Consider the following 141,536-nt stretch of genomic DNA (forward strand, 5'->3'; position numbering starts at 1 on the left):
CAAATAATGGATGGGCTCCTGACGCGTGATTTCATTGGCTACATTTTCATCAGTTCCAAGCTGGTTTCTTTTTCGTAAATGTCTCGTGTTGATTTCTGAATAAAACTGTTTTATGACAGCCCCCACGGACCTTCAGAAAATTTGAAACTGGCTTACTGAGAGAACTAGAATTTTCCATGAAATCCTTCATAACCAGGAATGGGCTCCTCTCCATAACGAAACACACGAATACTAGGAGAAAGAGAAAACAAACAGCGGTTACAAACATAACAAACAGGTTTCACATGGTAGATTAAACTTGACGTTTCGTATGCTACAACATACACGAATACACGAATACTAGAACTGATTTTATAAGTCTCCCCCAAAGTTCCCATAGCTTAAATTTATTGAGGCCGGTAGGTGATGTAAATGGAACAGTCTTGGTAAAATACCAACAAGTGGATAATTCCGGGGAAACAAACGGTGCTAAGTTAGTGCAAATCTTAGACCAAGAATCTGGCCAATCAAACGATATGTCTTCAGAGCCAGCTTTTCTTCAATTCGAGCTAAGTCTCCGCCGGCTAAGAAGGATAGGTGATCCTGGGGACGAGCATGCTTCGCAACAAACGAAAAGCGAAAAATTAGTAACTGCATCATTTGCAGCCCATATCACGTGCATGATTTTTCAATATCGATTGACAGTTTGGTCGATGCAAAAACTATTAGTCGATCAAATAGATCCAAAAACGACTCAAATTACTTTTAGAAAACGATCTCAACATTTATTCGCTGAAAGGAAGACGAAGTTGCAAGGACTTTAATTTGTCACTGGGAAAAACCCCTTAAGAATGCTGACCCAGTTTTCAATTCATGTATAAAATCTTATCCTTTTATGGATACTGCTCATAAATATCTGCGTATCAGCTCAGATCAGATGCATGACCGACTTACTATTTTTCTCGAATGAGTAAGCGCTTTCAGTTTCCAATCCCGTCACGTCTAGAGCGCTGACGGGAATAAGAAAAGTAAAGTATTTATATATACAGGTGTGTTGGCCAGGTATATGTACAGGCAAGTATACACAGGTTAAATCAATATACATAGAAACGACGGTGGCTCAGGTTCCTTATTCTTATAAACACTAGCTGGTCCGCTGCGTTCATTCGACTGTGACTCCTTACTTTTGCGACAACAAAGACAAAATAATTAAGGAATTCTTTTATTATTCTGATGTATTAAGAACCTGATCATACAATACGCTGTTGAGTGGCAACCTAATGTCATCTGGAGCTGGTCTTGATCTCTCAAGCAATGCTCCTATCAGTCAAATGAATGTAAGACAACTTCAAAGGTGTGTACTAAATAGTTATTTTGCTAATATGTCTAGCTTCAGCAGATTGGTAAATTTCAGTTTGCGCGATAAGTAAGTTCAACGGTTCATTGGTGATTAAATTACCTTGGGATTTGAGTTCTCGCTTATCAATATCACCAGCCGATAAGGACTTCCGTTCTCCACCTCACCTCAGGCTGTGTTTTCCTTCAGCTGTTTTCCTCCCGTGGGTCTCCTAATACGTTAAAATACATATTTGATCTAAGGATGTCATTTCAATTTCTGTTTTATATTTTTCAGCAATTTGCTGTCATAAGGATGGTGATGGGATTCATTTTCGAATTTGTTAAACGCCGCGTCAGCAAAGAGAAAATTCGGTTCACTGAGAACGGATTTGATCTCGATCTTACTTGTATCCTTTCTGGGAAGTTTTAACCATTTTATAAATATCACTCGGTTAGTTGCAGGTTCGGGATTCAATTGTCAAGTTTGCGGGTAGTTTCGAGGGATTACGGGACTCTCCCACCCAGGTTTCCTCCTTTACGACCATATTTGGGCAACAGACCTTCGGCATGTGGCAAAGATGGCGGACTGCTCGTAAAATGTGACTGGGTATTTAGCTTTATTGCTGTAGTGTGCGGGGGCATCTTGCAGTTTCAGACATAAGAATCCGTACAGTAGTTATTGGATTATGAGTCTGTGGAAAAACAGCTACAAGTAAAGAACAGAAGTCAGTTTTTGAAAAGATTTTGTGAGTCGTTCGATTGGAGGCACCCGTGGAGTGTGTTGAAACCTTTCGTACAGGAGATGTCTTATTTTAAAGCTCTTGTCAGCAAGAAGAAACGCCGGTTTCAGGAAGATGGGTTTGATCTAGATTTAACATGTATCCTTGTTCGCATGAGTTATACTTCCTTGACGATGTTATGTACTTAAGTTTTAACAGTCGGGACATAATTGCATAAACAACTGCTTCCATTCGCGCGCTCACTAAACCAAACGATTGAACGATTGGGGAATAAGTAAAAAGTACGTGCTTTGTCAGAAAATTAAACTAAACGTTAAATGACGCAGTTTGAGATATAGGCTGATATCAATGTTACGCCAGTTTATTCACGATCTTTGTTTAAATACAAACTGTCTCCTCATTTTATGCAAGATAATCTCATTTCAGCTCATTTGTGACCAGATTGCATCTCGAGATCTTCCAGGTCACGTTTATATGGCTGGCGTTCTGTCATTCTTTTCAGAAGTTTTGTTTTACGATTTTGCATCGGTGATTCATTATGGCTGTCTCCCTTTTTGGCTCACGGCTTAGAAACAAAGCTGAACAAGTTGTTTTGTTTCCAAGGTTAAGCTTAAAGCTTCCGGTTTCCGTTGCGGAGCTTTTAAGGGTAAAGAACTTTCTAAGTAAAACTCCACTGTGACAACGTAATCAATATTTGCATAACGGTTGTTAATGTTGTGTGAAGACTTGATTAGTTAATCTGGTGTTCCATTATTTTTTCTAATGTTGAACTCTTAAATTTCAATGTGGGAGTGATACACCAGGTTTGAGTGAATATGAAAAATACCTAGGGACAAAATGATTCCAACGCAATTCAGATACGTCCAGAATATAAGTTTATGTGAGAGCTATCTGGCATGTGATTCACTGCAATGTCAGTTTGTGGTTATGAAGGGGAAATCTTATATTAGTCAGGCTTGTTTTTGCCCCTTCAGCACCCTGTTATAAGGAATGCCCATTAACGTTTACTTATTAAGCTTTGCTATGTGTGTCACCTCGAGGATTACATGTAGATGATAAGTTATACTTTCAAGGTTCTCATAAGCAACCACTGTGGGAATTTGAAAAACTGTCAAATCACAGAATATGCCAAAATGTGGTAAGAACATCAGTGATACACTTGGCTATCACCTTGTGTGTCACTTGTTTGTTCATACCACATTTTGATGTCATTTATGATCAGTTACAGAGCAGACACACAGGAACTTGGAATCTATTTGTTAAATTGGGATAGTTAGGGAGTTGTATATTATGTGTAAAGTGTTAACTTATACATGTACTAATCAGAAACATTCTTCGCTAGTCACTCACCAGAGTTGAAAAACAAAGGAAAAGACCAGCTGATATTTACAAAAAGGTGACTGGGGTCATTTATGCCAGCAGTCACTTACAAGAGGTTTTTTGAGTTTTTGTGACTGTCCAAACTGGGCTTCACAGTCAAAGATAAGAGCTGGCCACCCACAAGAATGGTCACAACGAGAGCTTTGATTAAAAATGATAAGCATGGTAGACAACGATGTGAACTGGGCATTTGTTGAAAGAAGCTGCTTGGAAAAATGTTTTTAGAGTTCTTCTGACATGGGTAAACTATATATGACCTTCTGCAACGCAGGCAGGACGCTCTTACTACCACTGAGATACACTGAGGGTTGTGAGAGTGACAGTCATATAACTAATATAATCTAATGTAACAAACTTCCTGAACCTGCTATGATTAGCTCTGTTGATGTGTTAGGTTTTGTTGGTAGAAATTTATGTATTTCCTTTGCAGTTATCTTATCATTTACAGACCACTATAAGTTGGTGGACTGATTTATTTAGAAAAAATACACAATGTTTGTGGTGTGCTTTCCTTGTAACTCTGGGTTACTGTAAAAGGATATTTTCCATGCCAGTTGAACATAAGTTACGTAATCTTTTCTTTAACTTGCACTTTTCAAAGATATTAAACCCAACATAGTGGCAATGGGCTTCCCTTCAGACAATCTTGAAGGCGTGTACAGAAACCACATAGAAGAAGTTCTAAGGTAATGTATAGAGTAGAACCCAGGGACGGATTTAGGGTGGGTGGATTGAGTGGCTAGCCACCCCCCTTTTGGAGAAAAAAAATGAAAAAGATTGTGAATATTATGGTAGAAATATAGGCAAATACTCTGGACTGGTACCTTATTGTAATTTCTATTTTGTGGCTTTGGTAAGTTATTTCCGGTATAACAGTTTTCAAATAGGTCTCAATTCTCAAATTGCAACATTTGGGAGAGATGCCCAATTGATTCTACAATCCCAAGGTACCAGCCACCTCCCTTGAGAAATCCTAGATCTGTCCCTGGGTACCATTTGACCATTCACTCTCTGAACATTTCTCTCAGAACACTTTTTTTCTGAATGCCATTCTATAGTGGATGTTAACACAAGTGAGCAATAAATCTGACGTATTGACCAGGTGTGAGGTCAAGATACAATGTGGATATGGAAAATATGTCACTCAGGGCCCCAGATGTACTGTAGTTTCATATGAATTTTATGAGTGACATATTTTGCAGTAAAACACTTGTGTCGTATTACAGTCGTGTAACAAATGGATTTCTTTGTTTGCAGGTTTTTAGAGACAAGACATAAAGACCACTACAAAATATACAACTTGTAAGTAACCACAATGTAATTTGAGCAAGTTGAATTCTTGGTTTAAACATTTAGCCACATTTCAAGTTCTGTTCATATAACAGTCCAAAAAAGAGCACTTAAAATAATTTTCCCAGCGGCTGAGACTTACTCAGAGACCCTCCAGCTGGCTAAATTAACAATACTGGTTGATAGGAGAAAGAGCATCTGTTTTAAGTATATGAGTAACATGAAGCAGAGTGATCCTCCTCTGTTTCACTTACTACATGTACCAAAACCCATTGTTGGTAGTTGTCATTACAATTTACATGTACAATTATACTTGTTTAAAAACTTACCATTTTTGTAGAACGAGGAGAGCTGACTCTGCTGAGGAATTTTTACATACAAATGTCTCAATTAGTTAATCGTTTGTATAATTAGATTAGTTAGATTTATTTAATATTATTTCTTATAAACCTAGCTCATTAATTTAGTCTAAGACTGCCAGAGAGTTGAATAAACTACTTCTACTACATATATAATTTAATGATTTTCTTTTGTTTGGTTTGCATACACATGTATCTCAATTTCTGAAACCGTGACATGATTCAAATAATTATTTGAAATTAACCCAGATGGCATGCATAACCCTGCTAACAGGGCACCATGCAAGGAGTTATGAAGTTAGTTTAGTATTGAAAAAAATACATGAATTCATAGCATACATGGGTGCAGTAGAGATGTTTTTGCACCAAGTGGCCTGTTTGAATCAATGACTTGAGAGCAGATGAGGTTCCTGCGTGGTGTAAGCAGTGCATATTGACACCTTAGTCTCATCTTTTTGTTTTGTGTATGTTCAGGTGTTCAGAAAGACATTATGATCCTGCCAAGTTTAACAACAGAGGTGAGGCTGTTATTGTCAATGCTGTTGTCATCAAAATGGAGTATATAGCTGTATTTTAAATGATCATTTCAACTTGAAATTTTTCTTTGAAGCAAAGTGTGATTGGAAAATTGACATTTTGTAGAAAAGTCGGGGAAATTGAAATTATACACCACCACTGTTTTGATACCATTGAAAGCTGGAAAGAACTTTTCAGGTGGCTGGTATCTCAACATTGCCTTTTTCCTCAGTGATGAAGGCAATTTTTTTAAAAATAGTATCAGTGTTAGATCAGTGGGTAGAAAAGACATCTGTAAGGGGGAGAGTGTATCTGGCATTTTGTGTTTCATTTTGGTATGGTAAAATTCAGGGAATTTTAAAATCTAATGTCTGGTAACCATGTTTGATTTTGAGGCATATCACTAGCTTAGAATTTCAAGGCTTGAAAATAGTGCCGTCCAGTCATGTAGGACAAGTAGATTCTCCTTCTGGGCAAGTCCCTTTTCTAACTTGCCCGATTGTCAAGGGATCAGGCAAGTTGTCTGCCAACTTAATCATTGAAAGAGCAAACTTAGACTGGCCCAGGGCAAACAATGTTTGAGAGATACACTGTACTTGTCCTAAGGGCAAGCTGAAATTCAAGTTTTTCTTTTGGAGCCCTATATTTACTGGTACTTTTGTCCATTTTGCTCAGTTGCTACATATCCTTTTGATGACCACAATGCACCTCCATTTGAGCTGATTGAGCCCTTCTGTGATGATGTGGATAAATTTCTGAGTGAAGATGAGAAGAATGTAGCTTTTATCCACTGTAAAGCTGGCAAGGTAAAAATACCGTACATGCACAACTAATCTATCATTGCACAGGTTATATTGATTCAGGTCTCCTTTTACCCTAAGTAAACAGATATTCAGCTGTGAAGAGGTATCTCAGGGTCTCAAAAGACCAGGCTATTTTCTTGCCAGTAGTTTTCTTGAAATACACTCTGTAGTATCCCAAATATATCCAGTGTTCGCACTAAGTTTTTGAAAACAAGCATCCTGGGCCCCGTGGCTTCAAAATTTTAGGGGTCCTGTACAATTTTCAAGCATCCTCATAAATTAACTGTCTGACAAAATAAGTCCTTTTTGGTGCCATTTTTTATCTGAAGGCTTAGAACTACATTGTAAAATTCTCACATGATAGAGAGAGGAAGTCTGGTACTGATCTAATTTGTCTACCATGTTGAATCCATCATGTGCTTAGTGAAGCTTATTAACAAGCTTCTCTAATCAATCTTTCCTTTTCTTGGATTAAAGTTAAGGCCTCTGGAGTAAGATTGTTTTTGCATATATATGTATGATTTGTGTGTTATACAAACTCTGCATAGATATCACAAAATACCATTTATTGTTTTTATTTAACTTCCATAGGGAAGAACAGGAGTAATGATTTGCGCCTATCTACTTCATAATCATCACTTTAAGGAGAGTAAGGATGCATTGAAGTATTACGGAGATGCAAGAACGAGAAATGCTAAAGGTGTTACAATTCCCAGTCAGCGGAGATATGTTCTGTACTACAATCACGTGCTAAGACATGAGTTATATTACACTCGTACCATGGTACTACTCAAGCGCTTTGAGATGCTCTCCGAGTCCATGTTCCAAAACTCCACTCTCAGTAAGTACTTTGTAGTTCTGGTTATAATTCAGAGGCACAATCAGCTTTTTATTAATGGTATGTACATTGTATGGTGCAGTGGCCTCATGGTTTGTGTGCTCACCTCTGGATTGAGTAGTCCAGGTTTGAGTCCTGGCTGGGGACATTGTGTTGTGTTCTTCAACTTGGGCAAGACACTTTACTTTCACAGTGTCTCTTTCTACCCAGACGTATAAATGGTTACCGGCAAATTTAATGCTGGGGGTAACCCTGTAATGGACTAGCATCCCATCCAGGGGGAATTAGAAATTCTCCTAATCGCTTCATGCTATTGAAACTGGAGATAAGTGCCTTCCTGATGGGCTGCTTGGCTCATATACAGATTTAATCTTTTCCATTGTTTATTCACTGGTAACGCACTGTTTTGCTTTCAGATCCATATTACATTATTTGGCAGCAGAAAGTTAAGTTGTACCAATCCAAAGTTGATGAGGTAGGGCCCACAAATTGATAAGCCTCTAGTTTCTCCTGATAAGTTATGTACCAATTCACTGTGCACTTTAAAGAATACAAGTAATGGGAATGAAGAAAGTCACCATGAATGTTGCTACATGTAATCTAGTATGTAAAATGTGTGGTTCCAGAAAATACAGTATCCATACCCCGAAAGGGAGGGGGGCTACTCCAGGAGTTTTCTTTCCAGTGGGTCTGAAATGCGATTGAATGAACACTACCGTACTTTCCCAATTGATTCAGGTAACCAAACCAACAGAAATATTCCGTCTGTTGAGAAATAAAATGTTAGATTCTTTGTCATATATTTTCCATTTTTCTTCCGAAGTTGTACGACAGACAGCAATCCTGAGTATCGCGTTTGTTGGACGTCAAGTTCAACAAAATGCCGACGAGGAGATGCAGCGATACATGAACAATGAAGTTGATGATATTTTATACTTTGAAGATCGTGCTGTATTTAGCTTAAATGCATTTCAGATGCTTTTTCCAGCATTAATCATGCCGTCAATTAAATGCGATTCGTACTTTGTTTATTTTGTGTGATGCTCGTACAAAATTATTCCCTGTTTTGTACTTGCCATAACTAGGTTATCACATATTTTCATCGTTATTTGTGTAGTTAATAGTTTGCTTTAAGTGAGCAAAGTCGATTCAAAGCCATTTGTCTTGAACTATATGTAAGCGTGGACAGCGAGGAGCATTGTAATTGGAGCGGTAGCTGAGATTTCATTCGGTCATTTATAGACCGACTGAACAATGAGTGTTTCACGTATGAAATGTTTGACAATTCAAAAAACTAATGCATAAAATGAATTTGCGATCATTTGCAAACTACAGAGACAAAGTGTATGACTTAATTGATGTATTCCTTTGGTGAAAGAAAAAATAAAGCGACATTTGGGAAACAGCTCTTTTGAAAAAATGTTGCGTGATGACTTTATTGCATGTGTAAAGTAATTCGATATGTTTTTTTGACCATATAAATTAAAACTTTGACTCGGTTATTTGAAAGAGCTTTATGTACGTTCTGAGATTTTTATATGAAAACTTCCTTTAATGAAGAAAAAGTCAGCTGCTATGCCATTTGGGAGTGAAGCGCTTCTAAGTCAATTGTTTATTAGTTTAAACACCGGTTCAAACATTTTGACATGACATGAAGGAACGCACCACGTCTGCAGTCTACCGTGAAAAAGTACATCTTTGTCTACAATGTAACTATAAACAGCTGCGGCCAAATTTTGTTACAATTAATGAGTTAAGTCTTGTTTTTTTTATAGATACAGAATTTCTGCAGGGTAGGGGGGGCCCAAGTAGAAAAGTTATGGCAGTTCCAGGGGGTAGGGGGAGTACTGTGAAGCCCCCTGGAATGGAAAATCCTGGGGGGTGGGGGGTCAAATTGGAAAAAACCCTTTGTGGGGGGGGGGGGGGCATGGATATTTTCTGGAACCACACAATGTGTATATTGTGATAGAGTGTCTTGATAAACCTTTCTTGACTAATTACTTCTTTGCCTGTTATTTAACATTCATGTAGAAGTGTAAGGTTTTCTTTCTTTTATTTTCAGGGAAAGAAATCTAATAAAGGGTTAGCATTTGAGCCAAGCCAACCAATTCCAATTTGTGGTGATATCAGGGTAGAATTTTTCAACAAGGACATGTTCAAAAAGGTAACCCTCTCACTCCCGACAGTGCCATGTGCCACAAAATGCCATTACATCCTCAGATATTGGCAATTTTGTATCTGTCTATTGTTAGTGTGAATTATACATACATGTACCTCCATCTTATACAAGACATACTTAACCACTCCTAGAAGTTTTGCAACTTTTTCCTCTTGCAATTTAGAGGTCAAATAATATATGACAATAACTTGTACACAATGATGTATGGTACTTAAATCAAACAGTTAAAAAAGACAAAGAAAATAGTGTGATTTTGGCTAACCATTACATTTAGGAAGAAAAAGAACCTATTATCATGATACTGTATGTGTGTTATGAAAAATTGTCTAAGTCTAGTTCTAGAACAATCTAGATCCGGAAGTCATTCAGCTGTGACTAATTTGTATAAGAACATTCCAGAACATTCTAATCCTTATGTCATTACTCAGATTAGAAACTGTGTCAAACTACTTAATTTAGTTCCAAATAGAAGTCTCTAGAACTTTAAGCCTCATGTATATTAGAGCGAGAGGTTCTTTTGTATGAGAGATTGATTCAATATTTGAAGAAGCTTACTGCTGTAAATTTGTGAAGTTACCTTACGGAAATAAATTAGTTTGTTGCTGTTACCAGCGATCCTGAGTTTTGTCTGGAAACAACCCTGCTCTACAATGATACTTGTAACAATGTGTATAAATAATAATAATAATAATAATAATAATAATAATAATAATAATAATAATAATCATGATAATAATAATAAAAAAAAAGTAGTAGTAGTAGTAGTAGTAGTATTAGCACTAGTTGTAGTAACCATGATATCATGACATATATGATATGACGATGATGATAATAAATCATTATTATTATTATTATTATTTTGATATTATTATTACTATTATAATTACCGAAAACTTAAGGAACAACAGAATTTCTGAATTTTTTACCAGATACATGTAAGATTCAAGTTTGTATGAAAAGTGCTCAATAAAGTTTGCTATTATTTTTTTGATAAAAACTTTATTCATTTAAAAGTGTTGATTAAATACTAGTGGCTGCTCACCACTATTATTGAGGAGACTATCTACAAGTAAAACTGTGATAAAAAGCAAATCTATAATAGTTATATGTAAGGACATTGATAATTTAACCTCACTGCTTGCTATGTAGTGTACTGCCCTTTATTTATTATAACAGTTAACCACATGTTATTGGCTGCTTTTATCGTTGTCCTAGTTACATTATGTCACTAAATGACTTGTGATATATTCTTCATTCACTGTTCTCTTTCTTATGTTACTTTTTTTCTTTTGAACAGGAGAGAATGTTCCAGTTTTGGTTTAACACATTCTTTATAAGTCAACAAGCTACCGTAGTGCAACTCTTTGAGGATGAGCCAACCCTTAAAGTTGTAAAGCTTGATTCTGATTTATACTTTTTTGATATTGGCAAGGATGATCTTGACAAGGCACACAAGGATGCCAAGGAAAAGATTTACAACAGAGATTTTAAGGTAAGATTCCAAGGAGCTTCCATGTGTTTATTATGCCTCCCATAGGTATGTGAACAAAACCTTGCTATGTGTACTGTAGATGCATTGAGGCCATCAAAAACCTAGAACCAAAGAACTGTCTTTGTCTTCTTTGGTTGAACCCTTTACTCCCTAAGAGTGCCATTTGGCACACAACATCATTAAACTTTGTGAATATTCGAGAGATTTCTATGAATTTTTACCACGAAAATTGCCTTGTAAAGATCTGCTCATTGAAGGCATAAAATTGTGACCCCCTCCTACCTAAGGCATGGTTGACCACCCCCATTGTTTTCCAATTTCTTTTTTGAGATGCACATGGAATGCAAGACTTGTTTCACATCAAGACCTGCTAAACAAGTTATAGTTCAGGGGCATACCTACATGTATGATATTTGAGAATTGATACGTGTTGGAAGCTTTTCAGTTTCACGTTTTAAAACATTTTCTCTGAAAATGACTACCTCTTTCATAACTGCGGATGTCAGTTCCTAAATAAGCTGATCAGCGGCTTTCAAATAGTATATTGTACACAGGCAAAGAGCCTTTATTTGCTGATTTAGGAAAAACTGCCATTCGCCTTAAGGGGTGAAGGGTCAAAAGAAATTGTGCTAGAGAGGTGTTTATGGGCAGACTTTACTAATTAGTGATCAATGACATCATTCATTGAGTAATAAACTGAGTGGTCTTTGATAATTGCTAATGATCAGCGAGTAATCATTGACCGATTGATGACCAAAACTTTTTTGGCCTATTCGATGTCATCGATGTTATTGATCATTTGTTGGCAGATACTATGATTGCTCATCAATTACCTATTGATTACCCATTAATTACATATTGATTACACATAAATAATATTATGTTACGATTATCCAGCATTTTTCGTCACTATATCTGACTTTAGTTAGTTTCCTGTCATAGCCAGATCTGTGGTACATGTAACTATGTGAATGGCTGGTGACAATAATAATGGGTCAAGAGGAATATTTTGCACTTGCAGGGTTAAACAGGGAAAGTACAGTAAAAACCTGCATGTAAGAACTTAGTGGTTTAAGAGTCTGCTGGCAGAAATTTGCAGTTTTAATACCCAGAAATATAAGAACCTGTTTAGCCACGCAAGATTAAACAGGTTCTTATACATGGGCTACAGTTAAATAAGGATAAACATTTTACAACTCTTGTTACAGAAACAACACTGTATTGTTAATAAATGAAGGTTCTTACACATGGGGTATTACTGTACCTGCATTTATAGGAATCCAAGACCCATATCCTGTCTGTTGTAACAATGTATAGGCCATCAACATGAAACACGAAATGCGCCACACCATGGGGATTATATGGCCAATGTCGTCAATGACTGATCAGTGCAATCAATGACTGCTTGATGACTGAAAATTCTGTGGCCCATTGATTCTTCGTTGATTACTCATTGATCAGCAGCAATGATCAATGACTAATCAGACAACTGATTACCCATCGATTACCTATGTGTTACTCATTGCTTTCATTCATGTGATTGATGTCGTTGATAGCTAGGTCTGGTTATGGTGAGAACTGAATGGTACTTGTAATGATAGTATTAGAGTCATTCATTGGTTATTAAACACTTCATGCCAATCACTCATTTTGAAGACATGATTGATCATCACAGCTTTACACACGACTTAAGCAGTTGTGAAATTAAAGCCTGGGAAAAAAAAAAAAAAAATCCGAAACATTTTTTTCTTAACCCTAAAAATTAACCCTTGATAGATTAGGGTTACTTTTTTCAGGCTTTAATTTCACAACTGCTTAGGTTGTGTGTATAACTGCGATGATCAATCATGTCTTCATATCTTTCCCCGCAGTTCAAATATATGGTATTTCATATATTCACTTGTAATCACTCATTTTGTTGTTTATGGATGGTTGTAGGTTCGTGTCACATTTTCAGAGGTTGATTCTATCGCTCCATCATCAAGTGCATCACTTCCAAGGAGACCTGGAGCAGTCAAATCACTGCATAAAAAGAGTCGCTCCATGGATTCATTTGACCGAGAGGAAATAGGCAGCATTAACCATGAAGAAGATAACTTTTCCGATACTGATAACGAGGAGCAGTGGCAAGAGGAATCAATGTTGCCAGCAACACAAACGACATATGTTTGAGAAAGAAACAATAGAATGGAAATTGCCAGTGTTGGGAATAGTGTCCTTTTGCCTGGTAATTAGACACGTGCATCTCCTTTTCGCAGCAGAGTACAAATCATGTGGATTCACATACAGTGTTAGAACAATATTATATTAAATAGTTATTCATCTAGATAGATTAGGGATAAAAAAATGTTTGTTTTGTGCCAAAACTTTCCTTCCTTTGCACGAAGAAAAAACTCTTAGACACATCTTTTTAATAGTGGAATTCCAGTATGTCAATTAAAACTTTCTTTAATTAGTAGCCCCTCAGTCATGTTCGATTGGAAATCTTCAAATCTGGCTAGTTCTGTCTTCGTTTTCTATTCACTGATAGATAACATGCACTCATGCTCTTGAAACTGAAAATTATTCTTAATTTTAGGTGTCTAATGGGACAATAAGACTACTATTTGCTTATGGTAAACTTGGGCTTGTAGTTTAATTGAAGGGGTGCATGGAAAGAAGCCCTAAATGACTCTTGATCTCATGTCAAATTCTCCTTTTCTATACGAGGAAGTGAAAAGCAATTTGCTAGGAGAATCTTGCAGTCTATCAGATGTCACTTAGGGTCATTTTCCATGCACCCCTTCAATTGTTAATCAGACAACAACAACAACAATATTTTATTGTGCTAATGAATCAGAAATGTTTTAAGATACATGTAAGTGTGGAAGTGTCATAACAGCTCGATACAGTACATGTATCTATATGTCATTTTATTATAATTCCTCGCTCCATGAGAGGGCAAGATGAACTAAATCCTGCATTGTGATTGGCTAAGATAGTGCCATCTTGCCTGCTCAGGATTACCCGACAAGTAGACAAGTGTTCTTTTTCCATATGGTAAATCCTTTATTGACCAAGCTTGTTCGGTTAAGATGGCTGGATATTGGCCTCATTCTTTTTTGGGGGGTGTTTATGAACTTTGACACCGTCTAGGTCCATTAACACGCAGAAAAAGGAACTTGGCCAATATCCAGTTATCTTGACCTCATGCTTGGTCTGCTCATTAAGCTATATATAATTGTCACCATCATTGTCATTATCATTGTCACTGTCATGGTGATCATCATCAGTTCTCTTCATGCCAGTAGGCACACCAGGCCACATATCTTGTACATGTACGTGAATATAAAAGTAGACCTCAGTAACAAGGCGTTTTTTGATCAGTTTTTCGCTGGGATCTGTTATAAGAAATTTAAGGGGTAGGAACAAGAGTTTGTTACCAATTAGATTAAAATACTTTTCTAGCTATGTTAGATCCATTAAATAGCAGACAAGATATTGAGGAGGGGAAGGAGAGACAATTGTACCGGTAAGAGTAGTTTTGCTTAAAATTTCGTTGCTGTATTGCATTAAATTTTAAAACTCATCATCAGGGCACAAAAAAGTGCTGTCGAGTCATCTGGAGCAAGTAGATTTTCCTGCCGGGCAAGTATCTTTTCATTCTCACTTGCCCAAAAGGGAAGGGCCCAGGCAAGTCATCTGCAAACTAAATAATGAAAAAAGTAAATTAAGTCTTGCCCTGGGAAAACAAAATTTGAGGGGGGGGGGGGGGGAGGGGGGCTTTTTCTGAAGGGCGAGCATAATTTGAGGTCAGCTTGTCCAAAGGGCAAGCTAGAAATCAAGTCAGTTTAAAGCCCTGATGTTTATTAGAGTAGTTGGAAAAATAATTATACAGAATGATGTAATACATGTACTAAGCAGGTGCATGAAAGAATGTTGTGGATAAATTCTTGTATCTCTTATTCAAAAAGTGTTTAGATGGTGTGCTTATCCAGCATTCATGCTTTAGTGGTCAATGACATCTTAATATTAAGGCTCATATGAGAGAACTGACCTGAAATTTGCCAAATTTATACTAGGGACGAATGATAACTCATCTAGATATAAATTCCATGTTTAGATGAATAGCATTATGGGGCAAAATTGGTCTTGAAACACATCTTAAGGACAAAATTAATAGGCCACTTCCAAATTACCTTATTTGTAAGCCTTTTTCTCAAAGCGAGTCCTGGTGCCCATTCTTTCATAAATATGAAAAAGAGATTTCATTCACATGCAAATTAAACTGATTTTCATATGAATGGTTGTGCACTAGGCCTCACTTTGATAGAGAGGCTCAGGTCAACTCGGAAATGGGCTGTTAGTGAAAGACAAACTTGGCATTTGGATCTACAGTCTCCTAGCTATAAACTTGGCATCAGATAATAGATTGGGCCTTTGTTTTACTTAGAACAATTTATTATTTTTGTCATCTATTTTTGTATGTCAGAAGTGTATTTATGATAATATTGTCAGAGAAATAATCTGTTTTGCTTCAACGTTAGAACTTTCGTTAATTTTATACTTGGTACATGAATGTACTTGCATTATCCTAATTTTTCTTCCAAGGATGCAAAATCTTAACAACTATAGTCTTCATTTTATAGACTGAGGTATGTTACACAGTTTATAACAAATGTTGGATGAAGTAAAGTTTTTGTAATGATGATCAACGCATCCGTGTTGTAAGATGGAGAATTAGATTTACAGCCTATACAATTTTGTTGTTTCACCATGGGAAAAATATCGTTGATTTAGCAGAATAAGATTAAGGTAATTATATTTAAGCATAACTATTCAGAGTAGAGAGTTCCAACCCTAAACTTGTAAACCTGATTCACTGTGAGAAAAAGAATACTAGGTTAAATGCATTTATGGTCTACTGAGTCCATAATATTAGTCATAACCCATCAAATATTTTCGCTTGCACACGTTTGGTCTAAACGCATCATGTGACTAAATACTGCCCCAATTTTCTAAAATGCGAAAATAATATATATATATTTGAAAGATGAACACAGTAGCCTCATTTGGCTTACAAATATGCTTGGATATTTGCCCTTAGACATCATCTGTTCTGAGAGGCGAACAGTTTTCCAAGGGCATAGCTCAAGGAAAACTTTGCTTAGAACTTTGAGCTTTGGGGAACAGAGACTGAGAATGTCCACAGGCAAATATCTGTGCATATTTCCACGCCAAATGGAGGTATTGTATCATGGGATTAAGTATCTACACTGCACTCTGTATTGGTTTAGAATAATGTTAATAAACCAAGCTCCCTTGTTTCTATGCAAAAACAACAACCAGTATTCAGTCTCGGTAATGCACTCACACAGAGCTAAAAAGGTGTATGCATTTCGTTGAAGATAAACAGCTTTTGGTTTTCGTTTTATGGAGTTATTTTACTAGACACTGCATTCAGGTTACTGGGTTTTACTAGACACTGAATTTAGGTTACTAACCCTTTCAACAGCAAGTTCAAAGTTAAATGATTGCTTTATGAAAGCCATACATTTCTTTTGATGTTAGCTTAAGAATTTGGCAGTATGTCAAAGCAATGCCCTCTTGCTGATGAACTTTCATTTCACATCACCTGTCGGCATGTATACAAAAAAATTGTCTTGAAAGAGAATTTTTTTTAACTCAAAATCAAATCCTTGAAGACTTGAGCCAGCTTAGTGTATTTACACTTTTTGCTAGTCTGATGAAAAGAAATGATTGTATCGAAACAGTAATACATTATATATTAAAAATTTATAAAAAACATTCACTGGCTATATAAAGTTAAAACTTTCAGAGCTTTCGGCTGTCAGACTACAGCCTTCGATGGATAAAAAATGGAAAAGATAACTACAAATATATACAAAACTAGGCGGGACTATAAAAAGAATGTATTAAAATGGAAAAATATAAGTGTTAATAAACTAATTGTTCTTTTTTAAAAGAATGGGGTATTGATTGGGGAGCGGCCTTGAATTGTTATCTGCATGATCTATTCTTTTAAAAAAGAACAATTAGTTTATTCTCTGTGGGAGGCGTGGTGGCCTCATGGTTAGTGTGCTCGTCTCTGGATCGAGCGGTTCGGGTTCGAGCCCTGGCCGGGGACATTGAGTTGTGTTCTTGGGCAAGACACTTTACTCTCACCCAGGTGTATAAATGGGTACCGGCGAACTTAATGCTGGGGGTAACCCTGCGATGGACTAGCATCCTATCCAGGGAGGAGTAGAAATACTCCTAGTCGCTTCATGCTACAGAAACCGAGATAAGCTCCGGCCTGATGGGCCACTTGGCTCGCCTGCAGACTTTACCTTACCTTACCTACCATGAAAAGTCCTTATTAATAAATTACTAAGCCCTTGAGAAAGAAAGGTCTAACATCTGTACATGTGTGAACAATGGTCTGTTTGGTTTGTTTGCCTTCACATCAACAAGATCTGAATTGCCCTTGATGTATCCTCTGACACCTCACACTCACAGTGTCTCTGTGTGCCCCAGTACATTGGTGAAGAGTCATTCCCAGTCTTCACGTGTAATTCATGTTTTAAACATTAAGACAACTGGCTGTTTACTGGGATTTTAGAGCAGATGATAGTCGGGTGTGATATATTTATTAGAATGGAGCAACCAAGACCTCCCATTTAGCCATTGCAGACCAACCAAATACCCAGTAGGTGAGAAATCAGAACTGGTAGAGAGTAAGCCTGAAATAAATGACACAAGCATGTAGGATAAGTTAGGGGAGTTCCATAGTCCAGTTCTGGCCCCCTCTCTGTTGTGCAGTCTCTCTCTCTCTTACACAGCATTGCTCCTTGAGATGATTGCTCGTGGCTTGCACACATTACCAAAACAAGTCTGTACAGTTTGACTGCAGGAATTTCAAGATAAATACCGCAAGAAGTCACATGGGCTTCACAACTGAACAAGGAAACCTTTAAATTCGATAAGACAAACCCATGACAATAGTCGACTATTGAATTTGTTTAATAACATTAAATTTCATTAAACTTGTTTGTATTTACATCTCTGTTAATAGGTTATAGCATACCTGTAGGTTTAATTACGTTTTTTTACAGTATCGTGCGTTTAACATTGCTTTCATTGACAACAGTATCTTAAATAACCAAGTTTTAATATGATCCTTGACTGGCAAGTTGTTTGTAAATTTCCAATTTTTTTCTTTTCTTTTCTTTTTTTTTTTTTGCAACGAATTGATCGAAAGTTCTAAATTGTTCGTTACACTGATTAGTCTCCCATTCCGTCGATGCACTTAATTTTTTTGTAATAAACTTAATACTATTGATTTTCCTTTGTCACAATAATTTCGTCTTCAGTTCTATGTGGACTAACTTTTCCTGAAATGAAATGAAGTGTCTCTTCAAATTTTGTAGATACACTTAAAGCTTCAGGAATCCCCGTCGTGTCAGTGACAGCGGTGGTCGTATTGACCTTATCATGATCCTCGCTTCCATCAGTTATCTTTCCTTCCACCACTTGATCATAAATTTTGTTTATTCCTCCATCATCCTCACATTCACCATTTTTAGTTTGTTGTCTTTCTTCAGATTGAAAGTTGCTCGCGTTTTCCCCAGTGACACTATCTTCGACCACAAGATTCCTTTCAAACTGGTTGCCCTCCACAACCCCTCCCTCCAAAGACAACCGGACATTCTCAGCGAAAACTCCCAAATCTGTATCAAATTCGGGATCGAACCAGGGACTCAGAGGGTCCTCTAGATTTGGATTGTACAACAGGAACAACAGTCCCTGGATACAGTCTTCTAGAGTGTTCGTTTCAGCCCACTCGCTGAACAAATTCAAGCAAATTTCACCGTTTTCGTCGATGTTGGGATGGTATATCTGCGTGCTACATGTGACAGTCGGGGCTTTCAGCGGATAGTCTTGGACTCTTATTTCGAATTCGAACTTTCCCCCGCAGTAAAGGCCGTCATTCGGAGTGATTTCCACCTTGAATTCATCCAAATGTTCTTCGTACTGGGCAACGTTTGCTTGATTGTTCGAAAAACTAGCGATGTTTTTCATAAGTTTGTGGAAATCTTTAGCCAACATCCCACACATTTTGCTCGCGAAGGTGGGTTAAAAACACAGAAATAAGCTTGAATTCAAACTGAATCGACCGTTTGTTCACGGAATTTTCCTTGTCTTCATCTGTAGTTTGTAGCATGTAGAAATGCTCGCTTAACGTCAAACTGCCTCTTTTGTACCGGCACAATTTCACCAGCTCCGCAAATTTTAACTTTGATGGTGCAACTTCGTGCCACCTTCGTGCACAACAATCTCACAACAATAGTTTCTCTTAGGAGAACCAATCAGAACGCGACAAGCTCGATTGCATCATCTGTCAAATTAGACCTCACTTGCACATAGGGGAATACCCCTCACTCACCCCTCACAAAATTACGCGAGGTTCCAAAAATATTTTACGTTTTAAAGCTTCTCAAAACAATATCAGCTAAGCTTAATAATAAAAAAAAAAAACCCGGAGATAAAATTGCAGTCATCAAAAGAATTTGCACTGAATTGAACTGACTAAAATGCTTCGGAGTAAATAAAACAGAAACGTGACTTTTCCGCATCAAAATGCTATTTTCCGGGCTCGTCTCATTCAGAAATGTTTATTACGACAAATATCTGAAGATTAATGGAATATCAAATATTGTGTGCACATTCCAAATCCAGATTTATTCGCTGAACAAAAGATGAAAGGAAACACAACTAACAAGTATATTTCTGTTTTGTTAAAAAAAATGTAATGAAAACAAAATTTGAATAAAATGCGCCAGCGATCAAACCCCTACCCTCCTCCCCTGGGGTGAACGAGTGACCGGTATAAACTAGAGTTTGACATGCGTTTAATTTACAGCAGTTTCGGCGAAGTCGCGTGGAGAACACTTGTTTAGATGGTTCATTGGAGAATCTTCTCTTTCCTATTTATTGGTTACGTATTGAAAGCAGTAGTAGCAGCATCAGACAGCGGCAGTTTAGCGGATTTAGCGAAAATTCTCTCGCAATTGGCCGGTGGAGACAATTGTGTTTTTCGATGTCCGAAAGGTAAGCTTACGTATTCACCGATCGATTCTTCAACGATTTCTTTGTAAATAGCTTACTTATCAACATATTAAGTACTTGTGGAGTCTTAAGGTTAGATTTCGAGATTCGTATGTCATAATTCTTCCTGTTTTTAATATACAGGAACTACAAAGTAGAAAGTGCTTACAATATAAACCCGAGTTGGGCTTGCGGCTTTGGTCTGTTACACAAATAGACGAACGAGTGAGTTGGCTATTAACGATCTCCAAATTTCCCCGTGTAACTTAATTAATTTGATATTTTGACTCAGTGGATTTGTGATTTATTCTAGTTTTCTTTGGGCCAATAAGTTTACGAACTTATCGAGTTGAACGTTATAAGATGCCAACAAGCCACCCTAAAAAATAACTAAGTTATTTAAATTCAACACAGCTGTGATTTTATAAATTACTTCGACTTTTGTCGGATCAAAGTAATGAACGAGCAAAACAACTAACCCAACAAGTCTGCTGTAATGTATTTTTTTCACAGCAGCTTTTATTTTAATCAGATGACTTGGTGGACTCTGATTGGTCACCTTAATGATTATTTATTCACCTGCAATTTATGATGTCCCAAGAAAAATAATTCACTTGTAAAACATCATGTTCCACATTGCTAAATTTAGTTTTCAGACTATAAAATGTCACTTAATGTCTAATATAGCATAAGACAAGATATCAACACTTCTTTATAAATGTGTGGTTTCTGTTAATTGCTGCAGACTAACTATCATGTATTACAGCAAATTGCTAACGTGACATCGTACAGGCCAGATTGGTATTACATTTTATTTCCAACAATAGAATATCTATCTTTTGGGAAGTGTTCTTTTCTTAGGGAAATATTGCCTTTTGTTAGTCCCCAATGAAAGTGATTGATAAGCTCGGGTTTCTGGAGACACTGGTAACTAGGCAATACAACAAGACTCAAACCTCTCTGCCAGAATTGGCTTTGTTTTTAACAATTCTATTCTGCTTCTAGGGTATAAACCTCTTGCTAATCCAAAACACAAGCCGTCAAGTGATGGATGTGGCTCCATGGGAATCAAGGTAGATATTAATATTATCCAATCTCGTTCCCAGAGCCCACGTGTCTTTTGGTCAGTGCCAAGAATAATAATAATAATCGATTAGAATAATCAATTTCCAGACTCCAAGATTTTAGGAGTTCCGGTTTCACGGCGCATGCGTGCCTTGGTTTAAAACATGGCAATCTTGTTCCCAGAGCCCACGTGTCTTTTGGTCAGCGCCAACCAAAAGACATGTGGGCTCTGGGAACAAGATTGAATATTATCAGACTGTGTATTTAAAACTTCTTCAAAGGAACTATTCATCACAGATGGTGAATCTTGGAAATAGAACTTAACTTTTTCAAGTTCATATATTTTGTAATCCACAATAGTATCCACAATTTTAAACAGCTTTTTTGTACTAAGTGTAAATTGCATGTCAAACATTTCTGTAAACTAGATTGAAAATGGCCTTTCCTTCTATAAGATGCCTCTGCAGGGAATCATGGTTATCTGTAGTTGTATTTATAACAAATATCCAGTCCAAGATGATAAATACAATTACCATCCAACGATTCCCTGCAGGCACATTTTCATAGAGGGAAAGATGGGGGCATTGACCTGAGTGAACACACAAGTAAGCACACCTCACTTTTTACATCATTTTACTCATTCTGACAAACTGATAAAAAGACAATGCAAATCCTCTACATGCCTCACGACTAATGGAATTACTGTACAGAAAGTTCCCCTGTAGCCTCTTGGAGTTGTTATGTGAACAGATAAATTCACATAGAAGAAAAAGGAATGATATCTCAACGCTTGTCAAACATTTATTTAAAAGCTGGTTTACTAGTGTGTTGCCATGGTAATGATGGTAACTTTTATAATTTAGTTGGTGCAATGTCTTAACGATTTTACCAACTTCATAAATGTAGATGTAGATGTAGATGAATAAATTGTCATTAATTTACACGATTTGGAAAAAAATTATTACCTGCTTCTTTCTGGTACTGAATGCAAGAGGTTACCAATGTTAAAATTTAGACTTGCCTGGGCAAGACCCCGAGACCCTTGTTAGAAAAGCAGAGACCAAGACTTAAATGAATGTAGACTAGGAAACAAATAAAACAGAGAAAAGTAAGACTTTGTGACTCATAATCATGGCATCTGAGATAGTGATATCATAATATCAAAAGTTCCCAACACTAAGATTTTCCAATAATATTGTATATACTACTCCCACCCTATTCTGGATCCTGATACAATCTGAGAATTTCTTAACAATTAATTTTTACTTCAGCTTGACACAAGCAACTTTGCTGGATTTACAAGATGCTGTGACCTCCATGACATCTGTTATGACACATGCAACAATGACCGCACCCAGTGTGATGACGACTTTAAATCTTGTTTAGACAATGAGTGCCTCTTGACAGGACTTGGCAATCGATTGCCTAAAGAACAGTTGGATGCTTGTCAAACATCTGCAGACCTGATGTATTCAGGCACACTTGCATTAGGGTGCGCAGCTTACAGAGAAGCCCAGCGTCACGCTTGTCACTGTAATGGCAGAACAATAACAAAAAAAGAAATGGAAGAGGTTGAAAGAGAGGAAGAGTTATAACTCACTGACAGCTTTAGGTGTATAAATATTTCAAATAAAATTGGAAAGTTATATTGTTCAGTTGTTTATGGCTGTATCTAAAAAAATAACCCCTTGAACAATAATTAACAAAAAATTAGATTCCATGTTACCATGTGTCTGTTCTGTGATAGATCCTAGATGATGTCAAAATGTTAGTAAGTGTGTCACTGATTTTCTTACAATGATTTGATGCCATCTGATCTATTACTGAACAGACGCACCACAACATGGAATCTACTTGTTTTATAAACTTATAAAGAAAGAAAAATGAAATGTTAATGATGGCATCTAAGTCTGTCTTCCAATTGATTGTAAGTAAGAACCCATCAAAATGTGACTGTCAGTAATTTGACTTTGACTACTGACTGTATAATCAGTAGTTGATCTTAAATGTTTATCAGAGAATTCCATAATTATACAGAATACTGTAGCAGAGGTCAAAATCACATAAAACGTACCATCCAGGCACATTCTTGTGTCATCATTTGTCCCTTTTTGTTGTTCGGCCTTCTCTTTGAATCCTCCTGAATTCTTCTCCCTTTAGCTGCAGTAGGATCTTTAATTCCTGAATTGGCAGTTGACTCTCACTAGGGGTCTTTGGGATGCCTAGCTGGCGGCGCACAGTGGGAAATTTCAAGGCAATATTCTGAGCCACGCCAAAGAAGGCAGAAACTGCCCAGTAAAGGCACATTGCCTGGAAATAAAGATTTATAACACACCATTTACTACTCAACATGTATGTAGCCATAAAAACATTACACACAAGGTTACACACTGTACAATTTCAAGGGCTGTCATTAAGGGCTGTGACCTGAACACCTGTTATGGCTGAGCGTGCTTGATTGGCTCTTGATGTTATGGTGGGTGAACTTGCCTGCTGTCAAATAAATGGGATTCAACCATAAAGTAACAAGTTTGCTATGGGTGTGTAGATCAAGACTACAGGTGAATTAAAGCTTAGTGACAGCCCTTTAATACTTTGAATGCTTTAACTGGATGCCAGGGCTCAACTTTCAGAGAAAAAAACTGGTCCCTAAGTTTTTCAGATTTAGTCACCAGCTAAAGTATTTCAGTGGAAAGCATGAAAAATTAGTCTCCAGTGAAAAGAAAATGGTCACAATGTTGAGCTCTGGATGCTCCTAAAACAGTAAAAACTGTTTAGGAGGTTGAAAGTTAATTAAAACTAAAACCAATATTTGCAATAAATATAAAATCTAATATAAATTTAGGAACACTCTAACCTAACTAGTAAGAGGACTAATTCTAAATTTACAAAAATTTAAAAAAAAAAAAAATCTAAATTTACACTTGGTCTAATAAAATCTAGTTTATATGTAATATATAAATAAATTATTTATCTAATTAACAAAACCTTAATAGTAAGCAATCGACTAACAGAAAAGTAATTGAATGAATGAATGAATGAATGAATGAATAGATACTAGATAAATCAGTCAATCAATCAATCAATAAGATCACAATGACAAAATTAAACACCAATTCAGTCGACATACGCACTAGTTTTACCATACCAAACCTTAACTAAATTCCTTACAAAGAAGATCATTATAAAGCACAGCAGCTACATGTAGTGGGCTTCAACAATCATTTTCCGCATTCCATTGAGTTTTCCAAGAGAAATGCTCAGCAGAAACATACAAATTTTCATGAGTGCTTCTGTGGAGCTACAACTTAAATCAAATCTTGGAGAAAATGTTTTCTATTACAATCTTTCAGAAAATACACTGGAAAAGAAAATAAATAATATTATAGAACTCATTCTTTGTGGTTATTAAAATGTTTTAGGAAAAAGCCCAAAGGAAATACACATACTGATTGGTTTAAAATTGTGTTTCTACAACTCAATAGAAACACAGGCCTAGCACAAGCTGCTGATGTAAACGATGGCCCAAGCAAAGAGAATTTACATTTTGATGATCAAAGTAAACAAGTTGTTTTTCTTTTTTTCTTTGTGGTTTTTTCTAAAAGAAATAGAGAACATTTCTCTCAAGTAATAGAAACAATCGTGAAAGTTTGGGAGAGCTTGAAAAAGCTGTGAAAACACTAACGCTTAACAGCTTGAGTTCCCACAGCATTTCTGGTTCTCCCAAACTTTCACTCATATTTCTATAACTTTAGTCCTGACTTTCTATCAAGGTTAAGTATAAATCTACAAGTTTTCTTTCACGAATGCTATTCTCTGATTGGCTACGCCACTCACTATCTATTTGTTAAGTAGATGGTGAGTAGCGTAGCAGTGTGCAGTTTTTAACAAAATGACAGCCACTTCTTGGTGTTTTCAAAGTGTCTGTGAAGAGGATTTAGATAAAGTTTTGAATGACTAGTAGATTTATATTAAAACAACTAGATTATTTGCTCCCGATTTCTATGCATCATTCAAAATGGCAACTTACTGTTGGGACTTGTGAGGCGACAAAAATCATTCCCACTGAAACAAACCTCAGGGTATTGGTCACCATCTGGTGAAATGTTGTTGCCTCGTGTCGCCGCAGGGCGTTAAGCTGATGATCACAGAGTAATTAAAAAATTGAGACTCAGTTTAACTGTTACACAATAAGAGAAAAACAGATGCTACTGAGCACACTATAAATGTGCTCATAAACTTGTTCATTATGTACTTGGGCTACTTTTTAATTTTGTAATATTGATATGCCACCATAGCATTTCAATGCACTTTTAAAATGCATTTAATTGAATTTCATAAATACATTAGCTGTAATGTATTGTAAAACTGCATTTTATTTGTATTTTACTATCTAGAAGTAATTATGTATTGTACATGACCCCACAAGCTTTCAGCTTTCATACAAATTATCGTGTATAAATAAAGGCAACCTACCTACCTAACCTACATAACCTACATGTACCTAACCTACCAAGATCAAATAAACAATAAAAAAAACTTGAAAAAATGATGACGTAAAAAAGGTTATGGGGATACACATTTCACTTTGCAGAAGAAAACATTAAATTTTGTATCCACTCAGCATCTCAAACTTTGTAAAAAAATAATTAATACTTGTTTTGAGGTGCTCCTATGGAAACTTGAGCACATTTCAATTTGCTGTTCTTTCCCTCCAGGGCTTGGTTTTGTTGTTTCATAATTTAATAGTCAACTTGAGTGGCTGAAAACCATATCACTGATGACTTTATCTAAAAGTTGGATCTAAAAGTTGGATGCAAGAAATTTGTTACTTGGTTGTCAACAGTCTGTACAGGGTTTAATTGCACAGTGTTGAACAATTTTGTTTTAGTCCTGAAGGTTAAAAGACAATAAATTGTAAAGCTTTGAAGTTTAACAGTGACAACAAAATAACCCAAGATTATATAAGCAATACAAAGGGAAACTTTTAACAATCACTTGTGACTTTTGGGAAACAGAATTTACAATAACATCTTAAGTAACATGGTTGCCACAGATATCACTTTTCAAAATTCCCTGACTTTTTCCTGATAAAAATAAGATATCCCTGAACAAATAAATACAAAATGTCAGATATAGTCACATCTTCTGTCCTCAATTTACAGCTGCCCTTCTCTTGTTCATTAAAACTGATAAGTTTTCAACAAAGTTTTCTTCTTTATAATTAAATTTATCACTGAGACCACCGTGACCCAAAACGTTTCTTCCAGCCTTCAATGGTATTAAATCAGCTATGTTATATTATTTAATTTTCCCTGACTTTTCTTCAAAATTTCAATTTCTCTGACTCAAAATAAAATTCCCTGACTTTTCCCTGACCTTGAAGAATTATTTTTTCCCCTGACCATTTCCTGACTTGTGGTTTACAACCCTCTCTCATTCCTCATCATGCCCCACAGGAGACCTAAGGCCATGCTTTACAACCCTGCTTTAGTTAATTGAAAGATGTCTCAACAATCACCAAACCTGCTGTTCAAAGAACTGGTGACAGACACCTGTTGTCTCAGTTGGCAGGTTTACTTTTTGTCAGCAACATACAAACATTTCAAACTCTTAAGTCTTTTTAATTTCAACCTCAACCTCAACATGCCCACCTCGTTTTAGACTGATCAATTTTCAAGTGATTTTTCTGCTTTGCCTCTATTAACCCCTTTTGTGAAAACTAAACATTTAAAACCAAGTTTGAAAAAGTTTAAAAACAAAAAGTGAAATTCAAAGACAATAACAACATATTATGTCAATTGATGCAGTGCTGGGCTTATTCAGAACTTTTGTCTGTGGATGAATCCTTTGTGAGTGGCTGTTCAGATGAAAATGTGTTAAGTTCTGAGATTCACTTACATGTACTGTAATTATGCATGGCTAAAAATCCTACTTGTGGATTTGTTATACAGTCAGGCATTTCAGCTCAATAAACCCATATTTATACAAGGTATACATGTATCCACAAAACATTATAATTATACATGTAATAAACAATATTGACAGAAACTAGATGCAAGACTTCCCGACAGTTCAGCTATACTAAAAACAATGCTTTGCACAATATTCTTGGTTATCGGCCTGTCAGTCTCAATAAATGTAATTTGAAAAATTCTCCTTGGCAATCAATTTGCTTGTGTGGTTGTGAGAATGTGCTAATTAATTTTAGCAATCATCATACAGTGAAATAGTAACATCACCCTCCTAGCTCATGCTTTTCCTTATTCTCAACACCTGTCTGCTTATCAATGTATGGATAACGTTATGAGAAATAAGCTGTTGAACACTTGAAAATTAAAGTGAGATGGTTTGCAACAAAAAACAGATTTAAAAAAATTAAAGCTCTGATTATAAATGGATTTCGTGATTTTTTTAGAAAACAAAATTTATAAGATCACCAGCCAATATTTAAGATACATTTATTTTAATCTGAAAATGGAAACAGCACATTTCTGTCAAAACAACAACATGGCTTCAAACTCAGTCAGCAGAATGAACAACCATGAGATGTCCAACAGGTGACCAACACCTGTTATTCTGTCAGCTTTATTTTGGCAATATCCTAATTGGAAATTCCTGTCTGAACAAACCCAAACACCAAATATCTTACAGTACATTCCATTTCCCTTCATGCCTCTTAACAATTTGCACAACATTTTGAACAACAGTGAAATAAAAAAAAGCAGTTCTGTGAATTTCAGAAGTTTTGTTTTGTGTTTCACTGCCCAAAAGGAACAGTTTTTCCCTTAAGGATGCCACACCCTAACTCCACCCTGTATATTCAGATGTAAACAATAATTAAAGCAAGCTTCACACAAAATGAAGTAAACTGAACACAATAGGGCTTCCACACCCTTGAGCAAATAACACACCTATAAAAGGTTGGGGTGTTTATACAACAAAACAGTTCTTGCATGCCTGACACTGTGGAGAGAAATGCTGAGGAAGGGATAGCACTTGGGTACCACTAAAAGACTTTCTAAGGTTCAGTAAGTAAAGATGACTTTAGCTGTCCATTTTTATAATTATTCATGAATTGTATTCCACGCTTTCTAGTTTTAATATTGTGGCAAATGCGAGAGGCTCAACAAAAGACAACAGAACATTACAATACTGAACTGAGGATTGGAAGTAAATTTAGGATTGAGCTTCTTTCAAAACACTGAAACTCAATTAAAAATCTTTTGTTCCAAAACATGCTTGAATTATATATATCATAATTTATAACTATAATATACTAATAACTCCATTTAGAAACTGAACCATCAGAAGGCTTAGCAATGAAGCTGCATGACTGTACATGTTTCTAAATAGCACACCGTGAAAACAGTAATTTTCTGATGAATCTTAAAGTGACAGTGGTGATGGATATTTTACTATTGGTTTAGTTGTTCCATGGCAAAGCAAACCCCAACCTTATCAGAACATTGAACAGTTACTACTGAATACATGAATACTGAATACATAACTTGAATTAGAGTTTGACTGAGCTGAACAACTCTGAGTTAAACCAGATCTTATCAGTGAATCCATTTTAAGCAGCATGTTTAAAGTGATGGGTAGAATGAACTACTTTTCAAAACAATTAAGTTGGTTTTTCATTTAAATATATATATATTTTTTGCAGTAGTGACTGTTTAACTATTGAAACAAAGTACTTCCTAGGCTCCTACAATAACCAACAACATAGAGTATTTTTTTAAATTTTATTTTATTGTTTGTTTGTTCGGAGATATTAGCACTCTTGCGCTATACTGAAATCTGAAGGAAAATAAAGTTGTACATGCATATGTATGTATGTAACAAAGGCAAGGAGGCATTGGAATTATTTTGATTTTGATTTTGGACTACTTGTTTGAATGCACGCTTACCTCCGGTCATCAAAACATTACCAAAATTGTTGTTATTAACTCACTAAATATAACCATTACCAAGGGTTGATGATTAACTGTGGCTATCTTTCACAGTGCTCAACATATTAATTTGAAAAGTATGTTAATATGTACTAATTAATATATAAGTGAAAGCGGTTTTCTCGAGCCTCGAAAAGAAAGAAGATTGGCTTAAACACTTGTGCCACTTTTTCATCCAGTCAGAATTGAAATCAAGACCAATCATGATGGGTCATAAACGTTTGTCCTACGCTTTTCCTCAGCTAGAGTGTATACAGTAAAAACCTGCATAAAAGAACACATGGATTAAGAACACTCAGGCTGAAATTTGGTCAAAAAGATACCATTACATAAGAACACATTCAGCCTGAAAGATGAAAATTGTTGTTATATAACCTACTAGAGTACAGTACTAAGTAGATCAATATATATGTGTCATCCATTAATTAATTAAAATGTTGTGCTTGCACATTGATTTCATCTGTTGGTAGTCTATGCAGTATTTAAGAACAGCTTAAGACCATTTTCAGGCTGATTTTGCAGAAGACACCTGATATATAAGAACAACATCAGCCTGAAACCCCAAAACATGTGTTCTTTTATGCGGGTTTTAACTTTACCTCTACCGTGTCTTTTGATTGGTTCACTGGACAAACTGTCTGTGGGTTCTTGATTGGCCAAAGTTATTACAGAAAACTTTGGTGTTGATTTTACGACACCCAATTGAAAACCGCTCTATGTGTGATAATTGGCATGATCACAGGCATATGTCTTGAAAATAGACTGACCTCAATATTCAGGAGATTAAAAATACCAACAGCAAAGGGCAAAATAAGAGTGGGATCAGCTATGGTGAGGTTTGAAAACCAAAGAGTGCCCTCGGTTGTCATCTCTGGGCAGGGAAGTATCTTTTCAGCACCTGGAATGATTAAAGCAAGTATATTCATCTGTAAGACACTTTTAAGTCTCTGATGCTGTTAATGTCACTTAAATTTGACTTTTTCACATGGTATATGTTCTTCAGACTATCTAACAGCACTTTGGAATCTTATTTTGAAAACTGTATATTTGTTAGCACATTTTACTTTGATCAATGGCATTTCTACACTGTAGTCCATAGTAAGCCTCTTTTCTTTTCTTTTTTTAAAAAAAACAAAAGTTTGTAAACTTGTTATCTTTTGTAAGTCAGTGTGGAGATTTAAATTGGAGAGAGAAATAAATTCCTCATGGAACTCTGTTTGGAGAAAACATAGTGCAAAAACAAAAAAAACAAAAAAAAACAGGAAAATCTTGAAGATACATGTGAAAAGATCTTTTTTAATTTAAAAAGAGGACTAAAATGAAATGGAAGGTAACATCAAAATGTTACCTAATATTAACTTTTATTTTAAATTATTAACCAATGAAACTACTATTTCAATTAATCACAGATTCCAAACATTCTCTAACTACTACCAATGGCTGCAGGCCCAAGCTTCCCAACTTACAAATGGTGGGAAACTGATGACAAGACCAAACGCCTCTACACTGAGTTACTGGCTGAGAAGCTCTCTAGTCCAAGAAAAACAGGAACATCGACACTCAGTAGAAAGCCTTCTAATGGAAAAGATGCTAAAACTCGGTTAACTTCATCTCCAAAACGAGACACCTCCAAAGTTATTGCTAACCCTGAGGAAGGAGGTTCCAGGAAGAGTAAGCCAGAGAAAGGTGAAACAGAAGACAACCATGGAAAGTACACTTTTGAGACTATCACTATTGACACATTGGCTAAGTATGAATATATTAAGAGTCCAAGAAAGCGAGCTGCCACCACTATACCAGTGAGCTTCTTCGAGTCAACTGAGAAGGCAGATTGCACAGATGTTGATGTAACAGCTAAAGGTAGTTACAAGGATAATAAAGAACTTATCGACAAGTTCTTGCCACCAATAGATGAATCTAAGGAAGACACCACTGCTGCATCATCCAATGGGCACTACCTTATTTCTCAGAGGTTGAGCTCAGCGAAGAAAGACTTGCAGGGATTGAAGACTGTGCCCGATGAAAAAGGGACTAACAGTAAAGTAGCGCCAGTAAAGAAGGCTTCACGTGCTAAACTGGCAGAAATTCCTGAATATACATCCTCAGAATCAAGTGAGAGTTCAGCAGATGAAACAGTGCTCTTGGGAATGGCAAGTAGTATGAAGAAGTCCCAGACACTTCCCAAGCCAAAAGAAGCCCCTGATAACAAGTGCACTCAATTAGATAAAACAGATAAACCTTTGAAGATCGAGGAGCTTACTGCAAAGTATCAGTTTTTGTCTGATGAAGTTGCACAGCTGGAGTTCAAAATGTTTGAGTTCTCTGATGACATTAAAAAGTTGAAACAAGCCATGGGATTCAAGACAGAAGTCAAGAGAGAAGATTCCAAGAAGGAGACAACAGACACCAAGGGAGACATTAGTGGGGGGAAAACAAATGATTATGGAATTACTCGTCAAAAGAGCTTCACGTATGCAGACAAATTTAACAGCAAGGCAATGTTGATGAAACAGCAAGCTTCGCCAAGCAAGATGTTAGCTGTTAAACCTGGTGGGTTGCTTGCAGCAAAAATTTCGATGGAATGTACAGGCAAAGAGGATGCGATGGCAGAATTGAAGAAGAATGGTGCATTAAGTGAAATCATCAACAAAATAAAAGAACAGGAATTTTCTGAAGATGAAATTCAAGAAATCTTGAGATGTGCTAAAGACAAGTATGTTGATAAGCCAAACTATCTCCAGGAAATGGGCTATGGCCGGAAGAACGACTAAGGTTTAATTAATTACAGACTGAAGCACAAATCTACAACAAGGGTTTTAACACAAGTTTAATTAAGAAGGATTTGTTGACAGCTAACCACAAAAACATTTTTGAGTTTCAGCACTCAATACATGCATGATATGACAAAATGTGTGGCCAGAGCAGCTCAAAACAAAGTCCTTTTATTTAATTGCTCTGATAATCATGGAAAGAAGCCATGGATTTGAGCAAAGAAAAGGAAATATTTAGAGAGAGCAAACAGAAGCAGAGATTTGAGACAAAATGCATGCAAAGAGCTGAATGACAAGTACACTGTAGATGGAAACTGTTGGTGGAAGGCTGCTGAAAGATAATAGGAATTACTGTACTGCTAGCTAAAGAGAGATGCTGGGCAGGAATGAGGGAAGATCATGTCACTAGCAGAGAGGACAGTGAAATATAATGAAATTACTACTAACAGGAAAAGAAAATATCAAAGAATGGACTTGTAAGTTAATTAAATGCAAAACATTTGTTTGGCAAAACAGCAATCGGTATTAAAATAACTTTAACATGGAGACATATGGTCCAGTAAAGAAAAAAGAATCTAAGAAGGAGAATAGGTGAGCTACAGTTTTAATTAGTATACTAACTGAACTTAACTGCAGATATATGGTATTTAATGAGATATCATTTAAAAGAAAAATTTCACTATGTGTCAAAAGTATTCTAAGCTTCTCTCTTTTTTGATATGAAAATGTCACACTGTTTTTGGAGATCAAGAGATGAAAGTAATGTGTTTGCAGCATATTGGATTGTGGTATAAAGACATCCATTCACAAGTGAAAGTGTAAGGCAATTCTAATTCTAATTTTTCCCTCTATTTAGAAATTATTAGATTTATAAGACTAAACAACTGTCAAGACACATTTTATGCTAATAAATTATTTAATAATTTAATAATAATAGTAATATTGAAAATAAAATGGTGGCAAAAGACAGAATCCTGGTGTTGATTATTTTGTTCAATACCTAAGTTTCTTTCCACATTTTTATGTTAAAAGTTTGACCAGACATTAGGAATTATTAAAACCATTTTAAAAAAATGCTCCATCAAGCCAAACATTTCTGTTTGCCAACATACAAGGAACATCTTCTCAATCTGAGGCAGATGCAGGATTTTGGAGAAGGGTTTAGAGATACAGACCACTGAAGGCAGGCAACTGTAGGAGGGTCTGGGACCTTTCTCCCCAGGAAAATTTTTAAAACTGAGGTCCTCAGAAATAGGATTTCTGGCACTCTGAGACCAAGTCAGCATGTTATAATGTCTCACTTTTTTTTAATTTAGGGGGGTTCGACTGAACCCCCCCTAATCCACCCTAGATCCGCCCATGTCAATACTTGTTTAATATTTTTCAGATTCTCACAGTTAATTATTGACAAACTGTCTTGTTACATGTAACTTAATTTTCCAAGCAGAAGCATATCACCTCGTCGAGGTGATATGCTTCTGTTCCAAGTTAATGGTTATCTTATATATAAATTTTAAAAACGCCATACTATACACTGGTTGTCTCTGCAGCACAAAATACTCTATATCGCTACATATAATAAGTTGACAGACTATCAGTTTTCAAATCTCCATTACCTCATCTTTGATGAGTATATGCAAAGGCCACAGAATTAACTGTGCTGATACAACATCTTGAAGTTAAATGAACACAGCTCTGGAAAGGGCACAACCCTCAACTAACCAATTTTTACATGCCTTCAAATACATGTACCAGTACTGTAAGTAAAGAAATTCCAAGTCAAGGATTGGCCATTTTAGCTATGGGAGACAACTACCGGTAAAACCATGCCCAGTGGTGAAAAGCAATGCATGTACATGAACCAGTATATAGCTGACAAAAATGGTATCTTTTAAACACATAATTACATGTCAATGAAAACTAATTAATTTGAACATGGAGCCTCAAGTTAAACCTCAAATTCCATATCTGATATCTCTAACCCACGTCATTCCCATTACTTTAAACACTAAGTACTACACGTACACTTCACAATAAATTGTTCTTGATTTAGCGTTCCCCATCGCACATATACATGTATCAACCACCATTATTGTAGAAACTACTATCACTGCGTGTACACCATGGCAAGTGTTTTTATTAGTAAATATAGACTACCAGTAGTCCCTCTTTCACTTAGTCCATCGAGCAAGACACAAAAGAAAACTGTGAGAAAAAATGGCTGCGCAAGATCCTGGGTTGGCCATTTTTTCTTGCGGTTTTCTTTCACAACTCGCTCAATGGACTAAGCAAAAAAGGGACTACTCATAGTCTATAGTAAATAATGTGCAATATAGTTCTTACCTTCATTGTTTTGCCATGGAAAAAATCCAGTCAGGTTTCTGATTGATAAGGAGAGGAAGAACCATAGTGGAAGTTGGGTCAATGGCAAAATATAAAGCTTCATTGGAGTGAGGCCCTCAGATTTGTAGTAATTATAAATCAGCTTTCTTTGCTAAAACAAAAGAATTATTAATAATAAATAATTTTTTCGAGTACGAGGTTGGTGACATTTGACATTACCGCACAACACCTGCTGGAGATACAGAGTTACAATTTGATTATCATGGTTATCATGGTGGACTCCAGATCAAGGGTCCAGGTTTGCGCTCTGGCTGAGGTAGACTGTAGTTGCACTCATTCCATTGGGTAATTACCCTGACATAACAGCAGGTAACATGCTTCCCATTCAGGTGGAGGAGGGATGTGGAGAAAAAGAAAATGAATACTTGCTACAGGGAGAAAAAGCCCCCACTGACAGGGTAGGCCAATGGTTTGACAGTAACTTGTACTGAAGGTTTTTGGCAGAATAATTAGAAGCCCTAGATAATTCACTAAAAGGAAATTCATTAATATTTGATTCCTGGATATCAGCAGGCTCAATTAAGCCCAAATTGGGCGGTCACAGTGTCTGCATCATGCATGTGACTGCACCATGTAATTAATTTTAACAGAGTGAGCATCTAGTATGTAACAGGACAGTAGAGTCTGTGTATGTGTCATAATTTATTGTGCATGCCATTTTTTTTTTTGCACAGATGGACTTGGATAAGTTCCTTTCTTGTGTTTCTTGGTCAGAAACAAACTCAATTATTATAAATTTTACCCATTACCTGATGATGTTAATAATTATTTTATAGTTATAGATTAATGGCTATACAGAGTATCAAATTTTGTTATTATAGATGGTTTTGATTAACAGGTAACAGGACTATGCATGTTCCTATATTTCTGTCTGTAGATAAAGTCTGCACAGGAGCCAAGTGGCCCACCAGGCCAGCGCTTACATGCATGTATCTCTGGTTTGTGTAGCATGAAGTGACTATCTGTAATGACTATTAATTAAATTTAATTTGTTTAAATTAATTTATTATTAGAAACAAATTAAACTTCAGCAATATGGTCATCTTAAGTTACTGATGATTACGGGCTGAATGAAACTTCACTCACTCCTATTACATGTACTATTTATCTTTTCTCACTAATTCATTAACATCAAAATTATTACAAGGCTATTATTTTTTTGATTCAACATTTTCAAGAGACACTAAATGTACAGCACTTACTTCTTTTCTGAACTTTCTATGTGCCTCCTCAGCTGATAGATTCATCCTTCGGCCCTCTCCAGCCACTCTCACTTTCAAAGCCTCAGTCATCATCTGAAGTGTCGGTTGGGATAGTTCAATTGTAGTAAGGAGTTTGTTTTGGTGAACTGCCAAGGGAACCGTCACAATACTTCTTAAAACAACCGTGGAACCAACAATGACTGCCCACCTAACAGGGTGATCAATGTACAGTCAACAGTGCATACAAATGCATAAGATTTTGTTCTCCTTTCTTTTTACTTAGTAACTGAATCCAGTGATTTAAAGCTTTCAGATTTCTGTCCTTCTTTGCTTTTATTTACTTAAATAAAGGTAGAGTCTGCATACGAGCCAAGAGGCCCATCAGCCGGGGAGGGAGGGGGGAAGCGGGGGAGGACTGCGTTATGTGGGCTATATAGGTATGTGTGGCCCCAAAGGGTAGAGTTTTTTAGCTGTTTTGGTCATAAATAGGGTATCGATTTTGGCCATTTTGGTTAGAAATTGGGTATGGTTTTAGCACTCTAGTCTTGAATTGGGTATGTTTCTTCGAAGAAGCTAGTTTTTTATCATTATCAATAAGACCGTCAACAAAAGCCCTTCATAACTTATGTTTGGAGCAACTGTGTCAGCCACAACGGTCATAAAATTAATAGGCTATCAAATTTGTGGTCAGCTCATAAATAGGGTAGCAAAAAAATGCAGATTTTGGTCATAAATAGAGTAAGGGTTTTGGAAAGTGGTCTGGACACCCACTCAACATTTCTAGAAGTACCCCCCACCCCCCGCCCCCAACCCCACCTCTCTCCTGGGCCCATCAGGCCAGAACTTATCCCAGTTTCTGTGGCATGAAACAACTAGGAGTATTTCTATTCCCCACTAGATGGGCATGGTATGCTAGTCCATCACAGGGTTACCTCCGACATTAACTTCTGGTATCCATTTATACAGCTGGGTGGAAAGAGGCATTATGAGAGTAAAGTATCTTGCCCAAGAACACAACACAAGTCAGTGTCCCAGGTGAGGGCTCGACCGTGGACCGCTTGATCCAGAATCAAACGCACTAACCATGAGGCCACTATACTGTACCTTCCTCATTAAATAAACCATTAATAAAGCTTTTAAATTGTATGGAGTGAGGTTAGGGAACCAGTGAGCTAACTTAAAATATCTTATGACTTCAGATGCATAAGCTGAATTACTGCGGTAGATGTACAAACCATGGAAGATGACTCCATGAATGAACTGTCTCTAAGAATACTTGAAGGGCATAAATTGGTGGTAAATCCGGTGAAAATATATAATAAGCAGATGATACCCAATTGCTACTGTGTCTCTTGTGCTGCTGTGAACAGAGTAAAGGTACAGCAGACAGCTGAGGGTGACAGGGAAATCTCAAGGGATTTAAAGCCTGCAAAAGAATAGCAAGCTTACAGACATTTCTTCTAATGACTTCAATTTATTTAATTAAAAACATAACAAAAACCTCAGCTAGACAACAACAACAATAAATATTGGCAGACTGAAAGTATACCCATGTTTGCACGATGTTTACTGTACACACCCTTATTGTCAACAGTTTTTACTAAAGTTTTTACTGAAACCAATCTTGGAAACTATTTACTACAAAACAATCATCCCAAGTGTTTTGTATGGTGTTGTAGTCTGGGGGTCTTGTTCTTCAGCCTTGATAGATGATATCGATTGCATTCATTTAACAGCAACAAGAATTATTTACAATCTACCCCATAACATCCACAGTCATGACATCATGAAGGCTCCACACTGGAACTCTATTGTTTCATTTTACATTAAGAGACTTTTAGTTATTACGTAAAATATTTAGCATGGAAGTAGTATCGAACCCCTAAATGACTTAATAACGAAGCCTGAGACTACTTATAATTTTGGAAAGTCCTTAAATGTTGAGGTTCATAGACCAAGAACGGAAGTGGGAAGATCTCCCTTTAAACATAGAGCTGCACTATCCTGGAACCTCCTTCCTGATGACATCAAGAACTGTTCAAACCTGACCTCTTTCAATAGAAAACTTAAGGAAAATAAGAGAATTCTAAAATCTATCAGTTTTGCTAAAGCTTCTTGCAGCATTTCCAACAAATCTTTCGACTTTAAATATTTTGAATATTTTGAATATTTTAAATGTTGACTTTTGAATATTTATCTATTTCAGCTATCATTATTTTTTCATCCATTACCATTTAATATTTAGATGTATATTAATTAATCATTTTAGATAGTGCAGGTCCACATCAGGACTTAATGTCTTGCCAGTTCCCCAACCTGCTTAACCAAATAAATTCTGTATGTATGTATGTATGTATGTATGTATGTATGTAATTTCAGAGAGGTTCAGGTCTGACGAGTAATCATCATTTTATTGCTCGTGAGACCTGAACTTCTCTGAAGTTATAGCTGATACTCCTCAATTGATTGAGTTGAGTGCTCTATAAAATACATTCTACTCAGAATATGTATGTATGCATGCATGTATGTATGTATGTATGATTTAACCAGGCGAATCATGTACAGCAATTGGTATCGTGTTTATATTTCACACAGAACCAAGTGAATTATGATCATTTATTTTTTTCATCATCTTTTCATTTCATCTTTTTCAGCATCTGAGCGAGCCGGAATCCCAAATCCTTGAATTTGATTGGTTAATCATCCGCACGTGACCGGTCCAGCTTGTTACGATACGGTCCACAGGTCGGATTTTCTACCCTCTGCCTAAATTTCACCAATAAAAGTTAGCGGTAATTGTCAATCTTTTCCCTTTTTTACATATCCATCGACGATTAGTCACACTCTGTTTATCTCCGTTCACTTTAAAATGGCAAGGAAAGTCACTGTAAGTAAATTCAATTGAGCATTTTAAAGTTGTGAGAGTTTGCTTGGTTGTTTGTAGCTTGGCGCTGTAATGGTGCATAATCCTGTGTTTCTCTCGCCGTAAAATTTGAGTCAATATCAGTTGAGGTTACCTCTCTGATCATTGCTGTATTTTGGAGGATTTCTGTGGAATACACTTAACAAATTCCCTCGCTTTCTGCTATTCAATTTACGGTAGAAAAGTCTGATTTCAAGTGATTTTAAAAGCAACGACTGACAGTTGTAGTAAAACTTCACACTTCGCAAGACATTTCACACCGCAAAAACAATTCTGGAGAACTTAACTAGTGAAATAAATGCAACTAACATAAAGAAGTTCGAAAAAAATCTGTTCTTTAATATATCTTTCTTTGTCTACTATCTGAGTTACTCGCTCGTTGCGAAGAGCTTCTTACAAATCGTTAGCTAGTAAACGACGCGGAAGCCAATTCAATGGCAAAGTTGCGTAAACAAACCTATTCGTAATCTGTAAACCAATTTACCGCAGGAAAAAAAATAAACTGTTATTTGCCGGCTTAGAGTCGGTCCGTAGAGTGAAAAACTGTGACCTCGGGCAGCATTTTCAAGACCTCGGTCACAGTTTTTCACTATACGGACCTCCCAACCGACAAATACACATATATATTCATACTAAATTAGGTTAAACTTACCAAATGGTTCAGGCGCCTCAAGGGCAGTCGTAGATAAATCATATTGCATTTATCACCAGCAGTTTATTACTTTCTTCTGACTATCTTCTCCGCCATCTTGTACAGTTTTCTCCGTACAGCGGAGGTAAATGCAGGCGCGGCTGCGTGCCTTTATTTCGTTCCCAGTTTCTGAGCTGTTAGGCGGGAGGGGATGCAATGGGAAGTGTCCTTTTGAATAGTTATATGTGGGGTTTAGTTAGATTACTGTGAATCCCTGGCAAAAGAGATTCAGCGGGGAGAGGTGTCCAGTGTGGGGTCTGTCCGTCCAGCCTGGCAACTAGGCTCAGGCCCCGTCCACACTACTATACTACGGAGGGATTTGAAAGCGGAGGTTTCACTACGCATCAAATGTTTTCCGTCCACTCTACGCCGGAGAAATCGGAAAACGCAACAATCACCGTTTGAATTTGTGTTTGAGCAAAATAAGCTTTGTTTTCAAAATGGTTTCCGTCCACACTGAGAGGCAAAGCCGGCGTTGTCCAATTTCTCCGGTTTGAAGAGCGTTTTCGAAAACTTCGTTTTAGTGTGGATGACAGGCCTAGCCGGAGAAATAAAGCTGCGTTTTCAAATTCCTCTGGCGCAGTGTGGACGGAGCCTGACACAATATCAGCAAAGAAAATTGAATGAGCATGCTTGTTCGTTTCTCTTGTTTGTGGCCATTCTATCAAGCTAAATTCTTATGATCGAAAGTAGCCCACCAATGCAATGCGAACGAAACCTGGCACCAGAGCGAAGCTGGATTTATCAACGAGCGCGAATGTAGCTAAGAGCAAAAGAAACGAGTGTAGACAGACTAAAACCCATCTAGTTCAAGATAAAGCAGTACGGGTAGATATTAAAGAGTGCCAAAAAATCAAGATATAAATTCTCCTCTCCATCTGCTATACGTTTCTTCATTTTTTCCGAGAATTTGGTAGTAAATCAAGATTGGTTCACCCCAAGCTGATGACTCTGTATATTCTGGTCACCTGTAAGGCCCTTGAAAGGCTCTATGCCTCACAATACAATAGACGAATAAGAAATTTATCCATCTGATAATGAAAATGTTTTGAAAAACTAGGAGACCCTATGAGTACTGATTTATTTGTCTCGTAACGTTTATATTTGGCGTGGAATCATATTCCTACTTTTACGATTACTAGTATTTTATGGAACGATGAATGTCATAATAAAAACTTAATCGAGACCGTAAACCGGGCAAGAAAAGCCCCTGACACCAGGCCCCAGGGAACGATAAGGCTCACGGGAGCTAGTAGTCAAGTATTAACGACTAGCTCCAAAATGGAGCGGTTTTTGAAATGCACACTTTTGGCCGTTATATTCGAGGTTGTACTTCAGGCTGTTTAGTGGCAATACTGGGATAATCCAGGGGTAAATGTCCTTTATTTTCCATTCAGTACATCAAGACAATCTCAAAGGGAACTTTCAATCCAGCCGAGTTTAAGCCTGGAGCCAAGAGTTTTTAAACTCCATCCTCTAGGCCTGGTGGGAGTCAATAACACCTCGGTAGGACTGGTGCTCAGTCTTTCTCTTGGTGAACTGGTACAGGGAGGGAAATCAGTCGGAGTTGAGGGTCGCGAACCTCCAATCTCTTTTTCGTCGTCGTCTAACGGAAGTTTTGCGCTGTTCTGAATGGCACTTTCGAAGACAAAGCCTTGATTTAAGTTTGAGCTTGTGGCTGTCGTGTAGCGTTGAAGAATAACCTCGCTGCTGAGGTTTTCCATCAAACTATCACGGCTTCCGGCATTAAACACGTGATTGTTTCTATTGTTGTTGTTTTCGACCACTACGCTCCCGTCAGTTCCGCCAGTTTCCGCGCAAAACCGTCCGTTGTCTTCTTGACTGGAATATCGCGGATCAGAGGAGCAGTTTGAAAGCTTGGCCTTAAGAGCGAGCATTTCAAGCTTTGCCATTTCATCTAGAGGAAAAGGCGCGAAATCGACAGACAGTCGTCCCTTGGGACTGACGCGCGGTAAGCTGGGACGTTTTAGGTGGTCGTATTCAAAGCCAGATCCGTCCCATGATCCTCTACTGCCAGTGTTGGTGCTGCAGCCTCGCATTCGCAAACTACGTCTTGCGCATGAGCATAACCAGCTATACAAGAATTCCCTCTGGACTGTATTTATTCTGGATTCTATAGGCTCTACTCCTTGAGATTAAGCTGTCTCATGCTCTACCGACTGAGGATTACAAGGATTTTGAAGGATTCACTTCGTACAAAATTTCAATATGGCTTCTCATACAAAGTAATAACATTCAACGTGTCCCAAAAACACTTTCGGTCTCGTGACAATTACGTCATCGCGTACAGCCAACAGAGTAGGAACTGAAATTCCTCTCTGAAGTGTGGATTACGGAAACCGTAAATGTAAGGATTAAGTGCACTGCTTGCAAACTCGCACCAGTAGGCGGCCTTGCCCAAGGCTATAACTCTGCGATCAGCTGATAGCGAGGCGCTCGCCACACTGACTAACACTACATATAGGAAATATGGCAGCCAACACAGCAGAAAAACCACAAATAAGATCAGCACAGTAACCGCTACTTGTCTGTGGGCCGTGGTGGAGTTGGTACTACACGTGCTTGAAAACGAGACTCGACTGACCCGCCGAGCGTGACGCCTGGCTGAGCGGAAAATGTTGCTGTAAGTAAATTCCATGATGCTGAGCGGTATTACAAAACCACAGAGAATAACAAACGTTGCGGTACACTTTTTCAGCAAGATTGGAGGAAACCGGACTCCACACTGAGTGGTACCTGATTAGGAAAGATCAAGGAAACTATTTTAGATTAAGAATCCAGTTTGTTCAGTTGGAAGCTGAGGAAACTAGACCTGAGGCGCTTTGTGAATTCTTGAGGGAGAGCTAACTCTAATAGACCTAAAATGGTTAAAATAATAAATTTTGGTTCCCCCACCGTGAGGCAAAAGCTCCAGTGCCTGCTGTCTATCATAAAGCCTAACATTAATCGAACCATTTTCAGTGGCACATATTTTATGAATTCAGTAGATCAGTAGAAGCACTTGTACAGGTTCCATGAGCGATAGAGAGTTCTTTGAAAGATGTCGCCCAATCATGGCGCGATCATGTGCTTGGCAACTTCTAAACGAAGAATTCAAGATTCGTCCGGGCTCAGAGACTGGAACTACTTGCTCGCAGAACTGAATCAGACAAAATACGTCAAGAGCAGCAGAGGTAGAAATTCATGTTGTATAAAAATTAAAAAGAGTGTGAATGACTAATTTGCTCCAAAATTATAAATTGGCGACATTTCTTTTAGTAAATTATAACTGTTATTAACACACATGAAAAGATACCTGGTTTAAATTCATACTGAGCGATACCAAAGAAAGGTACACAGGCAATAATGTTTGGCAGAATCCAAGTCCATAACAGGAGACCCAAGGCAAACTTTCGGCTCAAGTACCTGTGGTACAGCGGCTTACAGATGGCAAAATACTTCTCCACACTTATAGCGGTCAGCGTAAGTAGAGATGTCAAGCAAAACAATATGTTAACGAACCCACTCAACTTGCACAAGGCATCGCCTAGCACCCAGCCGTGACGCAAGCACGTGACCAATGAAAATGGCATGCAAAGCACCGCAACTCCAATGTCGGCACATGATAGGTTAATAATGAACATGTTAGTACGCGTGCGCAGTTTACGACGTCAGTAAACTGCTAAACAGACGGTGCCGTTGCCAACCAGAGTAGCCATCATAATCAGTATCAGGCTTCCGCTCATTAAAATGTGCTCTAGCTCACTGTGCATGGCCATCGTGGGCTCAGATGTTGTGATATTGCCTTGTACATTCATTGTAATCGATAGACTTTTGTTTGCTGTCATGTTGTTATTGCTCCTTCCTGTCTTTAGTAAGGGTTCTAAGATTACAAAGAGAATTCATCGTTAAAATGAATAATAGAGTGCCTAGTACAACACAGATCATCGATCAACAAGTCTGACATTTTGACCCCGCTAACGTGTCTTACAGCCCCGGTGGGGGGGGGGGGGGAGCACTGCCATATATGGGCTATGTAGGCGTGTGCGAAGGGTATGGTTTTCAAGCAGTTTACTCTAGGATAGGGTATATAAATCAGAGCGTTTGGGTCTAGAGTAGGGTATCATTTTCCCCAAAATTAACTAGTTAGTTGAAGATTTTATCTAGACTAGGGAAAGCAGGAATTGCCACTCAAAAATATAAAAATATCAAATCGGCAAAATTTAAATTAACGCAAAGCAGCCGCAATAGTGTCGATAGATAGGGGGATTTGGAGAGTTTACTCTAGTATAGGGTGGCAAAATTCAGCTGAACTAGCTCTGGTATAGGCTAAGGGTTCCAGGGTCCTAGCGGCACATCCCCACCCAGAAATTCCCAAAGTACCCTCCCGGGCTTACAGCGAGGCAATGGCCTATGGACCATTTTAGTATTCTCGGTATTGGACTGGAACTAGCTTGCAACTGAGGCTAATGTGGGGAGTCTTTTCAGATGGAAATTACATTGATCTCTTTTTAATGATATTTCCCCGCATGAGCCTCCATTGCAAGCTAGTTCCAGTCCAGTACCGAGATCGAGAACACGAAAATGGTGTATTCTCTCTATGAGATGCGCCTGAAGGGAATCATGGTAGTTGTATTCATCATTTTGGACTGGATATTTGTTTTGATGAATGAAGCTACCATTGTTTCCTGCAGGCGCGTCTTACGGAATGAATTGACAATTAAATGGTATGTAAAGATCTCTCAATTCCGTCTTGCCATAGTTATGTTAATCCCTCCATGATTTCGAGTGAAATTCGTTTTGGTTAGTTGCTTGGTTTTTTTTTTTTTTTTTTTTGGAAACATTCTCTTACCTAACAGGTGTTTTGTTTTTTCAATTTACATATGTTATGACCTAACTTACTTTAGGAACAAAATAAACTCGATTGGTATTCAAGTGCAGTCATGAGTCATCACACACCGACAACATTACAAATCTGGTTAAAGAAACTAGCCTGTTCCTGGTTATCGGTTGGGAGCCGGCGCGGTGAAGAACGAGTGTAAAAAATGGCGCTCGAGAAAGTGAGATTTCCCTGCTCTTTCATATACCTCAACTTGTGAAATCCCTACCCTTTTATATACCTGAAGCCTTAAAAAGGTATCCCTTTCCGGTGGAGCCTCCACGTTCAGGCCATTATAGGGAGTACTCCCCCCCCCTCCCCCCCCCTCCGGGAAAAAGGCGCTATTACTCTCATTCTCGTGCTCGCCTCCTTTGTCCTTAGCTGCAAACCAAGAGCCTGGAAGAGGCAATGCATTAGTGCCCTGTTTTCGTTTTCTTCAGTCTCCCCTTGTTTCTCTTCAAAATCATTTTTACTTTATCTGAAACAGTAAGACTAAATAATGACAGTAACAGAATTGAATTAGTTCAGTAGATCGAACATGATCGATGTATGTTACGCACTGCTTAAAGTCTACAACGCGTGGTAGAGAGAAAAGTAAGGAAACATGCACTTTTGATTCCAGAAAATTGATCTTTCGTCTTACTTCGTACTTTGCCTCACTTTTGAGCAGGTTTTGCGTAGATCTCCTAACGAAATCGGAATATAATAACCTCTAATTGTTTTAACCACATGGTTGTAAGTCACGTCAGCTTCTGGCGTTCACCTTACAAATAAACAGGCAGCGCTAGACCCATACGGTTAGGAAGCAACAGGAGAAGACTTTTAATCATGTTAATGTTATAACCAAACTTATATAAATAACACAAGAAATTTTGCCCGCATTGGAAATCTAGCCTCATTATTTGGCCTACGTTAATGGGATAGAAAATGGAGCAGATATTGTTTGTGAGGAAATGTGTGTTAACAAGCTGATAAACCATGTTCGTAATCCACTCAGACACTTAGAGAAAGCCTTGTAGTTATTAACAGAATATAAGAAGCTCTGCACATGGACTTACCTTTCTCAGAGAGGGCACCGGTTCTCAGTGAATCAACGGAGTCTGCGCACAATTTACACAACATGATGATTTTGTCAGGTAATTGAAGTGCTGTAACTTGTCCAACAGCAATGCTGAAAAACTATCAACAATATAGCATTGTGTACGTTCCGACTAGTCGGATTACCAGCTTTTCAATTGTTATGTTCACCGAAAATGCACCTTCTTTGTTCTCTTTGACAAGGTGAACGTGGATTTTAAATCTTTCAATTCAAACACAAAAAGAAGAAAGCGGGGCCGACTCGGAGTTCGGATCACAGTCGAAAGAAAGGTGAGAAAAAAGGCATTTTAGGTGCACAAGCTTCATAGGTTTGTTTATTAGAAATTCAAGAATAATACGTCAGCAGCAATGGTGTTGCCAAAAACAGATAACACAGGACAGGAGGCGCATGGCACTCAAGTGACTAAGGTATGCGAAGAATGGGACAAGAAAGCGAAAGCCCCGCAATCAAAGACAATTTTTCTTATGACCCTGATAACCTAAAATGATGATAACCTAAACCCTTGCCTCAAAATGTATAAAAATAGTCGGGGATTCTCGTCGTCTTGCTTTGGGTGTAAATCAAGGATTCTGCTATCACTTACGGTGTTCATGGCGAAACACCAGTATTTGTAGCCGACAAAGTATCTTTAAGGGTGCAATCGAAGAAATATCAAAGTGGGGTCAAAGAGGCCCGAGCCACACCACGTCTCCTTTTGGGGGTTTCAATAAATTTTTCCGACGACCATCCCCGACCTTTTCATATGGGAGTTCTCCTCTGGGCGGTACACAGAAAAGTTACAAAACAAACAAACGCTCCCTAAAGTCAGTTTTCTTTTCACTTTCCTTGTTATATTTAAAAATTAAAGGTACGAGATTGGAATGTCATCCACATGTGTTCAATAAGTACAAGGGGGTTTTCCACAAGAAACAAGTTCCTTCTTATGGCTCATCACGCAATCTTTCACGTCACTCAACCAAAAGATTGCGTGACGAGCTATAAGACCAGGTTACAGGCTGGCAAATGTGCGAATCTTTGCAGCTAATGTAGCTGGGGTTTATGCAGTATCATCCAATATTCATGGCAGGCTCTACATTCAGAAAGTTGCCGTAACGATCAGCCGAAATCTCTAAACATCAACATCATCAAGAAAAATGTAACTAGATAATCGTTTGCAAAAGAAATATTTCTTTTAGAAACTCAGTAGCCAAAAACAAATTTTCTGGTGTTCCCAAATTCGACACAGAACAACGACCTATCATTCTCTGTTTTTCCAAAATTTTACCGGGATATGTTGGATATGTTTTATTGTTAAACTGCAACCTGCACAGCTAGTTATACGTAGATTGGAGAAATATGTAAGTGTCAGACATGAGTACATCTGACGTTTTTGTCTTTTCTATTCCTATTTGATATGCACACTCCGGTTTTTATAGCCAAAATTAAATGGCCAGATTTTGTTTTGAACTCAAAACTTTACAAAACTAGGACTGTATTGAAGACAGCTCACAGCTGTGTTTCCATCCAGATAATTTTAGATTTCTCATACACCTTGGTCGTCTCCGAAAAAGAGACAGCTTTCTCTCTGTTTTTGACCGTAGCGTGATGATAATGATCTTGAAAAATTTCCTTGGTGTGGTCCGAAAGGGAAGAGCACGAGTTTGAGTCAACTTCGCGCCCTTCGCAACTGGATGATCCATAAGAAGTCGAGCATTCTGAGTTTGACTGGCAACCGCTACACAGACTATCAACCTCTGACTCACTGGAACACGCGACCTCCTGGCTGCCGCTAATCATCACGTGATCACTTTCAGAGCATGCGCTGGAGCATGTGGAACACATGACTTCATTGGCTCTGCCGGTGTGTGCGTTTTGATGCAGTGATGCCAGCGACGTAAAACTACTTGGAAGCGTTTCGTTTCTTAAGCAGGAAGGATCGTTTGTCAAATAAATGTGTGGTAAATCGTCGATAGATAGAATTTGCCACACCTCCACTGTTTGAGTTCCTCTGTCGGTTGTTGGCTTATTAATTCCCTCGTTTGGGCTGACTATGTCTTCCTCGGACAGTGTAACAGCGTTAATATAAGGGGGGTAGGCAGAGGACGTTTTGTTCCAGTCGCTGTGCGGTTGAGGCGGCGGCGAATACGGTTCACCTTCTGAGGCATGCCCTTTTTCCAGTGCTTGCTGGTCATTTTGAAATCTTCGACAGCACATCGAATACAGCTCTTTTCTGATGAGAGGATTCCTGACACCGTACACGAAGGGGTTTACGCTGCTGTTTAGAAAGGCAAACCAATATGACACTAGGCCCAGGCTGTGCGCAAATGCATTCGGGATCTTCATGTGGTGGATTGACATGTACATCATTTTGAAAAAGAAAGGTGTCCAGCAAATAACGAAAACGATGAGCATAACGAAAATGGTCAGCGCGATTTGTTTTTGAGCAGTCAGCGAGATCTCGCTCTCAATACTCGACAGCGACATCCTGGAAAGACGAATGTTATGTTTCCTTGCGGCCCTGAAGATATTGATGTAGCAGAATCCCATGATGCACAGCGGCATAAGGAAGGCGACTAGAAGCATCACAACAGCGTAGACGGTTTGACTGTTACTTTCGGTGATTAAGACACCGCACTGGGTCGAACCTGTAAAACGAAATACAAAAACAAAAGTATTTAAAACAAAAGCAATCATAACAGTGACGGTGTTCGGGAATGTGTTCTTAAACCAGCATTTTTATTGCTTTTTTTTCTCACCTCGAAACTCGTCAAAAATCCTCCGCTACCCATGGTATTTCAACTCTCTTTTCTGTGTTCAGAAAAGCCACGAAACATTCACTCCCGTGTGTGACCTTCCGTTTTCAAGTTCGTTAATTATTTTTCAAGTCTAAACAAACGTTGGCTTAACCATCAACGTGACTGCATTTGCATCAGTCCCATGTTAATTAGCATAACTTTTTACGTTTTCTCCGTTTTCTCTTCAGTTTTAGTTTCGATTGGATAAAATATATCAAACATTTGAGAGAGTGTTTTAGCACATTTCTAACCACAAAATTACTCCACTGCGCAAGTATTTTGAACTCTCTTCTCGGTATTTGGAAAAACACGGTCTGCCGAGTTTTAATTATATTACTATCTCCAGGCAAACTCTTGGTACAACTATCTCGTTTAATAGAAAATCGTTGTCAGTCGCACCCTCTCATAGGTCTCGCGCCCAAAAACATTTCACGTTTCATACTTAAGCACTAGACCACTATTTCTATGGGTTTACCCGGCGGCGCAATAAACCACGCGGGATGCAGGGAGAGGCAAGAAAAGCTCGTAAATAACTGGTCGTTAGGCGAGTGACTTCCAAGCTTTTCGAGTGTTCTCCCAACAAGTCTAGTAGACTTATTTCGCGGGACGTAAACCCATAGAGATAGTGGTCTATTGCCTAATGAAAAGATATTCGTGTTAATGATAATTTTGTCAGCCAGTGTGGATACGCAAAACTGTTATTATGTTCTCGCTGTGTTCTGAGTTCTCTAATTCCCGCGTAGTGCCACCATTTCGGGAACAGTGTATTTACCGGTGCAATAGAACATAGGTTTGGCAACTCCAGTGACCAATCAGGTCGCGCGTAGTAACTCAGTTATTTTATCATGGCATATAACGCGTACTTTTACGCTATAAAACTTCCCAAGTTTGCGCAAGCAAGTCGACAACATCAAGGGAAAACAACATTCTCAGAAACTTGGCATTCGAACCTACAAACCAGACTTTCGTGGATCCGCGCTATTTTCAGATACGTTGATAGTCACCATTGCAAGAACTATATTACTGATGCGATTTTAATGTTGCACCTTGCAGAAATTTGGCGTCGAAAGTGAAAGCAAATCTTCTTTTCGTACCAATAGTAGAAAGTGAAAAACATAATGATGTTGCGCTTACAACTCACTTGCACCTTGATGTAATATAGAATTATCTATGATGTTTATCACTTAAAGATAATTGCGTTATTTTATAAGTCGAAGGAAATGGTCTATTGTAGCATAAGAACTTTATACTCACCAGGCTTGTAAACGAATGTCATAACACCAGTCAGCGGTATCGTCGCCAGAATAAGCGCTGTGAGCCACGTCATGGCTATCATAATCCACGCCAGTCTTGTCGTCATGACAACGGCCATGGGCTTGACGATGGAAAAGTATTTCTCGATGCTTATCGCAGTGAGCGTGAACAGCGATGAGGCCTCGAATAGAATGTACATGAAACCATTCAGCTGGCATAGACCGTCACCAAACACCCAGCCTCGTGTAAAGCACGTGGCAATTGAAAACGGCATGCAGAACAAAGCGACTCCCACGTCTGCACATGCCTGGTTTAGGATAAACATATTTGTGCGCGTGCGCAAGCTGGCGGTGCGGCAGATCGTGACGATCAACGTCATGTTTCCAAATATTGCAACCAGCATGACTATTGCCAGAGCTAGAGCAAACACTAAGTATTCGGTACCACGTCTCAGCTCCGGGTTTTCCTTCTCCAGTTCATTATTTAACAGTGAAGAATTTTCTCTTTGGCTCAAATTTACGTACGCCATAGTTGCTCCTGTAGGTGTAAATAGCACAAGAGTTAATGAATCTCGATTTCTTTCGTAAACGATGTTTTTCAAAAAACATTACGATTTGAAATATTTTTTCGGATTTTGAAAATATTTTTTTCGGATTTCGTAAATATTTTGGGATTGTCCCTTATCGGCTTCCGCAGTTTCCACAGCAATCAGCTTCGAAGTTGACTCTGACAAAAAATTTTAACATTCAATTCTTCGAAGAATATCTTTGGTATGTAAAAGTTACATAGCTGACGTCCTATAATAGTAAAGGCGGTGTTTCAAGGGACAAATGCAACAACGATTTCTCGCGGAAAAATTGAACTCCTTGCAAAGATGATGTTAAACGAGACGAATTTTACGCAACATTCTAAATTCGGGCAACAGTGTTGCAGGTTTTTTAATGGCTTTCAAAAACCTGAAACATGTCGCCGCAACGAAGTCTTGTTTTAAGTTGCCCTGTGCACCATGTTACACGATATCGATTTTCAACGCGAAAGATGTTGCGTTAAGATTTGGCGTTAAAAACATCACCGTCAAATCGAAACTATCCACATCACGAAAACATTGGTTTATCGGTGGGTTAAGTTGCGAACTGTGTTGGGAACGCGAAGCTAAATTTACAACAGACTCATTTAGATAAACAAATTGTGGGACTACTTACTGTCGACTGGGCCACTCGATGGTAAATCTTCTGACGTCTTTTCCAGTGGTGAATAACAAGGGTCATCAAGAAAGTCGACTGGAGCTCTGTGATATGAAGGTATAAACTGAAATATACTTATCTGAACAGCTCAACAAAAATTTATGGCTGGAAAGTGAAACAGATACTATTTATGGGAAATTTCCCATGCTTTCTTCTTCCACAGCGCCAGCTTGGAAAATGATATTTAAAGCTGTAGAGTTTCGGCTTTTGTCTCGATCTCCACTGAGCTGAGTTATCATGAGTCATGGATCAGTTAAACACAGCAAAATAAGGTTTAAGTTTATATAAGAATGAGAAACTATGGGAAATATTTGACTGCATTTGATCGGCTCAGTCAGGAGGCAGCTTGTGCACGGTTCAAAACCGTACTTCACGCTTTGCTTTTTTATATTTTGTCAAACTTTGAAAATAGAAAACAGTTGTTTTCTTTTTAAACAACTTAATGAGAGAAGGAGTTTGTACACAGCGCCTGCATACGTCTGAAAACGCTGGCAGAGCGAATATGAAACCTGCTTACAACGGCAGCCAGTTGAATGTCAAAGTGGTTAGTTTTCCCTCCGTTCTTTTTCTTTGTCGCCTCATTTTGAAATATCTACTCGATTTTTATGACTGTTTAATAAAATCTATAGCCACACAATCTTTGCATAGTTCAGACTTGCCATTCTGAAATTGAAAATGTTCAGGAAGACTTGGAATTCAAATCGTTGTTTTGATATCAAACGCTCTTGGTCAGCTGAGAATTTCATGACCAGCTCACCACTGACAGATTGTTGCTCATATGGATCATATTCAGTGCTGAGTCGAAACTCGTGAACTTTCGTTTCAGCGCTGAGATCGGCAGTTTTGTTTTGGAAAAAAACGAAAGAGTATTGAAACGTGACAACAGGTTTCAGTTTATCTGAGAAAGGTCAAACTGAACGTCGGTGATTTGGCACTCAAATTTGAATGCCCAAGCCGTTTTCATTCATCGATATTTGGGACAAATACGTTTAAAATTCAGCTTCTATGTACTTACTGCTCAAACGACAAAGATTCTTTACCTTGTCGTGGCGAGCTATTAACCTCGGTCAAGTACTTTCTTGTTGCTTCGCCAAATTCGTAGACAACTTTCAAAAAGAGTCATCGACAAGTAAACATCTCGTGTAGAAGACCGGATGAACACTTTACTCACAACAGCCTTTTGTTTTAAGGTGCAATTAATATGTGGCACAATAGTCAGAGACATATCATGACTACGTGTTTATTAAGCCCTTTTGTAAAACTTCGAAAAAGTAATGGACTGTTGACATTGTTTATCTAGATGGGCTTCAATAATAGACTTAGATAAGACTGACCAAGCTGACAACCTATCCACTTGGTTGTCAAGCTTCTTTAGAAAGCAAAACTGTTGTTAGAAGGAAACCATAAAGCCGTAATGGACCCGTGAGTTATTTTTATCATCGTTATGTTGCCTAAAGTCGTTCGCGGATGTAAGCACTCTACCTCACGTTCTTCGTCGGTACTCAAGTCTTGAGCGCAGACATTTTCGCTTTACGACCTGGAATTTCGCTTGAGAAAAATGACGCAAAATGACGGGACAACTGTCCCGTCATTTTCTCTTGATTCTGGATAAGTCTAATATCATTGCTTCTGATTCAGTCCTTCATTTTCAGCTAAAGACCTACGTTTCTATTTTACTCGACATTCTTGCAAAACGGGGAAGGCTGGAAAATGTAACCGATAAGCGGACGTTTTCAGCCTATCGTTTTGAATACGTTTTCGTGCCTTTAACGCTTTCTCCATAGTGGCCCTTACCTGAGAAAGGCCCGCCAGCGCAAATTTTAAAAACACGTCTGCTGATCAAAACTCGTCATTCACGAAATACTGAAGGCGCACGCCTGTATTTGAAAATGGTTTCAACTTCGCATTTTTGTGGAGTTTCTAGAACAAAAGAATGTTGTTGTTGTTGTTGTTTGATAGATTGATCAGTGCTTTATGTCAAGGCGATCAGACGGTTCGCTCCTGGTTTCTCTCGACTTTTATACTGGGTCGCGCCTTGCCGCCGCGGTGATAGAAACCTCTATCGAGCACACCGTATTCTAAATTATTTTCTCAGACTGAAGACTCAGAAAGCTCTTACTATTCAGCTAAATTTTTAATCACGAGGCATAACTCGCGAACTACAAAAATACCGAGAGAACAAGAAAAGATAGTAATTACGCATTCTTTTTCTTCTGTTCTTTCACGCCTCCTTTGTGCACATGTCCAAAGTCACGTGCGGATGTAGGAGAGGCACGGCACGCTCTTGTATTACCACTATAACAGAAATCCGACCTTTCGTTTGCTAATTATCATACACTTCATTATTGCTTCGAGAAGTGAAAGCGTTTCCTGCCAGAACTTCATCAACTAAGCATGAATCTCAACACAGTAGACGCCTTCAGCGTGGCTTTCGCCATTACTGTTTTTTTAGTGTTCGCCATGGCTACATCCCTCGTATCTTCTACTTTGTTTTACGCCGTTTACAAGGAGAGAAAGCTTCGTGTATCTTCAGCTATGCCGTTGATGAATCTGTGCGCTGCCGGACTTGTTCTGGGACTCGTTTCTGGACTGTTCACATTGATATGCGATGTTATACAGGTCAACGAAGCCGCGGAGTTTCTACAGAGCGCGAGATGTTTCGTGGAAGAGTATTCAATCAGTGTCTATTTCCAGGCATTGTTCATTATCAGTGCCACAAGATACGGTTTGGTTCTATGTGGAGAAAAGCTCTGCCGTGTGACTGTCAAACAAGCTGTAGTGTGTATCAGTGTGACCTGGATTATTTCTGCAGTGTATGCAGGTCTTGTGGCATTTTACCGACAGGAAGGAAACGGCAGGCCTCACATCACGCATCCACGAGGTGTTGCGGCCGGACAAGTTACATTCCTTGGCTTTCTGCATTTCGGGGCGCTGTGTATCTACGCTAACTTAGCTATTTATTTTCACCAGAAGAAGGAAAATTTACCACCCGATTTTTATAGCTTAGGGTCGAGCAGCCGGAGAATGGCAGAAAGGAACATTCGCACATCGGCCAAGAACATTCAAATGATTGTCTTAATCGTGGGAACGTTGTGCGCATGTCACTTGCCATACCTTGGCATTGTTACCACTGCGATGTTTACAGGTCAGCTGTCACACAGTGTCAAAGTGCTCGCAGTCGTTGTGATGCAAAGCGGAATTTTACTCAACCTTGTTATTAACGGCTACCTTAACAAACGATTCAAGCGAGTTATCCGACCAATGCTACACCGCTTGATCGACAAAATCACCAAACACAAGAACAGACGAAGACAGATCAACGAGCTACTTCCTCAAAACAATTTTTCGTCAACCAGGATCAGCTTCAACATCTCCCACGAGAGTTACGAGTTAACCCGCAGCAAACTTGCATTCTTTTACCGCGGACCTCTCTTCTATCCCCAGACCCACTCAAGTCTTTTAACTGTCGGGGCCTCGGTACGATAGTTTCAAAGTCTCAATTCTAGGTCCCGCTCGGCTTTGATTGCGAGGAAGACGCCACTGAAGTTGTGGTTACTAGTTTTATTGAATGACACAATAAGATCAAGGCAAGTTTTGTAATCTATTTTATCACTTTCAGTGTATTTATTGATTCAAGTCATTAAAGCTTAGTATGGTATTTTTATTATCATCACTACATTGTGGAGGTTTAGGTACATCTACATATACCATTACCCATACACTAACCTAAAAACTGTAAGATCACCGGCAGACATTTTCATCTCGGCAACGCAAAAACTTAAAGACAGTCCATGGCAGAAAACAAGGATCCATTCTTCCTCGTTAACACCAGGTGATTTAGCAGCTCTCGTAAGGTCTCACATGAGTGGCTTGCTACCCTTTGCGGGAACAATAGAACAAACAGCAGAAACAATGCCCCTAGCCCTAAAACAATAACAGCTGCTAACAATCAAGAGAATTACAAGCTTACGAGAGCTGCTACACTTCTGTTAACACCAGCCTTAGTGGGTCCAAATAACTTACCCATAAAAAATAGTTACAAAACGAGTAATGGATAAAGAATCAACAGATGAATAAGTACTATTAATGGCACACAAATTAATTTTACAGAGGTTTACAACAAAACTGACTTTTGAAGTCACGACAAAACTTGCGATTACATAATATTGATATAGACCAAGTAGAAATTAAACACTGTTTGCGTAAGGAATAAACAATAATAATTATAAAGTTTAACACATTTTCTTTTTTAATATCAACTCGACGAAACGAAAATCCTCTCTTTTGTCTGAAGTCTATGTCAACTATCTATAGAGCTATGAATATCACTGGATCAGGAGAAGTAACGCAACACTCCAGAGAGCTGACCGCTCGTCACACATTGCACAATTCACGGCTGTGTTATGCGGCAAGTTGACTTAGAGTTGCGTCACATATAGTACATTGTCGGCATCTGACGTTACATTGTCACGCAATGCATGTTGCCACTGAGGATTAACAAATTCGTGCCGTCACTAATCTAATCCATTGCTGCGAGTTAAAACACATCTTGGTGTTGCCTGATTGGTCGATAGCCCCCAGCCTTTCGAGTAGACTCAAGACTTGTTGTTCCTTTCTGTAATGAAGAACTAGACGGAACACTGGAGCTCCCGGCCTCATAAGACGCCAACTCTGTAGAGAGAAAAACGGAGACCATGTGAGCCAGAAGATTTGCCGAATAAAACGCCAACTGCATGTGATTTACAAACAGTGTCTGAATAAAGAAAAGTCATTTAGTTTTGAGATTTCTTTGGTTGATCACGGGACGAAAATGAATAAGCCTTCATCTTTCTCTAGTGTGGTCTGGGTTTTATTTTTAAACGATGAGTCCAAAGGACTTCGTTTATTGTTGGTTCTCTTGGACTTTCTCAAACGCTTCCCAAATCAAAGAATATAAAATGTACTTTGACTTCACAGCAGTTGACGAACTCGTAATTAAGCCCATGATTGCCTGCCTGCTTGCTTGTCTATCTACCTGCCTGACTGACTGGGTGACACATAGACAGACAGACAGACAGACCGACCGACAGACCGACTGACAGACAGATCAATTGTTTAAGTTTTACAGCATCCTTTTGTGAGAATGGTAGCCCTCACCTTCTGATCTGTAAGCCGACAGGGACTGGGAACCGAGACCTGAATCAAATCCCGAGTCGTGTGATAGTGGAGACTTGCGGCCATCAAGGATCTCTAACACATCTCCTCTGCGCATGTCACGAAGAACCTGCCGTAAAGTCTTGATACTACCATCAGCAGCCTACAAAAAAGGAAAGAAATAAGCTCAAATGTTCAGGCAACCCTTGCTTTTCGATACATGATTCCCGTCACAACATACTATTTAAACTCGCTCTTATTTAAACTCCTTCTTTGGTTCGTTCATTTTCGAGTTTTTTTCCGTTCGTTTTTCTTTTAGTTGGTTGGTATTATCCAGCCAGCTACTCATGTCCCAAGGATTAACCATTCATAACAGAATAAACGCATATTACCTCATATTGTGCCAACACTTGTGTGGTCGGGCTTGAGTGTATAGCGAACGCACTCTCCAATGTTCCTAGGCCCAGTCTCTTGGCTAGTTCACGCCAGTCCGCTCCAATACTGGGATCTAGTCTTTGGGCCATTTTCCGTCGGACATAAGGATCCAGCTTGTCCATGTCACCTGACAGATTACAAATAACTGTTAGGTCATGTTCTATTGGGATCAACCGTTTCAACCGCAACCGGTTTGGTTGATACGGTTGACGTTTCTCAATAGAACCAAGTTCCAACCGTTTTCGGTTGAACGCGGTAACGCCTGGGACTAGTCCTTACGTGAACTACAATCACGTGACACATTCACGTTGACGCTTTTTCAACCGTTTCAACCTGGTTTGAGGCCGGTTGAAAAAGTTGATCAACTAAATTAACCGAAAACGGTTTTTCCCCATTACAACACGAAAAAACCCAGCCAACCCAACCACCAACAACAACAACAATAATCAGACCAGACCAGAAACGGTTGATCCCAATAAAATAGAACCCGACCTTGATGTATAAAGTTGTTTCAATGAATGTCCTTACAGCATTAATAAGTCATAATACAACACTTGTTTATTCCTAAATCTAAATATAGTTGTCTTTTAGAGCGGTTTTCATTTGAGTGTCGAAAGTAATTAGACAATTACTTTGGTTTTGGTTTTGGTGTTACTACGGTTTGAGATTGGCTGAGTAGTCTAATTGGTAAGTAACTGGTTTGGTTTTGGTTTTACGACACTCAATTGAAAACCGCTCTATGCTGTAATTAACTATGTCCCAACATTTGGAATTGGTCTTCTTACGATTGGAATTTTATAATTCTTTATTCTTATTAGTTTAGGTGTCCCAATTAGCCAATTATTTTACAGTGAGCTCGAATTTTGACACTTTAATTAAGTTATTTATTTATTTATTTATTTGGTTGTTTACTTATTTATTTATCTATGTATTTCCTACCTTGACCCAGAGTGAGACCTGTCAGACCAGCTGTCAGCTCTGAAAACACAACATCAAAAAGTGTTAGTTCAGAGAGTTTGCACAATACCTCAAGCTTTTAAAAGGAGACAAAACTCACCGTCATCTTGCGAAGGATCAGTGCTCAGCGCTTCGTCTTCATCCAAGATTTCTTGAACCTGACAAAGTAAAAAACGTTCTTAATTAACAAGATGGAAAAGTCAAATGATCTAACTGGGTGTTAAATACATTTTTCTTTGTATTTGTTTGGATAATTTAGTCGTGCGTCGCAGCAGTATTCAGTCCCTGGGTGATGATTTGTTTTTTAAATTCCCATCACTCGGCTATTGACAATGTACTGTTACTGTAACGAGAAATTTCATGTTAAACAATCGTAAAATTGATGGCTTGGATATGAGCTTACATGTCCTTAGAGTAGTTTCATCAAATGAATGACATTAGTTAAAAGAGGTAGCTCACCGTTTGTGCTGCAGTGCATCTTGAAAAGTTAAGCCTAAAGTTTTCAAATTAGTCCTTTGCAATCCGTGTTAATCTTATCCATCCTTGTCCTTTTTTGGATCATTATTATCTCTTACGTGTTTTTCTACCTTAGTAAACTATTTTTTTTCAAGTTTCCTTCAATTTAAAGGCAATTTTTTACGTAGCCAAAATAACTCAAAATACCGTGACTAGGAACAACAAGGAAACAGTTTTATCCTAAATTCATCAAATAGGATTGAAAACACTTACTTCAGCCACGTTAGCTAAGTCAAAAGCTGTTTCTTCATCACTGTTTTGTAAGGTGGTATCAGCTCCTGCAGCCACTAGGAGAGCTGTCTGGCCCTTGAGCCCGCTGGCGGCAGCTATATGCAGCGGTGTGTTACCATCAAAGGTGGTAGCGTCTACATCACAGTTTGCCTAATAAGGAAATGTTACATCTTTAAACCTGATTGAACACTCAAGCAACCAATGAAAATCTAGTCTACATTTGTCTTCACATAAGATCCGCATCAGAGAAACTGCTAACCCTAAGCAATAAGACAATTTTTTAACGTTTTTTTTTTTCAGTTTCCCGGGTTTTTTTTAGCTTTCTCGCCTTGAGCAGAAAAAAAGTCACAGTAAATGAATTATCAAGAAATTACGTGGGTTGTTTCAAAGCAAAATCTCGCTAAGAAATGACTGCCGATAAATAAAAAAAAAACAAAACAAAAAAAAAAACTAGAGAATTAAAGAAGAAACGAGCGAAGAAACTGAGATATGTAACTGAAGCAGGCAAACAAAACCGATTAAAAAGAAAGTGTGATTAAATTGCTCGAGAGGCGATCAAAAAGGAAACTGATGAAAGAAGAATACCTAACTTATTCAATAGTAGAATAAAAACAGGATCACATAAAAATTTACCTCCAATATGAGAAACCCAGCCACGGCCAAGTTATCTTGTTCAACGGCATGATGAAGTGGAGTTTTACCACTTGTACCGTCCTACAAAAAAAAATAGCAAGCGCGATTTAATACTTCTCCGCGATCAGAGCCCAAGTCTAGATCGAAAAAAGACCTTTGACCCTCTCTGCATAAAGGTGACTAGTATCTCTCTATTTTTATACTGCAGTGATCGCGACTACTGCCGCATTACAAGTACACTCATATTACACGCATTTTACACGCATTCACGCGCGCTAAACACGCAACTTGTTGACTTCGAACTCAAGCTTGGCCAGACCTCTTGTATTGTAGATTGGTCGTACCAGAAATTTGTACTCAACATGTCAGTACAAACTACATGTAAGGCAGAAACTCTAAGAGAAAAAAAGCGCCTGATAAGAAAAGCTTAGAATATCGTCATACCTGAGCACTCATGTTGGCACCAGCCGAGTTTAGAAGTTTAAGGACATCTTTACTGCCAGCCAGGACGGCTAGATGCACTGGAGTCAGACCTGAGAACAACAACGTCTATTATGAACAAACTGTCGATGTTCACAAACTCACTTGCGTTTATTTTTGCACAGTTTTATCATGCTTTACGGAACATTCTCCATGTGCATGTTATCGTATTTCTTCTATCTAGGCATGGCCTTTGCCTTGAGGAACTTCATCATTGTTTTCACCTCTTTAATCCTTCACAACTAAAGCTTGCATTTCTCCTTTCGTTTTATTCAGAGCATAACTTTATGTTTTCTGGTGTATTAATTCGAATCTCCTCCTTCTTTCGTCAAGAATTGGACTTTGATAGAACAAATGTACCTTCATCTTCAAAGATTCAACCAGGGCACATCATCAGCAAAGGAAAAAAAAAATTGAATTTTTGTACTGAAGGAACCATCGTATGGTGCAGTGCCAGTTTGCAACAAAAATCAATCCTCAATCAAAGTCAATGAATTTAAGGGTTTTTAAGCCAGGCTAACGGCACCCTCCACCTACAATGGGGTCTTAATTATCCAAAAGTTCAAAAACCTACGTTTCACTCATCACCACAAACCTAATTATATTTAATTTTCAGTTACTGATAAAACTTGCAATCTTGTGTCAGCACTTACCTTGGTAGTTCTGCCAGTTTAGAACTGTTTTTGACACATTATAGTTCAAGAGAGCTTTCAAACACACGGCATCTCCATGCATACAAGCAATGTGCACGGAAGTGTTTCCATGACGATCACGTGATCTAACATTGGCACTCGCTCTTAACAAACAGTCTAACATGCGAGGTTGCTTAGTGATGGCAGCGAGATGAAGAGGAGACTGGAAAGAGAAAACATGAAGGAATGGTAACCAACCAGAGATGAGTAAAAAAAGATGGCTACTACGCTTTGTGTATTTCTACTACTCTCTCTGGCAACTGAAAAACAGCTATTCTTAATATTTGATAAATATACAACCTTAGTTGTCTATTGTGATTGTCAAAACCGAACGTAGAGGGAAAAAAATACAGACAAAATACCACACAGTTCCCATCATGCACGTGAAGTAACAAAATACTACAGGGCACCCATCATGCAAATCAAAGAAACAAAAACCACAGGTTACCCACCACGTAAAATCAAATTAAAGATACCACAGGAAACCAATCATGTAAATCATACTCATGCAATGTATGTGATAAATAGCATGACTTACCTGTCTCAAGAAGTTATATTCGCTGATGTAAGACTCTGGCAGACCAGCCATGATGTCAATAAGACACTGAACTACTTCTTGTTGGGAATTGATCACAGCAAGGTGAAGAGCACTGTTGGAAGACACGGTACAAGGTAAGGCACAACAAGAAAAACAGCTTGTAAATGTGCAATAACTTTACTATCACTTCTTGGTCTAAACTGTTAAAGAGAAAAAGACGTGGGCTTTCACTAAAATATGAAAATAATTAACTCAGTGACACATCAGAAGCTGTAAACAAAAATTCTTTAAAATGTCATGAATCCAAATAGTAAAAATGGGAAAGGACCTAGTTTATACAATAAATTTCTACAGTAGATAGTGTTTTTACAAGAAAAAGGCAAGGCTTTATGCCCATGTTGTTTGCAAGTACAAGAAGACGTTTAATTAATGGTTTATTCACAACTGCTGAGACTAGACTTCTTATTCCAGGGCTTAGTGTCTAAAGATCAACAAGCTATTTGTAGCTGTTTACAACACAGATGTAAGCATCAAATGCAGGCTGTTTGACGGTAACAACTTACGTGTCTCCACTATCGTCTTGTATTGCCGTCAAGTGTCTTTGAGCAGCAAGTAAATACCGCATATCACCAGTGGCAGCATAATCACGCATGGCAGCAGCTGACTTCTCAGCAAGGTTCCATGCTAATTCACTAAGATCTGTGACAAGACAGTCAGTAATCTTGTTATTTTTTTTAAACAAGAATATTGCTTTTTGAAATGTTTGAAGCATCATCTTCAATAAACTACAGCTGGATAGCTTACCCTTCATGAATGCCACATGAGCATATATTTCTCAACAAAGACCATCACTGACCTAAACTAATAAAATATCCTATTTGAATTTTTGTCACTAGCTCCATGATACAATATTGTTTTTAAATTGCTATTTTAAATGTTGTTCCAACTTAACTGTGCTTTTAGTTCCTGATAATCTTCTCTGCTTCAATAACTAGTATATTGTATATTAATTGTTTTGTAATGTTTCCAAAGTATTGCGATGTTAAATAAAAATACCAATCATTTTGAATCAACCAAAATCAAATCTAACGAGTCACAGCAGACTGTCTGCTGTCACATGTCACACACATCTAACCTGCTTGGTGTGACTGTCCAGATGCTTGTGACTGTCCAGAAGAATGCGATTGTCCTTGTTGAGAGGTACCTGCACCTCCTGAGCCTCCTGCAAAAAGAAATAAGCGTCAACATGACTTCACCAAATTAAATTCCACAATCTTTGTTAAGACATTTTAAGCATGGAGCGTTCCTTAAATGTTGTTGATCATACAATACTTGCAATACGCAGTTCCACAAAATATCCATGATACATATCCCAAGAAAGATTTTTGGAAGGGTAGGAATATTTTCGAGAACAATACAGCAAATACATAGTATTAAAATTAGCCTAACAAGTGAAATGACTGGGGCTTCTAAGCAAAAAATCCAGACATCTGGACCTCTGCTCTAACCACTGCACATGCATGCAGCTTGAGTTGAACACAACAGTCAAGATGATGTCAACTGCAAATGGCTGACTACTCAGCCTCCTGTTACTGTAGTAGGAACATATTTTAGGTTTATTTTTCATACATGTAGCCAGTGTCTCTAGTTCACATGTTAATATCATATGTTATGTGTAGGGCTCAAAGTTAACTCTTTAATCCACTTGCAAAGTTTTGCTAGTGGGATTTTTTCCACTAGCAAGCTGGTGAGACCACTAGCAAAATCTTTCCAAATGTTTGTGAGACATGGATGATTCTAACTCGCAAACGTTTACTAGTGGATATTTTTCTCACTCACAGATTATCAAAATCACTTGCATTTTGTGAGTTTACATTTGTTAATTTCGAGCCCTGATGTGTACATTGAACATGTACACCCCAATGTATGTGCCTTTAATTATGGTGGAAACCCAGTTTTTTAAATCACCTAGTGAAATGGAAAGTGGTTAGCACAATCGACGGTAATGTTCTTCATGCTTTCCTCACCAAGGAAGCAAACAATTGTTTCAAATAATCAGAGGTTAAAAATATTCTAGTGTTTGAAAACTTGGGGTTCTGTACATGTATACTGATGGTGTTCTACACCCCAAACGCACATGCTGCATGTTAGTTAAAGTTCAGTGGTTAGAAACAAGAGCCATTTAATGATCAGTGTGAAAATTCACCTTGATTGTTAGACTGTGAAGTGCCTGGATTGGCAAACCAAAGGGCAGAACCCAGTAAGCCCAATGGAGCAAAAGTACCAAAACCCCCACCACCAGCACCAGCCCCGCCCATGCCAGGAGGTCCACCTCCACCACCACCACCACCGAAGTAGTCAGAGAAATGAGGGATTTTCTTGCGTCTTTTAGCACCAATCTGCTCTTTGTCTGATAAGAAAAATATGACGCATGCATGTAATTCAAGGGGGGAAAAGACTAGGTCACTCCAATAAGGAAACAAGTTAATATTTATTTGGTCAGAATGCCATCATTAAGAATTGAAGGGTTTCATGCAAAAAGAGCGTATATACTTTTGGGGCCGATTTTTATTTTTTTGCAGGATTGAGCTAATTTTTGGCAGACTGACTTGTTTTGACATGAAAAGCATCGTTCCATAATTGTCTTTGTTGATTTGCACGTTTTCAAGAAATGTATGCAAAAAACTCAGTTTTCTGAGGGTATCTTTTGGAGATCTTTTGCTGAATGAAAATCAAGGGAAACCCTTTGTTATGCTAAATGATGAAGTCACCGAAGCGTGGCATTTGCCACTAGTTGTTTGAACTGATACAAGATTTATTATTCATATAATTACACTATTCTCTTACTGTTGCTTTTTTAGCGCAAGCAAATAAGGCACTGAACAGGCCAGATTTGAGTTTGTTTTGTCGTGACACTGGTTCAATACGAGGTCGGTCAATTTTTTTTTTCCAGTCTATTTCTCTACTTCTTTCAAAAATAAAAACATCTATTTAAAAAAAAAAAAACGTGCTGAACATTGAAGCTGCTAAAAGTAACCGTCTAAGTTCACGTCATGTTGAAATCCACCTTCGAAGGATTCGCTCCATAAGATGCCGCTTGGAAAACTGAGTTTTTTTGCATACGTTATTTCTCGAAAACAAAGCACAAATCAACAAAAACAATTACGCAACAATGCTTTTCATTTCAAAACAAGTCAGTCTGCCAAAAATTAGCTCAATCCTACAAAAAATAAAAATCAGCCCAAAAAGCTCTATACACCCTTTTTGCACGAAAGCCTTCAATTGCAGTTACCAAGGCCAAGATTTGTGTTATCCCACAACGCCAAAGGCTTACAAACAGTAGGTAGGGCCTTGATAATTTTATCATATACACTGTAATACAAAGTTGAGTCCAACAAAACCCTCATTTATCATTTCAGGCTTGTACCTGTAACTATGGCAGCAGCCTAAAGCTTTTTCCTTTGCGGAGCATTGAAATTCTTTCATACTAATGCTTGCAAAGTTGGCAACATGTACAAACTGTAGTACAGAAGGATGATGCTATTATAGCACTCTTAATTATCAGTATAAAGGAATTCTGCATGCATAATTTCTATTGTCTAAAGGTATATCATTGATAGTAGGGCATGACAATTCAATGCCAACAGCAATTGATAGAGGAAGAAAATTCTCAAATTCATTAATACTTCACCAAGTTTAAACAAAGCAAATCATGACCATGACAGTGTTTGGATATCTGATCTTAATTAGCATACATTTTTACAATTTTAATTCTCTGTTTTCTCCTTACTTTAAGTTTCGATTGTGAAGATATATCAAACACTCAAAAGACATTTTTCCAAACATCTCAAAGTTCATCAAAAATACTCCACAGCACATCATTTTTTCAACTCTCTTCTCGGTGTTTGGAGGCATGAACACGGTGTTTTGTGTTTGATATAATTTTATTACTAGAAACAGCAAGAAACAGCTGTAATTATAACTACATGTTATCTGTTACTTGATAGCGACTACTTGAAAATAAGTTGACCACATACCAAATAGTTGTGGCTGATAAGTAAACTCCACTGGTTCACTTGTTTCCTGGTCAGACTTGCGCCTCAATTCCAGGTGCACCTTGACAGGCCTTTCAGTAGCAATATTCCAGTACGCAGGAGTCTTGAAAACTATCGCAACCTAAATCAGTTCAGAAGTATGAATGACAAAATCACAAAAGTATTCATACAGATATACATCCTTAACAGTTCCAATTGTACACTGTACATCAACTATGTGTAAACCTCTTTAGTATGGACATCACAAAGTTAAAGGTGCATACATGACGCTGAGTTTCTGTGTTAATTCTGGCTACATGTGTGTCCAACCTATAGCTCTAGATAAAGATAAAATGTACTCTGGCTAGTTTCTCAGGAACCAAGTTAAATGTCCATGAGATAGAGGTGTCTGTCTTAGAAAAGTGTCTTTGAGGAAAGGTTCGGCTGTACTGGATACTCAGAAGGACAGAAACACTTGTACGCATCTCTCACGACGAGGGCATATTAATAGTACATGAAACATTTCATGTCAGTCTGCTCAGGACTAGCTTTTGCCCATAAGGTCACTGCTCGATAACTCCCGGTCACTTTCTTGAAGAAAACATATAGCAATCTCTTGGTCACCATGAGGATATCTAAGTTTAAAAAAAAAACAACAACAACAACAACAAAACAGGTGTCTGGCTATTCAATTGATTTTCTGCTCTATGAAATAAGCAAAAACCTGTACAACTGGTCCATGTAAAATCCAGTGGATGGTTTAAGAATTCTCAGGGGCAGTTGAAACTTGTCGACTATGCTATTCAGCCATTAAATTATGCTCTGATATTAGGTCAGAAAACAGCACCTGTCTATGAACATCTGTAGGAGCAAACACTCCTCCAGCCTCCCATGTTTTTTTGCCAGTCTCCACATCAATCTCGTAGAACATAACATCAATGTCCTCTATGAGACACAAGAAGAGAAAATTTTGGTTAAGAAAAATGAGGCACTGGTATTAAGTATATATGTAACACTGAAAACAATTATCACAGCCGATATTTACCTTTCTGTACTTTGTCACACAACAAGTAGACTTCATCACCACCTGTGACACAGCCAGAGTTGCGATCCATGCGGCAAATCTTTAGATTGGAAGCCGACGGGGCTTCTGTGAAAGTTCAAGAAATATATCACGTGGTTTAATATACTTCCATAATTTAATTTAATTTAATTGTAATTTAAGCTTTTTAAAATCATTATAAGTTTACTTATAATTGTAATTTTAGCTTTTTAGCCTTTTTATTCCATTTTTAATCTTGTCATGCGCATTTGAACATTTTGTGAAATTTGCACATTATAAATGTTATTATTATTATTAAAAATGAGGTATCAATCAGCTCTGAAGAGAGAAATTATGTGCACACTGTAAAACAAGTTGAAGTACATCCATTACATGTAGGTATTACGACAGTGTACATGTACATCTGTACACTAGTTTTAGTGCAGTGAATTCAAAAAAATATTGTCCACACCCTCCACAGAAGGCTTTTTGTCCTACCTCCACCCCCATAGAAATTCCAGGTCAGGTTCATACTTAACAATTTTGGCTTTTGACAAGTTTCTTTCCTCTCAGAATCAGTTTTGAAATCACTCTTCGACTAGAGAAATTTCTTTCAACTCGACTCACTTGAATCATACACTGGATTTGAGATGCAAGGTGGTAAGGCTTTTGTAAAACAGCCACCATCATCAGGGAGATATGCCTGAAAGCACAGTCTGACGGCATTCAAGTTCATACTCTGCTTCTGGTCCTCCACCATTTGGCGAACTTTTTGTGACTCCTCCGCTGTGACAACAAAATAAAATGAAGGTACACTTTTTAAAAATACCTGTCAGAGGTGCTATGACCAAATGGTTGGCACACTGAACAGTACCCTGAGACAAGTGGCCCGGGTTCAAGCTCTTGCTCTGGTCACTGTGTTCTTTTCTTGGGCAAAACACTTAACTTTCACAGTGCCTCTACCAACCCAGGTGTATAAATAGGTACCACATGACAATAGAGTAGGGGGAGTAGCCAAAAATGCATTGTACATGTACCGCTAGTCAATAAATGGTGTGGATACTGGGATAAGCTTTGGCAAGGTACAAGTACTTTGGCCCAACGCAAACTTTTCCTTTCATATATTGTACATTCAAATGAAGCAGTTTTGTAATGGTATTCTCCACACAATCCTTAAGTTTATAATTCCAAGTTTAAAGTTTCACTTCTACCAGACATTCATTTATGATATTATTATATGTATACATGCATGTATGTACATTGTACATCACCTAGATCCAACAGGAAGTACATGTACTCAACATTACAAGTCATTTATTAGTAAATTATCCCTTAAGTTATAAATCCATGTACCTGCCACAGCCTCAGCCATGGTCCTGTTAAAAGTAGCTGTTTCGCCATCTGCTAACGCTTGATCACCCACCAGTTCCATATCAAAGCCCTTGCTGTCTGCTGTCAGTGCGTGTAGAGTTGCTGTGTGAAGGGTCTGCATTTTTATGTAACGTTCCATCAACACTTTACCCACACTTTTCTTTGTCACATGTTGAATACCAAGATTTGGAAAGCTACAAGTGCATGGAAGAGTTGACAGAAATATGGTATTGCCTTAAATCACAAAATCAACATAAAAAATACAGACTAGGAAGTGGAACTGAAAGTACTTTGTCTCTGGACTAAGAAACTGAGGGGTTTTATACCTGCTGACTTCTTAAGAATCACAGACATGAGATTTCCATCCTATTAGTGCCAGGATTTCAGAAGGAAACCTGACCATTGAATTCTGAGAAACTCCTAAGATCTCTGAAGCCATTCTGAACATTTCTGGCTACCATTCCCAATATCTGTTTTGCAAACTTGTAGTTGATGTTGTCATCAGTAGTTTTCCCTTGAATTAAATTAGAAAACTGGGGAACATCTACAAGTACACTGACATTACTTTTCTTGCATTGTTTGAAAGTGCACAAATCTTTAGCTTGGCAAGGGCATATGAACTTTTTTTGGATCATTTTTCAGGAGAGTCAAATTGCAGACTGTACAAGTACATGTACTATAAGAGGGTAACCTTTTTAGCCTGGACTAACTAGCAAACCATAGTAAGAACTTGCCCAAAGGGTTACAAGCACAAACATTTGTTTTCTTTGCACCCTGTACCAGTTAATCTACGACACTTTACCTTGCTGTCATTCCATGCTCTGGACCAATCTGGACAGTGACTGCCCCATTGTTGGAATTCTTGCCAATCAGACTGTGCGCATGCGGCATGGGAGGCTCATCAACTGTCACTAATGATACCACAATACGGGCGGGACCGTGATAGTTACACAGTTGAACAGAGGGGTATGACTTCTTACCCTTCTCAGAATATTGACCGGGCAGGCCACCGTGAGACGGTCCCTCACATGGGTAACGAAAACGAAAACCTCTCTGTATGAAGAAAAAAATTAAAGCAAATCACATTTATTTACCAGTATATTGGATACAATGTCTACAGGTAATAATATTATGAAGGGACTGACTATTCATTTCTTTTTATTAGCAACTGCCTTGCAAAACAAAGGACAGGTGCTTGAAACATCCAGGAGCTTCCACATCGTAGATGGAGACCACTTCCATGACTGGCAAATCTTGCCAACCCAGCCATGAGCCCTCATGCACAAGGAGAAAACAGGCACCCCTCGAAATGATAAAACAGTTGAAAGTGAGGGAAAGGGGCAAGGGGAAAGCTTGTGAGAAGAGCCCTGACACTCAAGAAATACTCATGAAAATGTTCACCAAAAGTCGACTGTGAGAGTGCACTTAAGTGCAAGAGCTGACTACAAAGGTCAGACCAGTGTTTGTTGTTGTTAACTCTCTAAACTGAATTTAACTCCAGCATTTAATTAGCACTGACATCTTAATTAATATCTAGTGTACATATGTACACTGTAACGTGCTTACTTGTTTAGGTTGCTCAAGGATTTCCATGTAAGGACCTAAAAGAAATCAATCCAAAATTAGAGATTCTCACTGCTACATAGAAGAATATCTAGAGTATCCCACTTAACATTAGAAAATTACAGAATTCACAATTGACATGTATGATGTAAAGCTTTCGATGAATTAAAATTGTTCCAAAAGAGCCCATAAATGTACCTTATAACTTATAATCTAATTACTTTTTTATGACAAAATAAGTTGAAAGTAGAGAGAATAAAGGAACTGACAATTTCTGGTCTAAGTCTTGATTTGGAAGTAAACTCTTCACACAAATATCAATAACTACATAAAACAAGTGCCAAACTAAAACAGCTCTGACTTCCACTCATGTTTCTGTGAGTACTAAATACTGAGTTTTCACATACACTTGGGAAATTAAAGCACACATTACCAAGTGTTTGTGAATGAACTCATAAAGCAGTATGATACCTGAATATGTGGCTGTAGGCACCTGGAGTGCCGAGATGTCTGGTAGATATCCAGGAGTCATAATATCCATCAATAAGCTGTCAGTTAGAGTTTCGCCTATCTGTCTCTCTGAGTTGGTCGCCATTTTGGCAGAAGTTGGCGAAAATGTGCGAGTGTTTTCCTGTAGGCTGTGTGATGTTACCTATATCTCTTTTAAATGAAACAAGAGAGAAGAAACAGCTTATGCATATACTATACAAGTAGCAAGTACCCTTGTTAACTGAAAAGCAGTTTTTGATTGGGTAACATATTACATCCTGCCTCAAACTGTGCAACTCCCTCCTATAGCAATCTTGCTTACTCCCAAAGGGGTCTCAGAATTTTAGCCAAATTTCACAGGTCCGTACTTTATGTATCTCAAATGTTTTTGCAGTTCCTTCTCCAAGTCTTGGTTTCTTCTCAAGGCTAAGAAAGTATCAGGTCTTCAGAAAATATACTAGTTTCACCATCTCACAAAGTATCGAATTCACCATTCACTACCCTTTCTCTGGGGCAATAACAGTTTGCATGCAACCATTACAGTAACGACACTCAAACTGTGAACACTTGACAGTTTTTTGTACATTTTTTTATGGTGACTATAGAATGCAGCCTCTTCATATAAATGTATAATGTTAGCATTTTTAAAGTGTAAAAATACTTAATATTCTTGTTAAAATTAAGAGCCAGCCCTGCATTCTATGGTCACTACGAAAATGTAGTAAAAGAAAAATAACAAGTGTTCACGGTTTGAGTGTACTCAATCACTGTAAATACCTTCGAAAGCTCACAGATAAAGAAGAGACCACTCGCAGAATCATTTTGTTGCCATAAAATGCTGACCATCTCCATGAATCAACTTCAAAATTCTGTATCTAAACCTCACTCACAAAGTGTATCAACAATTACACTGTGGTGTCTATGGCCAACTCTCGCAATATTTGTCAGTATGACCTTAAAAACCCAGGCGCTGATTTCAACAATGTGTAGTTCCAGCAAACATCCATACCTCCCCCAAGGAAGGGATTTTTCTAAGCCCCCCCCCCCCCCCACCCCTCTAGAAATTCAATTAAGCTTCATACATTTCAGCCTTTACATTTTTTGGTCTAACATAAACTGCCATCCCCACAATCCCTTCTGCAGGGGGAGTATGGATATTTTCTGGAACTCTGCACAATGTACAAATGTTGCACTTTATTAAACTACGAACAATCAATCAAGCGATAAGGTCATTTCCACACATTCTGGGAAAAGTCACATGTCCCTAAACAAGGTTATCAATGGTAACACACAGATGCTCTCTATCATTTTTCCTTTCGTGGAAGGCTGCTGTAATAACACAGGCCACGTAAAAGTATAATCTGTGATACCACACATGAAAATGTCCAGAAAGTGATACATAGCTGATCTATCAGCAGATATGGCCTATCGTGGTGATTCAGTTCAACCCAACATTCTACGTCCCAACACAGTAAAGTTTAATTATGTGTAAAATTTTTATGTCTCTACTTCAGACTGCCAAACGGACTACTGAGACCAAACGGCCTCAGACGCCTTTTTAATTAGCACACTTAAAATGTGCGGAATTGGCTGTGCACGGTAAGAAAAAAGGCTCACTTACAACGGCTGAGAAAGGGAAAATAACTTAAACGTGTAAGCTTACATGCTTCAACACACCTTCAATTAGGATGGAAAATGTCAGAAGGACGACGTTTATAAATGCCATCGAGGCATTTCCGAGCTCAGATTGAATCCAAAAACAACTTTTTAATTTTTTGGTAAGCTTTTTTCTCCTTTTCTCGCTGAAAGTAAGATGTGTGCTGCAATCCCAGTGCTGTACGTAAAGTGTAAAGTGACTTCGAAAGCAAGGCAAAGAAGTCAGCTGTACTGTTTCTACGTTTCCTTCACCAAGCAATCCACCTACCTGCTAGCGATCGTTAAAAGTTTCTCCCTTATACTGTACAATCTCTTTTCTCGTGTCAGCTTTCGTTTGTGTACATCAATAAATCTTATATAAATGCTTCATCCACGTTTGAAAACTGAAAGGCAAGCTATCGTTTATAGACTCCATTCCCCCAACTCCGAGGGACTTCCCCGTTCTAGTTTTGAGCTTTCTTATTGGACAAGAACAACCATGTGATCAGACTGGTTTGGTGATGTAATGATCTAACGGTACAAAAATAACTCACTCGCCGGAAGAGATCTTAGTTGCTTTTTGCACCTAGGGAAATTTCCCAGCGTTTCACTGTGTTGTACACAAAATTGAAAACAACAGCGCGAAAATGCTTGTGATGTAAGAATGATGAATACGCTGTTTATTCTGGAGGAAGTGGGAAGTCGACGATTGTGGAATGACCGATATGTTCCTAGGAAATTTCCCAACTACAAAGCGTCAAGTTCATCAGCAACCAACAACAGTTTTCTCTCAAGTGATATAAAACGTTGTTTTAGACTTTCCTGGAGTGATTTTAAAGCTTTGGTCGTTAATTTTAGGCTGAGCCGTAAACGTTTGAAGTTCTTTTAGTACTGCAAAAACCGTGTAAGTTCGGTCATTCTGGGGCTGACTGGAATCTTCTCCTCTTTTGTCCGTTTCCGAAAAGCTTTATAGGTCTTATTGCCCTTCCGAAAATCATAGCTGACCTTTTTTGGGGGTATTTACATTTACATTTACATCAATCCGAAAACAACAGGCATTAAATTTCTAAAGTTCACGAAAGTTGGAGGTAACAATTCCCTTAAAGTGCCACTGAAACGAAATTTTCGTATGTGAGATTTTTGCTTAGTAATAAAGTTTCAACCTTACTTGGAAACACTGCAATATTTTTTTTTGGCATACGGTAAGCGAAAACTGCTTTTTCAGCCGTTCGAAGTTGGCTGGTTAAGCCCGAAATTAGCGGCCATTTTGGCGCGGCCAAAACAGCCTAGTGACGTCACTGGTTGTATTACTCTCAAGGCGCGCTGAAAATTTAGAGTGATTATGGGGGAAGAGATTACTGTTCGAAGCCCCCCCCCCCCCCAAAAAAAAAACATCTTAAGGACATCTCAGAGCTGCAAAGCAGATAATAACAGTAGCCTTAGACATGAAGAGGTCGAGAGTCGATCCTGGGGCTTTCCAGTCTATTTAATTGGATATTTGCAGGATACAGTATACCTTCAGGGGTGTCTCGCGCGCAAGCGATGTAGCGCGTGCAGTTTAAGCTGTAGATACCTAAACCCCTATATCAAATTAAAGCTTATGGAGCTGGCTATCAAACTATACCAAGAATTTTGAAAGAAAATGAATTGTCGAATTTTTCACGACCACTAAATGCGAGCGCCCGAATCACCTTTCGAAAGCTAAAAGTCAAAGCGAATTTCGTTTTTCGCCAATTTATTTTTTTCCTCGGTTTCAGGGCCCAAAGCGCTTAAAAAACGTGTCTGCGTTTTGGCATATTCAATTGCAGTAAAAAGTTACAGAACATTTTCGAAATAGGATTTAAAAAATGTGGAGTGATCGTACAAAAATCGCTCTCGAAGAAAAAGTATCTCGAAATTAACAATTCCCAGACAGGCTTTTGTAGTTTATATGTTAAACTAGCCACTGTCCAAATTTAAGAGCAATTGAACAAAATCCCTTTGAGTTATAACTCTTTAAAGTGTCTACTTCAAGTGAAAAAATTTATTCGAGAAAACAGCGCTAAGAAAAATTTTATGCTTCGCAAACAAACTCCGCCCACAAACGCCTTCAACTGGGTTCTCAGATAACTAAGCCAATCAGTGCAGGGAAAGTTTACTACCGTTAACCTCCTGGTGAAATTTACGCGCGAATCGCTAAAAAACTCTTGTGTTTAGCAATGCGCTCAAGGAACCGAAGGCAGAGAGATAATTTTTCTGTAGCTCGGTTTTTCTTGAAGCTGGTCTGGCAAAATGGGGAAGACTAAAAAGGATACGAGCGCTAGAGTGGCTGAGCGAAGGAAACAAACAAAAGAAAGCGCAGAGAGCAACTGTGTGTGGGCAACTGTGCATGGATAATATTTCAAATGGTCTCAATGAGTCCGACGATTCGTCGATATCGGACTCAGCACCCCTGTTATTGCTGTCAAGTTCCGAAATTTTTACAGAACCTTTCTTTTCTCTTACCACGAATATTTGCCCGCCTTATACGATAACTATAGCTTCATCCGCGTGGCAAACTTTCGCTGCTTCACTCATTGATGTATTTTCATTCGTTCTTCGCTGTTTTCGGTTTTTCGAACTGGTCCATGGTTTAAACGTGGTCTATGTTTACTTATAACTTAATAGAGACACGCCTAATACCAAAAATGCTGGGTAGTCAGAACAACAATGCTGATCAACTGAGTAGTCAATTCGTGACATCCATATAGGTAATTCCCGCGAAAATCGTCTCGGTCGATTGCATACGCGCCATAGGGCTGTCAATCAAGAGGTAAACTTTTATTTCCGGTGAAAACGTAAAACCGCCATTTCTCCGCCAATATTTAGCCTTTTTCAAATTTTTTTTTTCAGAAATTAGAGATTATTCTTCGACCACTATTTTGACCCAAAAATTCAAATTTGAAGAAAATTGCCGACCCGAAGGTATACTGTAACCTTAACTGAAATGGGAGAGGATAAAAGGCTGTCCGAACAGATAATTGCGATCCGTTGGATACCCCTGAGTTCAAATTAGTGGTGCTAACTCGGTATCCTGGTCCCAGAAGTTTTCCTTGATTTTCCTCTTTTCACAGGGAGCCCTCACATCCGTTTAGAATATGAATAAAAGATTAACCTACCTTTGTCGCGCGTGTTTTGTGTTTTGTGGCGGCCATTTTGAATTTTGAATTTTTTTTTCTGTTAGTGGGAGGTCTAGAACCGAAATTACGGAAATCGTTCGGAGCCTGCTCGAAGGTCTAAGAAAATGACTTTCTTTAGAGCGGTTTTAGTGTCGTAAAACCAAAACCAAACCAATCGCATACCAATTAGACTACTCAGCCAATCTCAAATCGTAGTAAAACCAAAACCAAACCCAAGTAATTGTCTAATTACTTTCGACACTCAAATGAAAACCGCTCTATTACATTTTATTACACTTTGTTATCCTCGGGAAGCGATCGGCTACCTCCGAGAATTTGCGAATTTTCCCGCCCGTCCCAGACTTCCGTAATTTCGGTTCCAGACTTCGCACTAGCAGACCGCGTATTAAAAATTCAAAATGGCCGCCACAAAACACAAAACACGGGCGATAAAGGTAGGTGAATCTTTTATTCATATTCTAAACGGATGTGAGGACTCCCTGTGTCTTTTCTTGATTTAGAGCCGCGAAAGAGCCGGCTCTCTCATTTGGAGAAAAATCAAGAAATACCTCTGGGACCAAGGTACTAACTCGGTAACTATGGATGAAAGCGCAGAAAGGGGTGAATCGACGAGTGCACCTCCATTATACTAGTTTCCCTTCAATGCTGCTTTGAGTGTTGGAATATTTGCGAATCTTACCGGAAGAGGGTAGGAGTAAGGGAGAGGGGTTAAGAGGACTTAGCGACTGGTTATGCCTAAATCCTACCGCTCAGAAGGACAACCGAGGAGTACTAGGAGCGAGTTTCCGAGTCGAGCAGTTTTCGGAAATTGTCGACTATTCCAATATGGCGGACTATACTAATCACATAAATATGCGAATTGCCAGTGGTAAGACTATGTTGATCAACAGGACAAGTACGTTTTTATTCACCTGACAAGTTAAGAATAATGTGTAGAGAGTAAAGCAGTGAGTTGTTCGGCAAATGCTGTATATTTCTTTAGATCTCTTCCCGTCTAGTTCGTAAACCGTAAATTTGTACACCGGCTAACACATTACACTGTAGACGTCTTTGACTTATAATAGGCACAAGTGTTTTTAAATACGTCGTTCCTTCAGGACGAATTTTGTTATTGATTCGGCGGATCCCCGAATTCAAACTTCCTTTGCCTTGTCCCTCTGGCCGGTAGGATCTTGGAAATACTACCGACCAGTGGGACAGCTTGTGTATAAGGTAATTGGACGTAAGTCCATGCACATTTTTATTTGTAGAATAGTTTGATACATCGCTCTTTAGCCTTACACTACACTAGATTATCACTCTACAGTAATATTTCAGTTTTTTGTGATCTTGTCCCTCTGGCCGGTAGGATCTTGAAAATACTACCGGCCAGAGGGACAGCTCGTGTACAAGGTAATTGGACTTAAGTCCATACACAGTTTTATTTGTACAATAGTTTGATACATTGCTCTTAAGTTTTATACTAGACTAGAATCACTCTACAGTTGAATCTTTTCAGTTTTCTGTGATCTTGTCCCTCTGGCTGGTAGGATCTTGAAAATACCACCGGCCAGAGGGACAGCTTGTGTGTAAGGTAATTGGACTCAAGTCGATGCACAGTTTTATTTGTAGAATAGTTTGATACATTGTTCTTTAGTCTTACACTACATTAGATTATCACTCTACAGTAATATTTTCAGTTTTCTGTGATCTTGTCCCTCTAGCCGGTGGGATCTTGAAAATACTACCAGCCAGAGGGACAGCTGGTTGTGTATAAGGTAATTGGACTCAAGTCCATGCACAGTTTTATTTGTACAATAGCTTGATACATTGCTCTTTAGTCTTACACTACACTAGATTATCACTCTAAAGTAATAGCTCAGTTTTCTGTGATCTTGTCCCTCTGGCCGGTAGATCTTGAAAATACTACTGACCAGAGGGAGAGCTTGTGTATATTAGGTAATTGGACCTAAGTCCATGCACAGTTTAATTTGTACAATAGTTTGATACATTGCAATTTAGTCTTACACTACACTAGATTATCACTCTACGGTCATATCTTCAGTTTTCTCTGACCTTGTCCCTCTGGCTGGTAGGATCTTGAAAGTACTACCGACCAGAGGGACAGCTTGTGTATAAGGTAATTGGACTTAAGTGCATGCACATTTTCACTTGTAGAATAGTTTGAAACATTGTTCTTTAGTTTTATACCACACTAGAATGACTCTACAGTTAAATATTTTCAGTTTTCTGTGATCTTTTCCCTCTGGTCGGTAGGATCTTGAAAATACTACCGGCCAGAGGGACAGCTTGTGTGTAAGGTAATTGGATTCAAGTCCATGCACAGTTTCATTTGTACAATAGTTTGATTATTGCTCTTATTGCTTAAGTCATAAATCAGGCTTGAATATTGAGGATTCCCATTTATATGAAGGTTATCAGACACTTGATTTCAATTCCTTAATAAAATTTATTTTGCATTCACTCCAAGTGAAACAGAGTGCCAGGCAGTACTAGGACACATCTCTGATATGTCCAGTGGGCTCAAGTTGTATACATCAATATTTAATATATTATTTTGTGACTTACATACTCTGTGTAAGGATAGAGGAATTTCTTCAGGAGGATTGTTAAACTTAAAGAGTTGGATACTGTTCCTTAGCATTGTAAGACTATCTGTTTATGAAATAAACACAAATTAAAGTAACGAAAATGTCCTATTGTCTTTTTTTTGTGAATGGTGTTTACCTTTAAACAAAATAGGTTTAAAGAAATCCTTTATTTAACCAAAACGTATTGCTTACAGGACAATGACCTGACATACTCACAAAGCCACTCTCATTGCAAAATTTCTAGTCTATTTCCCTCATGTTTATTAAGCCTGTATCCTGCAAAGGATAAGTCACTTCTAAAATGAGGCTTTCTAAATAACAAGTGTAAATAAGTGTAAATAGTTAATAAGTGTAACCGCAGTTACCCTAAAAATTAGTCAGATTGAATAGTTTGCCGAGTTTGCATATTTGTGCACCCATGAGTAAAATTGGGAGGGGGGGCAGGGGGGTGGGAGCCCCAGAAGAATAGGGGGCAGGAGGCAGGAGAGGAAAGGGTGGGAAATGGGAGTTCTACAAAGCCGGGAATCATTTATTAAGCATTAAAATACTTTCAAAAACAAGAACCCAAATGTTTTTTGACTTACATTTAGCTTATCTTGAGACTTCTGGACTGAAGGAAAAATTAAATCCGCCCTTGGACTGAAAAACTGAGGCCAACTTCTGGCAAAATTGGAAACCCTTTTACAGCGGTTACATCATAGGTCATCAAATGTTGTCATTTAAACTGTCAAACAACGTGAAGAGCTAGAGGAGCAAGGCTGAAGACAAAGGAAAACAGGAAAAGAAACGCCAAAGGATTGCGCAGATAAATGATAAGTATGTGTTTTGAGTGTCCTTATTTACAGGGGACGGAGCAAATTGGGGGAGGGCGGGAGTCAAGAGATAAAGGTACGGGAAGCAGGAGAACTGGGAGGTTCTGACCCGCTTTCGCCCCCCTCCCCTCCCCTCAAAAAAAAATTGTTAAACAACAGCTTAGTTGAACGCGATTAAGCTTTTTAGTCAGCACACAAAACAATTATATATAAATGGAACAAATAGAGCTACAGTTACATTAGAAAGCTTATAGGGGTCCTTATGATGTAGGTAACAGAGTCAATGATCTCCCACCCCCAGTAACTAGTCTCAGACAATGTAAATTGCACATGATGAAATTGGCATGAAATAGGCAGAACATTCAATTGACAAAGACTCTGGCAGCAATGTTGGATGATAAGAACAATAAACTAAGCCAATTCTTTTGTTAATGGTCATCCAACATGGCAGCAATGGCATTAGTTAGATATATGCCAGTTAGTTAGATTTATGGTAATATAAATGTGCCAGGCTCTTTGTCTGCACTTAGTCCACACAAGCTCGGGCTCTTTTCACTGAACATTTTCTTACACATTTTAATTGAATCCCTATACATAGGATACACCTATGCAAAAGAATGATTATGATTGTGGTGTCTTTGCCTGTATGGTAAGCTGTGCAAATACCATATTCTATCAATTACCATGTAATCAGCTTGGCTTGAGTTAATTCAAATCAAAGTATTCATCTTTACCTGAACTGATCACTTGTGCTAGAGATACATTTTAAATTCATTGGTATTATCTATGTTTAGTTTCCAGAGCATCTCAGCAGGGGAGAAACTCCTAATTTCAACCAGGTATTTTGAATCAAAAGCAAGTATCAACACTTCTCATCACATGACAAAGTAATGGAAAATCAATTTAAACCAAACTACATGGATACCAACTACACATCTCCTATTCATAGTACTTTCTTGCAGAAATTCACTATGTTTGTCTTATTTTCCAGGATGACATTCCCTTTCTCCATGAAGTGATGAAAATGCAGATCTTACAGCAAATGCTACCAAACTGAAGGAATGTACATTCAAAAGAACTCAAAAGTTCTCATAAATAGTAAAATATTAATTTTGCTTGAAAAGGATTCACCTCCATATTTCCTTAATCAGTTGTACATATATATATAACAGTCTCCCTCACTAAATAAACACTCTAAATCCGTCGTTCAACTTAAGATTCCACACTGATACTGGCATGTTCATTGATTCAGAATTATTGCAATGGCAACAGAGCATGAATAGACTTTTACAGACACCATGAACTTCAGTCCAATTACCTTATACACAAGCTCTCCTTCTGGCCGGTATTTTCGAGATCCTACCAGCCAGAGGGACAAGATCACAGAAAACTGAAAATATTACTGCAGAGTGATTGTAGTGTAGCATAAGAAGTAAGACTAAGCAATCAATCAAACCATTCTACAAATAAAACTGTGCATGGGCTTAAGTCCAATTACCTTATACACAAGCTGTCCTTCTGGCCGGTAGTATTTTCAAGATCCTACCAGCCAGAGGGACAAAATCACAAAAAACTGAAAACATTACTGTAGAGTGATTCTAGTGTAGTGTAAGACTAAAGAACAATGTATCAAGTTATTGTACAAATAAAACTGTGCATGGACTTGAGTCCAATTACCTTATACACAAGCAGCTGTCCCTCTGGCCAGTAGTATTTTTAAGATCCTACCGGCTAGAGGGACAAGATCACAGAAAACTGAAAATATTACTGTAGAGTGATAATCTAGTGTAGTGTAAGGCTAAAGAGCGATGTATCAAGCTATTCTACAAATAAAAATGTGCATGGACTTAAGTCCAATTACCTTATACACAAGCTGTCCCACTGGTCGGTAGTATTTCCAAGATCCTACCGGCCAGAGGGACAAGGCAAAGGAAGTTTGAATTCGGGGATCCGCCGAATCAATAACAAAATTCGTCCTGAAGGAACGACGTATTTAAAAACGCTTGTGCCTATTGTAAGTCAAAGACGTCTACAGTGTAATGTGTTAGCCGGTGTACAAATTTACGGTTTACGAACTAGACGGGAAGAGATCTGAAATATACAGCATTTGCCGAACAACTCACTGCTTTACTCTCTACACATTATTCTTAACTTGTCAGGTGAATAAAAACGTACTTGTCTCGTTGATCAACATAGTTTTACCACTGGCAATTCGCATAATTATGTGATTGGTATAGTCCGCCATATTGGAATAGCCGACAATTTCCGAAAACTGCTCGACTCGAAAACTCGCTCCTAGTACTCCTCGGTTGTCCTTCTGAGCGGTAGGATTTAGGCACAACCTTAGCGACTGAGGCGGGGGCAGTTGTCTGGCCTGGGATCGAGGTTGTCCCGAGTTTTTCGTTCGAATGTTCGTCGAGCAAGAAATTAGGGGTGACTTTGACGATCAGAAGTGAAGCTCAAGATATGCTTAGGTACAACAAGTAAAGCTCAAAGCGTGTGCAGAAGGTATGTAAAGTAACTGCTGTATTTCTGTAAGGTTTTCCTGGATTTTTTTTAAGGTTAAATGCTTTCTTCAATATTTCACTTCCGCAGTGAAGCGAAGTCTACTTTCGCTTTTACTTTAATAGACCTCTTTAGCTTGGGCGGTTTGTTTTCCCGTTGTTCCACGTGATATTCTCTACAGAATTTTTTCTTTTATCCATCGTAAAATTATTCATTCATATACATGCGATTATTTAAAAACTTGAAAGCAAGAACTCTCAAGAAACAAACCCCCCAACCTAAAGAGGTCTATTACCGGCCTCGCTTGTCGCCATCTTTTACATTTAGGTTTAACTGTGGAAGTTTTGCACCCAACTTTTTGAGTTCGCTGCCAACATTATCTTATAGTCACAGTTCAATATCGAAAAAATAAACATTGTTTTCACTCTCAAGATTAGTGATGCTAATCTTAAAGTCTGGTAGAGTCCGGGGGTAGAGTCTAAGGTTGGAGCCTGAAGGAATCCAATTTTAGAACCCAGTCAGTATAAACTGCAGATCGTAGACCATTTCCATCATTGAGAGGTAACCATAAACAGGCTAACCGAAGCGTTATTTAGGCTAACCTGAGTGATTTTCAGGCTAACTTCAGTGATATTCAAGCTAACCAGAGTGATATTCAGTCTAATCAGAGTGGGTGTCTGGAAAACCCGAATAGCGAATAGCAAATAGTACGATTAGTGCGAATAGTAGCGAACAGTCTCGAATAGTGGCAAATAGTGGCAAATAGTGGCAAATAGTGGCAAATGGTAGCAAATAGGGTACCCAGTATCTCGCAGTCAACCTCGTAGCAACTCAGGATGGGATTTTCCAGCTAAAAAGACAGACGTTTATCAGGACAAAAGGTGTTTCTAAACGTAATTTCTTCTGTTTTAACCACTGCAAAAGTGTAAATACGTCTTTATGAGGTTACCCTTATGTTTTCTGTTTTCTTAATGTCGGCGATGGACAGCCTACAAGCCTGAGTCCGGAGAAGAAAAGGTAATAAATTCTGTTGCTTATTTGGATAATTAATTAACGCTGGATATTAGATCTAAAGCGGTGACTATTGACGACTATTCGTCACTATTAACCACTTTTCGCAACTGTTCGCTACTATTTGCACTATTTGAGACTATTCGCAGTATTTGGGACTATTCGCTATTCGCTCTTTGGGTTTTCCAGACACCCTAATCAGAGTGATATTCAGGTTAACCGGAGTGATATTCAACATAACCAGAGTGCAGGTCTGCTGTACTTTCACTGCGATTAGCCTGACAAATCCTGTTGACGGTCAGCACTCGATAACGGAAATAACACGGTATATACTTAAGAAGACTGTAGTCTGCAGTCTGCATTTTATCCTGGGAGGACTCTGATATAAAAAGGACAGGGGTGCTGATTGGAAATGTAGAAAAGAACCCAAGATACATGTAATGATTTGTGGGTATGGCTTGAAATTTCTTTCACTTCTAAGAGGTACCAATTCTAAAACTACACAATCTTTTCAACTCAGTACCCTAAAAGGTACCACAAACTTCTGCTGTGGACCTTTTAAGGCTCTCCTGGGGCATTTTACCCTCAGTCTGCATTTTACCCTTATTTTACCAGTATTAATTGAAGGGGTAAGTGCAAAACCATGCTAAGTAACGATTTGGGTGAAAAAAAAAATTTTTCGCAAAAGGGCTTGAATTTTTGCATGTGGTCTTCTATGTAATAGAAAAATGCGGCCCTCTATTTTTGTCGCTGGTTTTTGCTTCCTTTTTCGAGTAATAATGTATGCAAAAATACTTGGCTTTTCCTAGCCATGTCTTTAGGAGTTTATTTGTTGAACAGCAAACAGGCAGACTGTTTATAGTGTATGAAGTCAAAATCAAATCTCACAGCATATATAGAGCAGAAATCTGGGAACAGATTGTTTACATCGGTTATTGTGACGTGAGCACAACACGTGAATCGATCGAGCGTCAAATGAAATTCATCGAACAAAAAAGAGATGTGCCGTATTAGAGCTCTGTCAACTAATATCTTAAGCATTGTTTTAAAGTACCTTGTATGCCTGCCTGGTGGTTGAGAGGCATCATAAAGTCTCGATAAACCTGTAAGTCATCAGCATGTTTTAAAGAATCCAAATGTGTTCTGAAACTTCGAAGGCAGCTGATATACCGTAATCGTGTTATCGACGTTCGAAGTCAGATCGAGCCAGGCAGCAAAGTCCAAGAGCAGTTCTTGCCCAAGAAAAATACCCTCTGGTGAGTCGTGGCCCATTTGCCAACTATTGCTAGCGTCAAAGTTTGGAAAGCGAGAACTGGTTTTAGACTTATAAAATTTGTCTTGTATCGACCGCCATGTTTTCCTGCGCACGAGGTGTAAAGACCCTTTCCGGCATGCATTGCGATCACGTTCTGCGGACGTTTCTCGAACTGGCAACTAGATTGTTTAAACATAAGAATGGCCAACAAGTAGTGATCGATTGTAACATAGATCTGTGATCCAGGTTGCATTGATTTTATTTCAAATCTGCATGATTTGTAGTGTTTTGAGCTTCTGGGATCAGCGGACATGCAGATGTATGGAGACCCGTACGTTGCAGAGAAGGGTTAATCTGTTAATCTGTCAGCCCTATTTACAGCGCGTTTTCACATGAAATCGACATCATTGAGCTTATAAGTTGCGTGAAATTACCATTTTGCTGTTTTCTAAGTGAAACTAGCATCCTTGCCGTCAAGCGTTAACGTGAAATCAACATTTTAACCTATTTAGACCTGAAATTAACATCATTGAGCTTATGGGCTGCGTGAAATTGACATTTTGCTGGTTTCTAAGTGAAACCAACATCCTTGCCGTCACGCGTTAACGTGAAATCAACATTTTAACCTATTTCATTGAGCGTATGCGCTGTGTGACATTGGCATTTTGCTGGTTTCTAAGTGAAACCAACATCCTTGCCGTCACGCATTAACGTGAAATCAACATTTTAACCTATTTAGACCTGAAATCAACATCATTGAGCTTATGCGCTGCATGAAATTGACATTTTGTTGGTTTGCAAGTGAAATCAACCTCCTTGCCGTCACACGTTAACGTCAAATCAACATTTTAACCTATTTAGACCTGAAATCAACATCATTGAGCTTATGCATTGCATGAAATTGACATTTTGCTCGTTTCTAAGAGAAATCAACCTCCTTGCTGTCACGCGTTAACGTGAAATCAACATTTAAACCTTTTTTGACCTAAAATCAACATTTTTGAGCTTATATGTTACGTGAAATTGACATTTTGCTGCTTTCTAAGTGAAATCAAAGTCCTTGCGGACGCGGCAGGCCGATCCTTTGTTATGATAAACCGAGGCGAGACTTCGACTTATAACAAAGGCTTGGCTTGGCTATTATAACAAAGGATTGGCTCTGTTTATCATAACAAAGGCCTGGCTTTGTTTATTTGAAGACCTCAGCAGGAAAAGGGCACTAGGTATTTTAATCAAAAGTGAACTTTGTTGAAAACGCTCCAAATTTCGCATGCAGTTTTGTTTAGGTATGTTTAACAATGTCCCGTAGTTTTTCCGCTAAGCTTCGCTTCATTTTTGAGATATTGCATATGCAGAAAAACCACTCGGTTTTCCTAGTGGCATCTTTATAAACGAAGCAAAAACCAGCGACAAAAATACAGGACCACGTTTTTCTATTACATTGAAGACCACATGCAAAAATTCAAGCCCTTTCGCGAAAATTTTTTTTTTCACCCAAATCATCACTTAGCATGGTTTTGCACTCACCCCTTCAATTATTAAATTATTATTACCCCAATCAGCAGTCTGCAGTTTGCATTGTACACTGACTGTTTTAGAACCTCATTTATGTAGTTGTATAATTGCCTAAGTGAATATTAATATTATTGCACAGTGACATAACTAACTAGCTGGTAAAGAAAAATTTTTGATTTTTTTTTTTTTTTCAAAGGAGTCTGTAGAAAATGGACATGGATGAGGGAAGTGACAAAGAAGAATAACTGGAACATAAAATCAAAAGTCAGAAGATGGATGAGAACAAATCAGGTGAGTTCTTTCAAAGACTGTGAGATGCTCTCTGTAAACTCTTAGTGCTGGTGATGTTTTCAGTGGAAAATTAAATTCAAAACAATAAATAAATTCATATTACTATATTTAACATAAGATTAAAAGCTCAAATTATATTTCTTTGACGTGAGTATGGCTCGGTCAATTCCAAGCCTGCTCGCCCCCCAGGACATTTGGCAGGCTGTAGGTCCCTACTATGGGGCATTTGCTCCCAGAGGGTTTCTATGGGGTGGGGCATTGGACAATTTAGTCAAGTACAAACAATAAATTGGTACTTTTTGAAAATGAAAGTCTGCTTTATTAAGCAACTGGTGCCCGTTTTATGAACCTCATATATAAATTTGCCATAGAAATTTTCGTAGAGCACTACACCTCTACGCTTTAATCATCGATCTCTTTGTGTTTCTTCTCTTGCGGGTACATATCAAAAGGTGGCATGTTGCCATGATTACCAACAGGGTTTGGTCTGTTGTAGGAGTTTTTATTACATCCTACACCTGAACTCATTCATTAATGATCATTTCTAGATAATGAACTCTACAGTATGGTGGCCCATCATTATCATGTGTCTTTTTAGCCTCAAAACAGAGATCAACTTCATTTTCTAATGAAATAATCAACTCTGTTCGTGTTTTCATTTTATTTTATTTTTGATTCTCCTTACAATTTCCATTTTGAATTGTCTTTTAAAAGCCAGATTGATTTCAAAAGGTTTTTCAATTTCAAATCAAATATGATTCTAAATTTAAATTTTAAAAATGCCTATTGAGAACGGATCAGTGCTATCACCCAACGTGGTAAGGCCTGGGACTACGGTATGCTCTTGTCAAAGCTAGAACACGCATTCTAGAGAGTAGCAATAGACACTGAGCTGTTTGGTTGTGATTAAACTAAGCTGATATGAAAACGAGAAGACTGGCAGCAGAGAAGGAGTCTTGGGAGGAGTTTGAAAAACGGGTTGGAAATAAGAGAAACAATGTAAAGAAACCAGGCGTGGGGAAAGCTTCGAGTGATATCCTTGTTCAGAGAATGTAGTCTACTGCTTCAGGATGATTAAAAAAATACGAGCCATTGGACACCAGAGACTTTGTTCCATTTGAAGATTACGAAGAACTCAATTTAGAAAACATCAAGGAAGCCTGTGACAGATTTTACAATGCTCCAGCTGGATCATATGATATTCTCGCATCAGACAGAGGTCCATCATGTTCTCAGTTCGAACAGATCAAAGGTCGCAAAGTATTCTTCATCTGATTTCTTGAGCCAAAAGAGAATGCCGATGGCACATATCGGGCTCTGGTAACTACACCAACAGTCGTGCCCAAATCAGTGTCGATCGCACAACTTTTGAGAGCCGGGGTACTGGTGAAGCTGTTGAAAACTACCATTCTACATCTGGAACATTTTGATGTAGAAAAGAACAAATGGGTTCCAGCTTGTTCGATTAACTTACAAATAAAGGAGGAGCCCTTCTCCAGTGGGGCCTTTAGAGACGCTTTTAAAGTGACCAGCAGTGATGCTGGTTTGTCCAGTGTATGGGTGGTGAAAAAATACCAGTCTACATCAGTGAAACCATTATCGACATCTTGAAATCTACAGTGGAAGATCATACTTGTAAATAAGTACAAGTGCACGCCGTCGCCAGAAACATTACACAGAGATTTTCATTGAGAGTACCCTCCTCTTTTGGCGATACTTTCAGTTACAGTAAGGAGTTTTACTCCATTTTAGATAAACTCCCAGTAACAGTGGAAGAATTTGTACCTGGCGAATTTCAAAAATACATGAACAATGATGGAACCTAGAATGCTCCGCTGATGGAGGACCACCAAGAAGTGTATGCTAAAGCGGAATGCCTTGTGCATTTCAGCTACACCTTTTCAGAGAAAAAAATGATGCAGGGCTCGAAAAAAAACCTGTCCGGTCGTCTGGGACAAGCAGATTTTCCCTTTGGGCAAGTAACTTTCTCTCCTTACTTGCCCCATGGGCAAGGACCCAGACAAGCCGTTCGCCGACTAAATTTTTGATAACAATTTTGAGAAGAAAAGGTAAATTTTAGGCTCAAGGGTAATCAAGTGTTTAGATGAAGCTTGATGAAAATTACAATTTATAGCGTTGTTTTGTTGATTGCGTGACGCGCACTCACGGCTCAGAAGTGGTTGCCTAGCACGTGATCAAAATCTCGATCAAATTTCTTTCCACGATTAAAAATAGCCGCATTGGGCACAAAAATGCTGTGTTTATTTCTTAAAATTTTAGCAATTTTTTGTGAGCATTTTCCAGTTTCTCTGTACAAAACTTAACTCAACAACAATATATTCAAGCTGTAGAAATTGTATGCAAAAAGAAGCCACATGTTTCTACCGCAAAAATGAAGCCAGCATTTTTGATACTAAAATCCAGGTAAATCTCTGTTTTCGGTGAAACATGCAAGTTTGCTAGTGATAGCTTACAGGAAAAGTATTATATTATTAAAAAGAAAGGAATAAGTCATCAAAATACTTTCAGAGTTCCTGGAAAATGACTTAAAATAGTGTTTCTTTCAAACAAGGTCGTTTTCCCTCAACAGAAACTATTTTTCATTCACCCAAATGAAAAAATATGCTCTTGCCAACTTTTCATATTCGACACTGTGCCTGTGTCAAAACTGAAGTGGGAAGGCGACTTGTTGTTAATTCTGTGTGTTATAAATTTCTCGCACTTCTCTTCACAATGATTTTGTGGAGCTAGACAAGATGCAGGTGAACATTCAAGGAGTTGAACGCGATCTTCTTGTGTTAACGTAGTTTCATTTTGATATTTCACAAATAAATTGAGTTGTAAAATAATGTAAAATTTTCGGTGACTGCACCTATCTCGATGCCAGACGAGATAAGTTGTTTGTTTTATCCGATCGGTGGATGTGTCACAACAAAATTTCATATTCTAAAAAAATTGTTACAGTTGCTCATCGCATTGGTTTATTAGGAACCAAATATGTTACTGTGGTTGTTCTTTCAGTTCCGAAGCTTATTGTTGAATATATTAAAAATAATATTTACAGTACTGAAGAAAGTAAAGTTAGTGATACAGAGAGCTTGTCTAATTTTAATTTAATTACGGAAAATTTCAAAATGCCATAATGGCGCCGCTTTACATAATCAGGAAATTATGAAAGTCATAATGTAAACAAGATATGAAACCAAGTTTTCATCCCTGAGTGAAACTGGCTCTGGGGCGAGTTTTCTCATGCAAACACCCCCATTATTAATATTAGTGTAAATATTTGTGATAAATTAACTAACAAAGTTTCTCTTGAGAAATCTAAAAGCTGTAATTGCATTACGTGACTCACCTTTTTCAGGACTTGAAAGTAGTTGTGCACAATTAAGTTTAACTCTTGGGTCCATGAAATCAAACGCATCCCCATCAGCATAACACCTGACACTTCGGCAACCTCTGTAAACTGATCTTTGCTCAATATTATCCCCATATTCTTTCCTCCGTTTTGCTCAGGGAAGGAAAACATGTGTTCTGGAACACCTGTTGAGATCTCCACTTTATCTTGTCCATGGATTCTGTACGAATTCCAGTACTTGACAAAGATATCGCACTCTCTTTGGACAATTGGTATAAAAACATAGGCAAGAAGTTGTCTATCGGTTGAATTAAGAGGATCGTATTCTCTTCTTCTCAAAAGAACTGTTAACTGTTCTTTAAAGAAGGCTTCAAATCTCTCGTGAAGGTCACGCCACCATCGCTCAATCTTGTTGCTTGTTGAGGGGCCGTAAATAATTGAGTCAGCAGGATCTTCCATGAGTCTGTGCTGGTTCAAACGGTAAACATGAATTGTAACCATTTTACCGGTCTCAGTTCCTCTGTCCATTCGTAGATTTACCGGAAGCATCTCTGTGTCAAACAAGTATTTGAGATACATCCTGCTGATGAGTAAGGGATTCGAGTTGGAATAACACACATACAATAACAGCACTTTGCGTGAAAACATGTCTATGCATCCATAGACTCCGAGAGGAAATGTAGAGTTCTGGAATCCGCATAGTTTGTTGTGTCCATCTAACGAGAATACCCATAGTGGGCCTTCAGACGTAAAGTTACCTTTCGGTTTCTTCTTTTTCTGGAGGTTTCTGGTTTCCAATCCTTTGGGATCCAATTCAGCCATTACATTATGAACTAGATGCTGAGGAACCTGTACTTTGTGCTCTGTTCTGAACTTGTGATTCGTGGCTCTATAGCCTAATAGCCTTCCTGGTCTGTCTAATTCTTTCTTGACCACATCACACACTTCTGCAAGAGGGGTATTATAATTTATATAGTGGGTGCCAAAATAGCAAAGGCGTCTGTCTAGAGTTGCTATACTCCAGTGGTATTGCAGAAACTTTTGCTGCACGAAATCAAGGATCTCTGTTCGCTTCAAGTTTTGGGCAACAAACTCTCCAAGATCTTGTTCCAGTTGATTATCTCCCTTCCAATCGTCGTTGGTATTCATGATTTGATGCTGAGTTTCCAGCTGTAATTCATGACTTGTACTGACACGGATGGGACTTGACACCTTCGTCATTTGTAAGACTCGCTCCCAGGCCTTACCGGAGTGATAACGCTGGGTTGTTCAATTTTTTTTTTTGTAATGGTGATAGCGCTGGTCCATTCCCAATAGGCATTTTTAAAATTTAAAGTTAGAATCATATTTGATTTAAAATTGAAAAACCTTTTGAAATCAATCTGGCTTTTAAGAGACAATTCAAAATAGGAATTGTAAGGAGAATCAAAAATAAAATAAAATGAAAACACAAATAGAGTTGATTATTTCATTAGAAAATGAAGTCGATCTCTGTTTTGAGGCTAAAGAGACATGTGATAATGATGGGCCACCATACTACAGCTTTACGATCAAACATATGCTGTATCTAGATAATAAACTCTACGACTCTACTGCCCTACGGCTATACGGCTATAGTTCTTTCATATAGAATTTCCATGACTGTATTTTACATATAAATCTCTTTCCACGGGGCTGTGCATGTGAGACTACACACTGCCATTTTACAACTCAGTTAATGGAAACTAAGAGTTTTAAGAATGAGGTATTTTGGTCTCAAGTAGGATTTAAAGTTACAGATGCCACCTTCCCTCCCTGGCAAAGGTTTGAGTGAGTAAGCCCTACATGCAATAACCTTAATTTATATATTTTTCTTTTTAGATCTGCTTGGGCAAATGTTCATGAATCTTCAGCAAATGCAATGCAATGTAAGCAAGATTAACAGTAAAACTGACCCATCAGCAGAGTTGGAGAAGATTACATCAGACAAAGGCTTTGTGATTTCTGACAATGAAGGGTCAGGGAACTGCATGTTTCATGCACTGTCTGAACAACTGAACCTTGTGAAAGGAATCAATATCTCGCATGGAGAATTAAGACAATCCATAGTGCAGTACCTCTTAAATAACCCAAGACTGGTAAGTTAAGTATTTGATTTTGTTGTTCTGGTTAAGAAAATTGTAACTTACATACATACATAGCTACCTACCTACCTACCTTCCTACCTACCTACCTACCTACCTACCTTCCTACCTACCTACCTACCTACCTACCTACCTACCTACCTACCTACCTACCTACCTACCTACCTACCTACCTACCTACCTACCTACCTACCTTCCTACCTACCTACCTACCTACCTACCTACCTACCTACCTACCTACCTACCTACCTACCTACCTTCCTACCTACCTACCTACCTACCTACCTACCTACCTACCTACCTACCTACATACATACATATTATACTTTATTTCCTCTCAAATTTTTAAGTAGCTAAAATAAGCTAATATCTTCCAGAACAAAAATATAATAGAATATATCAATACCTATACAATATTATTGTATAGGTATTGATGAAATATGCTTAGCATGTGGCTTAATTGGGAAAATGTGTTCCACGTGATTAGATTCCAGCATTTGAGTCAGCATCTGAATTGGACTTGCAGTCGAATAAGACGGCAGAAAATTGGGCATCGACACATACAGAAATTAGTTCAATCTTCAAATTGCTGTGTAAAAAGTGGTTTCAACATTTAGTTCTCCATTATACATGTAACTAAGAGAGGGACATTTCTGCCATCACACTTGTTTTAATTCCATGTGCACTGACCTTGTTAAAAGTTAGTCTTTTTACTCACCCTTCTTACAGCCAGATGGAACAGATCTGTTTAACTTCATTGATGGATATCGATCATGGTCTGATTATCTTACAACCATGGAGCAAGATGGCACATGGGGTGATCACATGATTCTTTACGCAACTGCAAATTGCTATAAAACATGCATTCACGTGATTAGCAGTCAGTCAAATCACCGTGACCTTACTATCAGGCCTGATGATCACGTGATCAGCACCAACCCACTTGTGCTGGGCCATGTTCATGAAGTTCACTATGTTAGCCTGCGACCCAAACAAGGTGAGGCTTCATGCAACACACTGTGTTATAAGACAGTTTGCTGTTAATTAATGTGTATCATTTCAACTGATTCAAGGTAATGCTTACTACAACACACTGTGTTGTAAGACAGTTTGTTGGTAATTAGCTTACTACATCACACTGTGTTATAAGACAGTTTGTTGGCAATGTATATCCATTCAACTCACACAAGGTAAAGCTAAGTACATCACACTGTGTGATAAGACAGTTTTACTTTGTTGATAATGTATATCATTTCAACTCACGCAAGGTAAAGCGACAACAATTTCTCATTTGTGCTGCTCACTATTCTCCATTAAAAAATTGCTGCTCAGTAGTCTCCGTTAAAAAAAAATAGAAAAATTAAAAAATCCTGCCATTTGTTTATCACAGTAGCTTTGGCAACTGACACCCTTTTTATGAACCTCATTGCTGTAGAAGTTTTTGTAGAGTGCTACGCCTCTACCCTGAATGTGCAACCCTTACATCAGAAAAATCAAGAGATCACAATGGCCCGATTACCTGCAATTTTTATTTGTTATTGACTGTGAGAGAGCTTTAGAAAGTTTGGAATGGACTTTCCTTGAAAAGTATTTGAATCAATTCGGTTTTAAGATGGGTCAATATTATCAAAGTTGTATTATAAACAATGGCCTTTGCTCTCACTATTTTAAGATAGAGCATTGTGTTAGGCAGGGCCCCCCCCCCTTTCCCCCTACCTTTTTGTCACTGCGATTGAAATCCTAGTGATTGCTATACCGAACCTAGACGATATTTAGAAACTAAACTGTTGCAGTTCGCTGATGACACAACTGTTGTTTTATCAGATTTAGACTCTGCACAAGCTTTGTTTGTATTGCTTGATTGTTTTGAGAAGGTCTTTAGACTAAAACTTAACATTGCAAAAACAGATGCAATGTGGATCGGCTCCCTCCAAAACTGTAAAAATGAACCACTTGGAGTCGAATGGAAAACTTGTGCTAAGTTTTTAGGAATTTTCATTCCATATGATGTACAGATACTAGTCGAGGAAAACCTCAAGCAAAGGCTGAAAAAAATCAGAAATGCAATAAATTTATGGAAGTCAAGGGGCTTGTCAATTCATGGCAAAGGTTTTTATTATCTACGCAATTCTTCTTGCAAAACCAATATACCTTAGCTTGGTGATAAGCACTCCGCTTGAGATTATAAAAGAATTTAACAAATTGATTTTTTCATTTTTATGGAACGGGAAAGATAAAGTTATTCGAAAATCAACCTGTGGACCCTATAAGCAAGGTGGCCTCAAAAGGATAGATTATGAAACCATGATAAAAGTGTTGAAGTTGAGTTGGCTAATGCACATAACGGATGAGGAGTCGTCAGGTTTCTGGAAGTCTTACCTTAATTATCTTTTGGATAATGAAGGGAGTCGTTTTCTACTTCAGTGTAATTATGATGTAAACCAGATATATATTTCATCTACTTTTTATCAGGATCTATTAGTGTGGTGGTCAAATATAAGAGAAATTGTAGATCCAAATAATGTTTACAAATGTGTCATATGGAACAACAAAGAAACCAAAATCAATGGTAAAAGTGTTTTTTTTTTATAAGCATTATTTTATTATGAAGATTGACTATACAAATGATCTGCTCTTTGACAAGTCAAATATCAAGCCTTTCAATGTTCTCAGAAGTGAGGGATTGACAAGGCTCAAATTTTTAGTATGGACAGGCCTAGGGCAATCTGTTCCTTTACAGTTGCATGTTAACATACCCAATTTTAAGGTGATTCTTGATTTGGAAAGTCTGAAATGTCGTCCTTCATTTCTCCTGTTCAACAATTAGACATAACAAGGCTGGAGGCAAGTAACTTGAAAACCTAGCGGTTCATTTAGCCTCCAGTCTCATTAAAGACAAATGATCGCTGAAAGCAGTTACCTTAATTTGAGCTACCTGTCCTCAACTTAAATATACTATAACTGTAGTGGCTGTATTTGCAATGAAAAAAGGAAATAAATAAAGAAAAAACATGATTGTAACAAAATTGCACCATTGTTTTAAATTACAAGCTTCTTGTCTTTCCCATGTAGTTGGTTTTAAACAAGGCAAACCTGGTGACCGTGACCTAGATGAGCTTGCAGGAAAGATTTGTGCAAAGTGGCAGGAGCTGGGACTTCGCCTTGGCATTTCTCAAGATAAACTGGACGAGATAGATGCTAACGAAAAACGTAAAGCATATCGGATGTTACTTCACTGGAGAAATACAACAGCTTCGGCTACACTTTATCGTGACCTCTACTACGCTTTGTGTCATGACAGAGTGGGTCTGAATAATGTGGCCAAAGAATTTTGTGGTAAGGAAACTACATGATTCAAAATAATTTTTGGCAACCCCATAGGCCTCTATCTTATAATATTTTTACAAAATTCTGTGCTCCAAATGTATAATTATATATTAATTGTATAATTACATAAGTACTGATGGGTTAATCCCGTTTAAAAATTTGATTATTATGATTATGATTATGATTATGATTATGATTATTATTATTAATTGTTTTGTGGCCAGCGACTTATTTTAAAATTGTTTTTGTTCTTATTTTCAAAGTTTTTCCTGTTCAAGGCAGGCCACCTTTATCAATGAAACACATTCAGTCGTCTTTTGCTGCATGCTGTCAAACTCCAGTTTAAACTTATCAAACAAGTCACACTCAGAGTGAATAGGCGAACGATTTTTTATAAAATAATATTTACCATGATAGTTTTCTGTGACATGATCGGTCAACATTCAGTGTTCTTACAGTCTCAAACAAGATGGCGTCTAAAGAAGCCCAATTCCATGAGCTGCGGTTCATAAAGTGTACAAATTTAAGTCTAACAGTTACTGTACATCTATGTAGACTCGTATAAACCTTGCCTGCGGCTCGGTCCAGGAACGTTGCCTCAAGGAGATAAAACCTGATCAATAGGTCTAGCCCGGAGCAAATCTATGTATGCTAAGATTTTTGAAAGTAAGATTAATACATGCTGCTTTTGAAATGTTATTTTCAAGACTAAGCTCTGCAAGTATTATGGCAGACTGTCGTTTTCTGAAGACTTTACTCTTGTCAGGGTGAAATGAGTTTTTGTGTCATACAAGTATTTTCAAGTTTATTGCTACTATAGAATCAGAAGAAATAGACAAATTCGGTCAACACACACGTGACATTGAATTGGGTGTTTACATTGCGTGAAAACGAGGCTCCCTTAACATTTTCTTTATTATTGCAGCCGCTTGTATTTGTTGTGTTAATCATGTGCGTTGCTGTAGTTGTGTATTCAATAAAGAATAGAAATGGTCAAAATCCTCGAGAAATTTTCCAAAATTTGGCTCAACGAACATGGTCTTGGCGGCTCGAGCAAGGCGGAAAAAAAAAAATGCTGGAGAGAAAAACTATAAGTTCTTTCGGGAAGGGTATGATTACGATGTTTATACGTGTCAGCAGTTGGAGGATTTCCATGTCAAGGCACGTTGCTAGAGATCTCTAAGAAAAATTGAAGAGCCTCATTTTAGCCATAAACTTCAGGGACAGCGATGGCAGGACAGAAGCTTTTAATTAAAACACGCTCTTCGTGTAAGGGAGGAAGCGGTGGACATGGCAATCATGTATTTGCATTATTGTTCCAGTTGAATGATTATTCATGTTTTATCAAATAATATCAAAGACATCCCGAGTGATGCAATCTTTACAAGACTACCCCAGTCTTGATATATTTCGAGAGCGGTTTCTCTGTGTTAATGACACTCGATTTTCTTGTTGCAGTATCCCAGTAAATCTGCATTTTTTAGATAGATTAGGCAACAGAAGTTGTAAAATATTCATGAATTCATCATGACTGTTAAATCCAGTGAAAAGTGTAACAAATTTGCGCGCTTTCTTTGGGCTGTGCATTCGGAAAGAAGGGGGGATACAGAAAAACTATGTAACCAGGGAATTCTAAGATGTTCATCTAATTAACTACAGATTTCATCCTCAAGATGTTTGCGCCTTTCGAGAAATAATCTCTTCGCCCGTCCTGGTCGAGACCGACGTGACACATTCTCCTTCAGATGCTGCCGAATTCGTTGCTTCATTTTCTTTTCTGCTTTGATTCATCTTTTCTGAAGCGTACCTCTTCACCGCTTGGACCTTCTCCTGCTTGTCTTTATTCCACGAAAAAAAGAGGACCTGCATCCGCCTTCAATCGATTTTTACTATAGTAAAGATTAAAAAAATCTTCCGATGTAGTGTTCGCTGCAGTACTGAAGTTGAAATATCGTGGATCTCTTTTCATTTTCACGATCCAAACTGAGAAGAGACTTTTAAAATTTAACTGAAACCCGTGAAACGACAGATCGTTTCGGTTAGCGGAGCTGTTCTGACAGTCTCCCGTGCAACAAAACCGCGGAATCGTGGCTTATTTTTCTCTAAATGTCAATACGAACGCACTTGTTTTGGTTGTTGTTGTACCCAATTCAAGTCACGTGACACCCGCGCGTGAGTTAGCCGAATTTGTTTATTGGATCTTTGTAAGATACCAACATGAATCTCCTCTGACATGAAAAACTTGGTTAAAGAGTCGTGTGGTTCAAAATATTCACGATCATACAACATATGCATACAGTTGTTCATTTTTACTCTACAAGTTCATTCCAAGTCTTTCTTTTCCAAGTTCTTCAGTACTTCAGTGACACTTGTTAAACGTTAGTGTTTGGTTGGTACTAAAAACATGCAATTTTATGCCCGTTGTTCATCAATGCACAGTAGAAGTGACTGTCAGCAAGTTTATTGACTTTTGATCAAATGCCATCTTTTTGTACCACACATCTCAAGAACACTTTCTTCTGATTACTGCCATAGATTCCTGGTCAGTGAATTCTGTGATCGTGATTATGTGATCAATACGTTTTTCCGGCTAGGAATGCCTTTTCTCTTTAGTTGTACTTGCTAGATGGTGTTCAAAGATGTGTACTTCCTCGTTGTGCTCACAATTTTTTGTACAAATTGTTCACATAATGCTCGGTAGGACTACAATCAAGGTGTGGACAAAGCGAAGTTGTAGTTGTCTGTACAAGAGGAAGAAAAGACTAAGCTAATCATTATAAAAGTATAATTGTAGAAGTTAACGAGAAGCCGTGCGAATAATTAAGATCAATTTTATGTTGTTTTAGCTGTTGTTGCTGGCTGTTGCTCACTGAGTCAAATTGTACATATAGTCATAAAATCTTTATCATTTCGTTTTCTATAGTTTCTTTTTTGTCTTACCTTTCTTTTGTACCTGAATAGTGTGAATAAAGATAGTTGTTGTTGTTGTTGTTGTTGTTGGAGGCCAAATTATCGGGCTTTTCTCTTGTTTCGAAAACGCTAAATAAGACTGCTTCTATTCGTTATCCTCTTTTACTCACCTCATCGCGCAAACTGGAACACAAATATTTGGGGAAATCATTTACTTAGAAGCTGGAGTTTTAAGGAACGCCACTTCTAACAATAAACTGTGTCTGAATCAAACACTATAATTTTGTTTTTAATGTAGTAATTGTTTTCCGTTTCTATCTCATTTCGCTGTTATGTTTTCTCTCTTCAGGGGCCTCTCCTTTGGATACTTTTGATGTGAAAACCTGTCAGAGGAAACTTGCAGAGCATTATCAAAAAACAGCCAAGGTGCCCATCACTGCTTGGTCCTCAGTATTACAGGCGGACCTTGAACAGATCTACACTCGACTGTCTTGGGTGAAACAGGAACAAACCACAGCTGGGTCATCACAAAGGGAGCTGAGTCATTACACTGAAATTTTCACCGAGAAGAAGAAGAACGGAGTTGTAGCAAAGAGAATTCTCGTGCAAGGAGAGACTGGAATTGGAAAAACGACTTTCGTTAAGAAGCTGCTTGTAGATTGGTCGAATCTTGGAGAGGCGAAGATGGATGAGGAACGGGAAGATGCACTGAGGAAGTTTGACATCGTTGTTTCTATTAATCTCAAAGAAGTATCCAAGTGCCAGACGTTTAAAGAAGTCTTAAGTCAGTCTCGCGTGTTTCCAGACGATGAAACATCTTCAGTTGACGATCTTCTCAGTTACATTGGTGAGAACCAAGACAAAGTTCTGCTTGTGTTTGATGGCTATGACGAGTACCGCAGCGGCAGCGAAGCAGAAGAAAAGTATGGCAATAGAAGCACCTCTCCAATCTTCGAAATATTCCACGGGAATATTATGAGAGACTGTACTATCTTGGTAACCACCCGACCTTCACGTGCTGATGAGCTGCATGAATGTGCTGACATACATGCCGAGATCACTGGGTTTAATTGGTGTGATAGAAAGGCCTTTATGATGAAATTTCTGGAGAGCGAAACTGAGGTGGATGGTCTAAACGATTTCTTACTCGTGAGTGATATGGAAGACCTAGCAAGAGTTCCATTACTGAATCTCTTTTTTTGCTTGCTGTGGAAGGACGAAAAGGAAAAGTTGGAAGAAGGATTGAAAAGAAAAACTGAATTGTTTCAAGCAATTTTAGAACATATTTTACAGCACAGCCGCAAAAGGCATTCTCCGTCTAATGGCTCTAAGCTGAAAGTAACCGATGACAACGAAATTCTTACTGAAATAGGAAAGGTTGCGTTGGAAGGTGATCTGTTGTTCAAGTGTGGTCAACTTTCTGAGAAAGTTCGTGGTGAAGTGAGTGTCATTGTTGGTCTTCTTCAAGTTTCTGAGTTTGGACCAAGTGTAGAACCAAAGGAGATGGTGTCTTTTATCCATAAGAGTATTCAGGAATACTTGGCGGCGTGGTTCGTCACCTTCAGACGTGTCCCTGAAGGAAATCTCGGTGGAATTGAGCAGCACGCATGCACTGTGAAGGGTTGTAAGGCCTTAGAGAATGTTTTTCAGTTCGTTTCTGGGTTGTCCGACAAAGGAGCAGAGAAGGTGTTTGAGCACTTTTCGTCAGTAACACGGGATTTGTCAGTGACAATACCTGATGCAGACAACAAGACAGACTTACCTCCATATGACCTCACTGAGGAGCACTGGCGGTTCAGTGACCTCGCTTTCAATTGCTTTCGAGAGGTTAAATCAAAAACTGAACTGTTAAGTGTTTTTTTGGATTGCTTTGGGGGGATCGTCCCTGTTCCCAACGAAGTACTACTTTCTCAATTTATGCCAAATGTTAAAACCGTATCTACATCAGCACCTTCTCGTACTTTTGCTTTTCGTTTTCATCCCCACGATGAACTCTCGATCCCGAGCAAGTCGCTGGAGCAGTTTCTTAACTGCATCCATGGGTCTCTAAGAATAACTGAAAATACTGAAGTTCACAAAGTTAGCGACTTTCTTGAAGATTTTCAGAGTATAAGTGAACGCGGGGCTAACTGGGACAGCAGGTGCTCATTTCATTTCATCCTCCGTTTCCGTAATGGTGAGCTTCAGTTTTACATAACAAATTTGTTTCTGAACTGTGATGACCATGCCAGATTATTTACGGAAACTAGTGACATTTCTGTTCCATCTGTCGTCGCAAATTTGAGTTTAAAAGATTCTTGTCTTAAATTTACAAGATCTCTACAATGGCGGCTCAAAGTACGTGCCGAAACTATGAAAGGTCTTGGTACAGCCGTAAGAAACTGTAGACATCTGAATTGCATCGACGTTGCAGCCACCAAAGAATTGACACGTGGGAATTGCATCGTTATTCGAGACAACGAAGACTCCGTATGTCATCTTCTGGAACAAGTACCAAACCCCAGCAAGTGCTCTTTGAAGCTAGGCTCTTTCTCTGCACCCGCCAACAGCTTTCGGAAAAAGTTTCATGCAGTTCGCCTGACATCAGCTGGAGCAGAGAGGCTTGCCAGTTTGTTACCACAATTTAACAACGTCAGTGTTCTTAACCTTAGCCTTGTTGATACAGAAGTAGATGCGCTGATTACCAGCATCTCTCGCCAGTCTCTCAAGATACTGAGACTGAGTGGAATAATCCTGACTTCAGCAGCAGCCACGACGCTTGGCCGGTCACTTCCTGAAATGTCATCCTTGGAAAGTTTCGAAGTAATTGGGGTGAACGGAAGAATTGTACAAAGTAAGGAAATGGAGGCACTGTTTGACGGATTTTATAAAACATTGCCTATGGAGACGCTTGCGTTCAGCGGTTTCAGCGTGAAAGGTTGTCTTCCTGCGCTCGTCAAAAGCTTCCTCTTCTTCCCCAATTTGAAAAAGTTGTATGTTGGAAAATTTAGTATGGATGAACATAACCTGTTTGGCTTGCTGGAGAGCTTGAGTTTCATTCCCAGTCTGAGAGTATTGGACGTACAGGGCAAACGTCTGAGGTACAAACATTCCTGTAGCGCACAATTAAGCACAGTCAGCCGTTCTTTTGCACATGAGACTCTTGAGGAACTGGTACTGAGTGGTATACGTCTGAATCCAACGGCAGCCGCGGTACTCGGTCGGTCACTTGCTGATATGCCGTCCTTAAGAAGACTCGAATTAAGTGGAATGGATAGAAAGATGCTGCAATCAGAGGAAATGAAGGCGCTGTTTGGTGGATTAAACAAAACAGTGCCATTGCTCCCGAACAGCCACCGCTTCCTTCCCAATTTATATGATCTGCGTCTTGGAAAGTTCAATATGGATGAACAGCACTTGTTCGGTTTGATGGAGAGTGTAAGGTTCATTCCTAATCTCTTTAGACTGTGCGTGGAGGGCAAACGACGGTGTCCTGCAGATTTTAGCTCTACGGAAGTAAACACGGTGTTCAGTTTTACACACGAGACTCTCAGCGAACTGACACTGAAGGGAATAAACCTGACACCAACAGTTGCCGCGATGCTCGGTCGATCACTTCCTAAAATGTCGTCCTTGAAAGCGCTTGAGTTAACTGGGGTGGATGGAAGTGTTGTAGCAGCCGAACAAATGGAGCGGTTGTTTGACGGATTTAACGAAACATCGCCATTGAGGAGGCTTCATTTCAATGGTTTTAGCATCACGGGTTGTCTTGCTCCACTAACCAGACGTTTTTCTTCCTTCCCCAATTTAGGATCCTTAGAGCTTTCAAACCTGAACATGGATGAGTGTGACTTGAGTGGTTTGCTGGAAAACTTTGAATTCCTTCCTAAACTGAGTACACTGAACTTGTCAGGTAATCCTCTCGGTCACGCAGTAACATGTATCGTGTCACACGTCATCAACTTGCCAAGGCTAGAGTTTCTTTGGCTTGAGGGATCTTGTTCTGAGGAAGATTTGAAATCTGTCGCACAGGTACTACCTGACCGTGTTGTCCTACTCAGACCTGCTCGTTTTTTTTAACTAAAGAAGTTAAAGACTTGTCCATTGTAGGACAAATGTTCAGTTTACAGACTAATAGTACAAGATCGAGTTGGAGTAGGAAAATCGTTAATATGGACTTGAAATAAATTGGCGAAGAAATAGATCGACGTAGTAGCGAAAATTTTGCTTCGTGTAATTTATTTGTGAGAAACATTTTTCACTATCAGTAACATAATTTCAGCCACGAAGGAATATCAGAACGTATGCTTGCTGTAAAGTTGTGAAGCTGTAAATATGTTTTAATATGAGTTGAAATACAAAGCGTAGAGAGTGAAGAGATGCGACTTCTTAACAGTATCATGAAAGTTCGGAAACAGTCCTACTATTTTGTACCCAATGGTACCTTTCTGATACGCTTCGGCGGTATATCAGGGGGGATTGGTCGAGCCATGGTTCATATTTTGGTGAGACGTAGACGAGCCAGAATAATCATGGCAAAACCAAACGAACCTGATATGCTGCCGAAGCGTACCAAAACAAAGGTGTGATTAGATATTTATCGTACACAAATTCGGCCAAGTGAGCATGTAGCCATATCAGTCAGTGACTTGCTAAAAATACTGTTCTGAAACAGAAACACCGATAAGATAGAGCTATAGAGACTTCAATGACGGTGAAGACAGTGTCAACAATTGTTTACATCAGTGAAGAAATGTACAGAGTCCATACCAGATTTATTAGCAGCAGGTCATGATATCGTTTTTTTTTTTTTTCATTTCTTGGTATAAAACCCTAAATGACATCTTGATATGTATGTACATTGGTGTCCTGTCCTAAAAAGTGAGACCAAACTCTACGATTTAAAACCCTAGGCGTGACGAAGAGCTCATCCCCTCAGTTCTTCATTCTGTCCTTTCAAATGTGAGTCCCCTGTAACTAACTTATCAAAACGGGCTGTAGGACAACTACAGTAAATTGCTTGTATGTAGCTGTTACGACAAAGGTTGTCCTGCAAAAGCGTGCGCGGCCATGTTGATTGATCATGGATAGTGGTCCTAGTCAGTTATCGTTGCTTGGCTGAGGTTCACATTTTCTCAGCAAGAAGGAAGCGCGTGAATACAAGTGTATGTGGCCTTATGTGCGATTACGTCACATACTGATAATTCACCACCAAGGCTCGTTTGCCAGACATTTTCTCAAACTTTCGTTGCCTTCGTGTTGTTTTCATATTGGTATTCTTTTCATCTTTACTGCTTTGCGAATAGGTTCATGATAAATATTACATTTTGGATTATCAAACCGAGTCTTGGTGGTGATTTTTGCCAGTCTGATGTCATCACACATAAGGGCTATCACACTAACGCACCTTGAGCTTCAATCAAGCAACCGCAAATCACCTTCAATTACCCACAATATTTTCGACATTGTCGCCTACACTCTTTAATTGCACTTGTACGAGAGCCTTTCTTCAAACACCTGTATATATATGAAGGTGAATTAATCAACATGACACGAGCGTGGGACAAAGAAAAATTCTGAGTCCCCGACAGGAATCGAACCCATGACCTCCCGAACACCGGGTGGGCGCTCTATCCACTGAGCTACGAGAACTCATGAAGAGCGAGGTCATTTAACTGGGTTCATATATGATAGGTGTCCTGCACACTGCTAGGATCAACGCTATCGACCGGGCTCAGTCCCGAATGATCACGGCATATTTCTTGTAGCGCTATGGTTACTTAACTGTTCAGAAAAATTAACATACACGCTCACGATGCACGTGTCGTTCCAATTCATTATCGTAGGAGTTTTCCTAAGGCAAGTTTTCAGCAGTGTATCATGAATCTCTTATTAACCAAGCTCGCTCGACATCGTACTAGGAGAATATTGAGCGGCCACAGCTCGCTGCGCTCGGTCCGTACTGTCAAGACCATGGACGATAATCTCCCATTATTATGTGGCTATTTCACAAGGACTGGGAACTACCGAATTCTCGAATTTGATTGGCTGAAATCGATGTTGAAAACGGTCTAGATTTTCCCATCTAGACTTGATCTAGACCGGCTGTGCTTAGCTCTTATCAACCGAGCAGGAGGTCTGTATGAGAGAATCTTGATCGAGGTCGTACAGACCGAACGCAGTGAGGTCGGTACACACGACCGAGGTCAATATTCTCCCATACAGACCTCCTGCTCGGTTAATAAGAGCGAAGTACAGCCCTCGCGCCTGGTTAATCTGCTAAATGAACCGATGTCATATCTTGGGGAATAATACATTTTTCAATCAGGACGACACAAAGATAGCTCAATAGTATGCTACTCTTATCACCCCCTTACTAAGCGAGAATAAATAAGAGCTCTGCATCTAATTTCAGACCAGTTCGGCTGTTGGTAGCCGCAACATGTTGTCTCTCTTTCTCGCTTGACCACCGCGCTTCTCACTTGTCCTCCCTTCCTTTCCCTTACCTTGAACACTCTCAACTCACCCCAGCGCGGTCACATTGCTCCATCTCTTATTTAGCGAGAGCGAAAGGGACTGTCACGAAGAGTATGCTAAAGGTCCTGAGATTGTAAGAAAATGGTTTGGCACTTACTAGTTTTTGATGTTTCGTTCAAGACGTTTCGGCTGAGGCTAGAGCCTTTATCAATTGACGAGAATATTCTGCGAGACTGCACCGTCTTGGTAACCACTCGATCTTCACGTGCTGATGAGCTGCAAGATTGTGCTGACATACATGCCGAGATCACTGGGTTCAACTGGTGTGATCAAAAGGACTTTTTGATAAAATTCCTGAGTAGCCAAATTGAGGTGGATGGTCTATTGGAGTTCCTGCGAAAAAGTAAGCTGAAAGACCTAGCAGGAGTTCCGTTACTGACCCTGTTTTTTTGCTTGCTGTGGAAGGAAGAAAAGGAAAAGTTGAAAGAAGGATTTAAAAGTAAAACTGAATTGTTTCAAGCAATTGTGAAACACATTTTACAGCACAGCCACAAAAGGCATTCTTCTTCTAATGCCTCTAAGCTGATAGAAGCCGATTACGAGGAGATCCTTACTGAAATAGGAAAAAGTTGCATCGGAAGGTCTTCTTCGAGGCGATCTGTTGTTCAACTTTGGTCATCTTTCTGAGAAAGTTCGTGGTGAAGAGAGTGTTATTGTTGGTCTTCTTCAAGTTTCCGAGTTCGGACTAAGTGTGGACCCTAAGGAGATGATGTCTTTTATCCACAAAAGTATTCAAGAATACTTGGGGCGGCGTGGTTCGTCACCTACAGATGTGTTCCTGAAGGAAATCTCGGTGGAATTGAGCAGCACGCATGCACTGTGGAGGATTTTAAGGCCTTAGAGATGTTTTTCAGTTTGTTTGTGGGTTGTCCGACAAAGGAGCAGAGGTTTTTGAGCACTTTTCATTAGTTAGAACACGGGATTTATTGATGGCAATACCTGATGCAGACAACAAGACAGATGTACCTCTATATGACCTCATTGAGGTGCACTGGCGGTTTAGTGAACTCGCTTTCAATTGCTTTGGAGCGGTTAAATCAAAAACTGAACTGTTATGTCGTTTTTTGGATTGCTTTGGTGAGATCGTTCTTGTTCCCACCCACATACTACGTTCTCAATTTATGCCAAATGCCAAAGAAGTATCTACATCAGCACATTCCAGTGCTTTTGTTTTTGAGAAAAACATCATGGACTTAGTGCTATGCAAGTCGTTGGAGCGGTTTATTAAATGTTCCCATATCCCAAGAACCACTGAGTGTCCTGAGGTTCACGGAGTTGGCGACTTTCTTGAAAAGTTCCAGAATAAAAGAAAAATTGGACAATGCGAGTTAGGTTGCTCCGTTCATTAAATCCTCTGTTTCCGTACTGGTCAGTTTCAGTTTTACATAAAAGACGGCCTGGAACTATACTGTGATGACCATGCCAGATTAATTACGGAAACTGCTGAGATTTCCGTTCCATCTGTAGCGGCAAATTTGTGTTCAGAAGGGTCTTGTCTAAAATTTGTAAGATCTCTACGATGCGGGTCCGATCTCAGCGATGAAACTGTGAAATGGCTCGGTGCAGCCATTAGAGATTGTAAACAACTGAGATGCATCGTTATAGATGGCAAGGACTCCTTATGTGATCTTTTGAAACAAGTACCAAACCCCAGCAAGTGCTCATTGAAGCTTGGCTCTTACGATGTGGGAGACGTTTGCCTGACATCACCTGGAGCAGGGAAGCTTTCCAGTCTGCTACCACGATTTAACAACTTCAGTCATCTTAACCTTAGCTTTGATGATGTAGAAATAGATAGGCTGATTACCAGTATCACTCACAAGTCTCTCAAGGAACTGACACTGAGTAGAATGATCCTGACTCCAGCAGCAGCTAGCCGCGGCGTTCGGTCGGTCACTTCCCGAAATGACATCTTAAGAAATACTCGACCCAAAAGCAGCGCGGAATCAAGGAGGTTTGCAAACTGTTGACATGGAGGCGCTGTTTGGCCGATTTAACAAAACACTGCCTTTGTACCACCTTTCTTTCAGTGGTTTCAGTGATTACCTTGCTCTACTCACTAAAAACTTTCGTTTTTTTTTCCTAATTTGCAAGAGTTAAGCCTTGAAACGCTCGATATGGGTGTGCAGAACTTATTTGTTCTGGAGGGCAAACGACTGGCTCCTGCAGATTCTAGCGCGCAGCAGAAGCAAACACGGAGTGCGACTTTACACACAAAACTCTCAAGGAACTGAGACTGAGTGGAATGATCCTGACTCCAGCAGCAGCCGCGGCGCTCGGTTGGTCACTTCCTGAAATAACATCTTTAGAAATACTCGTGCTAGAAGTGGCGTGGAATCATGGAAGTTTGCAAACTGTTCACATGGAGGCGCTGTTTGGCCGATTTAACAAAACACTGCCTTTGTACTGTCTTTCTCTCAGTGGTTACCTTGCTCCACTCACTAAAAGCTTTCGCTTTTTTTTCCTAATTTGCATTTTTTGTACCTTAAAAATCTCAATATGGATGAGTTGAACTTATTTGTTCTGCTGGAGAGTTTAAGGTTCCTTCCTAGACTCGTGAATCTGTACGTGGAAGGCAAACGACTGGTTCTTGCAGATTCTGGCGCAGCGGAAGTAAGTAGTTTTACACACAAAACTCTCAAGGAACTGACACTGAGGGGAATATGCCTGACACCAACAGTTGGTGCGATGCTCGGTCAGTTACTTCCTAAAATGCCGTCCTTAACAGTGCTTGAGTTAAGTGGGCTGGATGGAAGTGTTGTGCCAGCCAAACAAATGGAGCGGTTGCGTTACAGTGGTGGTTGCCTTGCTCCACTAACCAGACGTTTTTCCTCTTTCCCCAATATTTGACGTGGTTATCGCTTAAAAACTTAAACATTGATGAACATGACCTACTTAGTTTGCTGGAGAGCTTTCGGTTCATTCCTAATCTGGAAGTTCTGAACTTGTCAGGTAATCCACTCGGTCACGCAGTAACACCTATCGTGCCACATGTCACCAAATTGCGCCGAAAGCCAAGGTTTCTTTTCCTTGATGGAACTGGTTCTAAGGAAGATTTGAAAACTGTCAAACAAAAGTCCAAGAAGTCCGTAAAGTCCAGAAAACAGCCACCCACCAATGAAGTGAGAAAATTTCACGGCTATTAGCAAATCGTGAAAGCAACGGCCCTTGAACAGTAAACACCCTTAGGTTGGAAATTTGAATAGAAACAAACTGTTTCTAGCTAATGTTTTTGCTTTGAATGACCCTTATTCCAAAGGCAATTACCACTGTCTGTACATAAGGATCTAAACCGGCGGTATTTCTGCAAGGAAAAAGCTGAAACGCCATTGACAGATTTCCACGTTGCGCTGTCGAAGCCCGTGTCGGACTTTCTTATCAGTAAAAAGCCAGGAACGTTCCTCGGAAGAGTTGAATTAAAACCTTAAAGGAGATCAATCTGGGCTTACCTTAAGCTTACTTGACCCCTGAAAAAAACACTGTTCTGAAACAGAAAGGGAACAAGCCTAGGGAGTGGGGGAGGGGGTACTCCTTTATCTGCGCTATATAGCTATGTGCTGCCCCAGAAGATATTGTTTTTCAGCTGTTTTGGTCCTAAATAGGGTATCGATTTTAGCTGATTTTGGCCATTTTGGTCATAAATAGGGTATGTGTTTTGCACTCTAGCCTTGATATGGGTATGTTTTTAAGAAGAAGCCACTTTTTCATCATTATCAACAAAAGCCCTTCACCAATTATGTTTACGGTAATAACATTGGTCTGAACTAGGGAACTAATTATAACGCAGGTCTGAAACAGGGTTTTGATTTAATGGTCAGGTCATAAATAGGGTAGGGAATGTCGCTGATTTTGGTTATAAATAGGATCAGGAATTTGGAAAGCGGGCTGCACACCCCCACTCAATTTTTCTGGGAATACCTCCCCCCTGGGGGGGGGGCAACAAGTTAGAGCTATACAAACTAGTATGACGTAGAGGATGCCATCAAATGATTTATCAGTCAAGAAATGTTAGAAACTCAATCCCAGATTTGTCTTGACCATCAACAAGTCATGGTCGTAGGAGTTTTCCTAAACTGAGTTTCCAGCAGTGTAGCATGAATCTCTCATTAACCAAGCTTGCTCGACACCGTACTTGGGGTGTATCGAGCGGCCGGGGCTCCCTGCGCTCGGTCCGTACTGTCAAGACCTTGAGACGATAATCTACCAGAACAGCCCTCGCGCCTGCTGGTTAATAAGCTATATGAACCGATCTTATATCATGGGAAATAATTCGTTTTTTAAACGGGACGAAACAGTCTTAGCTCAATCGGAAGAGCACTGCACCGACATAGCAGAGGTCATGGGTTCGTATCCTGTTCAAGCCTGAATTTTTTGTAGGCACTAATTTCACAACTGCTTATTGAAATGAAAAACTGCGATGATCAATCATGTTTTTACGTCTTTCAAATTTAAGATCTTTCATATATTCACTTGCACAGAGCTACCTAGCAGTTATCAGACAGTGAGGGTACGTTAGGAATCTGATGACGCTTAGTTTCATTTTAGTGGCATTATGGCACAGTTATGATGATCTGTTCTTTGAAAAGAGGTAAAGTGTCAACAAAGGTATCTTTTGATGAACATAATGAATTTTTTATGGTGTTTTGGGAATCGGCCTTCCGCATGCAATGATACGCTATCAACAACTTTGAAGAGCCTAGCTTGAAATTTTATACAAAACTATGTTTAATTTATGAACATCTGACGGACCTAATTTAAAGGTGAGCAAAGAATTTTCCAGTGGTTAGGACAGAGTTTAATTTACTGGCACCATGGCAACAAGACAAGCTATATGGCTCGCATCGTAAGCAATTAATTCAAAACACAAAAGGATTGGTACCTACTGAAAAAAACAATCGAGATATCTCCAGGAAAAAAAAAGCCAATTAAAATAAGCAAAACACGTACGATACATTGCGACAGAGACATGAAAAGGAGCTTAACTTAATTTGAAATATTTTACGAAGCTTATGTCAAAGTACATGTTGGTTTCTCACGGCCGACAAACATTTTAAATAAGTTTCGGCTCTTTTCAGAGGCCATACGTTTTATGTTATCTTCACGCTCCGAATCATGAAATCTAGCACAAGAGATCTCTTAATTCGCAGTGGTTTGGTCGGTTTGTTTTTGTTAACGGGAGCTGGAATTTTCCACGTCCTCGAAGGTCCGACAAAACATGAACACGGAACAGATGAAGAGATCGACAAGGCTACTTTGGAAAAATTGCGCATGAACTTGAGAGTAAACATGACAAAGGAAGAATTCGACAACTTGGTGAGCAAGCTTCACGAGTATTACCAAGACCACCATGAAAGATCTTCAAGTTATGAATGGACGTTTTATGCATCGCTTTATTTTTCGGCGAGTGTTGTTACCACAATCGGTAGGTATATGTTGAGCCTAAGAATGACTATTTCTCATTCAATCTCAGATAATCAACAGTAATTGCACGGTTTTGAATAGCGAGTACTGTAATTACTTATACTTGAAGCCATCACCGGCCGTAGTCGTTTAGTCATATTATTTGAAACGACATTAACCCTACGATCTTGGTCTTAAAAGGTTTGCATGATAAATCTATTTTTAATAACAAAACGTAACTCCACCTGAGTTTTTGAATTAACAACAAGGCCTTCAGTCGTTTTTGATAGTTTTTCCAATTTGATGTCCGTACTTCTTTTAAAATTTTCAAAATTTGTTTGTTACATTATTTTCGGTATTCTTCAATAACTTAGCTTTCCTTTCATGTCGACGTCTTTTGTGTGATGGTAAACTAAATATCAAAGCTTTTAATTATCTAGTATGTGTATTCTTAGAATGAAGGAAACTGAGAAAAATCCTAATTATTATAACGTATATTTTTTCCAATCGACTTCCGTTTCCCTTTGTTTGTTTGGTTTTTGTGTTTTTCACGTTTTCACTCATTCTCTTGTGTCGTGCGAGGTGCGTAAATTCATTTTCTTTGTAATTCTCTGAGTACCTGGGATAGTGAAATTTTTAATTTGGGAACGTGCTGCCTTGACAGTCTGGCAAGTTTGTAGTACGTTTAAGTTTTGTTAGAGTCACGTTTACATTTTGAGTTGTAATAATGTTTCAGTCTTCCATTTATTATGTCAGTCAGTGTCTGCCTCAGCATGTCTGTTTGTCTATCGGTCGGTCGGTCGGTCGGTCCGTCCGTCTGTCCGTCTGTCTGTCTGTCTGTCTGTCTGTCTGTCTCTGTTAGCCAGTCAGCCCGTCAGTCAGTCAGCCAACAAGGAAGCCAGCCAGTCAGTCAGTCAGCCAGCCAGCCAGCCAGCCAGCCAGCCAGCCAGTCAGTCAGTCAGTTTCTTGTAATGCTTTTTTACGTCATGCTTTCAGGTTACGGCCACATGGCGCCCTCTACTTTTGCTGGGCGGTTATTCTGTATTTTCTACGCCTTGTTCGGCATACCGTTGTGTGTGTTAGCACTGAAGTCGATAGGTGAGCGAATCAACGAGTTATTAGAGACTGGATTCATCATGATCAGCTCCAAACGCCAGCTCAGAGGAGACACAAGTACCAAGGTCAAGGTGATGCTGAGTACCTCGGGGTTGGTTTTAGTCCTTCTCCTACTCGGTGGACTGCTGTATTTATCAGAGGACTGGAGCTACTTCGATGGAGTTTACTACTGTTTTATAGGTATAGCTTACCTCTGGCATCACGTATTTCAATACTTTAACACCCTCCCTTGCGCTGGGGCTATTCATGTTACACAGTGGTGACGTTTGTTACAAACATCAGGGAGGCACTTTTCATGTAAGGTGCTATCAAATGTTAACAATTGGGCCAAAATCACCTCGGTGAGAAAAAGGCGAGGTAAACCGGATTGTGTTAACCGTAAATCCTCGAATTAGCGCCCGGGACGCTTATTTCAAATCTAGAAGAAGACGGGGGGCGCTTATTCGAGGGGGGCGGGGGCGCTAATTTAATTCTTCCCAAATCTTGGCCTTTCTTGTTTCATTACTCGTCTACAAAATTGGGGGAGGGGAAGGAGCTGCTTATTCGAGGGGGTGAAGGCGCTTAGTTTAAGTTTCGGCCGATAGGAGGGGCGCTTATTCGAAGGGAGCGCTTATTCGAGAGGGGGGGGGGGGGCGCTAATTCGAGAATTTACGGTATACACGGTGTCTGTGTCTTATAAGAGCGTGGTCACGAATAAATCTCACATGATATGTTGGTGTGTCCATCAGGCCGCTTAATGTTACAACCATTATTCAATCTTCTGACCTTTCATTCAAAGAAAAAAGTTAATATAAAACTTTAAGGTAAAAAGCTGTTAAAATTATGAGTCTAAACGTTTTCGATCTGTTTGATCATCATCTGATGATGATTAAACAGATCGAAAACGTTTAGACTCATAATTTTAACAGCTTTTTACCTTAAAGTTTTATATTTTACTTTTATCGGCGAAATGTAGACAAAAAACTTAATGTTTTTAACTCGTTTCTTTTCAGCGTTAAGTACTATCGGTTTTGGTGACATGGTACCCAGGAAAGGACGCGAACCTTCATCCGGGATCCAAACGCTTGAACTTGTCATCAGGGCCCTATACATTGTAGTTGGCCTCGCCCTGGTGTCGAGTCTTCTTTCTGCTGTAGTGTCTGCAGCTGAAGTGTTTGACAGATGGAATATCTGCAGACGGACAAAATGTATGTATCAAGGTTCAATGTCTTCCGGCCCCGATGCTACTGATTTTGTTAAGTTTAAGGTACAACGTAATCTCGGCTTAACAAAATCAGATATAAATTTGTCGTCCGAACCATTTCTAAGGACGGTGAAAGGCTTTTTAAACTAATCGGCCATTCCAGAGTTACCTTGTGCGGTGGGGGATCCAGACCTTGAGCTAAGGGGTGGGGGGGGGGGGGTGTTTTGCTTGCCCTACCGTCTTTTCTTCTTTCTGTGATTTCTTCTTTTTTTTTGCCCAAAATAAGGGGGGAAGGGAGGGAAGGGGGGACGGGGCCCTCCCCTAGATCCGCCACTGTTGTGGCTCTGTTTCAAAACGAGTCCTCGTGTAAAACCTCTCATATGAAAATAAGTTTGATTTGCATGAAAATGAACCTGTAGGCGAAACACTTTTTCATATGAATGGTTTTGCATGAAGACTCATTTTGACAAAGAGGCAAAGGCAACTCTACTCATTACTCGAGCAGATTAATTAAGGTCTAGGTCTGGAATGTAAAGTAGAATTATGGTTGGGCGGCTATATCTGTTGTTATATTTGTTTCATGAAGCTAAAATGTTCCCTTATTAACCTCGGTGTCCTGCTTTGACTTAACATACTGTTTTGATCACGTGACGTGTCACTTGATCATTTTAATAAATATTGGTAAATCGGCAAATTGGTGACGAATTTTAATTGCCAACTTGGAAAAATGTCCTGAGTGAAATCAGTGTCGTCATTTCCTTTCAGTCCTATTATTTTGCTTTGCCTACACCAGGTCTCTGCTGCCATCGACAATTGAGTGCAGGATTTTCTGAGGGTCGGGGTCGAAGCTCTGATCGTTTGTACTTAGCCTCTCGCAGCCTGGATAACATAGTGTTCCCTTCAGTGATCCCTTACAGGCGATTCGCTTCAGATGAGGCAACACCGCTGACCAATGATCCTCGCTGGCTCTACTAAGCAAATGAATTCTGAGTTAAAATGAAATAAAAATAAAGAATATTATAATGTATTGCCTTGATAAGATGTAAATAGCTATGAGTAATTATGCTAGGTAATGTAAAAGGAGCCTATAAAAGTACATTGTCAAACCAAGAATAGCCTGCCTTCGCCTAAGATGTGATGATGATGATGTCGTTCCACTACTTATTGAAAAAACACAACCATGGTTAAGTAGATTTTTGCCACTCATGATAAGTATATTTCATGTAAATATTCGTAACTGCTAAAAACCCGCTAAAGCAGCTGAAGGCCCGTGTTCTACTGGAAAGTATTTTCCCGAAATACAGTAGTGACCAGGCTGAGACTGAACACATTCCTGAAGATCAACTGAACTTTTTTGTGCGAAATTTCAAACTGATCCTATTATTACATTTTAACAATAATGTGATTTATCATAACTTTCATGGGATCTGTACAGTGCCGCGCCCAAATTATAGCTAAGCCAAAAATCATATAGAATCATAAAAACGCCATTATAGTTTTCGCAACACTTTTATTCTGATGTGCTTAATATCAGTCAAGTTTTTCTTTAGTAGACGGTCGATGAGAATAAAGATGAAGCAATTTATTAGAGGCATCTGTGTCTTGATAAGCCACCAAGCAAATAACTTGCATGTATGAAATGTATATGTAGGAAGCTTCTCTGCCAGTATGCTTTCTAGTTATCAAGCTTCTGCCAGTACTGAACTCAATATTTACAGTAAGACAATTCATGGACGGAAGTGTTTTTAATGTCTTTCATGAAAGCACAGAACAAAGAGGAACAGCTTTCGCGTGTCTATGGAGGTAATATGTCAAACACGAAAGACAACGTTTCATCGAGACATCCTAACACCGAGAAGAGAGTTGGAAATACGACACGCAGCGGAGTATTTTAATCGAAATTCGAGACGTTTGGATAGCCGATGAATCACTGTCTTTCGCGTTTGATATATCTTCTCAATAGAAACAAAAACTAAGGAGTAAACGAAGAAGTAAAATCATCAAAATCTATGCCAGTTAAGATCGGGTATCCAAACCTCCTTCACGGTTGTAATTTTCTTTGTTTTAACTTGATGAATTATTAACGAGTTTCAGAAGTACAGAGTGAAATCTAGCTAGCTGAAAGATTGACAGGACTCAAAACAGTTTCTAGGATGTTTCCTAAGATAAGCGTCCACCTTACATATTTTGTATATAAATTAGTTTAAGATAACTGCGCTGTTGAACCCATGGATAAATCAACATTGTTCTTTTGGCGAGTAAATGATTCACCAGCTGCCTCCTGTAACCCCTGTGATAGCTGGAGGATAAGGAATCGTGTTCAGCTCGTAAAACAGTGTGGCCCAAATGATGGCCAGCCGAGTCCACCTAGGAAAGATTCAGTTCGGTGTTAACGTGAATTAAATTAATAGTATCATGGGCGACAAATTGCTCCTTGATTTTGGAACGAAATGTCAGCGTTAATTTATTGTTTCACGTGTGAAATTACAAAATTGCTATGGTAACGCTCAGCGCGAAATTACTCGCTACAATAAACAACTCGCTCGATTGTAAGTGTAATGTGTCACCCATGATATTAAAAGGTAATCAAACAGAAAACTCGTGAAATTGAAAGAAATAACGTCACCTGCGTCCTGTCAAAATTCAAATAATTTCCCTCAACTAAAGGCTCGGGAAATTATCAGAAGTTTGACAAAACGCACGTGAAATTATTTCCAAACTTCACTCGTCACCATCTGATTACCCATTCTAATTTACTGAATCAATCGTTACCAAATTAAATTCAATTCAATTATACTTTTTTGGGTTAATTATTACCAAATTAAGCCTTCAGCGAATTGCATTTGATTGGTTAGGCCCGATTCCCACTGCTCTCTCGAGTCCCAACGAACGCGGGCCCGTTTCCCGAACAGCGGTTGCTAATCGAGCCTTGGACTAAGTTACACCTACAAAGGGTCGACGAGGAATTATCATATCGAGAACCCTCTTACAATTCAACATTTTTAAAAGAGATGATGTCGTGTCTTTGCTTAATGTTAGCGCCAGTGAGGACTTAAAGTCGCCATAGACGCCACAAAATTCTAGTCCCGTAAAGAAATTAATACAAAAATTGCCACAGCTTGCACGGACATGATTCATTCAGTGTACTCCGCCACCATGACTGAAAACACCACAGGCCGAGACGATAATAAAACATGCTGACTGTCCACTTCTAAAGAAATTCGTCTCTCAAATTTCTGAATAATAGAGCGATTTTCACTTGAGTGTCTATTGCTTTGGTTTTGTGTTACCAAGCCAAGCGGAAACTCCAATTTGGAGAGGCGTACGGACACCTTCGGACTTGGAAGGGGGGGGGGGGGTGGGTGAGCTTATTGGCCGAAAGAAATACACAATGGTCGAGAGCATGTGTTGTACAAACGCACTCAAATCGCAGTAAAACCAAAAACGTTCACAATTCTCACGTCTAATGAAACTATTATCATTCCAAAATTACAGAAGAATCCCAATTCTTCGAACCTCTAAGGGAAACGAAAACTGGTTCGAAAAATCGAATAGTTCGAGAAATCGGGGTAAAATTACAACATTACAATTACAATATTCGACTGAGTAGAGGGAAACGAGTTTTGCTTCGAGTTATCGGGTGGTTCGAAAAATGGGGGTTCGAGAAATCGGGATTCCACTATTTGACCTTAACACCGTCTTGACAACGCAAACGTCAGAGAAAGCCGCTTACAAGCCTGGCTTTGACTACCTTTTAGAATGTTTTCTCCCAAGTACTTTTGCCCGAATCATCAGCGTTTTGCCCGAAAAATTTCAAAAGTTTCTTTAACTAGGAGAGCTGCAGCCCCTCCCCCCCCCCCCCCGCCTCCCGGCCCGTACGCCCATGCCAATCAGAAGTAAAACCAAAACCAATCGTGACTCGATCACGGACGTTTACGCGCGATTCTCGTCAGCCACATGTGTTAATCTGGAGTTTTGATTGGATCGCTGGATTATGTGTCCCTTGTGATTGGCCAGTGTGATTACGCGTAACATTCGTGCATTCGTGCATACGAGTGGACGTTCGACAAAACACACAGGCTAAAAAAAGTCTGTTTAATATTTTGTACTTGTCTTTTAGCCTACAATATATTTACAGTTGATAGAAAAAGATTCGTAAACTCGGCAGTAAGTACATCTCTTCATTTTTTGAGATCAAAATAAAAATGTATGCTTTATTTGAATAACGAGTTCTTCAAAATCCTACCTAGACTAATATACGGTTTAAATATCTCTATTTATATTCACGGACAGGCCCGCGACAAGAATACCACCAAATATTTCCCCGTGCCTCCTGCTCCAACTAGCGGTATTTACTATTTGTTGAGTATATAAGATCCCCTATCACGTTTCAGATAAGAGCTAAGAATAATAATTATTTATTTCTACAGGTTTAGGCAGATGACCTGCTCTGCCTATTGTCTTTCAGTCACAGAATTCACGGCCTCTTTTACGCTTTACACAGGCGGAGAATTTGTTTTAAGTCGACAACGAGTTTTGACGAGGAAATTGTCTTCTCGGAAGTTCAATAATCTCTACTCTTCACGACGTGAAAAGCTACAGTTGCTTTCCCAAGAAATTTCCCGCTAAGATTAAAAAAAAATCCAAAATAAAAGTCGAAAAGAAGTCTTCAATTATTGTAAAACAAAATATATCTTATTAGGGAGAGATAAAGCTGTGAAGGACGTCTCTTGAGAACTGCAAGGAGAGAGAAAAGTCACGTTGTTAGCTCAGACACGTTATTTTAAAGAGACTAAAAGTTTTCGAAAACTCCCGGCAGCAAAGTAAAACTAAACTTGAAAAAGTCCACAAAGACACATTCCTAAAACATGATAAGCTAAATCCAACGAAAAAAGATAACTTTTTGTTTCACGAAATAGGTGAAATATTTAGCTGGACTTTCCACTTACCGATCAGTTAAACAGCTGAAACTTGACCTTCTTCATCTGTGAAAATCAACAAGTAAATATAACAATTACACAGTGCGTCATAAGGGAACGCAACGAGGATTCTCAAAGGAAGGAGTCATTCATTCCCCATACTGTATTTCACGGACTAAACAGCATGTATTATTAGTTTTGGTAAAATAATCCCAGAATGGCTATAATAACCAAATTGAAATTGAAACAAATACTATAGTAACCGATGAAAAAGGCAGAAAACTTCGTGCAAGGCTAATCAAAATCTCTTGGGTATCACGTGACAGGTCCAAAATTCTCCTTTTTGATTGGCTAGAAGACGAAGCCAACATTTTACAAATCAATGACCTCTCTCCGAAACCGATTTAAAAACCGCTTTTCCAATTAGCCATTTTCGAGTTGCCTTTTGCCTCTGTGTCAAAACGAGTCTCCATGCGAAACGATTCATATGAAAATGTGTTCCCCCCTGCCAGTTCATTTTCATGCAAATAAAACTTATTTTCATATGAAAGGTTTTGCGCGAAGACTCGTGTTGAAACAGAGGCACAAGGTAACTCGAGAAATGGCTTATTTCTCGCTACGTGCGTTTCTAAATGGTTGTGGTGCCAAGAACAACACCAACCTACCGTCATAATTTTCTACATATTCTACTCTGCTGTACTGGTCCACTGGGTAATGATAACCAGGGTATTGGTACGTGATTCCTGGGAAGAATAAAAAAAAAACTGAAATTAGGACCTGACGAAAGGTCAATACAACAGAATCGCCATGCTTGTCTAGTTATAGCACGCACTCGAATTGTTTACCATGGAATGTCCCACGAGTCAATTGACTCAAACCACCATGTCCCCACAAAAGAGGTCTAGTTGTTTACTTTAGGCCCCGTCCTCACGTGTCCGGATGTTTTTGAATCCGCAACTTTTCCTTTCCGGATTCAAAAATTTCCCTGTCCACACGTAGCAAAAATATCCGGATTCGCTGGCGAATTCGTCGGATGCGTGTGGAAGGGGCCTTAGTTTGACCGCACAGAGAATAACTGTGATTTGCGAGTAGACGTTTGGCCATGCAATGCAAGTCTGTTCGCAGTTTCCATATTATCCATACCGATACTGCTCCTCGCTAACGAGCAAAGCAACATCTTTAGAAGCAGGTCGTTTAATCCCTTAGTTATGTAACATTTCGAAAAGGCACTGGCGTTCAAACAGTCTTTTAGATCGGACTCTGACAAATTTTAAATTTAAATTTAATTTTTTAAGTATCTATGAAAGAAGTCAAATGAAATAAACTTACCAGGGTGATATGAATGTTCTTGTGAGGACGTGGAATGAGTTGGACTGTAAGGTAGACTTTCTGCTGAACCTGCTGGAAAATATCAACAAGGCGGATGAATTAGTGAGACTATTTTTCGCAATGTTCGCGGAATCGCTTGCATCAAAATTACGGCCACACGCTCTTATTGAAAGATGGACAAGATTTTATACCTGAATACACCATCGGCCTGATTGCTTCAACACCTACGAGAGAATAAAAAATAATGACTAAATTAACACAGGTTTCCGAAAACCATCTTATTCGTACCGTTATAACAACGCACAGTGGACGAGTTTTCGTCCATGTAGACGACGTTTAGACGCCATGTATTAAACACGGTTTCAACACCAAGACTTCCTTAAACGCTCACTAAGCTTCGTTTGAATATTCAGTCCGTTTGATTCCGGTACTCTTCTACCTCGCATTCACACATACTCAGTCAAAGGTGGAGAACTGAACTTAAACAAGGAGGAAGACGTTCAAAGTTTCCTTTGCTGTCACTGACTCTTCAACAAGAGCTGGCAACAGGGCAACCGTTGACCGGCTGTGGGAACGATTTTGTCTGCCTTGTTTGACTGTATAGAATAAATTCTTCTCATAAAGCAGTTCAGTTCAAAACGTTTTTCCTCCATGTGAAAGCCAGTCGCCTTCCTGCTGAAAACGTTACATGATACCCCTACTGACTAGGAAGCGAGGAAGTGTGAAACTTTGCTATTTATCCAGTTTTGACGATCAAATATAACGGTATAAGGTGTATTGTTCACTAACCTGGAGGGTGACGGTAATGTGGTCTGTGATGCTCGTCACTGATGTGAAGTCTTCTAAGTTCCTGCATGTGAACAGTGTCTTCCGGAAAAGACGTTCTATCCCCCTCCGGGAACACATGTATGTCTTCTAAGATACAAAAACAATATACGACATAAGACATCAAGTACCATTTAATCTTCTTTTCTAGAAACAGGACACGTGGCATTCTCTAAAATGAAAAATCCACAAGGTTATTGGAAGTAATATATCAAACACGAGAGACAGTGTTTCATCGGGATATCCAAACACCGAGAAGACAGTTGAAACTACGACGCACACCTGAGTATTTTCGACGAAATTCGAGGTGTTTGGATAGCAGGTGAAACACTGTCTCGAGTGTTTGTTATATCTTCTCGATCGAAATAAAAAAACTAAGGAGTAAACGGAGAAGTAAAATCATCAAAATCTATGCTAATTAAGACAGGGTATCCAAACCTCCTTCACGGTTTTAACTTGATGAATTATGAACGAGTTTGAGAAGAAGGTTTCTCGCAAATAGGCCAGTTTCGATATATTCAATTCAGCCTAAAACAATAGACCTCAGCACGAGGCTCCGAGAAATAACTACAGAGATTGTGGGGTTTATTCCCCGGGGCCTCGTGCTGAGGTCTATTGTTTTAGACTGAATTTTAATATATCGAAATTGGTCTATTCCTATTTCAAGTTTTTTGTCGGAAACACGTGACTAATGCACGTGATTTCCATTCCCCGTCACGTGCTCTATCTAGAGTCTCAACCGGCAGGGAGGGCCAGGGAGTGCAAACTACAGAAACGTTGTCTCTGGTTATTTCTTCCAGTTTCTTATGTAGTGAAGCATTTATCTCCTCGCCACTCTAAAAAACAAAATATCAGATTTTCATTTACCTTCATTGAGTTGTTTTGGTGATTGCATGTCGGGGAATGATGACGTACTCGCCGTAGAAGACACAGACACGCGGTCACCTGTAACAAGGACAAAAAAAAGTTCTTCAACGCTACACAAAGCTCAAGAAACTGATCCATTTCTGTTGTAAAAAAGGCAAACACCTTGCAAACATTCTGGCAAACGCCGCAAAACACACTTGTTATGAACGCCAGAATTAATTTCGTAAATCAATGCTTAACAAACCTGCAAAATCCTTTCTGAGTGCCAACGGCGACGGGACTAAAACAAAAGAACAGATTAAAAACCGTGTTAGAAGTCAGCATCCATTGATGCGATCAGGTAATCGTAGACTATCAACAAACACAGTCCAACATAAATTAAATTTCGCGCCCCAAACTTGTTTTTTTAAATTAGAAATTAATAAGGTTCTACTTCTTGGTCTAGCAACCTCGTTACCAGGTTCTTCTTTTTTCTTCCATCCTCTGGAGCGAGGCAGAGGCGGAAAGAAGGCAGACACAGCCTGAGAACGAGGTTCGTTCTGTTCTGTCCAGCGGTTAACTCACCAGGTTTGCCAGCTTTACGATCTTTCTTGTTAGCGGTCGGGGAGGACGTGGGCGAGTTTTTCTTGCGCATCTGTACACTGGGCGGAGCTACAAAAACCAAAAAATAATGAAAACAATTATAACACTATTTATACTAGTCTGACATTTACCTCAAGTAACAGGGGAGGAGTGGTGGGAGTGAGGGAAGCGAGGGAATCGAAAGAAGTAGTATGGTTAACTTACCAGACCCCTGAGGGGGCTCGCAGACCTGTGACATGTCCCGTAATTTATCCTCATCTTGTATAATGGTTAGGTTCGATAAATACTGCTTCACCCTCCGTGACATCATGGACTGTGTGACAAACAAAAGAAACTCCATAAGAGAAGGAAACACAGATTCTGTTTTGAACAACGTCAGGTAGAGAAATCTTTCGAACTGAGGCGGTTAAAAATTTTGGCCCTTCATACCTCCTCATACATCTTCTTAGGATTCTGGTCTCGCAAGGATCTTCGACTCCATGTGGTGCTTCCTGTTACCATGCCAACCACTGATGACGTCATTTTCTGTTGCCCAGGACCACCTTGACTGTTAATTTCGTCTTCAAACATGGTGTCAGGATCCTGGAATCGACAAACGCAATTAGACGCGCATTCGAGAGTTGTTTCAATAAGCGTTAAAGTACACGCATATCTTTATGCACTTACATAAGGGATGGAGTTGAATTTGGAAATCTGACGGATTTCTCTAGCGATCAGACGAAGCTTTTCGAAGTTTACCTGTTAGGAGATCAAAGAAGAGATTTGTGTTAGTGTTAACTGAGGATTCTGTGAGAAAAAAATGTTACAAAGAAATCGCAACTTACAAGTCCGTCCACAATGCTGTCGTTTCCTAAGTGGATGAACGTCAGGTCCTTAGTTATAACGGGAAAGAACGGAATCTGAAACACAAAGAAGTTCTCCTTACTCACTCGTGCACGTTCTTTTATCGCTAGTTTTGACAATTCAATGGTTTTATAAACACAACGTCCCTTAGTTGACGATTTTCGTTATCCTCGCCACCTGTGTGTTTGATAATGCTTTGATATTGTAATGAGAAAACAGCTGCTGATCGACTGCTTGTGGACTGATTTCTCTCTGGAAATCAGGCAGCGAGTATGGGGAGGGACGATTTACATGAGGAGGGACAGGAACGAGACAAGAGCGCGCACCAATCCCTTCTCGTCCATACCACGTTTTTGCGTTCGAGGGGATGAACAGAGAAAAGACCGAACGCAGACATTTTAAAATGTCTAAGATCTAACATCATTTCAAAACCAAACAAACAGAAACTAAGCTGAAGTTTTCCAAGCGATTTCAATGAAGTATGGCCTGCCGCCTGGTTAGCTCAGTTGGTAGAGCGCCAGTCTGCTGTGCGGGAGGTCGAGGGTCATACCGGACCAACACTCAGTCTTACAATAACTTAAGAGAATGTGTTGCCTTTGCAATTACATCTACAAATGGTTAGACGTTCAAGTCTTCTCGGATATGGACTAGAAACTGTAGGCCCTGTCTCCTGTCTCACGGGTTAGCGCTCCACATAGGTTTAACCTCATTGAACCTTTTCGCCTTGGACAGAATTGTCCAAGAAAATTGTTATGATCTAAGATCTATAATCTAGTTTTTTTTTTTTCGCTTAACACTTAGCTACAGCAGAAGTAACAGCGAATGCCAAAGATAAACTTAAGTCTAACTTACTAAGGGTGGTTCGCCGTGCTCTCCGTTCAGCAGATTTCTGTACTTGGACATGTTTCTTGACGGATCCATAAGACTTTGAAGATCCTGAGATGAATAAGATAAAACAAGACGGGTTTAGTCTGACTGTCTACTATAAAGATCCTTCTTAAGGACGAGTGAAAAAGCACGGACGGTGAAAGGCGCAATTAATCACAGTCAGAACGTTGACTTCAGCGAGAAAAATAAATAATCGTGATACCATTGAGAGTCTAGATAAGTTTAAAAATTACACTTTACTCGTACAGCTAACCTCGAACGCCTTGCTATGCTTTGTGGGTAATTTGTCCCACGTGTTCTTCAGGCGTTGTACCGCTGAGTGGCCAAGACCGCTGGAACAGAGGATAACAACAGTAATTTAGATTACTATTTGACAAATCAACGTATGGATATGATCACATTACAGTAAGATCATTTTAAAAGGGAGGTGGAATATCTCCTTCTAAAATCGACATACATTCCTTTCTTGAAATAAACCAATCACAAGTCCGCCTGTTATTTTCTTGCAGAGGATCGCGCCAAAAATATCTACCAATGAATAGCCGGTTAGCGTTTTCCTGGGAGAGGAAACATCAAGACGGCAAGCGACGTTGTGATTGGTGCGGCATGTACAATAACTAGGTGCTGATTGGTTCAAGTGAAAATATGACAAACAATGGTCGGCGAGGTGTGAAGTAGCCGCGTGGGACTGGGAACTTTGAGTGACTTCGGCCTGAGCGGCTGGGAAGGAGACTAGAAGCTACTCTTGTCATTACAAAGAGTACTTTGTCAAATCCATTGGTAAATGAAAAGCTTATGAATAAAAAAAAAATCAATTCTTAGAAACTTCTGCCTCACCTGACAATAGCGAACAATGTATTGTAGTTTTTGCATTCCTTACAATGTCCTGCAAAGGAAAAAAAGAGAGAGAATTGAACAAGGTTCGTTGAAAACTATAACTTCTTAAACCAGATCAGTGGAAGTCAATGTAAAAGGCTTCGACGTTTTACTCACTTGCTATTTTGATGAAAGCTTTAATCAACTTCATTCTCTTAACTAAGTTTGTTTCGCTGCAGATCTCAGTCACAACCCAAAACATTTCTTTATTTACAATCTGCAACGAAAGAAAAGCACGTTCAAATGAAGTTCAGAAACTATACCCAAAACAGCAGTTCAAGGTATTATGCTCAAGTTTTGCTGCTAAATAATACCTTCTCCATACCTCAGAAAATTTTCTCAAGTTTTCCGTAAGTTTGGGGCCAAAGTTCCATAGCTCGTAGATGTACTCACGAGGATCAATACTTCGAAAAACCTCGAAATCCTGCAAAGAAAAAGAAAGGGTTGACGTTAAAAAAAACCATGTGGATCAATTGTAAACCAACAGCCAAGAGAAACTGAACGACTACAGTAGTCCGTTGGGTATTTGTATTCGACCAAGGGATTTTTATCATTTCTCCGATAAATGATTAAATTCCCTTCTACATGTTTTCAAAATTTTCAACAGCCCCAGCTTGACAAGCTGACTTCCGGCAACTCAAATCCGCTTCCGTTTTGGATATCGTGACATGACTTCCGGTAAGACTCAACCCGGGTTTATTATGCGTGGGTGGCTTGCAAGTTACATTGATAACTAATTGTCAGCTAGATTATTAACGTTATCGTGTTAATTACCAAAAAATGAATGCTTCGATTGCTACTTTGTCTATTTTGAAGCCGTTATTTAGCTCGTCACGGTAGCGCCGCGTGACTCTTGTGCAGCTAGCGTTACGACCCAAATGATCGGTAACCATGCTCCTCACAAAAATCGTGACAAAATCACCGACAGTTAAACATTTCATCTTTTCCGACAAATGAGAACAAGGATGCAAATCTATAGTGTGCAATGCTCAATATTTTAATAACAGAATTTGGCCAGAAACTGCAAGTATTAGTTGTTCACAGCATTATCTGTGATGACCCAGGCAACACAACGTTACTTGCGTCGTCGTCATGCAAGCCAACAGAGAGCAGCCATGCACTGCCTCATCTGACTTACCTGTAATGTTAGCTCTTTGGCGACGTCTCGGGGTTTGATTTGTAACAAAGTAGAGTGAGACTCTTTGGCCAGCTCCTAAATTCAAATAGAAAGAAAATGCCAGAATGAGAATTTCACTGAACAGCAGACATACATCAAGAAGTGATATGACCTGACAGCTCATCCTAACTGACAATATTTTTTTCACAATCTTTCTCTTTGTAGTCCGTCACAATCTTTCCCAATCTCAACCATCCTTGGCTTTTCGGTTAGTTTTCTTTTTCTTCTTCTTCTTTTTTTTTTTTGTAACTTTTTTCGTTATTTCCCCATTGAATACTTCTTTGCTCCACGCTCAGTGCCTTAATTTTGCCGTTTAGGTCGCGAGGGAATAACACTAGTATTGAGCACTATTTTCCAGAATGGTTTTAAAAATAAGAGCTGCACTGACATTCACTGACCTGGGCAGCCTCGTCTGGAAGCAGCTGGCTCGAAACATTGTTGTTCTTCAAATAATATCTGGGAAAAGGGAAGCACCAGAAGCATAAGAAGGTTATACAACACCACAATATCCCATGACACACAACTTCTAACACATGTCTAAGTTTGTCGCGGCCCAACTTATTGTGATAAAACTAAGGGTCCCTTAATTGGTTGTCCAAACTTTTAGCTTTGCCGGTTCGTTGACAACGCAATTTAAGAGCGACTTTCTCCTCACTGGGCAATGGGTTAGTAACAGAGATTCAACCTTGTCAAGCTCCCCTCCCATCCACGAAAAAAAAGGAATGAGATGAATTAATTCCTAATAACAAATTCGATAAATTACAATGATTGTCTAACTAACTCGAGTTAAGTACAAGTGAATGTGTTATCAGACCGTGCAGCTGGCGGGATTTCCCGCGGATCCGTTTAGGTTTTACATGATTTTTCTCTTATAAGGCGGACGTATCAAGGGAAAGAAAATCTCGACCTAGAGGATCTTGTCTTGATGAATGAAAAAAAAAATTATTAAAACTTACAATAAAAATACAGTGGAACCTCTGGTCGCGACCACCTCTCGCAAGCGACCACCTCTCCTCAGCGACCAGTTTTCCAAAATACCAAAAGTTTCCAAGTCAAATCACTAGATTTGGAACCTCTTGTAAGCGACCACCTCTCGTAAGCGACCGCGTCCACTTCTAGAGCCTAAAGTTTGAAATTTTCTTTTGTTTTAACCTTCCGTAAACGAACATTTGAGAGAGAATGGAGCGAAAATTGGATAATATGGTGGTGTAATGTGATCGAATTCCTGGGTGGTACAAGAGACGGAAATTTCTGAATGGGAAGTACCCGATTTTTTTCTCGAAATTGACTTTTCACAGGAATAAAAAGTTTAAAAATTTAATGAAAAAATGCACATACACTGTACCCGATCAGTTTTAAAATAGACAACCTTAAATGTCTCGAAAGCGACCACCTAGGCTTGACATTTTGGGTGGTCGCTCAGGGGAGGTTAGACTTTACTTGGGATCTGAATTAGGACTGTTCACTGACCTTCCATTCAAATGAATTCTGTCGGGCAGATTTGTGAGCATGTCGGGAAGTCTTCGTTGCTTGATGAGGCCTCCGTCCTCTACAGTAATCTCACACAGTGAGTAATTTCTAAAAGAAAAAGAATCGAAAAAAGTCACCTTCCAATGGATGGTCACAAAATCCTTCCCGACTTTTATGCGAAAATCCTTGTAGCGAGCGCCGCGGGATTGCGTGATAGCGTGACTCGGTAGAAAGTTACCAACCACAAGGGATTTCTCTGCCGACAGCCTGAGGCCCCGTCAACACGACGCCGTAGGAATTTGAAACCGCGGCTTTATGTGTGGGGTTTGGCCTTCCGTCCACACTAATCCGTCTCGAAAACGGAGCCTTTCGAAAACGCTCTTCGAACCAGAAAATGACCGGTGATTGTTGCGTTTTTAAATTCCTCCGGCGTAGAGTGGACGGAAAACATTTGATGCCTTTCAGCGTGAAACCCCCGTTTTCAAATTCCTCCGGCGTAGCGTGGATGGAACCTGATACTGTAGTGGGATACGGTTAAAAGGTAATAAGTGAACTCGCTCGGATTTTTTTTTTTTTTTTGATCATCTAAGGCGGCAAAACGAGAGCGTGATTTTCAGTCTCCTCTTTTTGTCGGGAAAATCGCAGTTTGCCTTACAGTGGCAAAAACCCCTATGCATGAGATTACATTTCACTTTACGTGGACTCGTTCAAACATTTTGTCTCAAACTGGAAAATGACGTTCAACTACACGTTTTCCATGTAAAAAAGGTCTCTATTCTGCACGTTGTGTTTGACTTTGTTTTGCACTTTACCAAGACTAACGCAATATTGATGCAATACTGGCTTAATACATCCTCCAGTCCAGTTCTACTCCTTACCCTGGAAGTTCTTGAATGCCAAATGCATCTACGGCTCTATTGACGACTTCCCTTGCCGTAGTTTCCTGCAAGACAATGACAAAAGGCTGATATGAGAATCCTTAGGCAGCACAGAATACTGTCTGTGCCTATATTTACGATGCGCCCTCACGCTTTATCAGTCTCAAGTCTCCTCCTCAAGTAATACGGTAGAATTGCTTTTTATCCAGATTATTCTTGAAGCGACGACGGAGAATCTATACAAGGTTGAACGTAAACACCTCACAGCTGCTAGTCGCACTACTAAGATGTTCAGAAGAAGCAAGCTATCGGCCTATTTATCACGAAAATTCAGTCGGCAAATCATGTGAAGTTTGATTCGGCCGTTTTCCTTTCCGGGCGGGCGCGACAAGAGGACGAAATCCGCTGTAAGCCGCTTACAACTCATAACAAGCCGCTCAAGAGACCGTGACAACGGTGAAACAAAACAAAACAAATCTCATTACAGGGTTAATCTCATACATACTCGAAAAGTATTAGAAAAGCACATACTTGGTGTTAAAAATTTGATCGCTATCTAGCTCATTTCGATTCTCGCAAAAACACGCAAAAAGATAGCGAATTTTAACATCTTTGAGGACTTGTTTTCCATTTGACTCAAACGTCACAACGTCTTTATGAAGAGTTCAACAACTTCAAAACACGTTCAAAGCCACGCTTTAGTTCTTACATGTCTGGGACAACAAATGTACGCATTCTTTTCAACAAAATTTCAATATTGCGTATATTAAGTGAATCCACAGTAAATCGTTTTTCATAAAGATTTGCCTTAGTTCGTTACAAGCGAGAGAAAGCGTTAAAAAAATCCAGTCAATGTCTGTAGTAATCTTTTCTCCGTGCGCCTGTTATCACGATCGCACGATATTATAGAGATAACTGCTTGCTCTTTTGATCAAGAAAAACAAACAGACAAAAGACAACGAAGCCACAACAACAACAATTAACAGTTTATTAGGCGAAAACTCCATTGAAAAGTGGAAGCGATTTTTTAAAACGCTATTGATGAACACTATACAGGTTTTCATCTCTTCAACTCTCCCTACCTCGAAACCCGCTAGAAATCGCCAACGGGATAGTGACATTAAATGACCTAAATCTACTCAAGTGATATTTCAAGAAGTACGTAAAGATCAGTTAAGGAAGTTTAGATCTCGATTTTAAGCTGAAAGGCTTGGAAAATGATCTGGCTTTTAGCAGGAGTATCATTTGTATGCAATACATATTGTATAAGAGTGCCACCATCAATATGTGTTTTATATCTTATCACTATCTTATAGTACAGGGTCGACTAACGTATAACGGGTTTCCATTTCAATACGCACCTTGTACACCATGAAATATCTACACGTCTGGTCGGCTTTGTAAACCTTGATAACCCTGTCCGGCATTTCCAGCGACTGATCGCTGGTGTGAATACATTCTGAGGACCCGAATCCTCTTGGCAGACTGCCCCTTAAGCGGTTCTTGACTCCGTGCCGAGCCACCACGTGCATGTCATCTGTAGGGCCGTCGTGATCCACGCTTAAAAGGTCCCTTTCACTTTTAGAAATGAGCCTATAAAATAGTAACACACAAACTGTTGGGCTGAAATCGGTAGCTATGTTACAAGCATAAATAAGTCTTTTAGGCTAAAATTTGTGATGAAGATAGAATGCTAGTAGAAACACGGTCTAATCCTATTGAATTATGTAAAGGAGCTTAGCTTTTCCCGATCTCGGGGTGTTCAAATCACGGTCAACATTACACAATCTTTTTAATGTGATATCGATGTGTGCAAAAAAGAGATGATATCATTGTGTGTTAAGTGCTAAATACCAGAGAAAGATCATAGAAAAGTAAACTCTTGAATGCAGAATTGCCTTAAAAACAAAATCTGGTGATCAACTCACGACCAATTGGAAAGTACCTAATTGTTTAGTCAACCTCTACACAGAAAAACTTAATGCTAAACGATCCAGTTGTTTTGCTATAATACCTAAACAATTAAATAATAATATAGCCACTTCGTTTATATCACATCAACAATAATAGTATAATATAATTTAAGCCTAAAGCGCATATATCTCTATTGTTCAACGTACTTTGTAATATCACATAGCAAAAGAAATAAAGTCATGCCGAGTTTTTCACCCGATCAAGATCCTTAAAACGTCAAAGTTGAAAATTACCTCAGGAAGAACATTTTATATTCCAAAGTCTTGAGGAAAGTATTGTTTTTCGATTGTCCTAACCCAATTAAGTGTTGCTGCGACTCTAGCAAGAATATTTTGAACTCCAACCGAAAGGTCACATGAAACTTAAAATATTTGCATTGTGTTTAAAGTTCTACAGATATACGTACTAAAAACACCCTTTTTTGGACCGGAATAGTCTAACAATTCCCCGAATTAAGCAATCGTCTTCCGTCTAGATGACATTATTTCTGGAATATGACATGGCTTCAGTCTAAACTTGGATGATCGCAGCTAAAAAGCCCATTACAGCATATTGCATTAGAAAACAAAATTTCGTGTTTCAGTCGAAACCGCGTCAAAGCAAGAAATATCTTTAGCTAATTAGACAGCGGTTACATCTCGATTTCTCATGAATTCCGTTAACTTCTGTAGACGGCTATCAAATTCCTTGTCCGTACACGTTTTAAATTCTCGCTGAATAGTTGGACTAGAATTTTCTTTATACCAACTTCCAAGCGTTGATTTTCTGTGACAAAAGTAGAACAACTGTTCCTCGGTAGAAGTTTCACAATTTTAACTTTCAATTTTGCTCGCGGTAGTGATTTCTGTCTAAAGAAATAAGTAATTAAGAGAGAAAGAAAATCGGAAAACCAAGAGACAGCAAAAGATCGCAATATTTCTCAGGCAGACCTCTCCCCTGGGTTACAAAAAACAAAACAACTATCTCAGATCTAACACAATTGAAAGTGTAAACAAGATTTCCATACTTACTTGTTGTTCCTTGACAGTGTTCCAAAGGCGCTGAGTCGATTTAAAGCCTTCTTTACTCTCTCAGAAGGAGTGGAGGAATGAAGATGCTAAGAAAAGAATAAACACGGAAACAAGAAATCAAGTTAAAATGTCACCCCAATGGAATCATACTCAAGCGAGCGAATCGAATGTTTCGAAAACGCATTCAATCAGCGGATTCTCCCACCCACTCAGCTTCCGCTTCTTCAAAGCGTGGGCGCCAGGCCTAGACGAGCGGAAGCGTGTTGCTTACGTCAACACGTCACATTTTGGCGCGAAAACCATGACAACACAATTTCCCAGGCAACAATTGCTTATAAGTGTTGCAAAAAGTCAACATATCGGCACGTCAGCGGCATAACTTTGCCAGGACAAACGGCCAACATTCGGGCGTGACTTCAAGTAGCTTTTCAGATTTTTTCCTGATAACGCACCGGGTGTCTTTCTTTCGTTAACAATACGTGTTTTTTTAGAAACAAATTGTAAAATCTCTATAGGAAAAAAAGAAAACGACCCCTCTTGTTTGCTTCACAAGAGGAAATTGCACTAAAATACAAAACAAACACAACGAATTCCAAAGAATTCCAACAGGCCTGCCCGTCCAACAGGTATCAAGCAGGTTGTACAGCGAGATATAACCTTAGACGGGGATTACGGAGAAATATGGAAACCTGCACAAAGTGGCAGAGTTGTAAAAAAATTATTTTAATAGAAAAACACCAAATTTTAGTACAATCAAACGGTCGATATCTTCTTAAACGTTAACTGCAAGGACCTTAAAGCAGCGCACATCTTAAAGCATTGTGTCGAAATTATAATGCATAACGCCTCGCGACTAGAACCTTTCCACAACAACATCGGTGAGAAGAAAAAAACTACCTACAAACACAATCAATACTTTCCCATTAGCATGCAAAAACACCAACAATATATACAACACGAAAGATGATTACCATCACGCAACGAACCACGGAAATCAGAGCTAAAAACGCAAATTAGGCGTTATAAAGCCGCGAAGAGAGCCCCATTGTAATATTAATTTGAAGACAAAAGATGATTTACACAGCGAGGAAATTAACTTTGTTCTGTTGCGAGTCAATTTAACCACAGCTTTAAACGAGAGGCAACTGCGTTTTTTTTAATTGAAATCCATTGAATGATGAATCATTCCGAAACAGCAATAAAAGGTACCGACGTAGGTCAAGCACATTAACACTTTGCTTTCCTAGGGTCCAACTTCAAAGTACTTGTGCAAATGGCTTTAAATGGCGGCCGAGAGAACTTTAGCATTTCCAGTCAAAGATCCTTAGGCGAAAAGCAAAAAAAGTGAATTTATACAGGAAAAACAAGAAACAAAACAAAGCAAAATAAAACAAACTAAAAAAAAAAAAAACCAAAAGACATGCACTACTCTCAAAATTCACCGCAGAGCGTAATATTGGTTCAAAATTCAACAAAACTACTGGAAAATATGCACACAAAAATAACCTGTGTATTATTAAAGTTAGTAATGAATTGTTTTCACATTTCCCGTTTGCAGTTAGTACAGATAATGACGGTCTGTCAAACAAGTTGTTTTTGCTTTCATCATATGAAGAGATATTTGGCGCGGTCAAATCAATTGATAACAATTACCAAATGTAAGCGAAATATTGTTATGTGAGCGAATTCCGCCTGCTTACAGCTTATTTCACCTATGAACAGCAACAATGTAGCAAAATTTCACAATTCACTTAAAAAGAAAATTGTCCACCGATGGACACTGAGATGAAATCGTCTAATCTCTGTAAATATCCTGAAGGAGACTTCAAAATAAGAAACAATCGCGCTAGGGGGTGTTTTAACAAAGGTCTTTTCTCTGGTTTTTAACTTGGCCGCATTCTTTCCGCTTGGTGGGTTCACCGCACAGCGATATCACACACGTGACGTCACCGTTGTCATGTACACATTACACCAAGCCCTTTGACGTCACCAACATACTACCATGACAAGTTTGGTCCATGTTCTTACACTCTCTTTCGGCGATTTTTTTATCTTCAAAAATGTTTTAACCGCATTTTTTTCTTGATATATATTTAAGGAAGTTCTCGAAACATGTCATAACTGAATTTCACCACAAAGGACCCACCGTGCATATGTTATCGGCACGTAAACTGCTCTTAAAAAGTTAAATAATTAAAGACGTTCAAGTCTGTAGCACTCAAGATGATGCCCTTCCAAATGATGACGGAATGTTTTAAGATCTTAAGGACATGTTGTCTCAAAGGTAACATCGTCAGTCGCTTAAGAAAATGCTGTTTCTAGAAGTAATAATAAACAACCAGCGATTTTGATTTCTCAGCAGTTCTGAAGGGTCAAAGAACTCGTAGATTTTCCCACCAACTAGCCAAAAATATAGTCCGGCCGGAATCGTGGTCAAGTGGAAATCCCTGCACTGGTGGAGCCATGAACAATTTCAACATTGCAGAAACTACAAGATCTGTGACCGGCCATAGTAACTATGGACCGGCAAACTTGTCGAAATCTAGTGTAGGTAAATCAGTGTTTTATTGTTTCGCCGCTAACTTGAAAAGAATCGCGTGTATTTCAGTGCGGACGTTGCAGGTTACCTTGAGTTCGGAACTTCGAGGGGTTTATTATTCGCAGAATTGGAACCGATTCTCTCTTCCGCCGCTACCTTTGATAAAAAGTGTTTTCTATCCATGATATAACCGAATTGTTTTGTTTTATTGTGCAAGTCTAAATTTAGGTTTACAAAAAAAGAATTAAAACATTAAATTAAGGTAAATTGTAAGGTCATGTGAACTCATTTCAAAGTTTTCCTCAGCCGTTTATGAAAGGCAAGGTCTTGAAGAACGCGGCGAGCTAAAGTAACCATTTTATTGTTTTGCATATTGACTAGACCGAAACTAGCGCTTTTGGAGTATTGAGTGTTTTTTTGCAAACGTAACCAAAAGTATGTCATTTTAAAACGCCGCGGTTTACATGTTAATGCACAACTACAACAAAATATCTCTGTAGAGGAATAAAACTTGAGAAACAAAGAATTTCTAAAGGGATATTTCTAATCCGCGTCAAATCAGTTACATAGATTAATCTATTCAAAACTAAAATGGACTTACTTGGATTGGTTTCTTGACAGAATCTGAAGACAAAGGCGAACAGAAGTTAGACTTAACGGAGTGAAGTGAAGGCAAGCAATCAACGTTTCTGCTCACTGCAAATTCAACTTGAAAATGATCTTTCTAACTTCCCTTCCCAACATATTTAACAATTATTCGAGAAGACCTACAATATTGAAAACCATCTTTCCAAATTACATATTAATAGCAGCTGTTTTCTACTAGGTGCGACCTTTCTTTTAAGTTTAATCGGCTAAAATAGATACTACAACGATTTTTCCTGCAACAATGCTAAAACAAAAACCTCAAAAAATCGTCAATCCCATTTTCCAATCCTTTTAGCACAAAAATGCGCGCACTTCTACCGGAATTTGTAATGTGTATATCGCGAAGTTATACTTTCGTCACACCAAAAGTATCCTACTTAAAATTACTTAGCCCTGGACATACGAATCATCGTAATCATTAATACAGACTTATTCATCAATGAAAGGTCGATTTGAAGCTTAAGGACTACGTTATGTGAACTTTTTGCAGCTCAGACGCCGTTTAAATTGCCATACCTGATGAAATTTCGGGAACGGAAAGACGACTATGTAAAGTCCTTTGCCTTTCGCTGCAGTCGGACGAACTCCGTTGAACTGTGTCCTAAATGAAAACAACAAAGACGTGATGTGAATCTATAGCAAGATAATTCCAAAGCAATCAATGTGTTCGGCCTTATTGTTTTCAGCTAAATCTCGCTACCTCCAAAGACATGGTTCTTATTTCCGCTAGGGACGAACACTAGGTGAACTCACAGTGGAGTTAAGCTCGCTCACAAAGCGACTGATATTGTACGCACAGTCCAACATAACCTAATAAATTCAACGAAGCCATATCGCGGAATTTGGACCACGTATCGCATGCGGTTACGGTGAAAACACTGAAACGAGAAAATGAAACATGCAACTTACAGCACGTAAGGTTCAGCGTGGAAACAGAGAATGTAAAACATGTTTGAGTCAACATGAATCAGGAAGCAAATTGACATTCATATCTACACACGTCACGCCATGCAAATAAAAGCTTCGGACAAAAGCACCCTCACCTTTGTTTGCGTGAGTTTCAAGTTATCCTTTCCATGCGGGGTCGTTAGCATCTCTTTGAATGCTGTGGGAGGAACAAGTCACAAGCGGGACTTAGGACTTTCGCTTTAAAAAATGGATTTCTCTTTGTTCGCTGGATCACGCACTTTGCGGACCGTTTTAACTACCAAAGCGGCAAAGCTTTCTTTGTAAAGGAAAGTTTTTTATTGAATCCAATTTGACAATCATAAGAAGTGCAAACAAGAATAAGAACAATAAAATTAAAACACAGAGGACTGCTGGCTTCGTTCAAGCGTGACAAAACATTTCCAGAAAATTCATTCGAGAGGGAAATGGGGAAAAGGGCTTATTTCACTTTCCTCTTTGTAAAATCGTTTGCGCAACCCGAGAAAATTTAAAAAAAAAAGAACAACAGAGAGATTATTCCACGTTTTTTAAAGTGACAAAATGCAAAAAAAAAAAAAAAAAAAAAAAAAAATCGCAGCAAGTCGTTACACGAACGGCGCTTAAAATCACAGCAATTATTGAAAACAAGGCAGAACCGAAATAATTATAAAACTGATCTACGTGACCGCGAAAAACAAAAGAACAATTATCTACCCAGCAACGGAAGAGAACCCAAAGGCACTTTTGCACAACTAAAATGTTTCAATGGACGATTGAAATCACCGCTCATTGAAATCGACTGTGCAAACGCGCCTTCCAAACATGAATTGTCTCACAGATGCGCGAGGAGTCATGTGCGCGCGCTAACTCACGTTTAGGTCAATTGGTTTGCATCTCTCTTAGCATGATAGGCTAATATTACAGGAAACCTATTTTAACTGTTTTGAAGAAACTGCTACCCGTAGGAAAGACATATTACATTACTTTCCAGTGGAAAACTTGCGATGTTTTTAATCTCCGCAAATGAAATATATCATGTGTACTACGAAATTCTCCTAACCATCTCAAAAGGAAATTTATGACAAATAGCAACAAGAATTAAGGTTTTAATTATAGCACTGATAAGGGAACGCGTTGCACCAACCTGGCACATTCTGCTTGACTAACAACGAAACGTGAATCGCGCTTGACAGAACATCTTTTGCCTAGAGAAAAAAATAGAAACACAAAAAATCACACTCAGCTGTACAGACAACTTCTTCTAAAGCGCGGACGCATTCTTTCCTTCTTAAAGTTTAGAAGTATCTCTTATCAAGGCTGCAAAAAACTTAAAGAAACGAATGAAGTAAGAACCAAGTTCGCCAGGCCACTTTACACTCCGTTTACATAGAGGACGAGTATCCGGGTTCGTAACAGATCTATTTTTGGTACCAATCCAAAATAACAGCATCCCGGTTTGGTCGAAACTCTGAATCTGCAATCCGCCTTTGTATGCAGATAGTGTAATTTCGCAATGTTAAGTAATATACACAAGTCAGTAGACACAATTTGGATTATCGATGTGTGGAAATTGATGTGAATTTGAATACCCTTTTAATGCAAACACATAGGAATCCAAATACGCTGTATGTATAGGTGATCGTGTGAATGTGAGTTTAATTAAGAATTTACACCACGAGTGATATTTGAAAATTCTATCAAAATTGTGCGAGCCTTTAGGCGAGAGCAACCTGAAAGAATTTTCAAATATCCCGAGTAGTGTAAGTCCTTTATTGCTCGAGCTTTCATACGATTCTCGTTTGTTATATATGAATTGATCTGCTATCAGCCAGTCACAATGAAGTAATGTTCCCACTCATATAACAAAATAAGATATATCCGGAAAAAACTATCCACTAGTATGAACATACTCTTGAAGAAGTATTAGCCAGGGGTGGTGAATATAGATAACTTTAGCATAGTTTTTCAAGTTCGGCGTTCGATATCCGTCTCACTTGTCTCCAATCTTAGCTTTATCATTTCTCACTTGGTATCCTTATACCACACGGTACTGTTAATTTGAGGTGGGTCTTTTTAATTCAAAAGGGAAGTTTGCAAACCACTCAAAGACTGAGCTAGTAGATGAATAAATATCTTGTTTAAGAGTCAGTGAAGAAAATACATCAAAGCCGTCGGAGAATTAGACGTACAAGTTAAATACCAGTTATTTTTTCAGTGTAATATATATTTTTTGGCATTGCTTACCTTTATATTCGAGATGTTTTCAAAGTTAGTTCCATTAACTTCAAGAACCTGAAAAGAAAAATAAGCGTTTACGTTACAATGCACAAAAGCATAATTTCATCGTGAACGCTACAGTTAGAAAAAAAGTTACGAACCTGGTCCCCTCGCCTGACACCTGCTTCTGATGCCTTCGAGTCCTCCTCAACCTGAAAACAAGAAATTAAATCTTAAAAAATAGTTACAAAACCAAGGAATCTACCCAAGGAGCAGCGTAACGAGTAGATCAACACTTCAATTCCTTTTAAAACAATCACACCTTGCTGTTTTGCTTTTGCCAAGCTCTAAATTTAGTCCAACATAACACTCGTCTAAGGCGCTATAAAATCAGCCAATCAGATGCTAAAAACTACTCGCGTATTAGGTCACGGGACATTTCCCGCGCTAACCGCTGGCCGGTCACTTGCTTTTTTAATAAGTACTCTCTCGTTTTCTGCAGTAATTCGTGCGGTGTCTGGAATGGTTTCGTTAAACTAGAGCGGTTTTCAATTGAGTGTTGAAAGTAATCAGGCGATTACTTTGGTTTTGGTTTTACCACGGTTTCCGATTGGATGAGTAGTCTAATTGGTAAGTGATTGGTTTTGGTTTTGGTTTTAAGACAGTCAATTGAAAACTGCTTTGAACAAAACTTATCTCATCCCATTTGGCCAATCATGAATAACTCAGTGAAAGAGCGCAAGAGCCGGCGCAAGAGCCAATCAGAACTTGCAGCCAGCGCCAAGCGCGGGAAAGCACGCGTTAGCCAAGCCACGAATGGTTTTAGATTTGCTCCTGAAGATTCTCTTACCTTGGATATAAAAATACCAAAACCAGATTCTTTGCCGCCGGCAATTGTAAAACCGAGAGGCATATCTCTTGACGAACGATCCTGAAAAATACATGAAGAATACACGAGCAGAGATTACTACACATCGTGAAGTTGGAGCCTGTTTTAATTCCCATTGGAATCTAAACTAAAGAAGTGACCTACCATTGTGATGCGGCGAGACTTTGCTTTAGCTGCGCATGCTATGTTTAAGAGTCCAAGCTGACCACTCATTTGCTGTTTGAACGAAAAAGACAGAGATTAAAAACGCGATTACAATGGCACTTTGGTCCAATGTTGGTTACTGTATGTATTGAAACAAGAAGCTTGGCGGTCCCCTGGAAATGAAACCAAGGCCTGTTTCAAACGACTTGTTTTAGCATCTACTGAGCTTCGTAGCGGTTTCAAACGACAAACTCGGTTAAATTCTGCTGTAAATGTGGATTTAAGTCGAAGACGAACACACGAATGAAATAAAAAACAAAGTGATTTGCACAGCAATACAAACTATATGTAATAATAACTACCACAATTTAAACAATAGCCCTGCTGGGCAAAAAAACCTTATCAAAGTTAAGTCCAGTTGTCGAACTTAAGGCTTCAGACGTCTTCTACATATTGGACCAAATTTCTGTAATGGTTTGGTACGCATTATGCCGTTTGATCGGTGAAAAGTAAACATGGTTCTACTTTATTCTTCGTAAAATTGTTTATTTACGTTGAGACTTCAGTAACCGACTGTCTGGACATCACATACCCTGATACGAACGAGCGCTGTTTAAATTTAGCAAATCTTGGTAAATTTTTCGATTCTTATCTAGTAGAACCAATAAGAATACGGGAGCACGCTAGAGCTTTCCTATTAAAGATTGCCATGTCAGCCTGTCGCCATAACGATGCTTCATGTCGCTAGGCAACTTCCGTGATGACAGATCCAAGCAACAGGGTTACTGGCTTCATAAACAAATTTACGTTAGACGTGGGGTAAACAAGAAAGCAAATAGGAAAACGTAGAGTAATTTGATTGCTACATGTAGGTGAATATCTGGACTCGGCAGTTACACACAAGAAAGAACACACTTAAGGTATGGCACATTTCTCCTGTTCACCTGTTGCTCGAGGCCCTTTTCGAAGGTCTCCAGGTAATTCTCCATATCAGCGTCCCTTTCAAAGTCGCTATAATGATTATTGACCCAGAGAAGCATTGCGCGCGTCACCTGCAATCAACAACCAATCAAATGTCAATCAATCAAGCGTCAACCAATCAAATGTCAGTCAACCAAGGGTCAACCCATCAAATGTCAACCAATCAAGTGTCCATCAATTAAGTGCCAACCAACCAAATGTCAATCAATCAAGAGTCCATCAATCAAATGTCAATCAAGTGACAATCAATCAAGTGTCAACCAATGAACTAAAATTACGAACGGAAATAATTTGCGCTGACTGGACAATCAAGAGATGGTTTCCGCACTGCTTGCAGAGTCAAGTCTCAGGAGAGGAAAAAAAAAGAAATCTTACCTTGTCTCTGAATGGTCTTTCAAGGAACCAGTTTAGTAACTGACTGCAGATCTGTGACGGACGATCTAAGAAAGTTTTGTACGTCAGTAGCAGATCCTCCACATACGTTGGGTCGATTGCCGAGTGATCTGCGACTACGTGACTTATCAGCTTCTGAGGGGTTGCCTGATGAAAACAATCAAAATAGAATTTACAAAGGATGAAAATCATTCCTTGTCTCTTATTTCAGGGGTTGGAATTCTGTTCAAATCCAGAGACAAGATGAGGCAAGTTTCCTGATGGATCATAACACTGGCAGCTAAAAGTATAGCTACTCACTCCTGGATGGGATGCAAATTGATTTCCCCTGTATCTTACTAGGTTGCTTTTCACTAATTCTTTGCGGGTTGCCATTTATACTCCAGGGCCGGGTTGTTCAAGGCCCGATAAACTAACCCAGGATTAGCGAGAATTTTGATTTTAGTTTTGCAACTTTTCGGTGAGTTTTTCTGTTTACAATGTTTGTCTTTCAGTTTTGAGTTTGAATGATCTCAAACTACAAAAAACATAAGCAGTGAAAAACATTTTTATACAAGACAAATTAATATCTCGGTTAACTTTTAATCCTGGATTAGCGTTAATAGGCTTTCGAACAACGCGGCCCAGGGTGGAGAAGGGCACTGTGAGAATAAACTGTCTCTTCTATGAGCACAACATGAGAACAATGGCAGAACTCTCGACATTATTGACAAGCAGTAAAAGGTAGGATGCTTAAATGTCTCCTTGTCATACGGCACCGTGTACTTTCCCCTTTGGTCTTAACGCAGAAGGTTACTTACTTCAGAAATTCGACTCAATCTACAACAGTACAAGATTTGTTTCTTGTTTTAGTTTTGCCATTTATAAATACAAAAACAACACATCAAGGAACTAGTTTAGTACCTGACCACAGATCAATAACTGACTGCAACTGACTGACTGCATCGTTCTAATGTTGTGTTCTTGGAAGAGACAGTTTACTCTCACAGTGCCCGTCCCCACCCTGGCATATAAATGGTAACTCGCAAAGACTGAAGAATCAAAAAGAAAAAGTCTTCTCCAGTGCCGAATTTTGAAAAATTTGCGATTCGCAAACTCGAATAGTGACTGTTGCTAGGTGACCAACCTTGATGACCACGTGACCCTGCCTGCTTCCTCCGTCAGTTTTCCTAAACTCTGTTACCATGACAATCTCCCCATTTTCCTCAATGCATTGAATGCTCCTCTCCCCTTGAGTTAGAATTCTGTAGTAATCTGCCTGCGCCACGCACACAAACTGAAATTAAAGAAAAAAATAATAATTCCAGGTCAACTCAAAGAGCCTGTCGCGAAGGCTATTTAAGGTTTTGTTATCAACTCTGCACAATGCAATGGAACCGAGTTTGATCTTCTTAAAGCCACTGCTTGCTATCAGACTCTCAAAGCTGATCGGCTTTAATTACCTGGCAGTCATCAACACGAGTCTTCATGACTCCTCTATGACGCATCTTTTTCAGAGTAGGCTCCACGCCAAAACTGTCTCCCAGGTGCAGGGTAAGCGGCTCCTCCCCAGGGACAAGAATCTCCACTGAACCATTGAGAATTACAGACCAGGAGTCCAGCTGCAAGGACATGAATAGATGTAAATAGTAATTCCTTTTAATGATTTCAATAGATTTCTTTTAATACTAGTTTAGAGAACTTGGTAGCATATCCGCAGTTAGTCTCCTTCGCAGCCGTTATTAGGGTCGTCACGCAACGCTTATCACCAATAACGGCTGCGAAGGAGACAAATCTGTAGTTAGCTTAGCTACCTTCTAAAGTCGAGATTATTCTTCATACGAGTCATAGGTCTTATGAGGACACTATCATGTGACTGACTACGAAAGGCCAAAACCTAAAAGACATGCTTCCATTGATGGAAACCTAACTATAATGGTCTAGTTTAGTTAATACGTTCTATAGAGGTGCACTGGAGACATAAAAGGAGTGTTATAAGGGCTAGGCATAGAAAGGCATGCAGTCGGCGGTTGCGTCACAAGTCGTAAACATTTGTAGCTTAGGCGCAGAGGTTTCTCATTTCTGTACGCAGAATAAACTAACAGTACTAATCTTCTAGTGGACATCAAACAGCCCTTCTTAATTTTCACTTAATCCATGCATAACACAGGACGTTAGGGGAACATGCGACTCGCCCCTTAGTATTTGCGGTTTATCTGTTGCTCTCGCTTTTTTTTTTTTTTTTTTCCTGCTCCGCCTCGTGGCCTATCTCTTCAATGAGAACTTTACAAACCTCCTCTTCATTCTCCATGACTGTAGATCCTGCCTTGTCTACAACAGCAAACACCATAACAGCACACAGCTCCTGCCGGACATTCATGGTCATGTTGGCAAAAGCCTGAATGTGGAAACAGCAGCATGATCAGTAAATGAACCTGATAGTAAAACGCACGACAATGACCTATCCACTCCTAACCCAAAACAACAACCTAAAGAGGTTCATCTTTCAAATCGGAAGAAACGCAAAGTGACGATTTTCGTCTAGTAAGGATAAAGAACTCAAGTATTTAATGTCAAGAAGACAAGAAGGTTATGATTAACACCGTTAAATGAACTACAAACTTGAGGCATCCCGGCTGTATTTTAACATGTGCAATGGACCCATGTGTTATTCCGGACACTGTGTGATTCTCAATTTGTTTTCTTCGAAGGAGAAGTCATTTTTACCTAAAACTATCCTGTGTAGTATGGCGGGCTCCCATTAGATTTGTATAGATAACAGATATTTCCCTATCGCAACAAATTCAGTCTGATATAGGTGATAAATACCCTGTTTGGTAAACAACAACAACCACCAGTCAACGTGGTTGTCAGGAAGGCGTTTCAATGCATATGTTAGCTGCGGCCTTGCCTTGATTGCGAAAAGATTTAGTACAAAGACGCAAAAACTTACTGGCAGATGTTGCATGAAATCCAACAAAGCCTCTGTAGATGGAAGGAAACAACCAAAGTGTTAAGAAGACAGTTCCGAAGTGGCGTGACGTGCGAATAGCGCGCGCACACGGAAACATTTTGAATTTAAGTTACGCGTACGTTAGTTGCGCTGACGAATTTAAGTTGAATTTAAGTTTAAGTTGCGTGGAAGCTTACGAATTTAAGTTGCGTGGACGTTTATCGACAGAGTTTTGGACAGTTTCCAGTGAGCATGTTGTTGTGCCTTTTAGAGAGTTTTGTGCCGTTTAGAGTGTACCGTTTTACCGATTTTGAAGTGTTTTGGTCGAGTGCCGTTTCCGTTTACAGCTCACGAACACAAAGTTTATCATATACATTCGTAACACGTTTAAAAGAACAATTCAAACAAATGTGCAACTTACGGATGTCACTTTCTGTGCGATCTGATGGCTCTTTCTCCAGGCAGTCTCGCACAACATCACGCACCATTAAAGACTGAGAGAAAAACATAGACGGATGATACACCATTAGTACTTTATGGATGAGTACTTTTAATAGAAAGATACAGGTAGGTCCGTAATATGTACATAGAACAGCAGCCCTGTCATAAAGTTTTGCAGTACTGAAAGGCCGAGATGTATTTGATTTGTGAACTCCAGAGTGCAGTACGGGCGGCAGGTAATTGGCTGGAGTCGGCAAAATTGCCGGTACATTTGGACAGGGCTAATAATAATGGTACGCCTAGTTCTATTTGATCTGCAAAACCACCGTGCACATATAACTGTGTAAGGGACAAAGAAGCTCGTTGCATTTGACTTCCACTTGCAGTTTTACACTCCATAAATATACAGAGACAACAGATTATTACGAATTGACCAAAACTGAGAAATGGCAAACAACATACCTCTCGTGAAGAATGTGACTCTTCCTCTTCATCATCTTCATCAGAATCAACTGAAGAAAAGCACAAAAACTTGTCACATTGTGAATATTAACAGTTAAATTGTGGACATCAAAAAAGTCAGTGAGCAACTCTATGGGCAGTTACAGAGTCATAACTCTATCTCTAGTGCCATAACTCTATCTCTAGTGCCATGAGCAATTAGGTCATGTGTCCATTTTACAAGCCGCTCAATCCAGATCAGTCCTATTCATCCTATTTGCTGTGTCAAAGGGCTGGCGATCGAAACTTCAGTTTCACACTTTTGCTATGGCGGTTAATTCACCGCTGCAACTTCAATTGATAACTAGCTAAGTTTTGTTTTCAATCCAAAGTCGAATACTCTTAAGCCACTGGGGATGAATTTTGAAATTGTCACTTTATTATACAATTTAAAGGTCCACTTTAACTTACCGATACTCTCAACCAAGCCTGTAAGATCCAACTCGAGGTTGTTTAGAGATGACGAGTCTGACGCACGTCTTTTCATATTCTTGTCACTTTGCAAAATGATTTCTTTGACATGTTGAAGTTCCATGGGTAACTGATGATAAAACAAAACATACACTGCTGTTTATGATCACAAGACTTCTACAGCTTTTTACTTCATGGCTGAACTGCTCCGCGATGAAAAGGACAGTTCTGATTGGTTCTCTTAGCGGTCCGTATTGCATAATTTGGACCGTTCACGAATTACTTTCGGCGATTCGTTTTTTCAATTCACTGCATTCGCGTCGGCTACAAGAATTTAATTCGAGTTTTGATTGGCTCACTGGAATGTGCGTGTTTTGTGATTGGACGGAGAGATTACTTTGGTTTTGGTTTTACGAAACTCAATTGAAAACAGCTCAAACACCTGTAGGGTTCTACAGAAGGATTCTTTTCTCCTTCCTGAATGTAATTATCACACTGCAATCACACAGACATTACTTGTTCATCATCTGGTATTGGTCCTCCTATCCTATAGTCCTGTGTTTCCAGAGCAAGAAGTCGCTCCAGATCATTCTTGGAGTACGAACGTCGTATAAATGGCTGGAACAGTTCCGAGTTTGGAAAATCAATCTATTGTCAAAGCAAAAAACATGTCTTAAATGACGGCTCTTCTATGTTTTGCTAGTCTCCTTCGCAGCCGGTTTTTGGCATGACACGCAACGCTTCCTCCAAAGAAACGTTGGGGGCGTTGCGTGACATCCCAAAAAACGGCTGCAAAGGAGACTAATGTTTATATGGATAACATGAAGTTAGTATCTCACTGATTTAGTCAGCGCCAGTGCCTGGCGTTTGCCACTTCCGGGGTTCCTATGAAACCCTCCATGCCTTTATTGCTACATAGAGAACCTCACATACCAACCCTTAAGGTACAAGTACTTTACCCAAGATCATATTTTGGGATTGAGTTTTACTGGCATATGTGGCAATTTTCTACCTCTACTATCATTCACTGCCAAGTCTGCAACATAGCACCCTCTCAGCCACTTGTGTTGCCCGTAACAGTGCAGGATGTGGCTTATCCCCCCAGGGGGAGAGGGTTACTCCCAAATATATATAAGCTATATGAGCACACAAATGTGGTGCTGTGAAGGGTATGGTTTTCAGGAAGTGTGTTATGGGAATCTTAGGGTATAGAAATCAGACAGTTGTGGTCTAGAATATTGTAGAATGAGTATTATAAACCTGAAAGGTAGCCAGTGCATAAATAAATTTAGTCTACAACAGGGTTCTTCACCTGGTGTTCTAAAATAGAACTTGAAACTTGAAAGTGACTTCGCAAAACATGGTTTAGTTAACATAATGATAGACTGAGATAGTGATGAAAAGCGATTGGAAAGGGGTGAGAGTTTGAGTGTCCCAGAGGGCACACTCCCACCCAAAGATTTACATGGTACCACCCGCGAGGCTTATCCTGACCCCACGCAAAGCTAGCTGTAAAATGATTTGACCTACCACAATCAATTCAGAATATTCAAGCACAAGGCAATCAGTTCCTCTTTTTCCATTGGTGCTGAGTGGTTGTTTGCCAAAGCTTGAAGAAAAAATTATCATCAATGACTATTGCAAACTAAAGGAATATATGAAAGGTGAATTGATCAACATGACACGAGGGTGGGACAAAAAAAAATCTGAGTCCCCAACAGGAATCGAACCCATGACCTCCCGAACACCGGGCGGCCACTCTATCCACTGAGCTGCAAGGACTCATGGAGAACA

The 141,536-nt window shown here is 39.0% G+C and overlaps 12 protein-coding genes and 1 pseudogene across 20 annotated transcripts in view; 7 read left to right on the top strand and 6 right to left on the bottom strand.

The window, feature by feature from the left end:
- Positions 1-1,018: 1,018 nt before the first annotated feature.
- Positions 1,019-14,659, top strand: LOC145500854 (phosphatidylinositol 3,4,5-trisphosphate 3-phosphatase and dual-specificity protein phosphatase PTEN-like). Of its 3 annotated transcripts, XM_081480387.1 has the most exons (11): positions 1,019-1,333; positions 1,613-1,724; positions 4,039-4,123; positions 4,695-4,739; positions 5,561-5,604; positions 6,278-6,408; positions 6,997-7,246; positions 7,660-7,718; positions 9,306-9,407; positions 10,720-10,914; positions 12,853-14,659. In XM_081480387.1, exons 2-11 carry the CDS (start codon positions 1,631-1,633, stop codon positions 13,084-13,086), a joined length of 1,239 nt encoding a protein of 412 aa, XP_081336513.1. In that variant the 5' UTR covers positions 1,019-1,333; positions 1,613-1,630; the 3' UTR covers positions 13,087-14,659. The 3 variants fall into 3 exon arrangements, with proteins under 3 accessions (XP_081336513.1, XP_081336512.1, XP_081336514.1); XM_081480386.1 differs by having other exon boundaries at positions 1,019-1,724; XM_081480388.1 differs by lacking the exons at positions 1,019-1,333; positions 1,613-1,724 and adding an exon at positions 1,734-2,195.
- Positions 14,660-16,701: 2,042 nt separating this feature from the next.
- Positions 16,702-19,340, bottom strand: LOC145500857 (NEDD8-conjugating enzyme Ubc12-like). Its single transcript, XM_081480392.1, has one exon. It carries the CDS (start codon positions 19,009-19,011, stop codon positions 18,229-18,231), a length of 783 nt encoding a protein of 260 aa, XP_081336518.1. The 5' UTR covers positions 19,012-19,340; the 3' UTR covers positions 16,702-18,228.
- Positions 19,341-19,471: 131 nt separating this feature from the next.
- On the top strand, positions 19,472-23,120 carry LOC145499435 (group XIIA secretory phospholipase A2-like). The gene is made up of 3 exons (XM_081478949.1): positions 19,472-20,004; positions 21,007-21,074; positions 22,338-23,120. The coding sequence occupies exons 1-3, from the start codon at positions 19,854-19,856 to the stop codon at positions 22,659-22,661; spliced, it is 543 nt and encodes a 180-aa protein (XP_081335075.1). The 5' UTR covers positions 19,472-19,853; the 3' UTR covers positions 22,662-23,120.
- On the bottom strand, positions 22,472-39,891 carry LOC145499434 (cytochrome c oxidase assembly protein COX18, mitochondrial-like). Of its 3 annotated transcripts, XM_081478945.1 has the most exons (8): positions 38,973-39,885; positions 36,633-36,823; positions 35,398-35,605; positions 34,136-34,286; positions 29,789-29,919; positions 25,097-25,204; positions 23,141-23,376; positions 22,472-22,597 (listed from the first exon to the last, which is right to left on the bottom strand). In XM_081478945.1, the coding sequence occupies exons 1-7, from the start codon at positions 39,012-39,014 to the stop codon at positions 23,164-23,166; spliced, it is 1,044 nt and encodes a 347-aa protein (XP_081335071.1). In that variant the 5' UTR covers positions 39,015-39,885; the 3' UTR covers positions 22,472-22,597; positions 23,141-23,163. The 3 variants fall into 3 exon arrangements, with proteins under 3 accessions (XP_081335071.1, XP_081335072.1, XP_081335074.1); XM_081478946.1 differs by lacking the exon at positions 25,097-25,204; XM_081478948.1 differs by lacking the exon at positions 22,472-22,597 and having other exon boundaries at positions 23,284-23,559; positions 38,973-39,891.
- Positions 25,212-32,754, top strand: LOC145499433 (uncharacterized). The gene is made up of 2 exons (XM_081478944.1): positions 25,212-28,097; positions 30,431-32,754. Exon 2 carries the CDS (start codon positions 30,458-30,460, stop codon positions 31,790-31,792), a length of 1,335 nt encoding a protein of 444 aa, XP_081335070.1. The 5' UTR covers positions 25,212-28,097; positions 30,431-30,457; the 3' UTR covers positions 31,793-32,754.
- A 5,232-nt stretch (positions 39,892-45,123) lies between the features above and the next one.
- Positions 45,124-50,497, bottom strand: LOC145501864 (octopamine receptor beta-2R-like). Its single transcript, XM_081481249.1, has 2 exons — positions 49,018-50,497; positions 45,124-47,613 (listed from the first exon to the last, which is right to left on the bottom strand). The coding sequence occupies exons 1-2, from the start codon at positions 49,544-49,546 to the stop codon at positions 46,475-46,477; spliced, it is 1,668 nt and encodes a 555-aa protein (XP_081337375.1). The 5' UTR covers positions 49,547-50,497; the 3' UTR covers positions 45,124-46,474.
- Positions 50,498-52,498: 2,001 nt separating this feature from the next.
- On the top strand, positions 52,499-53,934 carry LOC145501863 (uncharacterized). The gene has a single exon (XM_081481248.1). The coding sequence runs from the start codon at positions 52,656-52,658 to the stop codon at positions 53,745-53,747; it is 1,092 nt and encodes a 363-aa protein (XP_081337374.1). The 5' UTR covers positions 52,499-52,655; the 3' UTR covers positions 53,748-53,934.
- A 99-nt stretch (positions 53,935-54,033) lies between these two features.
- LOC145501862 (nuclear factor NF-kappa-B p105 subunit-like) lies at positions 54,034-70,470 on the bottom strand. 2 transcript variants are annotated; one of them, XM_081481246.1, is made up of 22 exons: positions 70,300-70,470; positions 68,358-68,546; positions 67,890-67,924; positions 67,126-67,376; positions 66,306-66,517; positions 65,580-65,738; positions 64,956-65,060; positions 64,758-64,855; positions 63,914-64,052; positions 62,083-62,286; positions 61,012-61,098; positions 60,440-60,575; positions 59,877-59,988; positions 59,300-59,501; positions 58,611-58,699; positions 58,167-58,247; positions 57,516-57,683; positions 56,887-56,944; positions 56,769-56,807; positions 55,787-55,956; positions 55,398-55,557; positions 54,034-54,932 (listed from the first exon to the last, which is right to left on the bottom strand). In XM_081481246.1, the coding sequence occupies exons 2-22, from the start codon at positions 68,479-68,481 to the stop codon at positions 54,799-54,801; spliced, it is 2,763 nt and encodes a 920-aa protein (XP_081337372.1). In that variant the 5' UTR covers positions 68,482-68,546; positions 70,300-70,470; the 3' UTR covers positions 54,034-54,798. The 2 variants fall into 2 exon arrangements, with proteins under 2 accessions (XP_081337372.1, XP_081337373.1); XM_081481247.1 differs by lacking the exon at positions 70,300-70,470 and having other exon boundaries at positions 68,358-69,416.
- An 8,463-nt stretch (positions 70,471-78,933) lies between these two features.
- LOC145500856 (uncharacterized) lies at positions 78,934-92,466 on the top strand. 2 transcript variants are annotated; one of them, XM_081480390.1, is made up of 6 exons: positions 78,934-79,079; positions 83,054-83,148; positions 88,367-88,623; positions 89,359-89,626; positions 91,702-91,965; positions 92,220-92,466. In XM_081480390.1, exons 2-6 carry the CDS (start codon positions 83,130-83,132, stop codon positions 92,300-92,302), a joined length of 891 nt encoding a protein of 296 aa, XP_081336516.1. In that variant the 5' UTR covers positions 78,934-79,079; positions 83,054-83,129; the 3' UTR covers positions 92,303-92,466. The 2 variants fall into 2 exon arrangements, with proteins under 2 accessions (XP_081336516.1, XP_081336517.1); XM_081480391.1 differs by lacking the exon at positions 78,934-79,079 and adding an exon at positions 80,056-80,093.
- LOC145500855 (uncharacterized) lies at positions 85,947-88,360 on the bottom strand (annotated as a pseudogene).
- A 2,667-nt stretch (positions 92,467-95,133) lies between the features above and the next one.
- On the top strand, positions 95,134-100,635 carry LOC145501761 (NLR family CARD domain-containing protein 4-like; the record flags this gene model as incomplete). Its single annotated transcript, XM_081481156.1, has 1 exon — positions 95,134-100,635. A coding segment is annotated over one exon (3,792 nt), but the record flags the coding sequence as incomplete, so codon positions are not given.
- Positions 100,636-106,494: 5,859 nt separating this feature from the next.
- Positions 106,495-110,096, top strand: LOC145500083 (potassium channel subfamily K member 3-like). The gene is made up of 4 exons (XM_081479574.1): positions 106,495-106,804; positions 107,779-108,078; positions 108,891-109,085; positions 109,875-110,096. The coding sequence occupies exons 1-4, from the start codon at positions 106,495-106,497 to the stop codon at positions 110,054-110,056; spliced, it is 987 nt and encodes a 328-aa protein (XP_081335700.1). The 3' UTR covers positions 110,057-110,096.
- Positions 110,097-113,162: 3,066 nt separating this feature from the next.
- LOC145500851 (rap guanine nucleotide exchange factor 6-like) overlaps positions 113,163-141,536 on the bottom strand; it is a 39,088-nt gene continuing 10,714 nt past the window's right edge. For 2 of the 3 annotated variants that reach the window (XM_081480383.1, XM_081480382.1), the window contains 43 exons: positions 141,273-141,351; positions 140,259-140,390; positions 139,743-139,872; positions 139,293-139,342; positions 138,811-138,883; positions 138,390-138,421; positions 137,730-137,834; positions 136,900-137,058; positions 136,584-136,733; positions 135,440-135,604; positions 135,028-135,135; positions 134,084-134,155; positions 133,901-133,981; positions 133,212-133,262; positions 133,078-133,125; positions 131,978-132,038; positions 130,950-131,011; positions 130,423-130,507; positions 129,860-129,882; positions 126,720-126,805; positions 125,097-125,328; positions 123,736-123,800; positions 122,858-122,965; positions 121,786-121,843; positions 121,349-121,423; positions 120,536-120,634; positions 120,328-120,427; positions 120,172-120,220; positions 119,588-119,666; positions 119,299-119,382; positions 118,428-118,502; positions 118,270-118,341; positions 118,033-118,185; positions 117,808-117,916; positions 117,586-117,672; positions 117,266-117,301; positions 117,022-117,099; positions 116,119-116,244; positions 115,521-115,553; positions 115,330-115,401; positions 114,666-114,743; positions 114,031-114,066; positions 113,163-113,818 (listed from right to left, as the gene is read on the bottom strand). In XM_081480383.1, the coding sequence (XP_081336509.1) occupies positions 114,038-114,066; positions 114,666-114,743; positions 115,330-115,401; positions 115,521-115,553; positions 116,119-116,244; positions 117,022-117,099; positions 117,266-117,301; positions 117,586-117,672; positions 117,808-117,916; positions 118,033-118,185; positions 118,270-118,341; positions 118,428-118,502; positions 119,299-119,382; positions 119,588-119,666; positions 120,172-120,220; positions 120,328-120,427; positions 120,536-120,634; positions 121,349-121,423; positions 121,786-121,843; positions 122,858-122,965; positions 123,736-123,800; positions 125,097-125,328; positions 126,720-126,805; positions 129,860-129,882; positions 130,423-130,507; positions 130,950-131,011; positions 131,978-132,038; positions 133,078-133,125; positions 133,212-133,262; positions 133,901-133,981; positions 134,084-134,155; positions 135,028-135,135; positions 135,440-135,604; positions 136,584-136,733; positions 136,900-137,058; positions 137,730-137,834; positions 138,390-138,421; positions 138,811-138,883; positions 139,293-139,342; positions 139,743-139,872; positions 140,259-140,390; positions 141,273-141,351 (3,649 nt within the window). In that variant the 3' untranslated portion in view covers positions 113,163-113,818; positions 114,031-114,037. The remainder of the gene's footprint in view (positions 113,819-114,030; positions 114,067-114,665; positions 114,744-115,329; positions 115,402-115,520; positions 115,554-116,118; positions 116,245-117,021; positions 117,100-117,265; positions 117,302-117,585; positions 117,673-117,807; positions 117,917-118,032; positions 118,186-118,269; positions 118,342-118,427; positions 118,503-119,298; positions 119,383-119,587; positions 119,667-120,171; positions 120,221-120,327; positions 120,428-120,535; positions 120,635-121,348; positions 121,424-121,785; positions 121,844-122,857; positions 122,966-123,735; positions 123,801-125,096; positions 125,329-126,719; positions 126,806-129,859; positions 129,883-130,422; positions 130,508-130,949; positions 131,012-131,977; positions 132,039-133,077; positions 133,126-133,211; positions 133,263-133,900; positions 133,982-134,083; positions 134,156-135,027; positions 135,136-135,439; positions 135,605-136,583; positions 136,734-136,899; positions 137,059-137,729; positions 137,835-138,389; positions 138,422-138,810; positions 138,884-139,292; positions 139,343-139,742; positions 139,873-140,258; positions 140,391-141,272; positions 141,352-141,536) is intronic. The other variant, XM_081480384.1, reaches the window with a different exon arrangement.

The sequence above is a fragment of the Orbicella franksi genome, chromosome 10, assembly GCF_964199315.1.
Source record: "Orbicella franksi chromosome 10, jaOrbFran1.1, whole genome shotgun sequence".
In the NCBI taxonomy this organism is placed as follows: Eukaryota; Metazoa; Cnidaria; class Anthozoa; order Scleractinia; family Merulinidae; genus Orbicella; species Orbicella franksi.

Coding starts and splice junctions, on each gene's coding strand:
- LOC145500854 (XM_081480386.1), top strand. CDS start 1,580: ATGTCATTTCAATTTCTGTTTTATATTTTTCAGCAATTTGCTGTCATA. Junction 6,409..6,996: donor TCCACTGTAAAGCTGGCAAG/GTAAAAATACCG, acceptor TAACTTCCATAG/GGAAGAACAGGAGTAATGAT. Junction 10,915..12,852: donor TTTACAACAGAGATTTTAAG/GTAAGATTCCAA, acceptor GGATGGTTGTAG/GTTCGTGTCACATTTTCAGA.
- LOC145500857 (XM_081480392.1), bottom strand. CDS start 19,011: ATGTGTGGGATGTTGGCTAAAGATTTCCACAAACTTATGAAAAACATC.
- LOC145499435 (XM_081478949.1), top strand. CDS start 19,854: ATGGTTCATTGGAGAATCTTCTCTTTCCTATTTATTGGTTACGTATTG. Junction 20,005..21,006: donor TGTTTTTCGATGTCCGAAAG/GTAAGCTTACGT, acceptor TTCTGCTTCTAG/GGTATAAACCTCTTGCTAAT. Junction 21,075..22,337: donor GTGGCTCCATGGGAATCAAG/GTAGATATTAAT, acceptor TTTTTACTTCAG/CTTGACACAAGCAACTTTGC.
- LOC145499433 (XM_081478944.1), top strand. CDS start 30,458: ATGGCTGCAGGCCCAAGCTTCCCAACTTACAAATGGTGGGAAACTGAT.
- LOC145499434 (XM_081478945.1), bottom strand. CDS start 39,014: ATGATTTATCTACGACTGCCCTTGAGGCGCCTGAACCATTTG. Junction 25,205..29,788: donor TTAATCTCCTGAATATTGAG/GTCAGTCTATTT, acceptor TGTGATCATCAG/CTTAACGCCCTGCGGCGACA. Junction 23,377..25,096: donor TCGCCTCACAAGTCCCAACA/GTAAGTTGCCAT, acceptor CTTTATTTCCAG/GCAATGTGCCTTTACTGGGC.
- LOC145501864 (XM_081481249.1), bottom strand. CDS start 49,546: ATGGCGTACGTAAATTTGAGCCAAAGAGAAAATTCTTCACTGTTAAAT. Junction 47,614..49,017: donor GACATTCGTTTACAAGCCTG/GTGAGTATAAAG, acceptor TTCGTTTTACAG/GTTCGACCCAGTGCGGTGTC.
- LOC145501863 (XM_081481248.1), top strand. CDS start 52,656: ATGAATCTCAACACAGTAGACGCCTTCAGCGTGGCTTTCGCCATTACT.
- LOC145501862 (XM_081481246.1), bottom strand. CDS start 68,481: ATGGCGACCAACTCAGAGAGACAGATAGGCGAAACTCTAACTGACAGC. Junction 67,377..67,889: donor TCCTTGAGCAACCTAAACAA/GTAAGCACGTTA, acceptor TTCTTCATACAG/AGAGGTTTTCGTTTTCGTTA. Junction 56,808..56,886: donor TGATCCTTCGCAAGATGACG/GTGAGTTTTGTC, acceptor TTGTGTTTTCAG/AGCTGACAGCTGGTCTGACA.
- LOC145500856 (XM_081480390.1), top strand. Junction 88,624..89,358: donor TCTTAAATAACCCAAGACTG/GTAAGTTAAGTA, acceptor CCCTTCTTACAG/CCAGATGGAACAGATCTGTT. Junction 89,627..91,701: donor TAGCCTGCGACCCAAACAAG/GTGAGGCTTCAT, acceptor TTTCCCATGTAG/TTGGTTTTAAACAAGGCAAA.
- LOC145500083 (XM_081479574.1), top strand. CDS start 106,495: ATGAAATCTAGCACAAGAGATCTCTTAATTCGCAGTGGTTTGGTCGGT. Junction 108,079..108,890: donor AGTTTACTACTGTTTTATAG/GTATAGCTTACC, acceptor GTTTCTTTTCAG/CGTTAAGTACTATCGGTTTT. Junction 109,086..109,874: donor TATCTGCAGACGGACAAAAT/GTATGTATCAAG, acceptor TGCCTACACCAG/GTCTCTGCTGCCATCGACAA.